A 144,179-nucleotide genomic window follows, 5' to 3' on the forward strand; every position below is an offset into this window, starting at 1 on the left:
GATATTTTTAAATAATAAAAAATTGAATAAATGTGAATATGTTTGCTGTAGACAGTTGTCTTTAAATCACTAAACTGGTGTAATCGTTAAAAATAATTCAAGCAACCATCATTATAATAAATGTTAATAACTTACTTTCCATCATAAATTCACCATAAATCCCTAGAAAAGGGTTTATTTTCTTTTCAATTTACACTTTAAAGTGTGAATTGAATTCACAGTGTGATGTAGTTGTATTAGATTAAAAAAAATCTCAAACCAAGTGGCATCTGCAAACAAATGATGCTATGAGGCTTTCTTCACTTTTTTGCAATGCGTTTTAACTGTTGTCAAGGTGATTTTATAGCGGCTGTATGAAGAACAGTTCACCTAGCAGAGTAACCACAGGTGTAGTTCATCATATTAGCATACAAACACAAGTTTGACAACCATTGTTTCTTCATTTTGAACAATAAATAGATTATTTTATAATTTGGTGCAAATTTATGTATGTAGATGTACAGTATGTAAGTATGTATGTATTTATATAAAATAAATACCACTTGTTTTTTATTTTTAAATAATCCAATGACATAAGGAAAGGGGAAAGGGAAGTGGTGTGTGGCCAAGTATGGTAACCCATACTCAGAATTTGTGTTCTGCATTTAACCCATACAAGTGTACACAAAGTAGTGAACACACACCCGGAGCAGTGGGCAGCCAATGCTGCGACGCCCGGCGGCAGTTGGGGGTTCAATGCCTTGCTCAAGGGTCTCACCTCAGTCGTGGTATTGAGGGTGGAGAGAATGTTGGTTATTCACTCCCCCCACCTACAATCTCTGCCGGACCTGAGACTCGGACCCACGAACTTCAGGTTACAAGTCCAACTCTCTATCCATTAGGCCATGGACATAAGGTGTCCATAAACTTTTGGGGATACTGTATATGACATTTCCAGTTCGTTCCAGTTCTGTCAGAAAGCAGAAATCTTTTTCTCATTTCCCTGTAACAGGTTTTATTTCACATGGTTTGAGTTGTCTTGAGAATCATTCACCAGTAAAGATTTATTTCTCTCTTCTGCTTTTCAAAATAACACCGCAACAGGTTATAGAGAATTGAGAATCCAAAATGCATGAGACCATTTTTAAAACAAAGCGACCATCTGAGTATCTAAGACTTGAATTATCAAACATTTGCTACATTGCAAAGTTATGCGAAACTTATGTGTTGAAGGAATAGTTCACCTAAAATGAAAATTTTCTGAAAATTTAATCACACTCAGGCCATCAGGCCATCAAATGTAGATGAGTTTGTTTCTTCGTTGTAACATATTTGTGGGGAAGTCGTGGCCTAATGGTTAGAGAGTCGGACACGTAATCCAAAGGTTGCGGGTTCGAGTCTCAGGCCGGCAGGGATTGTAGGTGGGGGGAGTGAATGTCTAGCGCTCTCTCCACCCTCGATACCACGACTGAGGTGCCCTAGAGCAAGGCACCGAACCCCCAAGTGCTCCCCAGGCGCCGCAGCATAAATGGCTGCCCACTGCTCCGGGTGTGTGTTCACGGTGTGTGTGTGTTCACTGCTGTGTGTGTGCACTTTGGACGGGATAAATGCAGAGCACGAATTCCGAGTATGGGTCACCATACTTGGCAGTATGTCACGTCACTTAGAGAAATACATCACTGATTTTATGGATCCTCTGCAGCGAATGGATGCTGTCAAAATGAGCCCAAACAGCTGATAAAAACATCCCAATAATCCATAATTAAGACATTTTTAACTTGAAATTATTGTTTCTGGCTAAAATGCATGTCCTCAATCCATAAAAATGCTTTCTCCAGATATTATATGATAATATATGTTGTTTACTTTTAGAAACGTCAATGTTTCAGAAGTGCAATATGCAAACATATTTATGTGTCTTAAGCTGGCTGCACGCAGCAGTGTTATGCTTGAGAATGAGTGTTTCATAACAAAACTTTGAACAATACTGTGAATGAAAACCAAGGAAAATATTAGATCTGTTTAGCTGTTAGTTTCAGAATGCATAAATGCTCTTTCTGGAGATTATCTTCTGAAGTGAAGTAACATACTGCCAAGTATGGTGACCCATTCTCGGAATTCATGCTCTGCATTTAACCCATCCAACGTGCACACACACAGCAGTGAACACACACACACACACCGTGAACACACACCCGGAGCAGTGGGCAGCCATTTATGCTGCGGCGCCCAGGGAGCAGTTGGGGGTTCGGTGCCTTGCTCAAGGGCACCTCAGTCGTGGTATTGAGGGTGGAGAGAGCGCTGGACATTCACTCCCCCCACCTACAATCCCTGCCGGCCCAAGACTCGAACCCGCAACCTTTGGATTATGAGGCCGACTCTCTAACCATTAGGCCACGACTTCCCGACTTCTTCAGTCTTGTAGACAAATGACTCACCATATGATGCCATAAATCACTTGTCACCACCTACTGGCATAATGATATAACCTGAAAGGTCAGTGAATGAATGAATGACCAAATCTTTTTGGTGAATGGATTTAACAAGAATCAAGAATTTTTTTGCTATTTTGATTATGACTCTGCACCTAAGATAAAAACCAATATCCACAAAAAAATGTATCACGACAGTTTGTACATAATTTACGAGGTGGCTAATTCATACAAATTCATATGACCTCACTCATACACATTTGTCTGTTGGTGAAAAATCGTACGTATTTTACAAGGTGGCAAATTTGTAAGAATTAGTAGGACCAGCCCTAAACCTACCCCTCACAGAAATTGTACAAAGAATAAGCCACGTCATACAATACATACTAATTGGTTGTTTTTTTATTTTGTAATTTTTTGCAGATCTAGACAAATGTGGCTCAGCTTCAAGTATGTTAATTGATCTATAATTGTCCTCAACATTGTGCTGGACAGGGATGCATTTCCCCAGAAGCATTTAGCTAACTATGGTTGCAAGTTCCTTTGAACTCTCTTGGTAACAAAGGAACTTGAGACCATTGCTTTTGGGAAACGCCCCAGATTAGCAAATCAATGTGTAAAGATAATAATAATGTCTGCAAATAAAATTCCTTTTGCATAATAAAAAATCCAAAAGGCTTTTATATACAGTACAACCATTTAACATCTTATGAACATCACTGTAGACAAGGTGAAATAACTGTGAAATGTGGTGTGACTTTTTTTAATTTCCTTTATGAGTACGTGGATGAAAATACAGTAGATGCCCCTGACCCAAAATCATCTTGTGCTTCTCTTTCAGAAAACAAAGCAAACTACACACAGTATTGTGTGATTGACAGTATTGCTGTCACGGTGCACACGGCAGGAGAGGAACAAGGAACACGCAGACGAGGATGTAACTCAAAATATAGTCTTTACTCAACACAGGACAAGACATGGCAGGACAAGGCAAGGCTTACGGATAGGAAATACCGGGGGTAGTGAGTAGACCAGACGAAATCCAACAGAACAGACAGGACTAATATACACAGGTAAATCAGACAATTAAACAAACACGGCTAGACAAGAATTAACTAATAATCACATAGGATGAGGACTGGAAACAAACCAAATAAGGACACAAGAGGCAGGAACACATGACACACACGACAGAGGACTGACAATTGCACAGTGTGATTAACAAAGTGCATATTTCCTTTTTTTATTTTAGAGAACGTTTATTTTTTTTTGGAGGCGTGAAAGGGAATAAAAACACTCAAATTACATAAGTGAGTACACTTCCCCCTAGAGGGACAAAAAGACAGTTTAAGTAAAACTTCCCTTTAATGTAAACATCAAGTAAACAATAACTTTGCACCAAGGTGCTCATGTCTAAAAGGGTGTTAAAACATTGTTGTTTTTTACCAAAACATCAGTAAAGCATTTTTTGCTATTGACTTTTGGTTACTGAGAATGTTAGAGACAGACGATCTGCTTATATTTAGAGGCCTTTTAGGTTTATAATCCACTAATAAAAATATTTTACTAAAACATACAGTCTAATAAATAAGACATTTAGTGTTGTGATTAAATGTTTGTATTTACACTTTCACACTTGAAATCTGTCGGTTACATTAAGATGTTGACCCAGATTTATCTGTATTCAGATCATTCAGATAATGGCAAATTTTGTGTGTGTGTGTGCTGTGCTGTATCATGAAGTCACGGCTGAAGAGCGGGTCATGCGGGTACTGTTTGCCTAAAGTTTTTGAATACTGTGAATTCGGACATACTACTCTTTTGACATACTGTTTTTTTTTTTTTGTATATATAGTAGGAAAGTATTCGATTTCGGAAGTGTGGAATGTTAGACACTTCATGCTCTCAACTATTGCAACTTTAATTACATAGCGGAGGGGGGGGGGGGTGCTCTCAGATTTGATTATGAATAACAATAAGCTTATATAATTCATACACTACCTGAATGAATAGATACTGTATAGTGCATCGTTTGGGATGCAGCTTAAGTTCTCTTTTGCATCTTATTGCACTTACATGATTAATACACAAAAAACATACATGTATATTAGATCAGTTTAATAAAGTGATAGCAGCGTAATATAGCTACTGCTGTCTGTCTATGCTGTTAGTATGACGCAAACAACAAAATAAAAACAGAAAAGCAGCTTGAGAAGAATAAATTTGGCAGACTGTAAACCACTCATTCAGGGGAGAAGCTAAGCTATTAGAGTGTTCCAATTTGGCATCACTTTGGAGTACATTCCTCAACAGCTCATTTTCAAATACCTTTTCTGTTTTTCGAGAATTTTTTAAAATATTTTTTTTACAGAATTTTTTCAAGAATTGCATTGAGGGACATTTGAATTTTTTGTCTGTCTGGCCCCAGATTTTTATAGCAAATCAATGGTTGATTCATTTCTCATTAAATGTTAAATTAATTACTGAAGTATAACAATAAATTCTTCCTATCCCTAATAATGGGTAACACTTTAGTATAGGGACCAATTCTCACTATTAACTAGTTGCTTATTAGCATGCCTGTTATTAACATATTGGTTGTTTATTAGTACTTATAAAGCACATATTCTGCATGATATTCTACATCCCTAATCCTACCCAACACCAAATTTTAACAGCTACCTTACGAACTGTTAATAAGTAGCAAATTAGGAGTTTACTGAGGCAAAATTTGTAGTTAATGATGTTAATAGTGAGAATTGGATCTTAGAATAAAGTGTGACCAAAGAATGTTTTAATGCGGTGATTTAGAGGTTAAGTACTTTCTGATTCACTATAGCGCAGTAAATGAAACTTTGAAACTGGAAATTTATGAAGAAATATTCTAGGTTCTTCATATTTTTTTCTTTCTCTAACAGAAACATTTCAAACAAACATGTTTAAATTTTTGTTAATTACTTTCCTTCCTGTTAGTCTTTTCCGTCAACTAACATTAGCCAATTCCTTAATGGAATTGTTCTCCAATGAGCAAGTATTAGCAGTGCACGTTATGAATATTTTAATAATATCAAAACTAAATTTAAGTTGACATGCCCTTGCAAATTAACTATCAATCTGATGGCTGACTTGAAGCTATTTATTTCCTTCCTGTCAGGTTCCATTCCATTCTAAAATATGTAATTGTGTGACAGTAATAAGTGAAAGTGCTTGACAAGAGTATATTTATACATGAATACTCCTACAGGTAGAGCAGTATTTTTGATAGTGCCGCAACATTACAAACACACTTTAGCACTTCAAAATGTATATGCTTTTCCTCTGAAATAACTTTTCGTTTTTTGGCTAATATCACATAGGTCTTGAGTAGTATTGCATAATGTTAGCCAACATACTAAACACCTACTTAGGTATTGTTTTTTAACTTGCATTGGTCTCACTCCATTCTGGTATGTAACTGTTACGGAGTAACTGAAGCGAGAAGCATGCAGATCCATTTGCAAAGCTTTATTATTAAACATGGTCAACACAGGCAAGGGTCGGACAAATGGCAAACAGGTATATAGAGGGCAAGACAGAAGAGTACTCAAGTAAACAGGTGTGGGTCGATCAATGGCGAACGTAATCCAAAGGAAGAGGCAAGCGAATAATCCAGACAGACGATAATCCAGGCACGGTACAAACAGAGTCCAAACGACAAGACAAGAGAGCAATCCAGGACAGGCAGGCAATCAGGAAACAGACAATCAGGCAAAACTAGAAGTAACGTGGGGAAGTCGTGGCCTAATGGTTAGAGAATTGGACTCGTAATCGAAAGGTTGCGGGTTCGAGTCCCCGGCCGGCAGGGATTGTAGGTGGGGGGAGTGAATGTCCAGCGCTCTCTCCACCCTCAATACCACGACTGAGGTGCCCTTGAGCAAGGCACCGAACTCCCAACTGCTCCCCGGGCGCCGCAGCATAAATGGCTGCCCACTGCTCCGGGTGTGTGTTCACGGTGTGTGTGTGTGTGTGTTAGAGGTCTGCACGGGCTTTAAACTGAAGCCCGAACCCGGCCCGTACCCGCAATCATTTAACCCTACCCGACCCGACCCGACAAATACATTTACATGTTAAGCCCGAACCCGAGGTCCACTCTATTTCTCACAGCAAATAGATACCATTTTTGCAATATGTTGTATTTTCTCCCAGCAAATAAATACCATATGCATGCAAAAAACATTTTTGGTGTATAAATGGCACTAGAAATTAATTTGTGGTATATATACGCACTTTCATGAGATCGTGTTTCATAATCTGCTACTGGGCCGGCCCTCTGTCAAATTTTAAAACCCAGTGTGGCCCTTGAGCCAAAAAGTTTGCCCACCCCTGGGCTACACAGACCACAGACACACAGGTAGAGCCTGTGTGTCTGTGGTCTGTGTAGCAGATGCACATTGCACATCTGCGCACGCAACTTTCTCTCTCGCGCGTGCCGGTCACCACAACACAGCAAGCAGGCAAAGCACACGGCACGCAAACTATATATAGCCTATTTAGTTTTTCTTAGTTACAAACCCGAACCCGACCCGAACCCGACGCTGTTCAATAAACATTAACCCGAACCCGACCCGAAACCCGCACATTTTTCGGGACCCGTCGGGCTCGGGTCGGGTAGCAGACTTCTAGTGTGTGTGTGTGTGTGTGTGCATTTGTTCACTACTCACTGCTGTGTGTGTGCACTTGGATGGGTTAAACGCAGAGCACCAATTTCGAGTATGGGTCACCATACTTGACAATACGTCACGACTTTGCTTTACTTTAACTAGACTGGACTAGAGCAAGGAACTAGGAACTAGCCAAAACTCTGACAATAAACTGGCTCCATAAAGTGCTTTCACTAGGAGAGCGATAAACGCAGACAATACTTTGAATTTGTAGAAATACTTTATTTGATTTTAAGCAATTATTTCCTGTTACCAATGGCAACTAAAAAGCCATCAGTCATGGCATAAGGCAGTGGTTCTCAAACCTCTCCATGAAGTACCCCCAGCACTGCACATTTTGTATGTCTCCCTATATCTGACACTCCAACTTCAGGGCTGTATCCGAAATCGCCCCCTATACCCTCAAATAGTGCACTATTTGAGGGGAAGGCCATTTTAAGTGGGGTTCGAAACCATAGTGGATGTTCTCGACTGCACTCATTCAATCCCACAATGCCCCGCAAAAACGAGTGTACAACCGGTGTACACTCAAAGGCTAGATAATCCCCAGAATGCACTGTGAGAGTCGCACGTCGAATTAATTCCTGCGTCTCGCCAGAAGATGGCACCCGCGGCTAAATCATCCATTCATTAATTCTAAAAGCGCTCGTCCACGGCGTAATACAACATAGGTGCAAAATTAATTGTAAATTGACTATTAGGGTTTATACATAATTTCCGTGACAGAGTTCAAGATAAATCCTTCAATCTTACTACTGGAGCTGCCTGTATCAAATGATTATTAAACAGCAAGCAAACTATGCAAAAGCGGCAGTCCTTCCGGTGCACTCAGTGTCTGAATTCACTCACTCGTTTTCATTCACTCCTTCAAGTGAACTGTATTAGTGGACTAATGTAGGGAATAGTGAATGAGGGTCTAGGGGGCGATTTCGGATACAGCCCAGGTCTTGCAGTCTCCACTAATGAGCTGATGAGTTGAATCAGGTGTGATAGATGAGGGAGACATACAAAATGTGCAGGGCTGGGGATACTCCAGGACAGGTTTGAGAACCACTGGTATAAGGTAAGCTTAGGGCTTCTTGCAAGAGACAGGAAGTGGTAACTCCTTAGACTTCCTGTGGTTCTGTACATAAACGAAGCTCTGTAAAAACTACTTTGGTTGCACTAGATAGTTTTCTATAGTTTACTCATACATATTATCATCTCATTCATAGGTTTTCATACTCAATGTTTACCACATTCATTTTTGTATGTTTGCATATAGTAAAATGTACAATACTGATGTAGTGGTAGCATATAAAATGTATTTACATAAACACTAACTATTCTCACAATTTTTTATATTTTTATTATAAAAAACATATGTAGAAAAACAAAATTAGGCTGCAAACCTATGCGTAAAGGCAAGAAAAGTGCTGCTTCTTTGCAAACACCATAACAATGACTTCTCATTGCCCTACTTGTTACACACCCAGATATTATGCAAAACAAAGTTTAAAATTTTATCAATACTTTTCTGTTATAAACTGTAGAATGCGCTACCTGAAAGGAAACCATATCACAAGCATACCAATAATGTGGTTCATTTTTGATTGAGATCATGATAGGAGCACAGAAGAATGCTAAAAAGCACTGAAGAATCTAACATTTCTGTCTAGATTACTGTAGGATTTATTATGCAAAGAATGTAATGTGAATGTACTAACATAAATTTTTTGGAAAGATTTAAAAATATGCACACTGTGTCTTTCTGAAAGCTAATTTAGGCCTTCTTTTATCTCATAATTAATGAGAATTCTGACTGTGCTGCTGTTCAGTCATTATCCACAAGGAGGTGCCACTGAGTTCATTGTCCTACTGTCAGTGTTGCCAACTCATTTTCAGAGGAAGTTGCTAAAGGCAGGTTGATTTGTTGCTAAAAGTTGCTAAATGGCATTGAGATGTCATTACACAATGACGTCATTATGTTACAGCAACATAAAATTGTGTCATTTCTTTTAATACACAATGAGATTACGCAAAGTGACTTGCCATCTCAGTGAAAAATTAGATTTGAAATGTTAATTTAGATTTTGTCGCAAAAGTAATATTAACACTATTTGTAGTAGTATAAACACAATATTGAATTACTGAACAGTTACATGGTCTTAAACAATTTATTTTCATAATAAAAGTATTAGTTAATATATAGCACTCTACTATGATATAGTGAAAGTGAAAAAGTGAAAAGAAAAAGAAGAAAGATTTGTAAAAATAGGGCACATTTACTGTCAGTATGAAAGAATTTTCCATATTGATTTTCACAGTTGTTTTACCAGTACTTTAAATTATGCTTTCCATTTTGTTGTGTTATATAGGGTTACAGGAAATGTTTGTAAACTTAATAAATAATGTCCTGGTGGACAAAATACCGGTTACACTTTATTTTGATAGTCCACTTTAGACATTCTACTAACATTCTACTAACTTTGTAACTACATGTCTACTACATGTCAACTAATTCTCATTAATTTGCAACTACATGTCTACTAACTCTCAGAGTGGACTGTTAGGTTAGGTTTAGGGTTAATAGAATAAGTTGACCTATATTCTAAATGTTCTCGTAGTCAGTATGTTGTATGTTGTGGACCCATCAAAATAAAGTGTTAGAAGATATTAAGCAGACAGTCTACTAATATAATGACTTCTAGCTGACTTGTAGTTGCAAAGTTACTTACTCTTAGTAGAATGCCGAAAGTGGACTATCAAAATAAAGTGTTACCAAATTGCCTGTAACTTTTCCATTTTTCTGCACTTTTTTTTTTCTTACAGTGTACCTAACTGATTGACAATTATAGGCACAACCTAAAAAACAAGGTGTATCATAAATAAACTATTATTACTGAACAATTGCAGCTAGCAGGGTAATTCACATATGCTGTGTGTACTGCTAGGCACATCTCTTCAACTCTCCACTGATGTGCTAAATTAGCTAAATTTGTTGCTGGGTGCTTTTTTGGGGGGGGCTAAGTTGGAAACACTGTCTACAACCTATACTGTTGAAGAAACCTTTTTTCTTCAACATATGAAGAGGTTTAACCAACCTGGACAAGGTTCAGACAACCTTAAACCACAACAAGCACACTAGATGAGGTTCGACACTGTCAATGACGAAAGAAGACAAACTAAGAAGAGCAACCATCAGAAACGGACACAGACACAAAGCCGACTAACAAAAAGAATTGGTGATAAACAACGCAAGTGAAAAGCACTTGTGATTCAAGGATTTGAAGATACAAGTTAAGAAGTACAAGAAAAGAGAAACAGAGATGGTAAGAGAAGTCCTGGAAGAACTTACAGCTTCCATTTCACATGCGTACGACAGTGTTCACAGCTCTCATTTTATATTATTTTTTAAATATGCATTTTCTGATAAAAGACCTTCAATAATAAGCAACTCTGTCTTCCAGATTATCCTGGCCACTATTCTGATATTGATGTGTTTCATTGTCAGCGGCACCACAAATGGTGGGTATTCAAACCTGCCCTATAGACTGACCGATATCAGTCAGAAATATATTCCTAATGTGATGTGTTGGGATGTATTATGGTATTGAAGAGTATGCATTATGGTTTGAAGAGTTTGGTTCCAAAATGCTATAAATTACGGAAGTTCTAAGTGGCCATGCATTGTTATAATTTTTCTGTCTTGTTTTCTTGTGATCACGACATAACGAAAGTTGTTTTGTCGTTATCACGACTTAATTTTCTCTGTGTATTCGGCATGAGAAAATGCTATAGAAGCAGCATCATGGATGATCGTATTCGCTTTTACTTTGATCAGGGACTCACTCAAACTGAAATAGCTCTGTGTCTGTCAGTGATTGACGACTTACACATAAGTGTTCCACACTTGAGAAGGAGGCTATCGGGTCTGCAACTTTATCGTCGAAGACAATATAACGACCCTGATTTTCTCACGATAGCTACAATTACGTCGTGAGAAAACGGTTTTTAGGTTGAGATCAACAACTTTCGTTATGTCGAGATAACGAGAAAATTAAGTCGTGATAACGACAAAACAACTTTCGTTATGTCGAGATCACGAGAAAATTAAGTCGTGATAACGACAAAACAACTTTCGTTAGGTTGAGATCACGAGAAAATTAAGTCGTGATAACGACAAAACAACTTTCGTTAGGTCGAGATCATGAGAAAATTAAGTCGTGATAATGACAAAACAACTTTCGTTAGGTCGAGATCATGAGAAAATTAAGTCGTGATAATGACAAAACAACTTTCGTTAGGTCGAGATCACGAGAAAATTAAGTCGTGATAACGACAAAACAACTTTCGTTAGGTCGAGATCACGAGAAAATTAAGTCGTGATAACGACAAAACAACTTCGTTATGTCGAGATCACGAGAAAACAAGACAGAAAAATTATAATAATGCATGGCCGCTTAGAACTTCCGTAATAAATCCATTTTGATTAATTTGAGTAAAAATGTGCTTTCTTTACCGAGAAAGTGGCAAGATGAAAACCATTCTTTTCTGTTTCAAACTTTCCCATAGCATATTTAGGTTATAATAACATTAAAAATTCTAATCCAGATTTTGATTTTCAAAGATTTATTATAAAAACTCTGACAAGCTACACGATATCGCGTTCATAATCGAATGTGATTCATCTGCGGTTATGAACGTGATATTGCTCCATATTAAATGGTTTTGTGAGTTTTGTTATTTATCTACAAAAGGTTTGCTGTTTGTTGCATCGAAGAAGGGGGAAAAAATCACAGACATATATAATAGTTTTATATATAATTATTATATATTATAAATGTATTTATAATATAGTACAAGCTGGTAAATGTTTGCTTATAAATTTGAATAACAGAATTTTCATGTATATTTTAGATACCTCTGTATATTTGAATAATTATCTAATTCATCTTAAATCTAATCAATTTAGATGAAGATCCTTTTACTTTATGTCCAAAAGCATAGAATAAGCAAAGGTAAAGCCTCATACATCAATGTGCTGCATTACACTAATGTGTGTGATGCACAGTTACTATCAAATGTTAAACCACTTCTATGAAAAAAAGTCTAAACAACTCATCATAGATGTATAGGGTGAGGTGTTTCACCATTTGTACAAACACGCACACTTGAAATTTGTTCTTTATTTGTTCTATAATTTGTCCTATTAACGTTTATACCAGTAAACCTTCTTAATGTATTGTATGAAAATTCTGCTTATGTTTAATTTAGTGGATGATGTCAATGTAGCTATCTAAAGACCTGACATACTAAAAATTTACTCTCGACTTTTTTTCTTGATCTAATTTGTTTTTTTTTCTTCATTCTTTTAGGGTCTGAGCAGAATTGTTATCCAGTGATCAAAGTGCCACGAAACAGAGTGTTTCTAGCTCCTGTTATGAGCGTGTTGAAGATAAACTGTACTATATCTCTACGTGGATGTCACAGGAGCCCAAGAGTCTCATGGTGCAAACTCTATGGAGCTATCTGTAATTCTTTAAATTACTCAGATCACATAAGAACTGAGTGGAAGAACATCACAGAACATGAAGCGATGGCTTTCCTGATTTTCCTGAACACCTCAATGGAGGATACAGGTTTCTACAGATGTAAAGAAGGCGACATGTCTATAAGCCATGCTATTAATGTGACTGTAACAGGTAAGAGACATTATCTTTAGATTCACTGATGGACTGTAAACATTCACATATTTTGTTAATGTAAATAATGACATTACTAGGACATTTTTTTATATTTTTAATAGATAATAAGGAGGATAAGATTTCACACAATCAAAGCAACACAAGTAAGGGCATGACCATTAATGTTTTGCTTGGACAAATGCATCTTAATTTGTTTATAAGAACCATAAGTTGATAATGACAACAACTCTTAAATATCATTTTATTCAATTCAGATATTATCTTTAGATTCACTGATAGAATCTAAACATTCACACATTTCGTTGATTAAATTGTAAACTATTATTTATTGTCTTTACTAAGACATTTTTAATATATTTTCACCTGATAATAAGAAAGAAGAGTTTTCACCCACTCCAAACAACACAAGTCAGGACAATATTACTGTCAACTTTTTATGCAGGATAATTACGACCTCTCTTAAATATTTTCTTCTTGTTCAGTACCTACAACAGTATATGATCTAAATACACCTCCAAATGATTGGCTCTGGTATTTTGTGTACATCTGCAGTGGAATAGTGGTCTTCATATTTATGATTGTATCATTCCTTTATATCATTAGACGCCAAGGTGAGTGATTTGAGTGTTTTAACTAAATATAACAGTCACTTTATAAATGATACTAGTTTTGTGTTTCCTTGCATAATCCTATGAAATGTTTTAGGGAGAAAGTCTACAAGAAAAGATATGGCAAATAAAAATCAGGTATGTTTTGTTTCAAATATGTCTGTGGAACTGTTAATCGTATCTGTTGAAAAATTATTTTTTTAAATGCTGTTTTCACTTCCACAGCACATGGAAACAGAAAACAATGACCTGCTTCTTCCTCCCAATTTCTATCTGAACTCAGACGTGCTGACCTCTGTTGTATACCGTGTTTAAGAAACTATACTCTCACAAAGCTGAGAGTACAAAGCCTAATGTACCTAATGTACAAAAGCTAAAATGCACATCTTTGTACCCTATTTACCCCTAAATGGTATATATACTTTAAAGGTACACATTAGTACTTTAAACACACATATTAGTACCTTTATAAAGGGTACCAGCCCAGTGACCGTTTTGTACCAGTGTGCCTGTGCACTGATGCAGAGCAGCATCAAAAGAACAGAATGATATTTAATATGCTTCTGAATCATCAGCCAATGTGAAGAGGTTTTTTTTTTTTTTGGTCATTCAGTTGTTAATGTTAAGGGTAAAGTAAAAAAAAAATTAAAACACTTTATAATAACATTAATTAATTAATCATTAACAAACATGATATAATGTTTAACTAATCATTACTTAATATATATATATATATTCACATATCTATATATGACATTATGTGCTTGTTAATGTTAACTAATGAACTTATTAAACATTACCAAATGATTAACAGATCATGATTTAATGTAAATTGAAATGCTTACAAATGTCATTAAACTTTTAATTCATATGATCATGCATTTTTTTTTTTTATCTTAAAATGATTTTGACAGATTTTGAAGATGTCATTAATAAATTATTAACAGACATCATATAATGCTTAACGGATCATTAGTTAATGTTTACAAATGTCATAAAACTTTCAATGCGTTTTAAAAATCTACAAATGATTTTGAAAGTTTATTTGTTAATGAACTTTGAATGCTTACAAATGTCATTAAACTTCAGTTCATATTCAGTTCAGTTCAGTTCATGTTAATATACTCATAATCACAGTCTGTAAAGGTCATATATTTGGTCTGTTTTTTGTGTAGACTTCTACTATTTGCACATCTTAAATAATTTATTAATTATTTGTTAATGTTTTTGCAGTACCCAATCTTAAGTGGAAACTATTCATCAATTGTAAATGTTTATAAACATTTACTAATTATTAGTTATAATTATTAGTACCATGAACAGTCATTTTGATGACAAAAAGTGTCCCAAATGACCAGAATTCACCCTATTTTCACATCTTTACAAATCATTTGTTCATGTTTTTGCAGTACCCAATCTAAAGTTGAGACTATTCATCATTTGTAAATGTTTATAAAAATACTGATTTTTTAGTATCTGTATTGGCACTGGACTTTTAACTACTATAACAATGTTTGTGTAAAGGGTGGTAAGTTAAGTTTAGCTAAATGCTTGGTAAAGACAACACACATTGTAATTTGGGTACAAAACAAATTTTATTACCTGAACACTTATATTAGTATACAATTGTGTATCATTAAACAGAATATTCCTTGAATCGTACATCAACAGGAGGGGGAAAAACTCATTTTTAAGAAAATACTTCATTATCAAAACAATGCAATATAAACAGATTGAATCATGTTGTCTTATATTAATCAAATTGACCCCTGTACACTGTTGACCTCTTACCCAACCCTTAAACCAACCCATACACCAAACCTGTCCCTAACCTTCAGTAGCCCCTCACTGCAGAACAAAGATCCAGGGGGCGGGGTTGGATCCACTTCTAGGCTTAGGGTAGGCTTAGGGGTGGAGATGGGTAGGCTTAGGGGTGGAGATGGTAGGTTTAGGGGTGGGGATGGGTAGGCTTAGGGGTGGGGATGGGTAGGCTTAGGGGTGGGGATGGGTAGGTTTAGGGGTGGGGATGGGTAGGTTTAGGGGTGGTGATGGGTAGGTTTAGGGGTGGGGATGGGTAGGTTTAGGGGTGGAGATGGGTGGGTTTAGGGGTGGAGATGGGTAGGTTTAGGGGTGGGGATGGGTAGGTTTAGGGGTGGAGATGGGTAGGCTTAGGGGTGGGGATGGGTGGGTTTAGGGATCAAGGGGTGGAGACGGGTAGGTTCAGGTATATGTAAGGTGGGAGGAGTTGGATCTAAATCCAACCACATCCCCTGGATCTTGTGTTTTGCAGTGAGGACCATCTCCCAACCGTACCCCTATCCCACCTCAATAACAGCAAAAGTGTTGTGCATTAACAAAAGCTTTTAATCATTGTTTAACATCTGTTCAAATCATTTGTAGATTTTCAAGATGCGTATGATCATTTGAATTAAAAGTTTAATGACATTTGTAACCATTTTAATTTAAATTAATTATTATTAGGTTTAATACATTTATTAGTAAACATTAACAAGCACATTATTTCACATTTCTAGATACTGAATATATATGACTCTGAATATATATTAACTAATGATCCATTAAGTATTGCATAATGTTTGTTAATGATTTATTAATGAAAGTTATTATAAAGTATTACAGAGATATGTGTAAAGATATGTAACTGATAAGGAATTATGAGTTATACATTTTCTACTGTTTAACATGTTATGAACTTTGCTGTAGACCTGCTACATTATTATTATTATTATTATTAGAGTGGTGGATGAAAACATATGGTGTACACCTCTGACTCACTCACCTGTTTATCTTTTAACAATGCAAAATTAAATACAATATCTTATGTCTGACAGTGTCACAGAGTTTAAAATTAACAAAGTGCATGTTTACTTTATTATTTGAGAGATTTCAGAGAACTTTATATAAAACACATAAGGTGTGAGAGGTGTGATACATAATTTCAGAATGACGCTGGTGGGCTAAATGTTTTTAGCTATAAGTGCACTTCCGTCTAGTGGGAAAATCACTTTAATCCAAACATCAAGACAATAACTTGGCACCAAAGATCAAAGTGCTCATGTCTACTAGAGTGTTTCCCCTGATAAAACTCTGTTATTTTATTACACACATCAAAACATCAGTAAAGGTAACAAAAATATTTTCTGGTTATTGATTTCTCTATGGTTACAGAATGTCCATTTTCAGATAATATAAGTTTACTATTTAGGTCACTTTAAAGAGTATGATTCAGTATAGATTTGCTAAGAAAAAATGCTTTACTAAAATATACAGTCTATAATAAATAAGGCATTTAGTGTTGAAAGGGTTGTGATTAAATTTTGTTTTTATACTGTTACACTGAATATCAGTTATATTAGAACATGTTGACTCAGATTCGTCTGTGATTCAGACAGAGGGAACTGTTGTTTGGTCCAGGTGAACTTCTGAACATAGCAGCATTTCCTTTCATTTCAGTCAGCCTGAAGAATGAAAAGATAAGGAAAAATAAATGCGTTAATATGCTATAATTGCACTGCAAAAGCCTTTTTTAACAAGTGCTCAATATAATCCTCCAGCTCCTACAGCTAATGTTTTACTTAATGTTCTCCAGCTTGATTTGATACAGGACTGGGTTGAATGAACAATGTTCCTTTAATGTTTCTTTATTATTCCAGTAGAGGCTTTTTTCCTGTCTCTCATGAGATTACATCAATACTGAAATGGAATGAAAAATAAACTACTTTTACAGCTTAAAACTACTGCCGTCTGGGTCATTACTACTATTTGGTACATCTTCATGACTTCATCATACATCTTACAATAATGGGTAACATGAAAGTTAGTTTCCTTTTATCATAATATCACATAATTTTTTTAAATGATGGTGAATTTAAAATAATTTCACTCATTATGTTCAAGCAGATGTGACCATTTCTCCATGTCCTGAGGTGTTTCCAATATACAAATCTGGATTGTTTTTCCCCATCTCTCTATGAAAATATTGTTTAAAGTGAAAAAAATAAACTTTGTATTCAGCAAGTCTTTTGTAATATATATGGCTATGCCTTTAACTGGGAAAACTACAGCATAAACATGGGCAAGTCTATTTATAGAGTATATTTGTGATATATTATACAACTAAAATATTTCTTCAAATGATATTCATTTTTCTTAATGTTCTATAAGTCAAAAGTAAGTATTAGTAAGTATGAGTAAGTTACTACAAATAATCTTACTCAAACTGATTGAGCCAGAGGTTTGCCACTCACACACACAGAGCAGTGTTTTGACAAACACCAACGAACCACAGTGTTTCCACTGTTCAGAGAATTCAATGTATGAACAGCTCTGCAAAATTCACTGGGTTAAAAAATAAAAAAGGTTCTACACCGTTAAAATAGATGCCAATGCTGAAAAAAAAAAGGTTTTGAAGCAGGTGTAGAACCATGTATTGCCTTAATGTCCTTGGTAAGCAAGTCAAAGATGACAGCAGCAAAGAAAAGCTCAGTAAAAATGTGAAGAGCGAGAAAAATCTTGGGAGGAACCAGACTCAAAGGAGCTCATCCTCCTCTGCAAACTTAAGACAAATGTGACACTCAGCATTTAAAGAACAGCAACACAGTTTTGGGTCAAATGGAATAGCATTCAGTTCTAAAGGGTCAAGTTTCTTTCTTCAACACATTACAGGTCTTATTGTGAATGATCCATCACAGCTTGTTATTGAAAATAAAAAAAATACGTTTTTATTTATTATCTTTTTAATCTCAAAATACAATAAATAGACATCACTCTCACTGCATTCTGGTATTTAACACCCACTTGTCATGATTTAATCAAGACCTAATGAATAAAATATTGTTTCATTTATAAATAAATAATAAATAGGGGTGTGATGGCGCAGTGGATAAGACACATGCCTTTGGTGTGAGAGACCCGGGTTCGAATCCACTGTGAGACACCAATGTGTCCCTGAGCAAGACACTTAACCTCTAGTTGCTCCAGAGGCGTGCGACCTCTGACATACATAGCAATTGTAAGTCGCTTTGGATAAAAGCGTCAGCTAAATGAATAAATGTAAATGTATAATTTCCATCATGGAAGTAAAATGAGTTGTAATGGCAATTCACATTGACTTTGAGTTCATCACACTGCATTTTTTCCTTGCCTCTGTAGAAGCATTTTAAATATTAAACGGTAGGGTGGGCTTCTTGCAAGAGACAGGAAGTGGTAACCTTAGACTTCCTGTGGTTCTGTACATAAACGGAGCTCTGTATAAACATACTTCACCCTTGGCTTTGGTTTCACTATAACTTTTGCTACTATACAATTTTTTACATTTTATCTGAAAACAAAACATATTTTAGTGCAACCTTCTGATGCAATAAGATTCAAACAAAAAATCACAACCGAGCAGAAGTTAAGGACCACTTTACTGATTATAAATCATGTGTTTAGTGCAGTAAAGAGCAATAAGAGGATGACTCAATGAACACAACCTCAACAGAATGATTTGACTTCCCGTATGACTGGCCTGAGGCACTTTTTTCACTCCCTGAGGCCTCTTGTGCGGATTTAGCTGCTTTGGTTTAAATTCAAAACTAATATGAAATGCTTTTTTTCCTTTTGACCCTCTCGGGTGACCTGCAGATTCTAGGAGAGGAAAGCTGAAGAGAATGAAGCAGGAAGGAAGACTTGGATAAAGAAAACAGATTGTGAGAGGTTAGTGAGTCATTCTGGCATCTCTCTCTCTCTATTTCCGGCTATAAATTTCTCCAGTAGCTGTTTACAACATCTCCTCTGCAAAAGGTTTCTGGGGTATTTATTGACAATATTCAGTCTTTAAATGAACTTTAACTTAATAGGGTGAAACACAATATATCATATCTAAATCTAAATTACATCTAAAATTGTATAAAGTATTCACATATTATATTAATTATAATATTATATATTATTGGTAACAGTTTAGAATAGGGAACACTTATTCACTTTTAACTACGACTTTCCCTCAATAAATTCTTAATTTGCTGCTTATTAATAGTTAGTAAGGTAGTTGTTAAGTTTAGGCATTGGGTAGGATTAGAGATGTAGAATAAGGTCATATAGAATAAGGCATTAATATGTTTTTAATTAGCACTAATACATGGCTAATATTCTAGTAATATGCATGATAATAAGCAACTAATAGATGTAACTGTAAAATAAAGTGTTACCGAACTAATAAAGTAGTACTAATAAATAGCTAATATTCTAGTAATATGCATGCTAATAAGCACCTAGTTAAGAGACCCTAAAATAAAGCGTTACCATATTTTTTTACTATTTCCATACAGTAATGTAATATGACATACTGGCCTATAACAAGAGTGATATTACCATATATGTAACATATAGGGCAATATATCATTTTCATACATGCTTACACTCACTGGGTAGATATAATTTAGTTTACAACATATATAAAATCCTCATACATTTGTATGTTAATAATATATATATATATGATGATTTTTTTGGTATCATATGTAACAACCACATTTTATTTTATATAACTTCATTAAAACACATAAAAATCTGTATGTTTATATATGTTTTTGTAATATATTTCTTAAATACATGTATATCTTTTATATTGACATGACAGGTTTACACATACATAAACGGTAATACTTCAGTATAGGGACCAATTCTCACTATTAACTAGTTGCTTATTAGCATGCCTATTAATAACATATTGGCTGTTTATTAGTACTTGTAAGGCACATATTCTGCATGACCATATTCTACGTCCTTAATACCTACCCAATACCTAAACTTAACAACCACCTTACTAACTATTAATAAGCAGCAAATTAGGAGTTTATTGAGGCAAAAGTCGTAGTTAATGGTTTGTTAATAGCAAGAATTGGACCTTAAAACAAAGTATGACCACATAAACAGATTTGTAAGGACTAGATATACATGTTAATGTATACAATTGTTCAAATTTCTAATAGACTTCAAATATGTTTTTACTTCATATGACAGCATATTTCATATGTGGATATATAGATATTTTTAACGTGATGGACTGAAATACTGTCACTAAACAATAAATGAAAATCTTGATTTTAATTCCAGCACAGTAATTTGCCTGTGATCATCCAAATTCTGAACTTGTTGCTTAGCCCTGTCAAAAAATCAGTGTCAAAAGCCAAGAGTTTAAAAAACAAATATTTACAGCTTTATCCAAAGTAAACAATTTATTCTTCCTGTGCTTATTCTTACACACAAACTTCTACATTCTTATATGTGTACACCCTTATATTTAAAACATAAAGGCGTGGATCCAACAGCCTTTATTTTAACATTTATATAAGCATTATTTAATAAATACTTTGTAAATTACTATAAAAAATTGTGAAGTGAAGTGACATACTGCCAAGTATGGTGACCCATACTCGGAATTCGTACTCTGCATTTAACCCATCCAACGTGCACACACACAGCAGTGAACACACACACACCGTGAACACACACCCGGAGCAGTGGGCAGCCATTTATGACACACATTTATGAACACACATTTATGAACACACACCCGGGGAGCAGTTGGGGGTTCGGTGCCTTGCTCAAGGGGTATTGAGGGTGGAGAGAGCGCTGGACATTCACTCCCCCCACCTACAATCCCGGCCCGAGACTCGAACCCGCAACCTTTGGATTACGAGTCCGACTCTCTAACCATTAGGCCACGACTTCCCCTTGTGCATTGTGGATTAAGCATTAAATTATTATTAAATTAGACAGACATTTCATAGTGCTACTGACCATATCAGCAGGTGAAGTTAGCACCTTTTCAGGCAAATACACAGACATATGAGCAGCACAAGGGACACACAGCTGGCTGAAATGAGAATGACATGGACGTTCCTGGCTGCAATAAAACACACACACACATATTAACTAAATAAATTAAACTAGAACCAAAACCAGAACATAACAGGACAAAAACATTGAGTTCAGTAAGTTTCACTCACGTTTATTCAAGGATATATAGATGGCAGACCCAAGGCCTTGGTGACGAACTTCACACTTCACAAGTTCATCGTCCAATAGCTCAGTCTGCATTTCAATGGAACTGACCACCATGGTGGTGCCATCCCCTAGCTGATAAAATGATGTGACGGCAGGGCCCAGTGTTTGATTATGACCCTCCACGTTCCAGGAGATCTCTGCTGCAGGACGTGACACGGCTGAGCAGTTCGCCTCAACAATGCCCTGCGATACGGTGACGTAACTGGCCTCAGGTTTGGGTAGGACTAGGAAAAAGACATAAAGTTCATTATGTAATTCTATAAGACATTAACACTGTTCTTTTTTAACAGTGTAAAGATTTTTAAATATGACTGTAAATCAATTAAGCACATAATTTGAATTATTGATCTGACACTTAAATAACATTTATCACATATCAGTGTATTTGCTGGAAATTTGCTCCAAAATAAAAGACACTAAAACATTGGATATACATTATAAAAGGTGGTTTTAATAGTATTGTTTAAAAGTAGTACTTAAAGCTTGAATTAATAATTATGCGAATGTGGGCCAGGGTGAATGATACCCACATATTTTCTGTACTTATGACTAAAAATAATGTTAACTTAAAATAGAATAAAAATATTATTTTAAAAGAAATGGTAACACATTAGTTTAGGGACCAATTCTCACTAAGATTCTTAACTAGGTGCTTATTAGCATGCATATTACCAGCATATTGGCTATTTATTAATATATTATTATAAAGCACATATTAAACACCTTATTCTGCATGACCATATTAGATCCCTCACTCATACCCCATACCTAACCTTAACAAAATGACTAAATATTAATAAGTTACGAATTAGAAGTTTACTGAGGCAAAAGTCTTAGTTAATAGTTAACAGAAAGAACGGGTCCTTAAAATAAAGTGTGACCAAAATTTTTTAAATATGTTATTTCAGCTGGTTACCAAAGCAACATTTCTCACTTTAAATTAATTTAACTTGATGTATTAAAATAACTAAAACTACAAACCAAAATAAAAATGAATAAAAACTATATAGACATGACAAACACACACACACACACACACACAAAATTTGTTTTAGTAAAACGTTAGCTAAAATAAAATAGAAAAATAAGCAGATTCAAAATATTAATAAATGCTATAACATTATCTCAATGATACTAAAATAACACTTATACAACTTCACATTGGCCTACTTACAAGTGAAGCCTATATCTATCTTTTAATTTGTTTTTGTTCCATATCAAAGTACATTTTAATTTGCAGATGCATTCAAACATTTATTATCTGCTAATTCCATCAGCAATTGCAGCAAATGAACACGTTCAATTTACAGTCCTAAATTTAACATTTCAGTTCTCGGTTGCTGAGATAATGTTTAGCTGGGAACCTTCACAACAGTCTAAGTGTGCCAAATATGTGAACTTTGTATAAGTCCATTATAAATACTGTATTGGTCATGTTGAACTTTTCTTTGTTGTATTGTAAGTGGTAGCTTCATTCAGAAGACAAAAGAAGGCACTTGTGTTGTTATGCTGATTACAAGCCGTCAGACGCTGGTCATGTCTGCGGCAGACTCCATCAAAGATGGACACTGTGACATAAGTCAGATAAAAGACAAACCATGACAAGACGAGGGGAGAGTGAGGCTCTGTCCACTTCTGTGGCTGTGTGAACTTTTTGGTGACAAGAGCCAGACTGTTTGGGGAATATCAACAGAGGGAAAGCAAACACAGTGGAGCTCTGTTCTAGAGGAACAGAGATGCAGTAATCGCACTGGCCCTCATCCCAATCTATCCTCTAAACTACAGTCACAGCCAAGCATTATAACCAGTGTCAGCTTTGACTGATTGTGACCTTCCTCCCCAAAAAGAATTTACCTAGCAATGGACGGGATGTTTTCAACTGCAAAACAGTTGCATGAGATAAAGAATGTAGCGCATTTTGTTATCTCTGTGTAATTTATTGCAGTACTGCACTGAAACTTATTTGAAACAGGAAATGCTACTGAGCAATAGTTATCGCTGTAGAAATCTAAGTGTGTTTTCAGAGCGAACAAGGAAGAAATCCATCAAATTAAAGTAACAGTTAACCCCCAAAATTAAATGATGTCACTTACCCAATAGTACTTTAAAAAGCATCATAAATGTGTTCAATCTGACTTCCAGTTTCCAACACTTCTTTTAAGCTAAACAATGTTAATTTTGATTGGTTTGTCACACAAAGCTATAATCTGGTTACTTGCTTTTTGCATGCACTTTTAGACATTTCTGTAATTTCTACAGTTATTTACTGTATATTAGGCATGGGATGATAACCGGTTTCAAGGTATACCACGGTTTCAAAATCACTAAAACTTTCTATTATTCCGTTCCTGCGGTATGCGCAGTGTTTTTACGTGTCGTCAAAGACGGAAAGTCCAGGACTCCCTCAGTTTTGAGCAGCGAAAAGCATAACGAGTCACACCACCCCTCCTCCTCCAGTTGGTGCGAGCAGTCAGTGAGAGTCACCTGTGTGTAGGATGCTACCTCTCATGGCATTTACGTACCTGGGTGCACTTTTTAGCGAGATACGAAATACGTATCAATAACTACATATTACTGCAGTTTCCAAAAGAAACAAACACTATAGAGGCAACTCCAACACCTTTTATTCCTTTTCACACAAATTTACAGAGTTTTGATTAATAAAGCGTCATTTTCGCACAATTACTTGAAGAATATCATGTTACGACTTCAAAACAATATTAATATGCTGGGAGATTTGAAAACTGATGCTTTTGAACGTTAGCATTGCACACATCCAGCCTCGTATCTATGGGTTTTCACAGACGGTAAGTTTGTTCGGTAGATCACGGAGTATGGAGCCGTACTTAGCAGGCGCGGAGCTCCGGTTTGAATCACGTGTAATCACGGTACAACAAAGCAGTTCAAATCTGCATATAAGGAAGTTGAAATGGCACAGTTGCATCAACAAATACGTTTTTATAACAGTTTTGCATTTGTTAACATCTATCGGGTAAACCTATCGGGTAGGTTTAGGGTTGGGTTTGGTGTAGGGCATATTTCCAACACGATAGAGCTTTAACTTTTAGGGACAGACCCCGGATATTTGAATTCTGAACCGCCACAATACATAGCCTACCTGTAGCAACGTAATAAAAACACAGCAATATGTACCTATATCTACGTAATAAAAACGTTCACGTTCACGCCAGGGTTCACGTATTTAACCTGTGTTTTAGCGCCACTCAGTGGACATTTCTCTTTGAAACTGCGGCGAAACGTGCAATAAAGTACGTAAAACGGTGACGCACAGAAAGTGCACAGAGGTACGTATTTTTATGAGACCAGGTTGGTAGGATGATGGCCGAAGGAGCTGAATACCTGGAACTTTTTCCCCTGTTGAAAAAGACGAAGTCTCCCGAATGGGAATTTTTCGGGTAACGTAGACTAATGTTCCATACACAACGATGCTCCTTACAGATGACGTTTTAGCGCCGATCGCTGAATAAATACTTCCAGGTTGTACATAAACTATATATCTGTGTCATCTTCATTTTTCACCCCGATCAAGACAGAGACCCATCCGCCGGTTGTTTCAATGTTTCAATACTATTTGGCTTGCTACCGAGGCATATAACATGGCGTTACTTCACAGAGCGGGGAATAGCAGACTAAAGTACTACGTTTCTGTGATTTAGTAGGCCTATAATAATTAAATTTTGGATCACGTCTATAATTTTAAGCCTCCTGCTATTGTTTGCATCTGTTCAAAATCACGACATTTAAAAAACAAAGAAACTGCTGTCTCTCAGGTGTCTTTGCCACTGTTTGAGTGTTGTACAGAGAGAGTGTGTGTGTGTGTGACACACTCATGCTCTCTCTCTCCTTATGTGTATGTGCACACATCTTTGTACCTCACCGCTCATAACTTGGACTGAAAGATGAATGTGTAGAAAGTGAGCATGTCTCCTAAAACCTTGATGAGCTGCAGGTTTAACGACTGCATTTTTTTTTTTTTTAGCAGTGCGTTTGCAGTGCGTATTTTTTCCGCACCCATTTTAACAGATTAAAGCGTTCACACTGCAAGCAGTGCGTTCCAGGAGCAGTGCGTCTGCAGCAGTGCAGCGATCGTTCCACACAGAGTCTATTTTTGCTGCGCTGCACGCGCTGAATTCAAGTGACAGCGCTTTGTTTGCAGTAAAAATTTACATTGATTGACATGGAAATGTAGTAATTTCACAATAAACAGATATAATTAAAGTCTATTGTGTTTCACAGGCTTTTCGGCTAGGTTTAAAACAAATAAAAGTGCACCTTTAGATAAACAAGGCAGCATATGCACTTGTGTCGGTAAAAAAACAAAGTTCTTTCAGACCCGCGGGAATGGTTGTAATAAAAATTTAAATGTAAAAGGCACGAGAGCCGACTGTTTCTGTCAGTGGTAAGTTTTAATTTAAAATATTTGTGAAAAATAGGCTATATGCTGTGTTTAAATGTGTTTCCACTTGCTTGAGCAACAATATAGCCTACAAATCTAGAAGCCAAATGCATTTAATACATTGTTTGTATTAATTAATTGTTACTGTACTGTAATAAAAGAGGATCACAATGCTGAAAAAGCACTTTCAGTATAAGCTAACAATGTTTGGATTTGAAATCAAAATAATGGATAAATGTTGTGTTTGTGGTAAACAGCCGCGGATCAGGAGCGGACTGCAAACACGTCCTGTGTGAAAGCACAATGAGTCCTTGCTGCTTCTGCACCGCATACGTAACACACACGGACCTCATACGCACTGCAGACGGAGCATGTGTGAAACAGGCGTTAGGCTCATTTAAGTGACTGCACTTAATTTATTTTAAAATAATTCAATTATTTATTTTATTATTTATTCTCAGAACTTTGCATGGCCCCAAAGAGAGGCAAGGGGGCTATTAAATACACAAACAATGCTAATGGAAAAAGCACATTGATTTTCCGTTTGTTAACATATTCTACATACGTGTGAAATGTTCCAAACCCACACGTGTGAGATTTGATGCAAACTTACGTGTGTGAGATTTATGTACTTTTTAGCTGTCACAGCTTAATTCTGTAGTAACATCCATGTGGGTATTATGAAACAAATTTCATTTTAATTCAGGAATTAGAAACATATATTAGAAGGGGTACATTCAAGCTTTTTATGGTTGCATTTTTAATGCACATTTTATTTTAACTAAATCATGACAGAAAATATTTAAAGAGAAAAAAAAAGTGTCAGTCTTCGATGCACTTTCATGAGAACATTTCATTTTTGGGTGAACTATATCTTGAATTTTAAAGCAAATAAACATGCCTATAAGCTCTGTCATTACTACTATTTGCACTTACCATAAACAGACAGACAAGCTGTCGCGCTCTTAATGCCATCCGGATACGTGTGGAACTCGCAGGTGTAACATCCCTCATCCTCTGTCTGAGCCTGGTGTATGGAGAGCTTGGTTTGCCCAAGAGATGGATTTAGAGTGATCCGATCCTTGAAAGGGGTCTCAATGATGGGTCTGTCATTGTTGACATAAGAAGCAACAGTGGCGGTGTCCCCTTGCTCAGCTGTTTTTTTCCATAAAACCTGCCGGACTTGCTTACTGAGAATATACTTGCATGAAAGAGTAACAGGCTTTCCGCTCACAACTGTTTTATTGTCCATCATTTCCACCATTGCTGTTAGAAATAGAAAATGAAAAGTGAAGAGATTTTACATGCTCTTTAACTATTAAGTAGGAATGTTCACCCAAAAATGAAAACCATGTCATTATTTACTCAGAATGTAACTAAGTTTTGGTGACCATTGACTTCTCAAAATATCTTCTTTTATGTTCCACAAGAGTAAGAAAGTCATATAGGTTTGGAAAGACATGAAAGTGAGTAAATGATGACAGAATTTTCATTTTTGGGTGAACTATCACTTTAAGACTACATTCAGGTTAATATTTGGAAAATGCATGACACTAGAAATTAGCATATGTGTATTGCCTTCAGATGTAACCCACACTCACTTAAGCAGATACAAATTTACTTATCACAAACCCAGTGGCAGTTTTATCTGATGTAGAGTCTTGTGGTTTTCGTGATAGCTTGTTGTCAGTTTTTTAAGTAAAAGAGGCCAGGCATGAAAGTGGTTCTCACCACTTCCTGTTGGGGCACTATTTATAACTAATCGGCGATGTTTTGTGAGCGCAATGTGATAACCACCAATAACAGCCATTCATCATGAAACCATCATAGTGCAGGACTAATAAATATCATTACCTATGACACGATTTTACAGTCCCTTTGATGAGTAATATTTCCTTCTAAATTCATATTTTCAAATCATCAGTGGGGAAAAATATCAAGAGCACAGAAACATTTTTAGAAAGTTTGAAAGTGATTGCCAAGCCTCACCCATAAGTGAAAGACACGTCCTTCCTCTCTGCTGCCCGGTTGGGTACACATCAAAAAGACACTGGTAGCAGCCCTCGTTGCCTGGCGTGACTCTTCTGATGGTGATGACGCTGGTGTGAGCTTGCTGACCTGCGGTTTGCTGTGAAAGCTCAACTCCATCCGTTTGGGTGACGTGGTCATTCTTATCAGGCTGATAGTGTAGTATAGTTTTATTTGTCATGTCTAACCACAGCACTTGTTTTAAATCCTCTCCTGTCTCCAAGGTAATATTGCAGGCCAGCATGAAGGGAAGTCCAGTCATAGCCTGCAGATGAGACGGTGCAAGGACCTTACCTAGGACATAGACAAAACAGATATGATTTAAAATTGTATAATTTTGTAAATATTCTAATCATATTTAACAATGTATTTAATATAAATAATAATAATTTTAATAATAAATATATTTCATTTTATTAATTTATTAAAAAAATACATTTAAAATGAAATTAATTCAATTTATGTATTCACCTTTCCTATGATGTGATTTTTATTTTTTACATTTTGAATTAAACTTAATTTTCTTAATTCTATAGGGGCCATAAAATATAAAATGTTAGAGTGATACTTTTATGAAGATAAAAATCTGTTCTTTTATTTATAATTGTGAGATGTAAACTCAGATTTGGAAGGGGGAAAAAATCTAAATCAATTCTCACAAGTAGAAGAATGGGGTATTTTCACATTTTATATCTCACAATTCTAATTTGTTTTTCTTAGAAATATAAGTTATTACATTTAATGGTTACACTATGTCACTCAGTTTAATCTCTTCTTGGAAATGGCATAAAGGTTGATCAAAACCATATAAAACCAACACAAACACAAAGAATACATTTCTAAAAACCATTTGCTACATGTGTTTTAAAGGGATAGTTACTTCCAGAGTATAATTTTTTTCCTACTCAAGAAGTCAATAGTGCCCCAAAACAGCCTGGTTACAAACTTTCTTCAAAATATCTTCCTTTGTGTTCGGCAGGACAAAGAAATTCATTCAGGTTTGAGGTTGAGTAAATGATGACAGAATTTTCATTTTTGGGTGAAGTATCCCTTTAAGATTTGTCCTTTTCTTTTATCATGGTCACTCTTATGTGTCATTGACCTACATTCTGTTCTAGATCTTAGATACTCTAATGCTCAGAAAGGAAACTGAACAGGCACCTTGAAGTTGAGAGAGCAACATCAGTGCCACCCAGACTTGCAGAGATATCGCAGATCCACACATCTTGACCTGAAAGATCATTTTATCAATAAATTTCTCCAAACAAACATTCAAGTTAGACAAATAGTGTTTTACCAAACGGATTTCCAGAATCCTGTCTCTGTATTATACATGTGCATTAAAGCAGACTCTACATAAACAAGTTTCACAACGGCATATAGTTCATTACAATTGGTTACCAAGGCAGTACCGCCCTAATGAGCACAGTTACATTGTGTGAAATGTCAAAAAAAAATATATGGCACTAATAAAGTCAAAGAATTCAAGTTACTTACAGCCACAGATTTGTATAGAGCAGACAGTCCACACAATATCAGTTCAGCTCCTCAACAGCCATTGCTTTATAATAAAAAAAATATATATATTTTAATAAATATATTTATAAAATAACTTCAAATGTCAAACAAAAATGTTTTTGCTCTAGTGTGCTATTTAAAGATACATCTTCTGGTAGCATCCAGATTCATATAAGACTTCAAGGAAAATATTTGTCCTACAAGTCTGGTCTGTGTTGCAATTTGAGGATTCAATGCACTATTTAAGGCATTCTCAGTGGTAGCAATGCAATTCAGCATTTTTGGATTGTTTGGAAATGTGATTGCTATGCCAGGTGTATTTATGGCATGAAAAGCAAAATCTCCAACCATCTGCATCCTGTCAAAGTTTATTACCTTTCTGGCACTTTAATAACAGTTTAGGTACCATAAAACTCCTACTTTATTGTCTAGAACAACATTAACTTGAGGAAACAGCTTCCCTTGCCCTTTACACAAACTATATGATTAAAATCACTTGTGGCTTAACTCTGCCAGTAAATCCAGAAAGAGTGGTTCTAGCAGATGATTTTTGGGCCACATGGCAAATACTTCCAGGCAGCCACACACCCCTGCTGACCACAAAAGAAAGATCATGGCCTCCTTTTTTTTTCATTTTGTTGTCCACAATCCCCCAACCCCATTACATTTCATAATAGCATTCATTAATCATTTTAATGTGCTAAACATATCTGTGGTTTATGTTAATTATAGGCACATTATAAAAAATATATAAATAAACATTTTATATTATGTGTAGTGATTTGAATGACAGTCTATAAGTAATGATCTGTTAAACGATATATTTATTATATTTGTTAATCTTATAATAATCTCTAATAATTTTCTGAAGTATTCGCAAAATATGTGATATAGACAATTTCACTCAAGACTAATGATTTCTAACTCCTCTGCTAGAATAGAAGGAAAAAAACACTCAAAGGTCCATAACTAAAGTAATTTAGAGCAGAATGCATACATAGACATGGAAAAACCTGTGTAATTCATGCATGCAAATTTCAGGTCTACTTTAACTACTAATTTGAAAATTAGTCGACTAAGAATATATTATTTCTGAAACTTAAGAAGAAAATTAAAAACTTCAGCCCCTGTTTTGGTTTTAAATTTATTAACAAACTAGTTTTAATGTAATATTTCGAATCAGCGACTCACCTTGCAATGCATGGCTGCGTTCATCCGTATAGTAAAAACACAAGTGTTGACAAATGCAGTGGCTCAGCGTTATTCTGGCATGTGTGAGATTCGGGATAGGAATGGAAGTGGAAGTGAGGAAGTTGGGCATGCAGTCGTGGGAAGCATAGCAATCAGTGCTTAGAGAGGCCCAGTGATGCTTAGCGCATGGAAGCATGCAATTACTAGACCGAGTAAACAGCGACATCTAGTGGTGTGAGCCTTCTGTGATCTATAGCTACAAAAACATTTCCCTCTTTTTAAATTGCCAGCTTGACACAATAAAAAAATAAATACTTTGTTGAATATACCTTAAAATAAATGTACTTTTGTTATGTCCGGTCACAAAAAAATCTAAATTAGCCATGCTGTATATGAGAGACTGAGAGCTAGTTTATACATTTAGATAATGTCATGTCGAATTTTAAATTGTCTGTAGGCTACTGGGGATTATGTTTAATATGGGAAAGATCAACTAATACGACAAAACGCTGAGCCTTTTTAAATTATAGGCTAAACAATAAACATTAAATAAATAAAATCTGTTTAAGACATATTTTTGCAGGGTTTCTCACGCGTCGTGGAAATGTTGCCACAGTTCTTCTGAATTTAGTCTGTCTCATCATCTTATTCTTCTTTCTTCGCGGATTACAACCATGATTTATCAGGTGCAAAAAAAAAAAAAACTTATTTTAAATAAATAAAACCACATATGCCTGTATATTTAGGTATTCTATAACTTTCTGTGTGTCCTTACTTAACCCCTTCTTCTGTTGTTCCCAGTACCTCAAGTTCGCATGTTCTTATATACATAAGGGGGCAGTCGTGGCCTAATGGATAGAGAGTCGGCCCTGCTGAAAAAAAAAAACAATAGGCTAGAACCCTGCCCAAAACACAATAGAAAATGTAATGGATTGAATGGTTTTAATGGGAATTATAATGGTGTCTACTGGTATGTGATGGATTCTATTGGTGGGATCCTATTGGAAAAATGCCCAAAACACACTATAAAAATTTTATAATGGTTTTACTGGAAAAAGCTAATGGTTTATAATGGTATTTTAATGGAAACCATTGGAATTTCTGTGATGGTTTCTATTGGGATTCTATTGTTTTTTTTAGCAGGGGGACTCAGTTCGAGTCTCAGGTTTGGCAGGAATTGTCAATGGGGGAGTGAATAATCAGCGCTCTCGCCACCTTCAATACCACGACTGAGGTGAGACTTGAGCAAGGCACCGTGACCGAACCCCTAACTGCTGCTCAGGCGCCGCAGCATTGGCTGCCCACTGCTCCAGGCGTGTGTTCACGGTGTGTGTGTTCACTACTGTGTGTGGGTTCAATGAAGAGTACAAATTCTGAGTATGGGTCACTGTCACATCACGTCACTTAACTTCACTTCACTTCATAATATATATACATGTGTGTGTGTTTGTGTGTGTGTGTGTAGTGCTGCTGGAAAATCCTGAAAGTAGACAAAGACAAGAACAAAAATATTTACTTTGTCATTTATTTATTCAGGAAAATGATCCATGGCAAAAGTATATGTGGAACTCTTGGATTATCAGTTAATTTAAAGGTGAAATTAGAGTCCATCTGAGCAGAGGTGTTTTCAGTCAGTGCAATGGCTATCAAATGTCAGTACCTGACCTGTTTTATTCAAAGAACAGGAATCTATCAAAGTCTGATCATGTTTGTGGAAGTGAATCATGTCACGAACAAAGGAGATTACTGAGGACCCGCAATAAAAAAGAGAAAAGGTTACAAAACCATCTCTAAAGTGTTTGGAATCCACAAATCCACAGTCAGACAGATTGAAATAGAGGAAATTCAAGACCACTGTTAACTTCCAGAGAAGTGGTCGACCAACAAAGATCACTCCAAAGCAGAACGTGTAATAATCTGCGAGGTTGCAAAAGTTCCCAGGGTAACTTTTTAGCAACTAAAGGCCTTTCTCACATTGGCTAATGTTAATGTATCATGGTTGGGCCTGTTTTGCTGCATCTTGGCCAGGACAGCCTGCCATCATTGATGGAGCAATGAATTCTGAATTATACCAGCAAATTCTAAAGGAAAACGTCAGGACATCTGTTTAAGAACAGAGTCTCAAGAGAATGTGGGTCATGCAGCAAGACAACAACCCCAAGCACACAAGTCATTCTACCAAAAAATGGTTGAAGAAGAACAAAGTTAATGTCTTGGAATGGCTGAGACCAGACCTTAATCCAATTAAAATGTTGTGGAAGGACCTAAGCAAGCAGTGGTTCTGCACTAAGAAATGGGCTAAAACTCCTACATGTTATTGTGCAGGACTGATCAGCATTTACAAGAAACTTTACCTTCAGTTACTGCAGCAAAAGGGGGTCGCACTGAAAGCAAAGATTCACATACTTTTGCACCTCACAGATATGTAGCACTGGATCATTTTTCTCAATAAATAAATGACAAAGAAAATATTTTTCTCTCACTTGTTTGATTCGGTTTGTCTTTGTCTATACTTTCAGGATTTATATGAAAATCTGATGTTTTGGGTCATATTTATGCAGAAATATAGAAAATTCGAAAGGGTTCACAAACTTTCAAGCAACACAGTATATACAGTGTGTGTGTGTGTGTGTATATATATATATATATATATATATATATATACACTGTTTATACACCCATGCTGGCTTTTTGTGGGCACAATGGGCTAGAGCTAGCCCACACCAAACCTAAAGAGGCCCAGTGCGGGCTTGCCCAGGCGAGGCCCACAGCTTTGAGCTCACCGCGGGCTATATGTGAGCAGACCACATTAGCAGACTACCCATATTAATATTATGATGGCAGTGTGGGCCAGCCCATTTGGGCCCAGAGCAACTTTTGTACCTTTGGGCCCATGCAGGCATTGGTGGGTGTACTGTCCTAGTTGCAACTAGTAGAATACTAACAACATTGATTGGCCATTCTTTAGCCACTCAATTGAACTGGAATAGCTCAAATCAAAAGAGACCTTTTCAGAACCTGAGGCTAAGGAGGGTTGTACCAGGTAAACTAACAAACGCTATTAGAAATAGCATATATAAATTACTTACACTCTTAAAAATAAAGGTGCTTCACGATGGCATAGAATAACCTTTTTTTTTTTTTTAAATGGTTCCATAAAGCAAATGGTTCCATAAAGCAAATGTGCATTCCTAACAGGACTCATCTAATCTACCACAATGACAAACCATGGTTCACTGCAAAACTCAGACAGCTCCTTCAGGCCAAAGAAGATGCTTACAGAAAGGGGGATAAAGTCTTGTATAAACAGGCCAAATACACACTGGAAAAGGAGATCAGAGTAGCAAAGAGGAATTATTCTGACAAGCTCAGGAACAAATTCTCTTCCAGTGATCCTGCTTCAGTGTGGATAGTAATGAAGGATATCACCAGTTACAAGACACCATCCCCCAGCACTCTGGAGAATCAACACCTGGCAGACGACTTGAACGAGTTCTATTGTTGTTTTGAAAGATCACCCCACACCCACCCTGAACACCTCTCCACACAACCATTCACACCTCCAGCAACCCCTCTCTCCCCCACACCTACAATTCAAATCAGCGAAGAAGATGTGTGCCAGCTCTTCAGGAAGAACAAAAGAAGGAAAGCACCAGGCCCAGACGGTGTGTCACCCGTCTGCCTAAAAACCTGTGCTGATCAGCTGGCTCCCATCTTCACACAGATCTTCAATAGATCACTGGAGCTGTGTGAAGTCCCCTCATGCTTCAAACGCTCCACCATCATCCCCGTCCCAAAGAAACCCAAAATTACTGGACTTAATGACTACAGACCTGTGGCCCTAACATCTGTATCCATGAAATCGTTTGATTTGGTTTTGGCTTATCTGAAGGACATCACTGGACCCTTACTGGACCCCCTGCAGTTTGCCTACAGAGCAAACAGGTCTGTGGATGATGTAGTCAACATGGGACTGCACTTCATCCTGCAGCTGTCATGGTGCACACACGAGGGAGGAACAGGAACATGCAGACGAGGGTGTAACTCAAACAATAAACTTTACTAGGACATCAGGACAGGACAGGACATGGCAAGGCAGACACGGACATCACACACCGGGGTTAACGAGTGGACCAGACAACACGAAACTCAACAGGCAGGAACTTAAATACACACACTAATGACACAAACACACCTGAACAGAATGAACTAATAAATCACATGAAACAAGGACAGGAAACAAACCAAATAAGGAAACATGAGGCGGGAACACATGACAGACACGACAGAACCCTGACAGCAGCATCTGGACAGACCAGGGACTTATGTGAGGATCCTGTTTGTGGACTTCAGCTCCGCTTTTAACACCATCATCACAGAAACCCTTCAAAATAAACTAACCCAGCTCTCCGTCCCCACCTCCGTCTGTCGGTGGATCAACAGCTTCCTGACAGACAGACAGCAGTTAGTAAAGCTTGGCGAATTCACATCCAGCACTCGTACCATCAGCACTGGAGCTCCTCAGGGCTGCGGACTCTCCCCACTGCTCTTCTCCCTCTACACCAACGACTGTACCTCTAAAGACCCCTCTGTCAAGCTCCTGAAGTTTGCAGATGACACCACACTGATCGGCCTCATCCAGGACGGTGACGAGTCTGCTTACAGACAGGAGGTTAACCCTTTAAAACCTAAGGGTAAAATAGGTCATTTTTACATATTTTGTTTATTTGACTGTAAAATTCTAACAGAATGTGCTATATTCAAGTGCAAGGTGTCATTTTATTCAGAAAACAGACGGCTTTCAAAAAAGTACAGTTTTTGACCATTAATGTCGTGTGATGAGTTTGTAAACAGAATTTAAATAGACAAAAATAAAAAACAACAGTAAAACATTTTCTGTTTTTTATTTATAAAAAAGAGAAAAATCGTGATCGAAATAATCCAACACTTCTTACTTCAAAATTCAACTATATTACACATATACAAGTAGTTTTGGGACACTGGGTTGCACAGTTTTCATTCAGGAGGCTTTTTTGTTCATACACGCATACATTTATACATGCATGTAAATGCGTGCACATGCATACACCCATACATTTACACGCACGGACTCATTATAGCGATGCACACACTACATGTGAAAAAGTCTCACTCAGACTGCTCCCAAAGTCTCATCAAAAATCATCCCAATCGACTCCTGTGCTGTTTACTCCACCTTCACCATGTTTTTGTTTGTTTCGTTTATTATTTTATGCCATCCAAAACGCCGCGCTCCCTATCTCGCCATTCAAATTCTCCCTCCCCGCTCTCCCGGAAATCAGCCGTCATTTGTCGACGGAGCGCAAGAAATTACCGTAATAAGCAATATATTGCCGAAAAGCGCATTTTGTTTACTGTCAGGAGCAATTTGAATTATTGTGATGGTGCAAACGGTTGAAGAGTTACGGTAACATGAAAACAGCTTGGTTTCGTGTGTCGGCGACGACACAGCCGGTTTTAAAGGGTTAAGGAGCTGGCTGTCTGGTGCAGTCTTAACAACCTGGAGCTTAACACGCTCAAAACTGTGGAGATGATTGTGGACTTCAGGAGAAACCCCCCTGCTCTCCCCCCACTCACCATCATGAACAGCACTGTGACTGCAGTGGAGTCATTCAGATTCCAGGGCACCACCATCTCCCAGGACCTGAAGTGGGATACACACATAGACTCCATTGTCAGAAAGGCCCAGCAGAGGTTGTACTTTCTTCGCCAGCTGAGGAAGTTCAACCTGCCACAGGAGCTACTGAAACAGTTCTACTCTGCCATCATTGAATCCATCCTCTGCACTTCAATAACTGTCTAGTTCAGCTCAGCTACCAAATCTGAACTCAGAAGACTACGGAGGGTAGTCCGGACTGCTGAGCGAATCATTGGTACAACCCTCCCCACTCTCCCAGAACTGTACTTATCCAGAGTGACCAAAAGGGCTGGTGAAATCACTCTGGACCCCTCACACCCACCTTTGAACTGTTACCGTCTGGTCGGCGCTACAGAGCTCTGTGCACCAGAACGACCAGACAGAGGAACAGTTTCTTCCCTCAGGCAATCCATCTCATGAACACTCAACAATAAACGTGGAACACACAACTATAATACACTATCCATTCACCACACTCACTTATTTAATTTTTATTTTCTCATTTCTAATTTGCACATACAGGTCCTTCTCAAAAAATTAGCATATTGTGATAAAGTTCATTATTTTCTGTAATGTACTGATAAACATTAGACTTTCATATATTTTAGATTCATTACAACACAACTGAAGTAGTTCAAGCCTTTTATTGTTTTAATATTGATGATTTTGGCATACAGCTCATGAAAACCCAAAATTCCTATCTCAAAAAATTAGCATATCATGAAAAGGTTCTCTAAACGAGCTATTAACCTAATCATCTGAATCAACTAATTAACTCTAAACACCTGCAAAAGATTCCTGAGGCTTTTAAAAACTCCCAGCCTGGTTCATTACTCAAAACCGCAATCATGGGTAAGACTGCCGACCTGACTGCTGTCCAGAAGGCCATCATTGACACCCTCAAGCAAGAGGGTAAGACACAGAAAGAAATTTCTGAACGAATAGGCTGTTCCCAGAGTGCTGTATCAAGGCACCTCAGTGGGAAGTCTGTGGGAAGGAAAAAGTGTGGCAGAAAACGCAGCACAACGAGAAGAGGTGACCGGACCCTGAGGAAGATTGTGGAGAAGGACCGATTCCAGACCTTGGGGGACCTGTGGAAGCAGTAGACTGAGTCTGGAGTAGAAACATCCAGAGCCACCGTGTACAGGCGTGTGCAGGAAATGGGCTACAGGTGCCGCATTCCCAGGTCAAGTCACTTTTGAACCAGAAACAGCGGCAGAAGCGCCTGACCTGGGCTACAGAGAAGCAGCACTGGACTGTTGCTCAGTGGTCCAAAGTACTTTTTTCGGATGAAAGCAAATTTTGCATGTCATTCGGAAATCAAGGTGCCAGAGTCTGGAGGAAGACTGGGGAGAGGGAAATGCCAAAATGCCTGAAGGCCAATGTAAAGTACCCACAGTCAGTGATGGTTTGTGGCACAACATCATTGTGAAGTTCGCTGACAGCACCACAGTGATAGGACGGATAACTGGTGGGGATGAAGCGGCCTACAGGAGAGAGGTGGCCAGTCTTGTGACATGGTGTGAGGACAACAACCTCACCCTCAACAAGGACAAGAAAAAGGAGATAATAGTAGACATGAGGAAAGAGAGGAGAAATCACCAGTAGTGTTGGGGAAAGTTACTTTTAAAAATAATGCATTACAATATTGCATTACTCCCTAAAAAAGTAACTAATTACATTACTTTTTATGGAAAGGAATACATTACGTTACTTTTGCGTTACTTTCGCATCACTTTTTAAATATGAGCAGGGCTTGATTGTTTGTTTTTAATATAAGAAGTTCTATTTATAGCAAATGTAAAAGCCCTTTCACACCAAAAAGTGTACTGAGCCTCAGGCTGAAGGAAAAGTAAATTCACGTCTGTAGACCACAGGAGAAGAAGGTGCAACACTCTTCAGCAATACAAAAACAATGAAGCACAATTGTTAGTTTATCTAAAGTCATTTTTGCTTATTATTGTTGAACTGGATCATCAAAGGTCAGCAGCAAAGATATTGGTTAATAAAATGGGATTAGATACATTTGTGTTATTTAACATATTTAATTATTGCAGGTTTGCATCATATTCTGAGTTTGCATTTCACTGTTTTTTTTTGCGATTGAGATGCACATTCACATTTAGTCTAGAACCACAGTAACATCATGTTCACACAGCGCACACAATGCCTCAGTACTTCCGATTTCTCTCAACATGGGGACTTGTCAGTCAATAAATGGGAAAATAAAGTAACTGGCATTTTTTTCCCTCAGCCATTAGACTAAACAGGTAGTGATATTTCATAGAACAGTTGGACTGCATTGCTACATCTCTGTTTGCACATTTGTTAATATTACTGCAGCTATTATTATCATGTAGTTGCACTCAATTTGCTACATGTTACTGTACTATTGTTTTATTGCACACTCGCACATACAGATTTATATATTTACATAGTCTTTATTTCTACTTCTGCAACATAGCTTTACTTTATTGTTTGTTTGTATGCATTTTTTTTTTTTTTTTTTTGTGTATGTATGTAGTTTGCACTTGGCATTCACTGTGGACAGCAAATAAAGAATTTGATTGTACAGGGAAACTTGTTTACCTCACTGTGCACATTACAATAAACACTTTAAATCCTTGAATCTAGGCATTTTTGCTTTTCAGAGGCTGTTAGAAAATCCTCCTTTCAGCAAAGTCCTCCTGATTCTGAAGTTGAGAGTGAGATACCAAAAGTATCTAATATGACTAACTTCAATTCTATGAAGTTAAAGTCTTCTGTCCCCAGTCATCCAAAACCAACAAAAAGCACAAAAATGTATGTACTATGACTAATTTCCAGACAGACAGACAGAGAAAATAAAGCCAGAGTTATATTATGCCATATGAATAAAAATATGTATTTAAATGCCATTGGTTTGTTCACTGTTGCACAAAAATGAAGGCCATCACAATAATTCGGTCACATGGAACATCTTAAACATTATCATCAACAATACATTCAACTAATGAACTAACAAAAAAAATAAAATATGCAAAAAGCATAAAGGCTTTGCGGTTTCGTGTTGAACCATCAGAGGGCGCCCGTGTTTTCCAGCGCTTATATAACACGCTCAAATCCGGCGCCGGTCTTTTCAGCGGAGTCCACGATCAGGTCACAGCCAGCGCTGTTCGCCTCCTCGCACCCCAGACACAATCCAACAAAATGATCATCTACAAGGACATCATCACCGGTAACAATAGCGTCTAACACAACGTTGTAGGCTAGATTGTTACCTTTTTACCAATATTTTTGGTGTCAAATGTTGTTAAATTGTTTAAAAGGGCCGCTGGTCTATCTCGATTCTCTGAGGCCTAGTTTTCTTCAATGCAGTTAGCATAGATGCTAACCAAGCCTGATGCTAATATGCGCGCGCGCTTAATTGCTGAGATCTTAAATAACTTATTTTTTGTCAATTTCTGTCGAATTATTGTAGGCCACAACTACTTCAGGATCTGAACGTTTTCGGACATATTCAAGCAAACCTGGCGGTAAATGGGTGTGTTAGCAGCCGAGTTAAAACGCCGGTTTGTTGGTGGTTAGGAGATGTGCCGGTAACGTTAGTCATTTTAAAACCGATACTCTTCCAAATTACGTTACTGTTTGTGTTCAAATAATATATATTTTTTTGTGTGTTTAGCTGTGAACTACTGATTTTAACGACAGAAACGGACGATGTTGTAAATGGAAGTAGTTTTTTTATTTTTTTATTTCACAAGTCGTTGAGAGATGATGAAATAAGGGTTAAACAGGGCGTGTTACTAGTCAGGTCAGTCCGCGTTACTCCTCAACACTTTTCTCCGGACCTTTAAGTATAAAGTTAGGCTATTAAGTATAACATGCATATTGTGAGCTAAAAATTTCCAATCATCATCTGGAACATTGATGGGTATCATTTCGGCTTTTTTTTTTTTTTTTTTAAATCTCATTTATTTAAATTTTCACTTTTTTTGCGTTAAGAACATTTCAGTGGACCCTGCTGACAGAGATTAGAAGCGAAAATGCGAGAAAAAGGGAAAAAACGGTAAAGGGCAAAAGTATTTAGAGAGAAAAAAAGAGATTCTTAGTGCAGTCCAGTTCATTGGATGTTAATTAACCCCAGTGCTTAAAACACGAAGTGCACAAATATATATATGTATATATTTAGGTTAATGTGACAACATGATTCAAAAAAATCCTCTCAGGGCCAACATTACCAGAAAACATGATGGTTAGTCAGATTTATTGGAATTGCTAAATGTTCTCCTGTATATTTCATCTTCTTTTTATTTTTTTTCACAGGGGATGAGATGTTCTCCGACATCTACAAACTCAAAGAGTCTGAGAATGGAATGATGATTGAAGTTGAGGGAAAGGTATGTTGATTATATTTAATCAAATGTCTTAAATTGATTTTACAAGCCCTCTTATGGACATACAATGATGACCAACTTAGGACACCTTTGTAGGCAATGACCAATGAAAACAAACACATTCTGAGTATGTATATGTTTTGATGGGCTACAAAACTGATTGTGAGTTAGTCTGTAAACATTTTTCTAATCAGTTCTGCAGATATTGGCTTTAGTTGTACAATTGCCAATCAATATGTTAGTCTTGAAGTTTTTACCTTGAGTGATGGGTCTGATATCAGCAGCAGTCTTTGCCTCTGATTTGCAGATGATCAGCAGGTCGGAGGGAGACATAGATGATGCACTGATTGGTGGTAATGCGTCAGCAGAAGTTCAGGATGATGGCTGTGATTCTACCACTGTCAGCGGTGTAGATATTGTCCTCAACCACAAACTTCAGGAGACCTCCTATGACAAGAAGTCTTACACTGCTTACATCAAGGACTACATGAAGGCGTAAGTCATGAAATCATCATTGTGCATGTTGTACCTTGCAACAGGCTTGAACTGTAAATATCATAGTGAACGTTCATTTTCCTATTGTGTAACGACTTGAGTTTTTGCATCATTGACAGCTCAGAGTCTTGCATTGTGGCCACCTGGGTTTCAAAATGTTTAGATGCTAAATTAAATGTCCTCGCGCTTTCTTCCTGCCCTATGAGTGGCACGTAAGATTGAATTGGGGACTACAAACATTTGACTTAAAACAGCTGTACTTAGCAGTTTGTAAACTTAATAAAACATATATATTGCTTAATTGCTTTTTTTTTTATGCAGAGTGAAAGCCAAGCTACAGGAATGTGCACCTGACAGGGTAGACCCCTTCATGGCTAACGCACCAGCTGAGGTCAAGAAAATTTTAGGCAACATCAAAAACTATCAGGTGGGCTAGAGTCAATGTTTCATATTTGTATATGCTCAAAAGTTTGGGATTGGTAAGGTTAAGTTTTTGTGTGGTCCCTTCAATCAAAAATACAGTAATACTGAAAAATATTGCAATTTAAAAATATATATATATATTTTTGAATATAGTTTGTTTATTTCTGTGAAGAATAGGAGTTCAAAACAGCAGCATTTAATGCATCCCTTCTGAATGAAAATGTAGATTTTGTAGAAGTCTTACTGACCCCAAACTTTTGAACGGTTGATAAAGTGAAAGCCCTCTAATGGATGTACAATGATGACCACCTTAGGACACCGTTGTAGGTTACGACCGATGAAAACAAACCATTTCTGAGTACGTATCCTTGATGGGCTACAGCAAGCTGATTTTAGACATAAATTTGTGCATTTCAACTGTGTTTTTATGCCACTCAATATGTCAGTGCTTAAGTTTTTACGCTGAGTGATTGCGTACAGTCATTCATAAATTCTTTAAAGTATTAATGCCCCCAAACTTGCACTAAAGTTGACTTTTAAAGAGATTTTTCCTCAGTCTGCAGTGATTAAAACGGTTGGCCGGCTAACTTGTTTCTCTCTGCCTCCTACAGTTTTTCACTGGCGAATCCATGAACCCAGATGGCGTTATTGGTCTCCTCGACTTCCGTGAGGATGGCGTCACACCATACATGCTTTTCTTTAAGGATGGTCTGGAGATTGAGAAATGCGTAAGTTTAAGTTGTGTGTCTCTTTTATAAGTTTTGTACTTGAGGAGAGTTGTGTAATATATCAAAGTATAGAATGCCCTGCACAAATTGTTTACAAATAGTGTTTATGTAAGGGCTGAAACATGCTTGATGTAGCATCCACTGATAGGCCTGTTGCCAAAATTGGTGGCCTCTGGGTTTGCACAAGGATGCAACAGTAATATTCCTCATGATGTCTGGCTGTCTGGAACGTGGCTGGAAAGGACTGAATTGAGGAGAATAGGTCAATTGCATTAGCTTTTGAAAGCATCTAAAAAAAATCTAGAGACATGATAAATGATAGCTTGGTGTACTGAATGAAAATGTTAGCTTGAAGCAAAACTGATTCTTTTGTTTTTATTTCTCACCATAGTAAACTTCCCAAGCATCTACGAGTTATCCCTCCAATTCTGGCCTCTGCTTGGTGGATTGGGCCCGTGGATTAAACCAGACATTCCCCCTCATCCTTTCCATCAGGACCAGAGGCTGTTTTAACGTCACGAGGCCACTGTTTTCATTTCTTGATTGGCTTATGCCTGTCTACAACAAGACGTGAACTGTCCTTTCATGAAATTAAAAACAGGACTTTTAGCAAGCCAAACTGCAATGCGACAAGGTTGTGGAAAAAGAAACAGTATTTTTGAGGTTCTTTTATTTCTTCGTCATTGAGGTGAAGTTGACTGCTGGCTTCTCATTTGCTGTGCATGTCAGCTTCTTGTTTCAGCATATGTACAGTTGTAATTTTCCCCGTTCCATATTGAATCACAGGATTGTATAGGATTTCTTGGCACCATTCTTGAATAAAGTCAAGCTGCTGGCTTATTGAAGTTTTTGCTTGTTAACTGTAACTTCTCTTGTCATTTGTAAGTTGCTCAACTTTCAATTGTTCTGTGATTTGACAAAATGATAAAGGAAACTATTCTAATCAAGGGTGAAGGAGACGAGCCTCTTTTCAATGTAAACTGGGAGCCTTACAACAGAAGTGCCCAAACAATTACCCTATGAATGGTGATGGGCTGAAACAAAGTTTCTTTTAGTCCAACTAATTGTTTTTGATCCAATTCACAGAAATTTCTATATACATTTAATGTAGAAGAAAATAATTTAACAAAAAGCTAAATTAGGATAAAGATGTTAAAACAATGTAAAGCAAAAACCGAAAAAAAGAAACCACATGGTTGATCCTAGGGACCCCAAAGTTGGGCAGGGTTCTGTTGAGAACCACCCCAATAAATATGCCAGTTTTCCTATGTTCCATTCATAGGGCTGCCATACAGGTACATCTCAAATTTGAATATCGTGAAAACCTGCCTTTTTTTTTTTTTTTACTTATAAAAGTGAAACTTTCATATTTTAGATTCATTACATGTGAAAGACATTTCAAAAGTTTTTTTGTTTTAATTTTGATTCGAGCTTACAGCTTATGAAAGTCAAAATCCAGTATCTCAAACTATTAGAATAGTTCCTAAAATCAATCCAAAAACTTGGTCGGGGCTCCTTTAGCACAAAATCCAGCATCAGTGAGGTGTGGTATGGAAGAGATCAGCCTGTGGCACTACTGAGACTTCAGCCCTTCTGTATTGTTGGATCGACTGTTTCTCATCTTTCTCTTGAAAATATTCCATATGGAATCCACTTGGAATCCATTATCCGACCACTTGGAAGTGGTTTTGGCACTGTGGGCAGGTGCTAAACTCTTGCTGGAAAAGCAAATCAGCATCTCCATAAAGCTTGTCAGCAGATGGAAGCATAAAGTGCTCCAAAATCTGGTAGACGGCTGCATTGACTTTGGACTTAATAAAACACAATGGACCAATAACAGAAGATGTCACGGCACCGCAAATCATCACTGACTGGAAACTTCACATCGGACTTCAAGCAGCTTGGGTTCTGTGCCTCTCCACTCTTCCTCCAGACTCCAGCCCTTGATTTCCAAATGAAATGCAAAATCTAAATTTATTTGAAAGGATGACTTTGGAGCACTGAGCAACAGTCCAGTTCTTTTTCTCTTTAGCCCAGGTAAGATGCTTCTGACATTATTTCTGTTTCAGAACTGGCTTGGTAGCCCTTTTACTGAAGATGTCTGAGCGTGGTGACTCTTGAGTGCACTGACTCCAGCTTCAGTTCACTCCTTGTGAAGCTCTTCTGTTTAAATCAGCTTTGCTTGACAGTATTCTCAAGCTTGTTGTCGTCCCTGTTGCTTGTGCACCTTTTCCTACCCAAATTCTTCCTTCCAGTCAACTTTGCATTTAATATGCTTTGATACAGCACTCTGTAAACAACCACACCTTTCAGTAATGACCCCCTGTCACTTACCCTCTTTGTGGAGGGTGTCAATGTTCGTCTTCTGGATCATTGCCAAGTCAGCAGTCTTCCCCATTATTGTGGTTTCAAAGAGCAAGAGATACCCGGAATTTATACTGTAGGGATGGTTATTTAATGAAACTCAAATATAAATATTCTAATATATTGAGATTTTGACTTTCATGAGCTGTAAGCTCGAATCATCAAAATTAAAACAAACAAAAAAACTTTTGAAATGCTTACTTTACGTTATGAATGTAAAATATATGAAAGTTTCACTTTTTGAAAAAAGTTTTTCACAATATTCAATTTTTTTGAGATGTAACTGTAGACTCCTATTTGAGAAAAAAAAAGGATAATAAAGCGCAAACAGGTAACCCTAAGGATACAACATAGTTAATTAGGAAATTAAGATATACAATTTTATTAAATTGAATTCACTTACATTTTCTTCATTTCTCTCTTTTTTTTCCTTTGAAATCAACCCATTTTTTCCACCCTCTTGTTATATGGCATGGTGGGCAAAATCAGCGGTTTGGGTATCTCTTCCCTACACAATGAAAAGCTGCATCTACTATTTTAAATTAGGAACTAGAACAAAACATGATTTTAAAATGACTTGCGCTGTAGTGGTAGATTCTGAGTTATTACCAAAGAGATGTTTATATGTAGACCTTACTGTTTGATAAGGTTTTTCTTAACGGGACGTTTAGGATTTAGGTTGGATATTCATTATATCAGCTGTTTTACTTACCAGGAAGGAAATAATTCCAAACTTTACAACAAAAGCATGTGTTCATATATAAAAATGTCCATAAAACAGAAGCAGATGTTCACATACGTCTACAGGGTTAAGTGAACAGTTAACATCTTTTTAGCCTTCATACACGGTAAGGCCTTTGACGAGTTTTCAAAAGTAAAAAAAAAGTATTCTAATTGTGCTTTAGAATGTTTGGATATCTCTATTGATTGTGTTACAGTTCTTCTCAAAAATATAACCTGCAAAATGAGGCCAAACATGGTACAGTTAAGACAAAAGTTATGCTAAATTACAGATCATGATGAGCAAATGGTTGTGGCTTGCTCAGATGTGTATTGGAAGCACAAAAGCCTCCGTCTTTTTAAGACGGGTGTGTCTGACATCTGCATGTGAAAGCGATGGTGAATATTGTCTTTAAAGTCCTTGATAAGCACATGAAAGTATCTTTAGCATCTGTATAGAGAATGCGAAATGCATCACAATACTGTGTAGTGTTGAGCTTCACCCCTACTTAACCCTGCAATTATTCTGGTTGATCATTTGTGTTCTGCCGACGTCTCACCCATATACACTTTTACTGTTTATCCAGTTTGTTGGTATCATTTGTAACCAAACCAGCTCTCTAGACATTAAGTCATGTGCCCACTTGTGAACCTAAAGAATTTTGTAAGTCAGAGTAGATTTGCTGGTGTGCACAATATCACTGGTTCTGGTAGCTGCAAAGAAAGCCTAAATAATGACCCCATTTTGATAATGAGCTGCTTTGAGTTTCTCAAAGCCATCAAGTTTGCTTTCATATTGGTCACACTCCATGTTTAACATATCAAATATATCTGGTGATAAAGCAGTTTATTTGAACTTAAGTATTTAAACAATTTAAATATTTAACCCCAGTCCTTCTGTGAATTGTAAAAATAAAAAAAAGTTTTTTTGTACAAAAACCTTTATTTCAAGAGCATTGAAGAACATTAAATACCATATAAAATAAGTGTTTCAATCAGAAAACTAAATCCGAATAAACGGTTTACCATTAATCTATCAACGTTTCTTTAAAAAGAATCCAACATCACCCATTTATACACAACATTTAGATTATAAATTCTTTTCATGTCACATCACTGAAGATTTGAACAACTATCACTAGTTTTTTTTTTCATGGGAATCCCTAAATATGCATAATCCAACTGCTCAGCATTGTAAAATGCCACATAGTTTTCTGATACACCTCTAAAAACAACTGAATCATCCTTGAAGAAATGATCCAGAAACAACAATTTGAACTTATTGGGGAAGTTGGCTTTTGGGGTTTTCATAGCCACTCCAATGGTCCAATAGTAGTAGGCTTTGAAAATGATCAGTCGCTCTTCTCTTCGTTCTGGTAGTGTCGGTACTCTGGTTTGAGCTCCCAGGTGTTCTTGTGGGTGCCTTTGACATTGTATATGCCAATGTCTCGAAGAATCTCCTTCAGGTAAATCTAGAAATTAAGAAAGGATGATTTTAGAGGCAGCCTTGTAGCCCAGCGTCGTGGGACTCTCGTGACTGACACCAAAGAGAAGAAATTGTTGAATAAATTAATTAGTTTTCTTTGCACACAAAAAGTATTCTTGTAGCTTCATAAAACTAAGTTTGAACCACTGATTTCACATGGACTATTTTAACAATATCCTTACTACCTTTCTGGGCCTTAAATGTGGTAGTTACATTGCTGTCTATGCATGGTCAGAAAGCTCTTGGATTTCATCAAAAATATCTTAATTTGTGTTCCGAAGATGAACGAAGGTCTTACGGGTTTGGAAAGTCATGAGGGTGAGTAATTAATGACAAAATTATAATTTTGGGGTGAACTATTAACTATAATCCTTAAGCAGCAAATCAAAATTAAAATGATTTCTAAAGAATCATGTGACACTGAAGACTTGGAATAATGGACTTACCAACCCGACACCTCTGAACAGTAGTGTATGTGTGTTATGTAATGTTACTGTAATGTAACTCACCACAGGCTGTTTTGTGATGTCCACTAGATCCTTAATGTTATAAAACTGGTGCTTCTCAAAAGCAGAGAACAGCATGTCCAGCACCTGTTGTTTATCTGCTCGTGCCCTCTTCCCTTCTTCTTTCTTCTTCTTTTCATAGTCCAGCTGAGGGGGGCGGGGAGAACAAAGAGAGTGTTCATCAACAATCAACTGCATATCAGATACTTCAGGCATCTGCTGAAAGATGCAAAAGCTTGACCTACATTATAAGCGTGATTAGCCACAGGTTTGTAGTTGGTGGTCACGGCTTTGTCAAGCTGTTGGGAGAATCTGAGGGGTTTAGATAACTCCTCAATCTGCAGTCTGCAAAAAAAAAAAAAAAAAAAAAAAAACACAAAATACTTTAATATATAGAGTTCTAGATGAGCATATTAAAGTTTATGTACCAGACATCACACACACAAAAAAAGTGAGTGTGGACCTGTACAGACATCATAAAATCCATTTTCCATCTCATTTAAAAGAGTTGCTGCCCATATAGAGTTTTTGGCTCACAAATGAATCACTTATGAGTTTCCATGACAATTATAATGCTGTTTGTGCAGGCAGCTCACTAAATTTTGGAACAGAGCTAGTGTGTGCATGTGTGAGCATACTTCTTCAGCTTCATGTAGTTTTCACTGACGGCCGGTCTGCATTCAGCTCTCTGCACCACCACTCCTTCTAGTGCAATTTTATCTTTATGAAAGAAAAGAGACATTAATACTCAATGACAGTTGTAACTATGCAATTGCTGCTGCAATACACAGCCCATTACTGTTCAGTCATTACATCAGCAGTGAGAGGCGCATTCTGTACATTCGCTGCTCCAGGCTGTGGAATTCTCAATACACCATTTCTTAAAATTAGGCCATAAAAAGCATTTATAATTGCCGTTTTGTTGGCTGAGTGTCAAATCAATGGCCATTAACAGTACAAGGCTTGACGTGGTCCTTCCTGGACCTCCACTCAAGCAGGGAGCGACGGTGAGCACTCACCTGGGCATGTACCTGAGCCGCCGGCCTCGGCATCTGATTGCCCTACGAGAGGGATGGCAACATGAGAACGAGGGGGAGTACATGCCAAAGTAATCACGGCAGGCCAAGCCTTACGGCAGCTTCTTACACAGCAGTCAGCGAAAGCAAATAGAGACAAACCACGCATATACGACCAACAAGCCACACTGTACCTCTGATCAGTCAGTTCACGAGTTAGCTTCATTGAAACCAATGAGGAAATTGATCTAAATGAATCCAAAAACCATCAACCAAAAGTACCCTGTCTTCAAGGATGTGGAGATTGGTGGATTTATCTTTTCTTTTTTTTTTTTAAAGGAAGAAATGTATACTTCTATTCAAGGATGCATTAAATTGAACAAAAGTGACAGTAAGGACTTTTAACATCGTTATATTTAAAAAAAGTTTTTCACTTTTTATTCATTATCCTGAAAAAAAAAAAAAAAAAAACTGTATCAACCAAAAATAGTTTCAAACAAATATATTAAGCAACACAACTGTTTTCAATATTGATAAGAATGATTGCTTGATTCAGCTTTACCATCACATGAAGAAATTACCATTTAAAATGTATTAAAAAATATATTACTTTAATCCAAGAAAATTGTAATAATATTTCACAAAAAAAGTGTATTTTTGATCAAATAGATGCAGCATTAAAAAAAATTATAAAAATCATTCAGCCCCATTTTTGAATAACTGGTCCCAGAAGACTTAACAGAAGAGAAGAGACCAGGCTCTGAAACTCAAGCACATTCACAACAACTAAAGAAATCCTCACTGTCACTACAAAAAAAAAAAAAACGTGAATTAGCATGGCAACTATACAGAGTTGGTCATGCACACACAACACCCAAGCTATACAACACAACTCCATGTTAAATAAGGAATAATTAAGGTAGTGAGCAGATTTGGTTTTCAAAATCAGCGATACTTGAAGGCCCATTCTACTGTCTTCTACCATTAAAACACCACAATCACATACACTGATTGAAAGGCAGAGGTTAGCAACTGCAAAAGCTTAAGAGACCAGATGAAAGCTGTAACAACCTAATATCTGATTCATCTCACACAACAGACAAAGAGCAGAGAGAGAAACTGAATAGAACTGGAGGAAGAGAGTATGAGGCAACTGAAGTATATACAGGTAATCCCAGAGATGGCACGAAATGACTTACCCAATGAGCTGTTTGAAAGCAAAAGTTAAGTTAACAGGAAAAAACTATGATACTTTATAATAACTTCTATTAAAATGTAAATAACTAACATTATATACAAGTCTTAGCATGGCATGGTTTACACATTCAGAAATGATTAACATATTTTCTTGATCACGGACGGCACAAAATCTCATCTCAACACATTTAATGAATGGATATGCTATTTTAAATGTATAACACTTGTCAAATAGTTTTGAGGTTAATTTACCTAATTGTGTCTATTTGTTAATGAAGGATTTGTAGACAATGTTTTTAGGTTTGTGAAGTAAAAATTATAGTTTTATTGTAAACAAAATTGGTACAAAATAGCCAAAGTGGCATGTTGTCACTTTAAAATATAATACATATTGTAATTAATGGGGTTATAATTCAATATTATCATACATTAGATGTACATTTCGGGCATCTCTGCTTTTCATTAAAACCTACAGGTTAACTGAGTGAAATCATTCACATCAAATTTTTGTTGCTATTATGAATATCTTCAATTAAAATATGATCATTTAAATATGTATATATTCATATGACTCTCTGTGTGTGTGTGTGTTCTATAAAACTTTATCCAGAGAGGGAGTCTTAATCTTTTCTGTAAAATTATTTTACATTTTGTGCTAGAACAACTACTAAATTAGCAAATTCTTCAATGTCTTTCCTATTATAACACACTGGCTGATGCATCTTCATCCTGCACATGCAAAACGTGTTACAATTTAAAGTAAATGCAGAAAATAAATGCACACTGTTCTTAAGTGACCATCTTACCCTATTATTTAAAGTATAACAGCATTTTTAGAAATTCTAATACAGTGGTTCTGAAATCGTATTACACTGGAATCAAATTATGCCCCCCAAAAGTACCAAAACTCTCCATCATAAAAAAAGTAAAAAATCTAAATCTAAAGATATTAACATAATAGTAAATAACATTAATGATCAAATAAATAGTCATCAATTTTTTTGGTGAATGACTACACAATGTTACTATGTATTACTATTCATGGGTATCTAATTTAATCAGTTTATATTTATATTTTTGCACTTGTTATAATCCACTTTTTACATTCTCATCAATTGATTAAACATTTTGTACTTTTGTTTTTTCTTCTTGTACATGTTCATCTGAATATTTAAGCCTATTGTATACTTCCCAGATTTTTCTTATCTCTGTTACTATACTATCTCTTTTTTATACTATTAAGTTACATTTCTCGCTCTCTTTTTTTCCCTAATATACTTTATAAACAGTTTCACAATCTATGGAGTGGACCTGATGTACATTTCAGTGCTGGTTATATATTCTCTATATAACTGTAAGTTATATGAATCTACTTTAACTTCACATCATTTCAACGCACAGCACGTAGTGACATCCTTGTTCTCACCTGAAGAGTTTTCAGTAAAAACAGCCAGAGTCTGTCCACCGACCGTCTGCAGAGTGAATGGATGCTCTCTAGGGGCTCGTACCATAGAGGATTTCTCCCCAATGGTGTCTATGGTGGTCAGCTCCTCATTGAGTGTGAAAGACACCTGTCAATCAATCAGAAAAACATCGAGTAAAGACACAAGTCTCATAAAACACTGAATGTTTAAAGACATATTAGTTACCTCTGCTTTGCCTTGATTCCTGCACAAACAACAATAATTGGATAAATATTACTGTTTTAAATGAACGTTGTGCTTGTAGTATTCCATAACATGTAGCTAGATGGTTGTTATTTTTTGCTACGTACTTGCTTATTCGGAGCTTTCCAACTTCTCCTCTCCCTGTTGCTTTGGTCCATTGCTGTGACAAATACTTTGGGACCTTTATGAAGTTTATACAAATATAGCTTTAAAACAATGCCCATATTTAACATATAAACCACACTGCCACGAGAGGTATCTGTAAGCTATATGCTAAAGCAATCATCGAGCTATTTAAAGCACTTACTTTGACCAGCCATACGCCCGTGTTCTGTTTTGCCCCGGTTAAATCCACCTCTCCTTTGTCTGACATGTTTGTTACTAGTTTAAATATTTCTATTCTAGTTATTTCATGTGGATTTAATGCACCGCTTCCACGCTACACACTCGCTAGCTAACACACCACCAACAACCGAGCAGTCTGTATGGTAGCCTGTTAGGACAAAAATGAAAAGCGCGTTGGTTAATACAGATGCTATATAGTGACAAAATCCATGAATTTGGAAACAGTCAACAAAACATAAGTACTTTCTATTTGTTAGCTCAATCATTAATAGTTAAGTTAAAGGAGATATTGTTTTCGTCGCTTTGTCATTTTATTTAGTCAAAAATAAAAAAACACTACTCGATTTGTTTGGAAGTGAACATGTTTTTGAGAATAGAATACCTTACGAAAATTAAACATGGTTTTACTACCAAAAAAAACTAAAACACGGTTATTATAGTTCAACCATGGTAACCACAAATTTACCATGTGTTGGCTACACTAACCATAATTTAACCATGGTATTTATAGTAAAACTGTGGTTATTCAAATTGCAGTCAATACGCCCAAAAAATATGGTTACTACACTTTTACTGTTATAAAACCATGGTTAATTGGCGTAAGGGATTGAATAGAATAGGATAGATTAGAATATAATATAATAGGTATTTATTTACAGAAACGATCACACTTTACATTTATGATAGCATAAAAACCTCCAAGAAACAATTCAGTTGAGCCTTATAGCCTCGAACTTACATGGTTAAAATTATATCGCAAAAAAATAATAAAATATATTTTTACATGGGGCAACAAAAAATAATATTAGGGCCATCATGATGGTTTGCATTGTAACATCACTATGCATGTTGATTCGTATTAATATAGTAATAGTGTACTGTACAGGAAGGATGTAATAGATTTAAATGGTAAATTTGACAACTGCATAAATCAAAGTACAACAAAAAACTAGTGATTATAAATACTTTAGAATTTCAATTGTTAGCATCATAGTGATTAGTTTTCTTCATTAAGGTAATAATAATTTGGGATTAAGTGTTATGACACAAAGTTTTAATGGGTCTTAAATGGTCTTAACTTTCATTGTCATGGTGAAGTACACGTGATCTGAACGTGGAATATTCAATGAGGAATGCACACTCTGGTGAACAATACATGACCCAAAAACATAAAACTGACACAATTCAGGGGAATTCACTGGATATAAACAATAATACTTAAGTATTAATTACCTATTAATACAACGGCAGCCTAAAAACTTGTAGAAGTCACAAAATTACAAAACGTTTAATGCACTCTCTCTTACAATTAGACATTGTAAAAAAAGAAAGGCAAATTCAGGAGGAACAGTCGGCCCTTCTAATTTTACATATAACTGTCAACAAAAGCTCAATGTTTTGATGATGATGATGCTTCGAAGATTCCAATGCAGTACAACATCCTTTAAAAAATAAACCTCGACAACAACAGATAGATTTGTTGAATGTCCCTCATAGGAACATGCGGTCTTTGCTGTGTGAAAAGCGGGTGTTCAGCTCTTCTGACTTCCTGAGCAAAGCTTTTTTCTGAGCCTCATCAAACCGATTGACTTGGAGGTCTGTGTCTCTGTCGAAAGGTCTTCTTTCCACAGGCTTGTTAGCATCCTCCTCAGCTTTTCTTTTCATCTTTTTAGTGTGCATACTGATGAGAGATTCACCACGCTTGGACTCCTAAAAAGAGATGGACATTCTGAGATTGAAATTCATATTTTTATACTTAGGCAGTCGCAGCTCGCAGCTTCATCAAGCACACTAAAGGTGTGGTCCATCAGAGTGAGCTACTCCAAAATAAATCGTTTTACTGTATTTTTGATCAAATAATAATAATAAAAAAACACTAACTTAAAGTATTTCAAACTTTTTACCTGTGATATGCATATTAGTGCAATATTGTAGAATATGTGTAGAAAAACAGCTGGATTTCACTGAACTTACATTATATTTTGAAACTTTTTCAGCCGTCTCAAGCTCTTTCTGAGACAGATGAGGTCCATCATCCTTGGCAGATTCACCTTTTTCCTTAGCCTCTAGTCGTTCCTAGGAAAGACAAACAAGAAGGGAATTTCCAAACAATTCCTGAAATCCCTCTTTTCCAAAACCCAGTGCTTGAATTACCTGCAGAATCACATATGATATCACTGGAAAATCTATGATGACTCTCCACAACAATCCCCACATCTGCACTCAATTACATTTACTGCTAACTCACCCTAGCTTTTCGCTCACGGTCAGCGGGAGTGTCAGTCCAAACTGTGCGGTCTTTGTTCTCAGGGCCTGATCTTTTTTTAAAGGTTCGTGCTTCCAGGCCCACATGCTGCAACTCAGGAGGCAACTCAGTCATCCAGCTCTCTCTGGAGATCACTTTGGGGCCAGTCTAAAAGCAGAAGAAGCCAGGATTGTTTAGTCTACCCACTGACTGGAATAAATCAACATCTATTTTCATGTTCAACAAAACAAAACATGACTCATCCTAGGGTATGAAGTATGTAAACGGAAATAAAAATTGAAAGTATATAAGGCTTAAAATTAGAAGCATATGTGTAAAGATAAGTAAAAACAAGAAAAATACAATATACAAAAAAATTACAATATAATAAATAACAATAATAATTATTAATAATAATATATAAAAAATACTAGCTTAATTAATAGATTATTAAAAAATACATAAAAAGCATTTACATCCACTCCTGTAAGTTTGTCTTTCATTCTTTGAGCCCTTCTTTCAAAGTCCAATGCCACAGAGTCCTGGGACGGCCCTTTTGATGGCATGGGTCCAATGACATAATCATCTTCTTCTTCTTCTTCTTCTTCACCGCTTGACACTGATGGTGTATAACCTGGTGGTAGAGCTGGTCCTAAAAATCCTCTAGTGTCTTCTTTTCCCTCCTCTTCATCTTCATCTGCATTTTGTCTTTTAAAGCGTGGAGGCAGAGCAGGTCCTATTACAGGTGGTCTGCAGGGAGAGAAGAAAAAAAAACTAAATTAACATTTACATTTGCATGTTAAATTAGAATAAATATAGCAGTGTGTGATACTACCAACTCTACAAAACAAAAATGTATAGAGCAGTCATAATGTCAACTGTGTTTGTTTAATTCCAGGACAAATTCCTGTTACCGTTCAGGAGATCTGTCTTGCTTTCGATATCCTGGTGGTAAAGCTGGTCCTAAAAACCCTCCGGTATCATCTTTTGCATCTTCATCATGATCTTTTTTTTTAAATCCTGGAGGGAGTGCAGGTCCTAGTAAAGGTGGCCTGGTGATGCAGAATGTAGTTCATCCAAGACTTAGATTGGGATGCTGAAATTGCTCTCCAAACGACCATGTGGGATACTATTATTAAGTGTTTATTACCCTTCAGGTGATTTGTCTCCCTTTTGATATCCTGGGGGAAGAGTTGGACCAAAGAAACCTTCATCATCACCTTCCTCATTGATTTGCTTTTTATCCATCTCATCTTTTATGTTGCCTCTGCTGCTGTTAAAGAACCACAAACAATTACACATAAATATCAGCTATCCCTCCATATCCATCTTAAGGCTATAAATGCTTGGTTTTATGACCAAAGCTCTTTTATTGTGGAGGCAAAACATACTGTATAATGCAATGCAATACAATGTGGATTGAGAAATGAACAAATAAACGTTCCTGAAAAGCCTGATGGATCATACTTACATTTGAACATGACTTTTCTTAAAAAAAAAAGTTATAAAATATTCTAAAAATTATATACAGATAATTAAGTAAACCTAAATTGCAAGGCCTTTTACTTGCTGAAAAGTATTAAGTATCAATCAGACTACAGAAGGCATCTAATAGATTGTGTACAGCAGGTTTTTCAGCATAATTTAGAGGTCTTAGAAATTTATGTACCAAATATAATGCAGTATGCTTTTTAGGGTTGACTACCTCCCAACAAAACATAAAAACTATTTGGATCAAAAGTGGTCCATTTATGACCAAACACCTCATTAAATATGAATCCCTGAGAAACACATTTATTTGGAAAGGCATCAAGTGTCATACTTTGAAGAAGGCCGGTTCCTAGATGATGATGATGATGATGAGTATTTGGCTCTCTTGAACACGACCTCCTCTTGATCACTGTCTTCACATGAGCTGCTGGAGGACTCTAAAGCTTTATACTTTGGAGGTAAAGCTGGACCTATAACTGGAGACAACATGTATTATTAATTACAATATAAACTAAAAGACTGAATGACTTGGGAAAGGGGGGGGGGGGGGGGGGGGGGTTGGTACCTAAAGGCAATCAGCCTTGTTATGCATTTGCAAATGCAAAATAATATATATATATATATACATTGCAGTTCACTAAGCAGCTAACGTTATTACAATGTGTATGTGTCAACATACTTGAGGCTTCTTCATCTGAATCATCACTTTTGCTTTTTCCCATCGTCGGTCGCAAAGCGGGTCCTATGTTTTGATTAGACATCACAAAAAATTATTGTATCAGAAAAAAATATAATAAAACACACGTATTCGCTCACAAACCCCAAAATATGCTACGATACATAGAACACACTCTCTTATTTCCGGTCTCGAATTTTAGGTAAAGTTCAAAATAAGAGTCCTGTTCCGGCGGAGTCCTATAGGTGGTGCCTTTTATTCGATCAAAAGCGTCTCTGAAGCAGACGCTCTTTAACGCAAACTTCACTGCTCATCTCTGTTGTGTCAGACGTCGTTGTTTCTAAGGAGGCGGGACGCTTAAAAGCAACAGTTGGTGTAATAAATAAGTTCCCGTTTTAATTATAAAACACTTTTTTTCACCAACATAAGATATTTTAAAGTTTGACGTCTCTCTTAAATTATTACTTTGTCGTGTTTTTCTTGTCACAAGGCTGCGAGAGTCAGGTAACCTTAGTTAACCTGAAATAACCGAATTTGTCTTCTTGCTTTGTCCAGATTTCATCGCTTAGCGACTAGCGCCTTATCCGTTAATACTTTCCTTGAGCTTCTGAGCTTCTCTCCTGACGGCTGACTGCTAATAATCCACATTCACCATTTGTAAAACATTGAAAAACAGTCTTATTTCCTTACATGACTAATCGGTAGGACGGTTGGACTGGAGCTGTGTTGAGATGCCTCCTAAGAAATCAAAGGACGCCACGGCAAACATCTCCAGCTCCATCGAGTCTGAGGACATCAGTCTGGAGACAACAGTCCCCACAGAAGACATATCGTCTTCAGATGAGAGAGATGGAGCAGGGAAGGTCACAAAACAGCTCCTGGAAAGAAAAGAGCTGCTTCATAACCTTCAAAAACTGAAGATAGAGCTGTCACAGAAAAATCTGCTCATAGACAACCTCAAAGTGGACCATCTTACCAAGGTAATGGTTGGTGAATGGAAAACTAATGTCTACATTGCATTACATACATAAGTTTGAAAAGTATTTGTTTTTTTTCTCCTATAAGTGTTAAAATGATTGTTTTGCACATTCATTTGTAGATAGAAGAGCTGGAGGAAAGGCTGAACGATGCTCTCCATCAGAAACAGGTGCTCGCTCTGCGTCTGGACAGCCAGCTCAAACTACAGCAGGATGAAAACAGGTTCATTCACATAGTTTTACTGACAAAAAGATCCTTTGGAAGTAGGATTTTACTATATATATATATAACTAATATATATTTATATATATATATATATATATATATATATATATATATATATATATATATATATATATATATTTATTTATTATTATTATTATTATTTTTTTTTTTTTTTTTGAATATATAATATGTTTACATTTGTATAAAGTATGTAAATATAAATATATAAATGTGCCTTTTTTATTTTAGTGGAATTGGTCTGCTAAGTAAAAGAGAATTAAATATTAAGTCAAAAAATGATAGCCATTTCCAGTTATATTTCTAGTTGACCTACCTGTTAATCACAAAAAAAGGGTGACTCTGTTTTTATTCTACTATACATGATGTTCAAACTAATAATGATTGTAGTTAATTACTTAAAAATAATCCCTTGTGATAGGAAACTTGTACAGCAGATGTAGGGTCAGTGCTCACTGTAAAAATGTTCTCTTTAATCCTGTGCAGCTGACATATGAAATAATAGAAACTTAATTTATTTAAAATCTAATTGTTTGAAATGGAACAGTTTATTGAAGCTTTAGACAAAATATAAAATGAAAAGTTTGCACACTTTCCATATGTATTTTATCATATTTGATACATCAGGTTTTTATGGCTCATGTAGAATGATATAGTGAGAATATGGAGCTCATACTCGAGGAGGAAAAAACACCAATGATATCCAATTTGGTGCAAATGTTGTTATTTATATGGCCAAAAAATAAGTTTGATTGCTTGTAGTCTAAGTCAATGAGATCTTCTGCTCATGCAGGAAGCAGCAAGCCTTGAGGAAGCAGGAGATGGACACCATCATGCTCAGACAGAAGCAGCTGGAAGAGACAAACCATCAGCTTTGTGATCGGGCAGGTGATCTCCGCAGGAGCTTGAGGGACCTGGAGCTGTCTGAGGAGAAGTACGCTGAGCTGAAGGAGCTGCCTGAGGACAAACTCACCATCCCTGAATATGTGGCTGTAAGCACTGAATTATCAACTGGAAAGGGAAATGAGGATACGTTTTTAGATACATTTATTGGTGCTATTAGTTCTAACCCAGTTCTTAAAAGCTATAATGTATGTGTGTGCATATGATTTTTTTGTTGTTGTTGTTTTTTTTTCTCTCTACATAGATTCGGTTCTATGAGGTTGTGAACCCTCTGAGGGCTCTTCTGACTGAGCTGCAGGTGAAAAAGTCTAACCTGAATGAGGATCTGGACAGTCATCGTAACCAAATTAGATCACTAATGGAGGTTTGGAAAAAAAAAAAAAAAAACTTACCTTTTTGGATACTAGTTTTGTACAGTCTTTAAAGTCAGCATGGAATATATATATATAATTTAGTCCGCTTTAACAGTGGTATAAATCCAGAATCAAGTATTCCAGACAACTGTGAAATAATCTTTGTTTTTATTGGTAATACTGTTATTTACATTTATTGCCGCTTTCCTATATCCCAATCAGAGCTATGAGGAAGAGAGGAGGGCGCGCTCAGAGCTAGAGATCCGCTGTCAGAGAGTCACGCTGGAACTTGCCAACACCAAGCAGCTTATTCAGGAAGGAGACTACAAACGAGAGAACTATGACAAAATCAAACGGTGAGTGAAATGTCCTACATTTGTCTTTGTCAGTCCACAAGACCACAAGAGCAGCCAACCATGCCATGCACACAGGGCACAGTCTCAAAACTATATGGAGCATAAATCATTTTAATGCATTGTCAGCCCTAATTTTAGTATCCCCTGTCCACATGTACACTCCATTCAAAAGACTTACATTATTGCAAAAAAAAAGAAAAAAAGATCAAATAAATGCAGCTCTGGTGAGCAAAAGAGATTTCTTTCAAAAGCATTACAAATGTTCTAATGCTGAGGTTGTGTGTGCATAATTATGAATATAACCTGTCTTATTGTGTCCACAGAGAGAGAGATGGGTATGAAACAGAGGTTAGAGAGTTGAGGAAGAAGTTGGAAATGCTGGACCTCACACACACTGCCCTGACCAGAGAGAGGAATGACCTAAATAAGGAGGTAAGATGACTGACAGATCAGCATATCCATTAGGCCAATTATTTAGTTAACCGATTGAGCCATGTTTAAATGATCAACATCTGAGATTGACAGTGGATAATATATACTGTTCCTGTATATATTTGGAACAAAAAACAAAGTCCATTATCCATTGAGAAGAATGAGAGCACATGTTATAACTGGTACACTAGCCATAAAGGCAACTGGTAGCCAATGTCAACATAAATCTGTCTGTCACAAATTGTCTCCTGTTACTTAATTTAACTCTTTCTTTCTCACTGTTTTTCTTTTTTCCTCTGCAGGTAGCCACTCTGCAGCAGTCTGTAACATTGATGCAGAAGGACAAAGAATATTTAAATAGGCAGAACATGGAGCTTAATGTGTGCTGTGCTCATCAAGAAGACCGTCTGGACAGACTGCAGACCCAGCTTGAAGACACAAAGAAAGCCAGAGAAGATGCCTATGAGAAATATGTTGCTTCTAGGTATGTGTGATTAATGATAAGGATGGTGCTTTCTTTTTACTTTTTCATGCTATTAAGTTTAATGTTCAGTTTAATGAGCAATACAGCATTGGTCTGTATTAAGAAGTTTGCATGATATAAATAAATGGGCCAAATCTGGTGAGTATTGTGGCAATATACTTGGATTTGGAGCAGAGATCCATTAATACTGTCAAATCTTTTTTGTGAAGTCATTACAGTTTGACAGTTGTGTCGTTTGCATCTCTCCACCAGAGATCACTATAAGACAGAGTATGAAAACAAACTGCATGATGAACTGGAGCGAATTCGAATGAAGACCAGTCATGAAATCGAGAGCCTGCAGAGGGCATCAAAAGAGATGTATGAGAGAGAGAACAGGTGAGAGCATGCCTACATGTCTCTGACTGGACAAGGACAAATCCTTGAAAAAATCTTAGAGCGAAAAAAAAACTGTTTACCATGGAAAAGCTGAGTATGTCAGGAAGTTTTAGAATTATGATTTCCAGTCCTGGAAGTCTTATCTGAAAATCTTAGAACATCATAGAAATTTCAAAAGGAAATATAAATATTTTGAATTATTCTTCTCTAAAATATTTAATTGGCTAGAAATAACTCTATAATGTTTATATAAAGTCATTATATATATTCTTTCTTTTTTAATAATGATCCTGTAATGATAAATGACCAGAAATTGATATATTAATAAATTGGGGAACTCTGTTTCTTATGTTTGTCTTCTAAACATTGTTAGTAAAATTAAGAAAAATGCATCTAGATACTGGATACTTTATAGATTTAGTTTTTACAAAATGTATCATATTTTCTATGATATTTCATAATTTTGAGTCAGCAGAGGGGTCGATCGCTGCACCCCTAGTGACCAAAGACAAAATAGTCTTAGCATTAAAAATGAATGAAAGTATAGTAGTTATAACTAAAGAATATCTGATTAAAATCTAACAACTCTGCATGCTTCCTTTTATAAATACTCTTGCACTACCACAGTGTCATTTTCTGTACACCGTATCAGAGCAACATTATAATTGTAAGTTGTTTTGAAAATTAGCACGTCTCATTTCGTGTTGGTCTCCAAATTTTACACATTGTTTCTCCACTTTTGTGGGACTATAATTACTGTGTAACTGGAATTATGCCATCTCTCTGCATCAAAATTATTTATTTGTAATATATCAGTGGGAGGATGGGGTTTACTTGTTACATGTAATGAATGATCATTCTTCATACTGTGTCAAGGCTTTAAAGCACACTTAACTTAAACCTGTGCTAAATAAAATACAGTATTGTTTCAGGAAATGTGTTCATTACTCTTTCAGAAACCTTCGTGAAACCCGAGATAATGCTGTCATTGAGAAAGACAGAGCACTGAATACAGAAAGAGATGCCCAAGCCAAATATGATCAACTCTTAGACCAGTAAGTTCATACACACCTCTCACATATGCGTGACAATCTCTAGCTGTTTTTATATTCTGATTGACAATTACCCAATAAAAAACATCATTGAGCCAATACATGTGCTGGATTTCTTGCCAACTCCTCATTCAGAGGAAAGAAGCATGACAGCTGAATGTGTGTGAATCATACAATTTTAATATACCAGTGAAATCTGTGAATAATGCAAAGATGCCACACCTTCTTGGCATTTTGAAATCAGGATTGTAACTTTGTAATTGTCTTTCAAAATTAGGACCAGGCATCGACATCTACTTCAACTGTTATGCATTCCAATATGATATCAAAGTATACTACCATATAAAGTTTAAAAGGGTCAGTAAGATTTAAAATTTTTTGAAGAATTTATAAATTTACATTTATTCAGCTAGAATTGATCAGAAGTGACAGTAAAGTAATGTGTAATGTTGCAAAAGATTTATCTTACAAATGCTTTTCTTTTAAAAGTTCAAATTAATGAAGAATCCTAAAATAATTGCCCACTTTCCACAAAAATATGAAGCAGCACAACTGTTTTCAACTTGATAATAATGAATGTTTCTTGAGCAGCATATCAGCATATTAGACTGATTTCTGAAGGATCATGTAACACTGAAGACTGGAGTAATGGCTGCTAAAAAAAATCAGCTTTGCATTACAGGAATAAATGTCATTTTAAATTATATTTAAATAATAATAAAAAAAAAACTTTTTGTAATGAATTGTAATAATATTTCACACTATTTCAGTTTTTACTTTAAATAAATGCAGCCTTGGTGACCAAAAGAGATTCTATCAAAAGCATCCAAAAATCCAACAGACCCCGAACTTTTGAACAGTAGTGTAACTGGATCAATGTTATTTCCACCCTAAGATTTTTTTAAAATTATAATAATATTGGTTAACTGTAATAAAATGACTTAACTTTTGCATTTATAAGCACACAGTAGAGATCAGCTGTGGCGTTAATGTTGTTATTGCCTTTGCGTGCATTTATAAATCTGCAAAAAAAAAAAAATGTTTTTGTTTTTTTTCTTGGAGTCAAACATTTCAGGCTTGACTGGATTCCTCCAAGGCCAAATCAAGTAATCTTTGAGTAATCTGATGATAGACATGTCCATAAATTGTCACTGTAAGTAAAAGTGGGTGTAGTCATGTTTTTAGTGAGATGTCTATGTGCAGTAATCAACAAGTTGCAGTGAGACATATTTTTACCTCTGTTACCGCCTCGAGAAAAATAAAGTGTTCTTGAACATTAGTTCTTGCCTGTCAAGCCAAGATTTTTAAATATGCTGATTGTTGTCCTCCTGGTTATGATAGCTATAATTATATTTGGAGCCTGGGTTCTTAAGGAGGAATTCGCCGTACAGTATATGTTCCCACGGTTTTAAAGCCTGTCTGACAGAGGTGTTGAACATGCCTTTGTTAATCATTCCATTGTGATGAAATGCAGTTGAATCCTTGTGTCTACACTGTCAAGATCAGGACAGTATTGGCTCTGGACACTGGGCTGTGGTAGACGAATGTGAACAAATAAATAAGCTAAAACAAGGACAAGTGGCAAGCTACGACATGACCAGAATTAAAGAAAATAATCAGTGAAGACTCACTGACAGGCTAATTTAGCATTTGAGCTCTGGTTTTAACAGCGTTGGTAAATGTCAAGAGTGAGAAAACATGCTTAACTAGCTAGAAAAGAACGCTCTACTGGTGCATGTCTGCAGCCAAAACAGACAGTTGAAGCACAGGCTTGAAAAATGACATACCTGAAATGTAAACCTAGTGTAGGCATAGCTACACTACCGTCGAAAAGATTGGGCTCTCTAATATATTATAATGTTTTTGAAATAAGTCTGTTATGCTCATCAAGGCTGCATCTTTGATCAAAAATACAGTAATGCAGTGATATTGTGAGATATTGTTTCCGTTTGAACTGTTTGAATTTGAAACTAAGCTAGTGTCCAGAGCCAGACCGCAGTCAGCTATATTTTGAGGAACCCTGTAATATGCTGATTTGCTGCTCAAGAAATATTTCTTATTATTATCAGTTGAAAACAGTTACGATGCTTAATATTGTGGATTCTTTAAATATAAAGTTAAAAAGAACAGCATTTATTTGAAATATAATGTTTTTGTAACCTTGTGCAATCTTTGTCACTTTCTTTTTTTCTTTCAAATAAACAAAAATCTTACTGACCCCAAACATTTGAACAGTAGTGTAAATCTAAGCTGAACTAAATTAGAATAGTAATTTTAAAAAGAGTAAATCATTTGTAAAAACAAGCATAGAGGAAAGACATCCTCATATTCTGTCGTGTAGAATTTAATATTTATTTCTCAAAGCTGGTTATGATAAGTGGTTAACTTTTTCGGTAAGTAGTTCAATATCATTTATTATATTATAGATTTTGCCAAGAAAATAGTTAGAAAGATGGCGTAGCCTTAAATCACATGAACAAATAACATTTCTGTTGCAAATTAATGATAGAAAATCTGCAAATAAAATAGCTTGTTTCAATTAAACTTGCATTATTCAAATGAAAATATTTGAAAATGGGCTAAGGGGGCACAGTTCTTATGGTTAATTAAATTATATTTGTATTACTTTACTACCACTTTTTCTTTCTTTTTTGCTGCTACCTCTTGTTTCCTCTTTGGCTGTTATCTGAATTTTCTGTTTTATTATTTCTAAACTTTTAAGATGTGTCTTTTTTATGTGGTAGCTGATAGGGGTGTCTAGCAGTGCAGGTTGTTGCCCCTCCTCTTTCTCCTGAGTGGTCAGCCCTTATTTGCCCATGTGAGAGGCTTACGGTGTCACTGAGCTCCATCCACATGCCTAGCATAGCAGCAGATACTCTACACACAGTTGTTGGGCATACCCCACGTTTTTCAGCCCCGGGGAACGGATTGCTCACATTCGCAGAGAAGCTCGATCGAGGGCAAAAATGACAGATGCTCCTTTACCCGGCTCTTGAGAGGTCGAGTCTATGGTCTGTGAACATCTTGTCCAGCGACTCTATTTTGGGCTTACAAATTTAAGTGAGGGAAGGGAGAATAGAAATTAATGTTGCATTGCATTGCGTCATGCCGAGAAACAGAATGAAGCAGAATAAAATGTTTGCAGTTGTGTCAAATGTACTTGCAGGCGTGACTCCAAGAAGACATGCAAAGTAAATGACACACACATAAATCCAGTGGTGCTTGAAAGTTTGTGAACCCTTTAAAAAATTTTGTATTTCTGCATAAATGTGACACAAACGATTATCAGATTTTTACGCAAATCCTGAAAGCTGACAAAGAAAATCCAGTCAAACAACTGAGACAAAAATATGTAATTTATCATTACATTTTTTCTGGAAAATGATCCAATATTACATATCTGTGAGTGACAATATTATGTTAATCTCTAGGAATAGCAGTTCATTTGAAGGTAACATTAGAGTCTATCAGAGAATATCAGGTGTCAGTGTGTGTCCTGCTTTTTATTTTTTATTTTTTTTAAGAATAGCAGAGTTGCAAGGAGAAAACCATAGCTCTCCAAAAAGAGCATCGCTGTCCGTCTGCAGTTTGCTAAAGTTCATGCTGACAAGGCTATTGTAGAAAGTTTTAAGGGATGGATGAGACCAAAAACAAAATTGTAGGTTTAAATGAGAAGTGTTATGTTCAGAAAAAAACCCCCACTGCATTCTAGCATAAAAACCTTATCCTATCTGTGAAACATGGTGCTGGTGGTGTCATTGTTTTGGGCCTGTTTTGCGGCATCTGGGCCCGGATTACTTGGCATCATTGATGGAACAATGAATTCTGAATTATACCAGCAAATTCTAAAGGAAAATATCAGGACATGTGTCTAATAACTGAATCTCGAGAGAAAGTAGGTCATGCAGCAATACAATGACCCCAAGCACACAAGTCGTCTACCAATGAATAGTTGAAGAAGAACAAATGTAATGTTTTGGAATGGCCAAGTCAAAGTTTGAAAAAGTTTGGCCAATTGAAATTTTGTGGAAGCACTTGTAGCAAGCAGTTCATAGGAGAAAACCCACCTACATCAGAGTTGAAGCGGTTATGTACTGAGGAATATACTAAAATTCCTACAAGCTGTTGTGCAGGACTGATCAGCAGTGACAAGAAACGATTAGCTGCAGTTATTGCTGCAAAAAATAACAGACCATAAATTGAAAGCAAAGATTCACATACTTTTGCCGCTCAGAGATGTGTAACACTTGACCATTTTTCTCAGTAAATAAATTACAATTTTTGGCTCATTTGTTTGATCGGATTCTCTTTGTATACTTTCAGGACTTCTGATTATCTTTCGTGCCCTATTTATAGAAATATATAAAATTCTAAAGAGTTCGCAAACTTTAAAGCACCACTGTATATGTATATCAGACAACCACTCCCTATAACATACTGTTCCAACAGCTTCCTCACCCTCCCTTTTTCCTTGAATTTATGTAAATAACAAAAGTCTAATATACTTTAAGCCAATAAATAGCTTAACAATATCCAGTCTTACTCCATAATGTATGATGGGAGTTGTCCAATTACGTACAATTTGTCACAATTATTACTTTAGGTGTTGGTCACCACTATGATGACATCCTTTGAATTCTTCACAAAACTGCCTACATTTGGCTCGATGTTAGTGACAATGCTCAAACAAAAGAAAAATCTTGACCTGCCAGTTTGGCCCCTCTGTAGGTGTGGTTACGGTTTCAATCAAAACCCCTGGAGCTCTCCGAAATGTTGTAATCCTTCAGAGACCTGGCTATAAGTGTAGGAGGACACGAACAGATACTCAATATGTTTGGGCATGTTGAGATTTGGGGTTTCAAGACAAAGTGGTTCACTTGTCACTTGACACGCAGCTGCCTCTGAGCTTGGCATCACCCTAATTTAGCAATCGCTTAGCTTAGCCTAAGGTGAGCCACAGCGGATATTATACATATTTCATTCTTTTTTTTTTTTTTTTTAGAAATATCACGATTCACGATTTTATCATGATTCTTTGTCATGTTGGTTTTACTATTTTGGTTTTAAGTTGTCTGAGCATTACAGCCAAACTAGAAAGACAAAGCCTTTCAAGGTAACAAAAAACAACAGCAAAAAAAAGACATGGCCGATATTTAGACCAAAGTGGGCGAAGATAAAAAAGTCTTTGTCATTATTTTATCTTTCTTATTAAAAAATAAGAACAAAGATACAGATTACAAATACACATAATATACAAATAAAACAAACAGTGCTTTATTTTCAGGTACAATAGGTGTATTTAGCAGGAGCATTCAATGAAATTGAATGAACAAATATAAAAATAAAACACTATATAGACTGATTCCTAAAGCAACTGTATTAAAGTTTTTCAGTCAAGAAAAGTGAGTGATTTTTCTCTTTGCGTTTTGTTAACGTTAAAGGAATAGTTCCCTCAAAAATAAATATTCTGTCATCTGTCAATTCTGTCATAATGTTTTATTTTTATACCATCCTTTACTCAAAAGTTGTTTTAAACCTGAATGAGTTTCTTTCTTCTGCTGAACATAAATGCTATTTTGAAGAAGGTGGAAAACCAAACAGTTGCTGATCCACAGTGACTTCCATAGGATTTTTATTTCCTACTATCTAAGTCAATGTGGACCAGCAACTGTTTGGTTACCCTCATTCTTCAAAATATCTTATTTTGGGTTCAGCACAATAAATTAATAGAAGTTTGGGACAACATGTGAGTAAGTAATGACAGAAATTAAATTTTAGGGTGAACTATTCCTTTAATGACAGTCGACAGCATGTTTAGTGTCCTGTCCCTTTAAGACCTGCACACATCTAATATACAGGCACGCATCCGTTTCTTTCTTAACTATTTACTTTCATTTTACAGATAACCAACTGAGTCTGTATGTAAACCTTGTGTGTTTTGACAGTATTAGCGCAAAAGATAACTTAGTTGAGTAATCAGGCGCTGTTAGACAGGCTTTTTAGTGTCCGTGCTTCAGGTGTATGCGCTCAGAAAAAGCGCACGTCAGACCAGCGCACGAATTAAACATTTAACCAGCAAGGCTTGTGTGCAAATAATGTACTTTTGCGATCGCGAATAAGTGCAGTGTCCTGTCAGAGTAACTCTACTGCTGTATGTCGTGTTGTACAGTATATAGAGAGACGGAGGAGCCAGAACTGTATTTGACATAATGTGTGCTGTAGCACGATACTACGATATTTCTTCAAAAGTAGATCGTGGAGACATTTTTATCGTCCACGATCAAAAATCGTCATATCGCACACATCTAATGGAGAGTATGCAGAATGAGTGAATGCAGATGCACTTGTATTTGTGTTTTTGTCCAGGTTCAGGCAGTTGCAGCTGAGTTTAGACAGCAGGGTGGCAGAACTGCTTAACCAGGTGAAGCTGAAAAAGTTTGAGTTGGAGCGTTCCCAGATGGTCCAGGAGGAGACGGCCAGGAACCTCAGCCTTTGTCAAATTGAGTGTGAGAAACATCAGAAAAAACTGGAGGCAAGGCACTATAAAATAGAATCCGTATGGCAAAGATGCACATGAACATGTAAAACCTGAATTCCGGAAATGTTGGGACGTTTTTTAAATTTGAATAAAATGAAAACTAAAAGACTTTCAAATCACATGAGCCAATTATTTATAATTTTTTTTCACAATAGAACATAGATAATATAACAAATGTTTAAAGAGAAATTTTACACTTTTATCCACTAAATGAGCTCATTTCAAATTTGATGCCTGCTACAGGTCTCAAAAAAGGTAGGCACGGGGGCAACAAAGGGCTGAAAAAGCAAGAAATTTTGGAAAGATTCAGCTGGGAGAACATTTAGCAACTAATTAAGTTAATTGGCATCAGGTCTGTAACATAAAATGGATGTCTTAGAGAGGCAGAGTCTCTCAGAAGTAAAGATGGGCAGAGGCTCTCCAATCTGTGAAAGAGTGCGTAAAAAGATTGTGGAATACTTTAAAAACAACATTTCTCAATGTCAGATTGCAAAGGCTTTGCAAATCTCATCATCTACAGTGCATAACATCATCAAAAGTTTCAGAGAAACTGGAGAAATCTCTGCATAAGGGACAAGGCCGAAGACCTATGTTGGATGCCCATGGTTCGGGCCCTCAGAGCATCACTCATCGGCATGATTCTGTCAATTACTAAATGGGCCCAGGAATACTTCCAGAAACCACTGTCGGTAAACACAATCCGCCATGCCATCTGCAGATGCCAACTAAAGCTCTATCATGCAAAAAGGAAACCATATGTGAACATGGTCCAGAAGTGCCGTCGTGTCCTGTGGGCCAAGGCTCATTTAAAATGGACTGTTTCAAAGTGGAAAAGAGTTTTATGGTCAGACGAGTCCAAATTCTTGTTGGAAATCATGGATGCCATGTCCTCCGGGCTAAAGAGGAGTGAGACTTTCCAGTGTGTCATCAGCGTTCAGTTCAAAAGACAGCATCTCTGATGGTGTGGGGGTGCATAAGTGCATACAGTATGGGCAGCTTGCATGTTTTGGAAGGCACTATGAATGCTGAAAGGTATATAAAGGTTTTAGAGCAACATATGCTCCCCTCCAGACGATGTGTATTTCAGCAGGACAATGCAAAACCACATAATGTAGCTGTTACAACAGCATGGCTTCGTAGTAGAAGAGTCCAGGTGCTGAATTGGCCTGCCTGCTGTCCAGATCTTTCACCTATAGAGAACATTTGGTGCATCATTAAAACGAAAAATACGTCGAAGACGACCACAAACTCTTCAGCAGCTGGAAACCTATATCAGGTAAGAATGGGACCAAATTCCAACACCAAAACTCCAGAAACTCATAACCTCGATGCCCAGACTTCTTCAAACTGTTTTGAAAAGAAGAGGAGATGCTACACCATGGTAAACATGCCCCCGTCCCAACTATTTTGAGACCTGTAGCAGGCATCAAATTTGAAAACACGTCCCAACATTTCTGGAATTCGGGTTGTACATTAAACTGAACAAAGTGATTTCCTTTTGCCTCATTGCAAGTTGAAACCTGTTAATTGCTTAGTAGTTCAAGCTTTTAATTCCCAAAAATGATTACTTCACCATTCTGTTGTCATTTACAACAACCATTTTCAACCAGAACGACTTGGATTTTTTCCAAGGAACACAAAAACAGAAATATGGAATTTACTGGCAGCTCTTTACCATATAATGTAGTAAAAGGGACAAGCTCTAAAATGATAGAAAACAACATGAAAGTCCTTTGTCATGTCAGATTTTTCCAAGTCTTCTGAAGCTGTGCAATTAGGGATGCAAATATTGGTCACTGCATTAAAAAAGTATCAGTATCAGTGGATATTAGACATTTATTTTTCAAAATATTTTTTTAACATTAACAATTTGTCAATTTTATGTTAAAATAAATCACATAAAGATGATCTTGTCATCTATAGTTATTCTATAAAAATGTTATTATTTCCTAATCCAGTTTTAGTCCAGGTGATATGTTCACTTTTTCATAAAAGCATGAAACTTGGTACACTTGTATAGTTTGCGGCCCTAAACATTTTCAGAAATGGAGCCATTGCAAAAACACCTTGTGGTTGCCATGGCGATCATTTTACTTTCCGCCATAACCAAATGATGTATTTTGTGTCATATCTCCTGAACCAAACATGATAACACAGAAAAGGTGACCCCTATGTTTTGATGGTCAAGGATTACAATGATACCATATATATATATATACCAACATAAACTGTTCAGGTGAAGAGTTAATGGTGAAATCAGCAATGTAAGAAGGAAATAACAGAATCTGAACATCACATCATTTACAAAAGTCCATATTATGGCTATACATTTTTTTCTTTCTTTGATAATTAACTAATATTTTATTCAATAGTACAATAAAATGTTGTTTTAATTAATTAACTATTAATTTGTTACGTTTATATATCGCTTTTCTGAGTACTCAAAGCGCTTTATATGGAAGGGGGAATCTCAATTTCAACTACCACCAATGTGCAGCATCCACCTGGATGTTGCGACAGCAGCCATATTGCGCCAGAACCCCCACCACACACCAGCTAAATAATATTTTATTCAATAGTACAATAAAAGATTGTTTTCAAGAATACGATAATTTATTTCAGAGATATAAAAACATACCATCTCAAGTAAGTGTATTTTTCCTTACCTCTCAGGTAGAGTAAAGTAGGCGGTAGTATGTTTCCAATACATTCTTGTTCTCTCTCAACAACGCTCTAACATCACACGCAGATGGCAACGCAATCTTGCTAAACTGTGTCCTATCTGCACCTCTTCTGCTGCACCTCTGTCATTTTCTCTGGGTCTCTGGAATTGTCAGTCAGCTGTCAACAAACTTCATTCTGGCCAATGCTTCTAAGTCTACTCTTAGTATCTTGGGCTTGACTGAGACCTGGATTCGTCCAGAAGACTCCGCAACCCCTGCTGTTCTCTCTAACAACTTCCCTTTCTCTCACACCCCCCATCAGGTTGGAAGGGTACTGGTCTTCTCATTTCTAATAATTGGAAATACTCAACCCACTCCTCCCTATGCATTACAAAAATCTTTTGAGTTTCATGCTATTATGGTAACAGCTCCTGTTAAACTCCATATTGTAATGATTTATCACCTTCTTGGTCATAAATAGTCCTTTATAGAGGAGCTGGATGGGGCTGCTGTCCTCATTCTCTGTGGCTGGCAGTCCACTTGTAGTCTTTGTTGACTTTGAAATCCATCTTGAAGCCTTACACTGCAGACTTCCACTTCCACTCCTAGCTTCATTCGATCTCACTAACAAATCAGACAACCAGCTTGACTTAATTTACACATGCAGTTGTATCACAGACGACATTTAGTAAAACCTCTAGACATCTCTGCTCATTTCTTTATTACATTTAACCTACATATTACTACCTGTCTGCCACCAATTCCTCTACCAGTTACTTTTTAGGCAAAACCTATGCTCCCTTTTACCCTTCCATCTTTCCTCTGTAGTGTCATCCTCTCTTCCCCCACCCACCCATTTCTCATCTCTGGATGTAAATACAGCATGTGACACTTTATGATCCACTTTAACTTCATTGAGCAAGTGAGGCAAAGCAAACGCACACCTATAGAGGTGCAAGTTGAAGAAAGAAATATGATCTAATTGAAAGAGAACAACTGCACACTCACTTAAGCATAGGCTATTTATTATGCTTAAGTGAGTGTGAAGTTGTTCTCTTTCAATTACTCCACTTTAACTTAATGTCAAGACTATATCTGTCTAGACAGGCCAGTGCATACTACCCCTTCTAACATAAAAAGTTGCCCCATGTATCATCATCTTTACTGTATTTTTGCTGAGCAGTCTTTTGGGTGGCTCACCAATGTAATAGATTTTTCAAATATAAAAAATTAAGTAGGCTTGACCAACATTTTTTGGGGGAGAAGAATATATTGAAGATGGTAGTGTAGCAGTTCTCCGATAGCGATGTTAGCATGTCTTCCTTCAAACAATCTTAACCCTTGTATGAATCCTAGCTTCTCCCAAAGTTCTGTCTGTGGGATATAATTGTATTCCTGAAGACAAAAGGGCTAGAAACAATACTGTTAGGACCTTCCCGCTGTAGATCCTGCAATCTACAAGACGTTCCTGAGGAATACTGTTACTTTGTTATTCTAATGGAGTGGACCATTTGGTTCACACCTTTATAGACAGTTACATAATTTCTTTCACAGAATGACCAACTGAACGTTAACCAATCAGGTTTCAGCAGCGGCCATTCAACTGAGACTGCTTTGCTGTCGGTCACTGTAGCCTTTTAGATAGAGAAAGCTGATTCCAAATCATCAGTTCTTATTCTGCTGGATCTATCTGCCTTCTATTACTTTTGATACTGCGAATCGTCAGATTATCCTGTCTAACATCACTGGATCTGCACTCCACTGGTTTGAATCCTATCTCACAGGTAGGTCTTTCAGGGTCTCCTGGCGAGGAGAGGTATCCAAAGAACATCAACTGGCCACAAGGTTTCCTCGGGGACCAGTTCTTCACCATATGCACTACATCACTGGGACCCATTATACAAGCACATGGTTTCTCCTACCAAATTCTACCATTGATGACACACAGCTCTATCATTCATTTCAACCAGACAACCCAATAGCTGCATGGATCTCAGGCTGCCTGACAAACATCTCAGCATGGATGAAGGAACATCACCTGCAGCTCAACCTGGCAAAGACTGAGCTTCTTGTTTTCCCCACTCCGATTCTGCAGCATGATTTCATCATCCTGCTACGTTCATCAAAAATTATTCTTTGGTGAACAGCTGACCTTCAAGGACCATATTGTAAAGGCAGCTCGATCATGCATGTTTGGATTACACAACATCAGGAGGATCAGGCCCTTCCAAACAGAGCATGCTGAACAACTTCTTGCCCAGACCCTTGTCATTTCTAGGTTGGACTATTGCAGTGCTCTTCTAGCTGGACTTCCATCATGTGCAATCAAACCTCGACAAATGTTTCAGAATGCAGTGATCTTCCATGAGCCCAAAAGGGCCCACATCACACCTCTCTTTATCTCCCCGCACTGGCTACCGGTTGCGGATCGCATCATGTTCAAGACATTGATGTTTGCGTACAGAACAGCCACAGGCTCAGCACCCTCATACTTCCTCCTCACTCTTACGAATCTACATCCCCTCCAGAAGCCTGAGATCTGTAAGTAAGTGATGCCTTGTAGTAATATCACAGAGAGGCATTTTCGTTCTCCTTTCCTGGCTGGTGAAATGATCATCCAACACTTGCAGTAACGGAAAACCCGACACGTTATCTGACAGCAACACTAATTTAATCCTATACCTGACCCATTTGACATAAAAACTGGGACCCGAACCACACCTTCATTAAATCTCCTACATGAGGTAGATAAAACGCACTTATTAAAACTTTTATTCAAATTGTGAATAGATTAAATACAGAACGCAAGCAAAGAGCGCTCCCTTTAATATCACTACAGCTGTCAATCAGTGGCAGCGCGATTGGCTTCATTGCTCAGCGTGTACTGGACCAAGTCAAAATAGTCTTGGTTATTGGACCCGGAACCCGACCGTGCTTGTCACCATCCAGCCTGCACCTGCACCACACCCTACACATAAATATTATTCCACCCATTACATCAAATATTAGCTATTTACCTGCATGTACCCGCCCGCATGCAGGACTCTGGCTTCCCCCTTGTGGACAACATAATAGACAACTCTGGCCCAGAGAGTGATTGTAAATTAAGTTTACATGAAATACAGTGCCCTCCAAAAGTATTGGAACAGTAAGGCTAATTCCTTTATTTTTGCTGTAGACTGAAAACATTTGGGTTTGACATCAAAAGATGAATATGAGATGAGAGATTAACATTTCAGCTTTTATTTACAAGTATTTTCATCTGGATCTGATACACAACTTAGAAGATAACACCTTTTGTTTGAACCCACCCATTTTTCATGTTACCAAATGTTTTGGAACAGATAGAATTAACATAGATTAAAGTGAAAAAGACTTAATATTTAGTTGCAAATCCTTTTTGCTTTCAATAACTGCATCAAGCCTGTGACCCATTGACATCACCAAACTTTTGCATTCTTCTTTTGTGATGCTTTTCCAGGCTTTCACCGCAGCCTCTTTCAGTTTTGGGGGGGTTACTCCCTTCAGTCTCTTCTTTAGCAGGTAAAATGCATACTCTACAGGGTTTAAGTGTGGAGATTGACTTGGCCAGTCTAAAACTTCCACTTCTTGCCCCTGATGAACTCCTTTGTTGTTTTGGCACTATGTTTTGGGTCATTATCTTGCTGCATGATGAAGGATCTCCCAATCAGTTTGGTTGCATCTTTCTGTAAATTGTCAGACAAAATATTTCTGTAGACTTCTGAGATAATTTTGCTGATGCCATCATGTGTTACATCATTAATGAAGATTAATGAGCCTGTGCCAGAAGAAGCGATGAAAGCCCAAGCCATTACATTACTTGTGTAATGTGTACTATAATGTACACCTGTGTACACTGTGTTTCAGCTATTTTTGGGATCATGAGCAGATCCTTTCTTTCTCCAAACTTTAGCCTTTCCATCACTTTGGTCCATAAAATCAGTCCATAAAACCTTGTCCCAGAATTTTTGAGGCTCGTCTCCTATTCTTCTTGCTAATTAGTGGTTTGCATCTTCTGGTGTAGCCACTTTTGTTCATGAAGTCTTCTGTGAACAGTAGATTGTGATACCTTCACTCCTGCCCTCTGCAGGTTGTTGCTGATGTCACTAACAGTTGTTTTAGGGTCTTTCTTTACAGCTGTCATTCTTGTTTCTGTCATCAACTGCAGATGTTTTCCTTGATCTACCCGTTTGAGGTGTGTTACTTGGTACACCAGTGGTTTCTTTCTTCCTCAGGAGATTCCAAATGGTTGTACTTGCTATTGCCAGTGTTTGTGCAATGGTTTGATTGATTTTTCATCTTCTCTCAGCTTCACAATTGCTCGTTTTTCACCCATAGACACCTCTCTGGTTTTCATGTTGGTTACACGTCTAACTAACTATAAATGCAGTCTGCATGGATCTGAAACTGAGCGCAGACATTGTGCTATTTATTGTTTGAATAATCAATTAATAGGACACACCAGGGCAACAAAACACACCTGTCACTCACATGTTCCCATACTTTTGGTAACATGAAAAATGGGTGGGATCAAACAAAAGGTGCTAAAGTTGTGCATCAGATCCAGATGAAAATACCTGTAAATAAAAGCTGAAATGTTAATCTCTCATCTCATATTCATCTTTTGATGTCAAACCCTAATGTTTACAGTCTACACCAAAAATAAAGGATTTGGCCTTACTGTTCCAATACTTTTGGAGGGCACTGTATTTCTGAAATTTCATTCTGCATCTTCTGAGATTTCGTTGTAATCCTTCTCATAACGTCACTAAATTAACCATTACTGTTCACCTGATTGCTTTGCCGTTTGCGTGTGATGAGCATTGTTGAGAGAGAACAAGAATGTATTGGAAACATACTACCGCCTACCTGACTCTGCCTGAGAGGTAAGGAAAAATACCGGAAATAATTTTTTTTATAGGGCTATCTCTGAAATATATGATAGTATTCTTGAAAATAATCTTTTAATGTATTATTGAATAAAATATTAGTTAATTATCAAAGAAAGAAAAAAATTATAGCCATAATATGCACTTTTGTAAATGCTGTAATACTGTGATGCTCAGATACTGTTATTTCCTTCTTACATTGCTGATTTCACCATTAACTCTTCACCTGAACATGTTGCTGTATATGGTATCATTATAATCTTTGGCCATCAAAACATAGGGGTAGACATCACCTTTTCTGTGTTATCATGTTTGGTTCAGGAGATATGACACAAAATGCGTCATTTGGTTATGGCGGAAAGTAAAATGGTCGCCATGCCAACCACAAGGTGTTTTTGCGATGGCTCCATTTCTGAAAATGTAAACTATACAAGTGAACCAAGTTTCATGCTTTTATGAAAAAGTGAACATTATTTTCACATATCACCTGGACTATTTGATGTTTAGCAATTAAATCTCACCATGAATATACATTTTTCGCAACTGTACATTTATAATGGATACAACAGATATTTGTTTTTAAATACCTAAATTCACTTTCTGGTGTTTCATTTTAACTTTTTAGTGTTTTTTATTTTTATTTTACTTTTTAGTGTTATAGACAAAATAGTGTACAACTTTAATATTATGAAATATATAAATCTATGAAAATCTTACATGACATTTTTGATACATTTTATTTTTATTAACAACATTTCATGTTGTACAAAATTTTAAAGGCATAGTTCACCCAAAAATGAAAATTGTCATCATTTACTCACCCTCACTTCATTTCAAACCTGTATGAATTTCTTTTATGTTGAACATAAAAATAGATTTTGAAGAATGCTGGTAATAAAATAGTAATGTCCCCATTGACTTCCCTTCTATGGAAGTCATTGTGGACCAACAAATGTTAGATTTTTCAAAATATCTTCTTTTTTGTTCAACATAAGACAAAAACTTATAGAGGTTTGGAACAATGACATAATTTTATTTTTGGGAGAGCTATTCCTTTAATACTGGTTCATGCATTCATATTATTTGCATGAGGACCAAAACTAAATTTAAGGTAAGCCATTTTTGTGCCATTTGACAGGTCAGTACATTCTTCTAAATTTCTCCTCCTGTGCTCCACTGAGAAAAGAAAGTCTTAGGAATGGCATGAGGATAGGTGATGATAGAATTGCTATTTTTTGGGGTGATCACTTCATCAATCGTTACCTTATGATTTAATTCTTCCAATGTTAGGTTTAAATTTGAATATATATAATTCTTGTAATGAGCATCACACTGAATCTCAAATCATTTAGACACCAGACAAGGGTTGAGCCCTATGCCAGCCTCACAAAATAAGGATTGTACATATTTGTCATCATCATAAAACTTATGTGAACACAATGTTATGCCACCACCCATGTTACTCAATTTCTGTTGTTATCTTTGTCCCTCTCTTGATCTGCTTATGCAGGTTCTAACAAAAGAGTTTTATGGGCTACAGACATCATCAGAGAGACGCATCACTGAATTGCAAGCCCAGAATTCTGAACAGCAAGCGCGACTGGAGACATACGAGCGATTAGAAAAGGAGCTGGATGATGTTGCCATGCAGGCTGCAGAGAGTAAGACCAGAGAACGATTCAGTCATTGCAATTGAAGACCAAAGATGAGATAAGACCAGCACATCAGCGAGGTTGCACACTGCAATTTAGGTGTCTGTTAGGCCCAGTTTTCCTGAACTTCTTACCCGGGGGTCTTATTTCTGCATATATGATTCTGTAGATTTAAGGATGTCAAAGCTATGGTAAAAGTTGTGATTAGGAGTCTGTTTTATGACTACTAAAGCACATGTGAGCAATGCAAAAATTGTTTACTAATATAATCAGTCCCATTATCGGGTCAAAATGTAAAGCATGCTAAATACACCACATGTATGTTCTTCCACAGTTTTGCATGTTCAGAATGCCATACTCAATCAAACCTGAAGACTGTTTAACAAAATGGCCCCTGGGCTTGTCCTTAAACAACCTTCTTCTAAATGTCAGTGAATATGCTGACACTGAGCTGAGGTGATGCAAAAGGCTGACCTAGCCAGTTTTTAAAATCCCTCAGGTTAACAACAAGTTTTTAACCTCATCAAGTTAATAACAGGGTTTTAACGTCATCAAATCTGCATAGATCAAACATAAAAAAGAATGCCTAGTGCAAGAAATGCAGATTGATACTGGATGCAATCCTTTGAAAAGTACATTAAAATGCAGTCTTGTACAGTGAATTGAATAAACATCATGAACCTGTTTTTAATTTTGGAATTAAGTTTAATTTAATTAAAGTAAAAAGTATATTAGGTTCCAAAAATCATTCATTAATTATTATTATTATTATTGTTCTTGAATGATTTGTTAATGAACATGACTAATCTGTTTACTCGATGCATTTATGACAGTTAATAGCTCACAGGAGGGGAAGATTATCAGTGAATGACATGATCTTGAATTCTCATACAAAAAATCTGATAAAAATATCGCTGCTTTTTATATATTTCATATAATATTTGATTATATATGAATTATATTATATTATTTTTATAATAAGAATAATAATTCATTACATTTATATAGTGCTTTTCTAGGTACTCAATGCGCTTTACATTGTGAGGGGGTATCTCCTCATCCACCACCAGTGTGCAGCATCCACCTGGATGATGCGACGGCAGCCATATTGCGCCAGAACACACCAGCTTATTGGTGGAGAGGAGACAGAGTGATGAAGCCAATCAGTAGATATGGGGATGATTAGGAGGCCATGATAGTCAGAGACCAAAGGGCAAATTTGGCCTGGATGCCGAGGTCACACCTCTACTATTTTCGAAAGGCATGCTGGGATGTTATGACCACAGAGAGTCAGGACCTCGGTTTAACGTCTCATCCGAAAGACGGTGCTTTTTGACAGGATAGTGTCCCCGTCACTATACCAGGGCGTTAGGACCCACACAGACCACAGGGTGAGCACCCCTGCTGGCCTCACTAACACCTCTTCCAGCAGCAACCTAGTTTTCCCAGGAGGTCTCCCATCCAGGTACTGACCAGGCTCAACCCTGCTTAGCTTCAGTGGGCGACCGGTCTTGGGCTGCAGGGTGATTATGGCTGCTGGCTAAATAATTATTAACTTATTAATAATAATATTTACATGAATATTTATTATTATTATATTATGTATATATTTTGTAAGTAGTGAAGTTTGTTAATATTTTCATGATATCAAATATCAGACAATTTGACCGTTTTTAATTTTGTATTTGCTAGCTGCATGACATTTGTAAATAATATATATTTTTAAAAAGTATGTTATTTTTAGCTATTATATAAAAGCTTTTTATCTTGAGAAATTATATATATATATAATTATATTGTAATATATATATAAATAAAATGCACACCTTTTTTTTTTATTAATGCTTATGTATTTATTTGGAAACTACAGATTAAAATGTGTACACAATTAAATGTACAATTTTTAAAAAATGATATGAAATTTGGACATTCTCATTTGTTATTGACCCTTATGTTCTTGTCCAGTTGGTTGTAAAAACTTGCTCCTGAGTCTCTAGGCCTCATTCTCTTTTTAATCTGTTTAAACACTACTTCAGCATTTTTCACTTATACGTAAACTTTCCTACACAGTATGTATTGTAAGAAGATAGAAAACTGTTTATAGTCCTACTACTGCTCTCCCTTCTGGCCATGATACTAGCTGGGTGGTCTAGACATGCTTGCTCTTAAACATACTTTTTCTCCTTATTTTTGTAGTGGAAAATGAAGATGAGGCAGAGAGGGTGCTGTTTTCATATGGTTATGGTGCAAACATTCCAACAACTGCCAAGAGAAGACTGAAGCAAAGGTGAAGTCTGAGGAGGTCACTCGTCTTTGAAAACCAGAAGCTCATCTTTGTGTTTAGTGACTGATTTCATGTCTGCGTGACTCTAATCATAGGTTTCTGAATGTGTGTGTGTAGTGTTCACTTGGCACGCAGGGTTCTGCAGCTGGAGAAACAGAACACACTGCTTAGGAGAGACCTGGAAAGACAGACGGCGCACAGCAGTCAGATCTCTGAAGAGGTGCTGCATTTCACTTTTGTGTTGGTCCTTTTTTACGCAAGACTGAATGGGAACTAAAGCTTTCTAGCTTAAAAAAACGGCAAAAACAAAAAAAATATATATTTTTAATAATAATTTTAACAGTTTTATTTGGTGTGTTCATGAGCAAAGCAGTCTTTAGAATAGTGAGAAGTAGTGAGAGAATATTTGGTGATTTGTGAATGAATCTGGATTTTTTTTAGTCATTACATTCATTTAGTTCACAAAACGTATTTGTTCTTGAATGATTTGTCCATGAAAATGATTAATCTGGTTACTCAGTGATGCATTCATGACAGTTAACAGCTCACTGGAGGGGAAGACTGAATGGAAAATTTCTCCTTTTGCATTCCATGGAAGAAAAAAAAAGTATGCATTTGGAACACAATGAGAGTAAATGATAACAAAATTCTGAGGCTAGAAATTCCCACTGATAAGGTATCTATGTATATACAATGAATAAGTTGTATGAAATTAGTTCCAATGTTGGAAAAACATTTTTCTAACTGGTGGGACCAGATTGTTTATACCTGCTGTAGAAGTGGTCATTCCAGGATGACACAAGTTGTTAATACTAGGGGAAGATCCTCCAACATGTTCTCTCTGCTGAAACCCTTTATCCATTAAGCATGTTTTATTAGATTGTGCAGGTTTGAACTCGTCTAGATTTTTTTTATTCAGTTAATTCTCTTGAAGAGATTTTTAACAGAGTTAAGCCAAGGACAGTTTTGTAGTTTTTAGCAAAAATAAATTATAAAAACATGATAGAAGCTGGAATGGTGTTAAACACAAACAAACCCACTGAAAAGGTTACATTTTTAAACTTCCTATAGCATTGTAAAGTGTGGCAAGTCCTAACTGCCTTTCAGTTTTCTATTTCATTCAAAATCCGTTCTATTTGCATATGTCTTTATGGTGAGCTCAGGGTCAGAGCTCAAACAAAACCACAATCAACCATCTTAAAATGGCGAGAGAAAATTCTCCCTAGAGTTTGGAAAGCATTTTGAAATATTAAAACGGATATAAGACAGAGAATCACATTTACATTTAACTTGGCACAATATCTGTTTTCTGTTTTTGAGTCCCCTCTTTAAATCATCATTGTGTTATGTTTGCTTTTACAGATATTCAGTAACTTCAGCAGCATTTTTGTTAGTTCAGAAGGTCAGTTTCAAAAACAGCAGAAAGTACTACAGACTGTAACAGAAACATTCAAGGATCAGCTTTCGTCTAAAATAGTGTTGTGAAAAGTCCAACTTCAAGCTTCACATGCATTTATTCTCTATTCAACTGCGATAAAGATTAGAGCTGTAGCAGTCTGTAAGACAAACAAAAGACTGTCAAATGCTTTTGTTGACAAATTAATTGGTTTCAGTAGGTGATTTAAAGCACATCAGCTGCTTATTACTCAGAATATAGCCTGTGATAAAGGAAGTGCTTAGTGAGTAGTCATTAATGCGTATTACTTGTGATAACATGCATAGTATTCACTGGAACATAAGTTAACAACAGGCTCTGTGATAGCAGAATCATTTGTCTTGTCTTGGTTTCAGACTAACCCAAACCCAGATTAGACTGCTTTGTCAACAATGATTCTCTTTCTTAAGTGTTGTTCAGTCCAAGTCTGCAATCAAAACATAACAGCATGCTTCAAAAAAAAATGCAACCAAGATGTCCCATATGCTTAAAACTGCACTATTTATAATGGAAAACTCTATCGGAAGAGCCTTCAGTAGACCTTCATCTTCACCGATTATTAGATGCAGTGATCCAGAAGGATTTCTTTATTTTTATTTGTTTATTTGCATCTTTACATTTAACACTTTGCCCCGTTAACATTTATAAAACTACAACATAACAGAAATTAAATCACAAGAACTGAAAATACACAACAAAAAGGGGGCAATAGAGAATGATATAGTTTAGCAAAGCTGCTATATGGCATTATACCATAAAGTGAATAAGATATTTATTTAGAGGGACAATTTATCTTGTCTGGTGGCATGTTCTTGATATGCATAAAAAAACCCACTTTTTAGCAAGTTCAGCTATTAAATTATGAAATTCACATTCTTAATAGTATGTCAGTGTCGTCTTGTCATTATATTGCAATGCATATTTTTTGGCAGTTAGTAATAAAAATACTGTAAGTTTTATAATGTGACCTTGCCTTTGGTTAAAGTAACCCAGAAGACAGCTCTCTGGCTCTTGGAAAGAGATCTCTTGCTCTTTGGATGTTGCATATCTCTTGCCAAAATCAATGTACTTGAAAGGGGTCATCGGATGCAAAATTCACTTTACAAGTGTGTGTACACATCCGTCCTATAACGATAAAAATCCACCCAGTATATATATATATATATATATATATATATATATATATATATATATATATATATATATATATATATATATATATATATATATATATATTTATTTATTTATTTATTTATTTATTTTATTTTTTTTAAATCCATATTTTAAAATCCCCTTTCTCAAATCAGGCTGTGCTGAGATTCCTGTCAGAATGACGTAGTTCTGCACAGACCCTCTCCCACGATAGTTGATTGACAAGGCCGTCTTACCTTAGACCCGCCCTGAGTGAGCTGAAAGAGCTGTCCGCCATTGTGTCGACTCCGGTGCAGGGAAAGACAAGAATGCCTCCGATTAAGCAATTGAGGTGTTTTGTTGTTTGGTAATAATGAATATAGCAGTCGTCAGTTACTCCTGACATCTGAGCCGCTGAAGACGCAGAAAATTAATGTTACTTTCGTTTTTAAAGGGAATGTGCTGATCCCGATCTGCCTAAATGCGTCCAATTTCACGCAAATCATTCGTGATACAGCCTCACCTACAGAAGAAGTGAGTATAAGGGTTTTTATGAATCTTTGCAAATCGCCTTTCCTAATAATGATTCAAGATTCAAGAGTTTTATTTGTCACATACACAATTATACAGAGTATAACCAGCAGTGAGGTCCTGTAGGTCAGGTCCGCTCCAAGGACAGTGCAATTATAAAGAATACAAATATTAAGAAGAAGTACAAACATAAAATAAAATAAAAGATAAGATAAAATAAGATAAAAAAAATAAATATAAATGTGCAGGTCAGTATGTTGTTGACAAATAGTAATGAGAGGAATGTGCAAAAAATAATGTGCAAAAGGTTGTACAGGGTATTTGAATAGCAGCAATATGAGGTAGAGAAAAATTATGAATAGCTTATTGATATATGATATTTACATGGAGAAAAATTATGAATAACTTATTGATATGGTGATATTACATGGAGTCAAGTGATATTATGACACAGAGTTAGAGTTTAGGAGCCTGATTGCCTGGGGGAAGAAGCTCCTCCTAAGTCTCTCAGTTTTTGCCATCAGGCTACGGAAGCGCTTACCAGATGGAAGCAAAGTGAATAGCCGGTTACCAGGGTGATTAGAGTCCTTGAAGATTTTAACAGCTCTATTTTTGCAGCGTTTGAGGTAGATGTCCTGCAGAGAGGGGAGAGCAGACCCTGAGATGCGCTCAGCTAAGCGCACAACTCTCTGTAGAGCTTTGCAGTCCTGATTGGAGCTGTTTCCATACCACACTGAGATGCACTGAGTCAATACACTTTCTATGGTCCCTGAATAGAAAGTTTTCAGGATTGCTGGTGAGACCCTGAATTTCCTCAGCTGTCGCAGATGGTACAGTCTTTGCCTGGCTTTCTTAACCTGTGTTTGGATGTGTGTAGTCCAAGTCAGGTTCTCGGAGATGTTTACGCCGAGGTACTTGAAGCTACTCACCCTCTCCACAGGGGTCCCACTGATCCTGAGAGGAGAGTAGGGCTGCTGCTGTCTCTTCCTAAAGTCCATGATCAGCTCTTTAGTTTTCCCCACATTCAGAGAGAGACAGTTGTCCTGGCACCATGATGTGAGTCTCTCTACCTCATCCAAGTATGCGGTCTCATCGTTGTTGGAGATGAGGCCCAGAACCACAGTGTCATCAGCGAATTTGACAATGGATGTGGAGCTGTGAGAGGACACGCAGTCATGCGTGTAGAGAGAGTAGAGCAGGGGACTCAGGACACAGCCCTGTGGGGCTCCTATGTTCAGAGTGATGGAGTTTGAGGTGAACTGGCCAACTTTCACCACTTGAGGTCTGCCGGTGAGGAAGTCTTGAATCCAGTCACAGAGTGAGGAGTTTAGGCTGAGGTCTGTGAGTTTAGATGCCAGCTTGATGGGGACTATAGTGTTGAAAGCTGAGCTATAGTCAATGAAGAGCAGCCTTACATAATTCCCATTGTTGCTGTCCAAGTGTGTGAGGGAAGAGTGGAGAACGTGAGAAATGGCATCGTCCGTGGATCTATTTGGGCGATAGGCAAACTGAAGAGGGTCCAAAGTATCAGGGATGGAGGAGCAGATGTGGCTCTTTACAAGTCTCTCAAAAACCTTCATGACTATAGATGTGAGGGCAACTGGGCGATAGTCATTCAGGCAAGAGGGTTTATTGTTCTTTGGCACAGGGATAATAATGGATTTTTTTAATGGAGTGGGAACCACGGAGGTAGCAAGGGACTCATTAAAAATGGAAGTGAACAAACCAGCGAGCTGATCGGCGCAGGACCTCAGAACACGGCCGGTTATCCCATCAGGACCGGCTGCTTTCCTGACGTTCACTCTCTTTAACGCCCTCCGAACCTCATCCTCCGATACGGTGATTACAGGATCATCGCTGCTCTGCCTGCTGCTTCCTGACGCGCCGCCGCCGTTGCCATCGAAGCGGCTGTAGAAGATGTTTAACTCATCGGCCAGCAACGGATCTGCTCTCACCTCCGCGGAGGATTTGTTTCCGAAGTCACAGATGGTCCTCAGTCCCTGCCACATCCGTCGAGAGTCGTTGAGCTGGAAATGAGACTCAATTCTCTCTCTGTATCTGTGTTTAGCGGCTCTTACTGTGCGTCGGAGAGCATAGCACGATGCTTTGTACTCGCTCGTATTCCCAGACAGAAGAGCCTCATTGTAAGCGGCAGTGCGTGTGTTAACCGCGGCACGGATTGTTCTGTCCACCCACGGTTTCTGATTGGAGAATGTCCTTATCGTTATTGTTTCTGTAGCTTGCTCGGTTAGCGTGTTTACAAAACTTAATGCTACATCCGTGAACTCGCTGACGTCAGAAGAACTCACCCGGAACATGTCCCAGTCGACGTCATCAAGCGCCGCCTGCAGCATAGTCTCTGAGTGGGAGGACCAGCGCGTCACTACTCTCTGCACCGGAGGTTCCTGAACGAGCCTTTGTTTGTATCCCGGTGTTAGAAAAATTGTGGCATGGTCCGATTTGCCAAAAGCCGGTAGTGAGCGGGCTTTGTAGGCATCCTTGAACTGAGTGTAGCAATGATCCAGTGTGTTTGGTCCTCTAGTTGGACAGGATACATGTTGATAAAAGTTCGGCATGACCTGCTTGAGGTTGGCTTTGTTAAAGTCCCCGCGATGATAAAGGCAGCGTCAGGATGTTTGTTAATGTAGCCGCTGAGCACATCGTGAAGCTTAGACAAAGCCAAGCCGGTGTCCGCCTGTGGTGGAATGTACACAGCAGTAACAATGATCGATGAAAACTCCCGGGGCAGATAAAATGGGCGGCAAATAATGGAAAGATGTTCCAGATGAGGCGAGCAGGAACGCGACAGAATGGAGATATTCCTGGGATCACACCATTTCTTGTTGATCATGAAACATACTCCTCCACCCCTGGATTTACCGGCCTCTGCTGTTCTGTCCGTCCGAAAGACAGAGAAGTTATCACTCGGCATTATAGCAGTGTCCGGGACCGAGGACGAAAGCCACGTTTCTGACAAACAAAGGATGTTGCAGTCCCTTATGTCCCGTTGGAAACTAATCCTGGCTCTAAGATCGTCCATCTTATTCTCCAAGGATTGGACATTAGCAAGGAGAATGCTTGGAAGAGGAGGACTGTGAGCCCTTTTCCTGAGTCTGACTCGAATTCCAGCACGCTTCCCGCGGTGTTTCTTGATCCGTCGCCTCGGGGGGTTATTGGTCGTCTCCGCGTTCCGAAGAATCTCCAGAGGCCACGCAGGATTCGTGGATAAAGTGTCCTGAAGCAGGTTGGTGTAGCGGTTTCCAATGTCCAAATGTGTTTCTATGTTGTAGGTGATCAGTGCCGACGTGAAATGTGTAAAAAGAGAAAGTAAAAGTAGGTAAAAAAGTAAGTTTAAGCAAAATCTCAGTGGAGCGACCCGAACGGCGTCCGAACACAGCGGCGCCATCTTGGTTCTTGGTTCTAATGTGGTAGTTAGCAAGTTTTGCGACTTAAGTTTACAGTCTGTTCGTCACTGCATGGAAGAGAGGGGCGGGGTCAGCAGAGCTCATTAGCATTTAAAGCGACATGAACTAAAAAACAGCTTGCTGAAAACAGAGCTGTATTTGACAGGGTAAAAAGGGTGTTTTTTTACACTACCATTGAGAAATTTTAACCAAAGTATGTTATAGACTTTTCATTAAGACCCTAAAGAATCATATCAACTTGTGGAAAATGGGCATCCGATGACCCCTTTGAAGGCAGAGCCAAGTAAAATGTAAAGGTTTCCCCAGCTTGCCATTTTTAAAGCAGAGGGATGAAATGCTGTGGTAAATTTGTGCAGTCTGAACGGTGTGAAATTAGGGTGGTACAGGATTAATTAATTTAATTAATCTACATTGTCTCATTAATCTGACACATCCTTACTTCACAGAGCACTTCAGTGTTTCTTGCTCTGTTTACACTGCTGCCGCAGACTCTATAGAGCAGGGGTGGGCAAACTTTTTGACTCGAGGGCCACATCAAGTTTTCCACTTTAAGTAAGGCGCCGCATAATATGTTTGACACATTAAGCTTTGATTTTTTTTTTCTTTTTTTTTTATTCTAAATTGACGCTCACTACTATACTGTGTGTATACTTGTACATACGTGGCAGTTCTTTTTTTTGTACCATCTCTACCTATTTTTATGAGCACTTTGACACAGATAAGTTGAATTGGTGTACAAGTCGATGTATAAGACCCATTTTATAAATTCATTCAGAAATAATGTAAAATAAATGAAACGTTTACAAACATTAGAAACATGGTTTTTATTTTCCCCACCCTCCACAAAAAATCCTGTAAATTTAGCAGTGTTCAGAATAGAAAAAAGAACAAAAATATAAGTAAAAAAACCAACACAAATTATAGTGGCATTCACTATAAAAATATTATAAACGCCCAGCCTTAAATATTTATTGCGAAACTGAAACTAGCGGCGTGGTTGCTGGAAAATGCACAAAACAAACTCACTTGCCTGTTCTCATTCCTTACCAATCCTAATGTGCGCGCTTTGCACTTGACCTTGATTGCTTTATATAAATCGCCTTGGAAATTGCAGCACGTTTCAGATTAAAAAAATGCAATTTATAATCCAGAAAACAGTACTATATGCAGACAGGAAGTTGAGCAGCTGGCTGTCTGGTGCAGTCTTAACAACCTGGAGCTGAACACGCTCAAAACTGTGGAGATGATAGTGGACTTCAGGAGAAACCCCCCTGCTCTCCCCCCACTCACCATCATGAACAGCACTGTGACTTCAGTGGAGTCATTCAGATTCCTGGGCACCACCATCTCTCAGGACCTGAAGTGGGACAATCACATTGACTCTATTGCGAAAAAGGCCCAGCAGAGGCTGTATTTCCTCCACCAGCTAAGGAAGTTCAACCTGCCTCAGGAGCTGCTGAAACAGTTCTACTCTGCAATCATCGAGTCTGTCCTATGTTCTTCTATAACTGTTTGGTTTGGTTCAGCTACCAAAACAGACATCAGAAGACTACAACGGACAGTTAGGACTGCTGAGAGAATTATCGGTGCCCCTCTGCCCAGCCTCCAAGAACTTTACACCTCCAGAGTGAGGAAAAGGGCTAAGAAAGTCACTCTGGACCCCTCACACCCAGCTCACTCTCTCTTTGTACTGTTGCCCTCTGGCCGGCGCTACAGATCACTGAGCACCAGAACAGCCAGACACAAGAACAGTTTTTTCCCCCAGGCCGTATCCCACCTGAACAACACATAACACACCCCGGTACTGTACATCTGTAAATAACTCATCAAACCTTCATCTGTACATAGGACACATGCACATTCACAGTTCTGTCTATGGCCAAGTCTCTTTTCTGTATATTTTTATTTTTATTACTATTGTTATTCTTAATTATTGTATATTCTCTTCATTAGTGTTCTTTATCACCTTAATTATATGTTGTCTGCACTATGTTTGTACTTTCTGTACTGGTAGCTCATAACACCAAGACAAATTCCTTGTGTGTGCAAACACACTTGGCAATAAAGCTCTTTCTGATTCTGATTCTATATCCATTTTCATAAAAATGTGTGTGGAAAACAGAAGAAAGCCTATCTTTGCAAGATAAAATGACAAATTATTTCCATGTTTTCCCCACAAAATTACAGCACCCATGAGCAGGAGGATAACGGGATAATGCTGGCATTTGTTCTGATACTGGAAAGTCTACAGAGCATTTTAAGCATTTTTAAAACAGTTCCAATACAAGGCAGTTTTCAAAACAAATGAACACTTTCACATTTTTAAAACAAGTAACTTATTTACAATTGTGCAAGTTTTGTAGCGTATATTTTGACTTTTTATTTTGTATTTGCTGTGCGGCTTGAAGACGGTGTCTAGACTAGGTTCCTATCTTTGGTGAAGCCGCGTGGAGAGCCGCTTCTGAAACGTGCAGCGGATTGACTGGAGTGGACGCGATCCGCTCCGGTGGCCGCGTCGGAGCAGTGGGACAGTGTAAATCAGGGGTTATATACTGCACTACAGGCTACATATCAGTAATATCTATTGTATATTACTGATATTGCATCAAATTACCTATTTGGGAACAACTGCCTCACGCGCTAGATGAAAACGCCCGTAGTTTGCCCACCTTCTGCAGATTCTTATCATTTTTAAAAATCCCTTGCGGGCCGCCACAGGTGTGATAGCGGGCCGTAGTTTGGACACCCCTGCTATAGAGCCATGTCAGAAGCAGCCATGTGAAAGCTGTGTTTGCATTCTGAATTGAATGTGGTGTGATTTAAAAAAGAAGTCTATGTACCACAAAATAATGGAAAGAAAATATGCCTTTTGAGTTTTTTTTTAGTAGTAGTATAGTGTAGTCTGACACATGATCAAATGACTTTCGATTAATCATTCAAAAAAAAAAAAAAAAAAAGTTACTGGTTTGAATTGGTCTCGGGACCAAATCAACTGAATCATTTAGAGCAGTTACTGAATCCACATCTGACTCACTTACTGATCTGTGAGTCATTACTTTCAGGTAAATGTTTCAAAATTAAAGTATGTAGAGTTTGTGATCAATCAGTTGACAGTGGGTAGAGTAGTTAACAATACACACACGCATAGCTTGTGCTTGAGAAATGTGAAATGCTTTGGGAGGGGCTCAAGGGGGGTGGGGGGCTTCATGTAGGAATAAATTGAGAGCCATTGAATGGCATAAAGGGTAATATAAACTAGTTGTTTTGGTTTTGACCTTCATATGGTCTTGTTAGATGCATTTGAAAAACAAATGCATTCATTTCGCTTTCTGCATTCATTATAAATCTGTTTACTAAACCCCAATGACATCAAACCCGCATCCTTATTGCAATGTTCAAAACAACTAATTCTTTGATCAACCCATATTTTGAAATTCCTATTCTAAAAAGATAAAAAAGCACCAGTGTTGTGGATGAAAGAAACTCCTGAACAAACATCAGCTGTATGAATCTGTAATCTGAATAATCAAGGGGTTGTTAGTTGTCATTCATTTTCACCCTTTTTACAAATTGCTTAGTACACTTCTTTTTATTTATTTTTTTTTATTTTTTTTAGAAATTAATACTTTTAATAAGCAAGGATGCATAAAATGTATCAGAAGTGACAGTAAAAACATTTATAAGGCTTCACAAGATTTCTATTTCTATTTCTTGCTCTGTTTACACTGCTGCCGCAGACTCTATAGAGCAGGGGTGGGCAAACTTTTTGACTCGAGGGCCACATCAAGTTTTCTATTTCAAATAATAATTGCTGAACTTTCAATTCATAAAAGAATTCTAAAAACATTTAGCAGTTTCACAAATATTAAGCAGCAATATTTTCAACATTGATGTGACACTGGATGTAGACATGTATACTGGAGTAATGGCTACAGAAAATGAAAGTTTGCATCAAAGGAATAAATAACATTTTAAAACGTATAAAAAAAGTGATTTAAAGTTGTAATAATGTTTCACAATATTACTGTTTTTGCTGTGTTATAGATCAAAGAAAAGCAGCTTTGGTGAACATAAAAAAAGTTATTTCAAAAACATTACCAACCATTGAACAGTGGTGTACATCTGGGCCATATGTCTAGATTAGGCTGTTCAGTTATGCATATTTAAATTGGGAAGTCTTAGTCCTTTTGATCAGTCCAAAGCACAATTGTCAAGGCTTGTTGTAGGGATTTTACAATGCTAAAAACATCGATGCTTTGGTTGAAACTGAACACATAGGAATGTATTCTGATTGCATTTAATTATACTCTAGCAAGAGAAAGTGCTATATAAATACATATGAAAATCATAATATATACAGTAAATCCTGTAAATGAGAAAGACAGTTGCTCTAAATAATTTGGATCAGCTTTTAATAAAGAGACATCACAAGTCTATGCTTGTTCCTCTCTGCCCTCCTACACCACCGTTTAACCCTGGTACACTCAGTTCTCGACCTAAAGTACTATGATTCATGAATAAATGAACAGGGGAAGTCGTGGCCTAATGGTTAGAGAGTCGGACACATAATCCAAAGGTTGCGGGTTCGAGTCTCAGGCCTGCAGGGATTGTAGGTGGGGGGAGTGAATGTCCAGCGCTCTCTCCACCCTCAATACCACAACTGAGGTGCCCTTGAGCAAGGCACCGAACCCCCAACTGCTCCCCGGGCACCGCAGCATAAATGGCTGCCCACTGCTACGGGTGTGTGTTCACGGTGTGTGTGTGTTCACTGCTGTGTGTGTGCAGTATGTCACTTCACTTCACTTCAGATCCAATCTTTTAAAAAAGGGTAATAATACATTGATCGATTGCTTCTGTCTGTCGTGCTGCTGAGAGGTTTGCGATTGTAGCTCCGTACAGCTTCGCTTTTCTGTTGAATCTCTCTTACTTTCACTCGCTGTTGTTTAAAGTGGTAATATATAACTTAATTTCCACCATATTTCTGGTATTATCTATAGAACTAATCTAACTAATTTGATCGTTTGCTTTTTAAAAACACGCGTGCAGCGCATTAGTCGGGGAAGTCGTGGCCTAATGGTTAAAGAGTCGGACTCGTAATCCGAAGGTTGCGGGTTCGAGTCTCCGGCCGGCAGGAATTGTAGGTGGGGGGAGTGAATGTCCAGCGCTCTCTCCACCCTCAATACCACGACTGAGGTGCCCTTGAGCAAGGCACCGAACCCCCAACTGCTCCCCGGGCGCTGCAGCATAAAATGGCTGCCCACTGCTCCGGGTGTGTGTTCACAGTGTGTGTGTGTGTGTGTGTTCACTGCTGTGGGTATGTGCACGTTGGATGGGTTAAATGCAGAGCACGAATTCCGAGTATGGATCACCATACTTGGCTGAATGTCACTTCACTTCACTTATTAGCATTCGTTAGCTTGTCACTCGCTGTTCCATTCGCATTTCTATTCATGCCTATTATTGTTTTCTTTTTTCTCGCTCCGTTTTGCACAAGTTCATCAAACAACAGTGGTAAGCGAATCATTCTATCACGGTGAGTAATGACTTCTTCTCCTGCTATTGTTGTTTGCACTGTTTGCCACATGTACAGTTTATCTCTCTCTATTGGCAAAGAGGGATTCACGTGATAAATGCAGGGAAATACTTAGGCTGACAGAGAAGATTTCAGAATTCAGATCCAAACTTTAGTTAAGGACAGTAAGAATGTGAGGGCTGTAGATACTGCTTTGGATGCGAAATAGCTCAGGGAGTCCTGTACATTGTTCGGTTCCGGTAGAGCCCGTGCAGCAGGGCAACTGGGTGACTGTGAGGCGGCCTAGTCGCGGGTCAAAACGCCACTCTTCCGTTCTGATCAAAACATCAAACAGGTTCTCCCCACTCAGTGATGCACCCACTGAGAAACCTGATGAAAGTGCTCTATTTTTTGGCGATTCTATTGTACGGAACGTGAAAATAGAGACACCAGCCCCCATAGTCCAATGTTTACTGGGAGCCAGAGCACCTGACATCTTGGCAAATATAAAAGTGCTGGCTAATGCTAAACGTAAATTCAGTAAGATTATTCACGTCGGCACTAATGATGTTCGACTTCCCCAGTCGGAGATCACTAAAAAATAATGTTAAAGAGGTGTGTGAACTTGCAAGTACGATGTCAGACACTGTAATATTCTCTGGTCCCCTCCCTGTTTACTGGGGTGATGAGATACATAGACTGTCGTCACTCAATGGCTGGATGTCTAAGTGGTGCCCGCAGAATAACATAGGCTTCATAGACAATTGGAAGAATTTTTTGGGCAGACCTGACCTGTTGAAAAGAGATGGTGTTCATCTCTCCTGGGGTGGTACCGCTCTTCTCTCTAGAAATATGGCACATGGTCTTAGAGTTCGTACTTGACTAACTGGGGCCCAGGTCAGGAAGCTGACAGACTGGCTAAACCAATCGTCTGCTAGCCGCTTCACGTCACAGAAGTCAGTTAATTCTCAGCACATAGAGACTCTTTCACCTAGATATCACACTATAGAGACTGTGTCTGTTCCCCGAACTAGAAAATACAGAAAACATCCAAACCAAAGTAAGAGTAACAATTTAATTGATGTTCAACAAATAAAAAACAGATAAACAAATGATAAAGCTTGGCTTATTGAATATTAGATCCCTTTCTACAAAAGCACTTTTTGTAAATGATATGATCACTGACCATAAACTAGATGTGCTCTGTTTGACAGAAACCTGGCTAAAACCAGATGACTACATTACTTTAAACGAGTCTACCCCCCACGATTACTGTTTATTGTTTACTGTTTACTATTTATAGCAATTTTTTCAGTATTTCTCAGAGGTCGGGTTTCGGGATAATTTGTTCGAAGTAATGGTGCTTCATATAACGTTATCCAAAGAAACAAGTGTTAATGATAAATCCCCTGCGATGTTTGTACTGGCTACTGTATACAAGCCACCAGGGCACCATACAGACTTTATTAAAGAAATTGCTGATCTTCTATCAGAGGTAGTGCTGGCTGCAGATAAAGTCCTAATTGCTGGTGATTTTAATATCCATGTTGATAATGAAAGAGATTCGTTGGGATCAGCATTTATAGACATTCTAAACTCCAATGGTGTTAAAGAACATGTTTCAGGACCTACTCATTGTTGGAATCATACTCTAGATTTAATACCGTCATACGGAATTGATGTCAGTGGCGTTGAAATATTGCAGCAGAGCGATGATATCTCAGATCATTATCTAGTTCCATATAGCTAAAGCTGTAAAGCCAACTCCTTGTTACAAATATGGTAGAACCATCACTTCTACCACAAAAGACTACTTTATAAATAATTTTCCTAACTTATCTCAATTCCTCAGCACATCCAATAGCTCAGAACAACTTGATGATGTAACAGAAACTATTGACTCTCACTTTTCTAGCACTTTAGATACGGTTGCTCCTTTACGCTTAAGGAAGATTAAGGAAAAGAGTTCAACACCGTGGTATAATGAGCACACTTGACCTTCGGGTTACAAGTCCAGCTCTCTATCCATTAGGCCACGACTGCCCCTTCCTACAGAAAAGCATTAAAAACTGCTAGATCTGCTTACTTTACGTCTCTTTTAGAAGAAAACAAACACAACCCCAAGTATTTATTTAATACAGTGGCTAAATTAACAAAAAATATAACATCAGCAGGTGCCGACATTACCCAGCAGCACATTAGTAATGACTTTATGAACTATTTTACTTCCAAGATAGAAACTATTAGAGATAAAATTGTAACCATGCAGCTGTCAGCCACAGTATCGCATCAGAACAATTCCACTCATTTTCTTCTATTGGATTGTATAAACTTGTTAAATAATCAACCTGTATTTTAGACCCTGTTCCATCTAAGCTCCTAAAAGAGGTGCTTCCAGAAGTAATAGATCCTCTTCTGAATACTATTAACTCATCATAGTCATTAAGATATGTCCCAAAAACCTTTAAACTGGCTGTTATTAAGCCTCTCATTAAAAAAACACAACTTGACCCCAAAGAATTAATTAATTACAGACCGATCTCGAATCTCCCTTTTCTGTCAAAGATATTAGAAAAGGTAGTATTATCACAACTATGTTCCTTCTTAGAGAAAAATTATATATGTGAGGATTTCCAGTCAGGTTTTAGACCATATCATAGTACTGAGACTGCTTTCATTAGAGTTACAAACGACCTGCTTTTATCATCTGATCGTGGTTGTATCTCTCTATAAGTGCTACTGGATCTTAGCGCCACATTTGACACAACATTTCGACCACCAGATTCTTTTAAATAGACTAGAAAATTATGTTGGCATTAGAGGAAGTGCACTGGCATGGTTCAAATCATACTTATCTGACCGCCATCAATTTGTGGCAGTAAATTAAGAGGTATCATACCAGTCACAAGTGCAGTATGGAGTACCTCAAGGCTTAGTACTTGGCCCCTTACTTTTCATGCTTTACATGTTACCCTTGGGAGATATCATTAGGAAACATGGTGTTAGCTATCACTGTTATGCTGATGATACTCAGCTCTATATTTCTTCTAGGGCCGGGACTTTAACGCGTTAATTTAGATTAATTAATTACACAAAAATAACGCGTTAAATTTTTTTAACGCATTTTAATCACACTTATTTTTGCACCGCGGAACGTTTCTCACTGGATGAGTTTCGGCGGACCGATTATACTGGAGCACCAACTAGCGTTCAGACTAAAGGCTGTAGGCGTTTCTCAATGGCTGTGTCCAAATTCAGGGTCTGCATCCTCCTTAGGATCCTTCCTACCCGGTTGAAGGAGGAGGGATCCTCCGACGTCCGCAAAACCCGGAAGTCGGTGTTTGTGAATTTGGACAGCCTACCCTTCTTTCAGTTCCCTCCCTTACCCGTTGCTCATATCCTGTCGCCTAGCAACCGTGACAGCGCCAAGCAAGAAGCGGGAAAATGGACAAACAAAGAGTTATTCTCCTCATTTTAATTCTTTTGGAAGAAATAAAGCAATTAAATAAATACTTTCTTTGCTCGTTGTCGGAGAGTTTTTTATATCAGACTACAAGACAGTCACATCCAGGTAAGCCATTATAGCCTATTTTTTATTTGTTTTTAAGTATTCTACTAATTTCTCCTACAAATTCATTGAGCCGAAGCATAAACTTTAGCTTGTTTTGTCAGAGAAACTCCTCTCCCACTCTACTACCGCTCGCTTCATCCGCCATTACGCTCTGCCGAAAAGAATTATGGGATAGGTAGGACGGGAAAGGATCCACCCATCCTTCCAATTCGGGGAAAATGAGGACGTATTTGTGGGCCGCATTTGAAGGATCCTACGAATGTGGACAGCCTTCGTCGTGGCGCTGTGACGTAACATCCTTCAAATGAGTACTCCGAAGGATGCAGACCCTGAATTTGGACACAGCCGTTGTCAAGGAAGGATCCTCGGAAGCCAGAATTTCGAGGATGCTACGTCATCGACATCCGTCGAAGGACTGTTCCAATGTCGAGGATCCTCGGAATTTCAACCAAGGACTGAGTCCTTCGTTCGAAAAATATCCCATACACAGGAAAGGATGCATAAGTGTAGCCTTCGCGCTCTTCGCGCGCTAAAATCACCCACAATCCTATGCGCGCAGCTTTGCTATCTTGCTCAAAAATTCAAAATGTCGGACGTTAGCGGAGTCGGAGCGCCAACGGGGCAATATGCGTTCAAATGTAAGTATATTTACAAATTACAAATTACTTAAAAAACATTTTTGTATTAAAGTATTACTACCGTATTGATATTATAAATTCTAGAAATTACGTTATTGATTGCTGTACAGCAACCAAACCAGTAATGTTTGCACTTCCATTTTTCAGCGCCAAAAGCGGACCGTTTCACTGACGTAATGACGCAATAACGTGCACTTGCTAGCCTGTTCCATTTACGTGTTCTCCGAATGCTTAAGAGGAGCCTCGCCTAGCCTCTGAAGGAAGTGACTTGGAAGGACCAGTCCTGCCAAGGACGTATCCTTGACATTGAGAAACACCTCCTTTCTCAATTCCAAGAACGCAAAGAACGGACTTGCGTTCTCGTGGAGACCGGTCTTGCCAAGCTTCCTTGGAAGAACGAACTCGGAAGGACGCGAGAACACAGAACGCACACTTATGAGAACTGAGATGTACTGCGTTCTTGCTTAACTGACCGCATAGTCTCAGCATAAGCAGCGGCCAATGAACAATAAATATTACAAAATGTCATAACTTATTAAAACATTTCATACTATTATATATATTACTTTCATATAATTGTATTGTTTTATGCATCCTCAGTTTCAAGAACATATCCGGGCACTTTCATGCATCCTCTATACTTGCGTTCTTGAGAATTGGAACTGAACTTCGACGGTTAATGATGACGTAGAACGAGAACACAAGGACGCAAGATCGCTGAAGAACGCATATTGAGAAACAGCCAAAAACAAACCACAGTGAACATGGACAAAGAAGCTGATGAGACCGCTTTGGTTGGCCCTGTGGATGGGAAATTTAAAAATCCATATAAAAAAACTTACTTCTCACTGTTCTCAGGTCAAATATTTATATGTGATTAAAATGCGATTAATTTCGATTAATTAATTACAAAGCCTCTAATTAATTAGATAAATTTTTTTAATCAAGTCCCGGCCCTAATTTCTTCGTGACCTGATGAAACTTGCCAATTTGCAACCTAGGCAAACTTTTTGATAGCAATATTTCCTTCGAAAAAACATGTTTCTAGCATTTGTAAAACTGCATTTTTCCATCTTAAAAATATATCTAAATTACTACCTATGCTCTCAATGTCAAATGCAGAAACATTAATTCATGCATTCATGACCTCGAGGCTAGATTATTGTAATGATTATTGTAATGCTCGCAAATGTCCAATCCTTGGAGAATAAGATGGACGATCTTAGAGCCAGGATTAGTTTCCAACTTTGTTTGTCCGAAACGTGGCTTTCGTCCTCGGTCCCGGACACTGCTGTTATGCCAAGTGATAACTTCTCTGTTTTTCGGATGGACAGAACAGCAGTGGCTGGTAAATCCAGGGGTGGCGGAGTGTGTTTCATGATTAACAAGAAATGGTGTGATCCCAGGAATATCTCCATTCTGTCGCATTCCTGCTCGCCTCATCTGGAACATCTTTCCATTATTTGCCGCCCATTTTATCTGCCCCGGGAGTTTTCATCGATCATTGTTACTGCTGTGTACATTCCACCACAGGCAGACACCGGCTTGGCTTTGTCTAAGCTTCACGATGTGCTCAGTGGCTACATTAACAAACATCCTGACGCTGCCTTTATCATCGCGGGAGACTTTAACAAAGCCAACCTCAGGCAGGTCATGCCAAACTTTCATCAACATGTATCCTGTCCAACTAGAGGACCAAACACACTGGATCATTGTTACACTCAGTTCAAGAATGCCTACAAAGCCCGCTCACTACCGGCTTTTGGCAAATTGGACCATGCCGCCATTTTCCTCACACCGGAATATAAACAAAGGCTCGTTTGAGAGACTTGTAAAGAGCCACATTTGCTCCTCCATACCTGATACTTTGGACCCTCTTCAGTTTGCCTATCGCCCAAACAGATCTACTGACGATGCCATCTCTCACGTCCTCCACTCTTCCCTCACACACATGGACAGCAACAATGGGAATTATGTAAGGCTGCTATTCATTGACTATAGCTCAGCTTTCAACACTATAGTCCCCATCAAGCTGGCATCTAAACTCACAGACCTCGGCCTAAACTCCTCACTCTGTGACTGGATTCAAGACTTCCTCACCGGCAGACCTCAAGTGGTGAAAGTTGGCCAGTTCACCTCAAACTCCATCACTCTGAACATAGGAGCCCCACAGGGCTGTGTCCTGAGTCCCCTGCTCTACTCTCTCTACATGCATGACTGCGTGTCCTCTCACAGCTCCACATCTATTATCAAATTCGCTGATTATACTGTGGTTCTGGGCCTCATCTCCAACAATGATGAGACCGCATACTTGGATGAGGTAGAGAGACTCACAACATGGTGCCAGGACAACTGTCTCTCTCTGAATGTGAACAAAACTAAAGAGCTGATCATGGACTTTAGGAAGAGACAGCAGCGGCCCTACACTCCTCTTATGATCAGTTGGGACCCCTGTGGAGAGGGTGAGTAGCTTCAAGTACCTCGGTGTAAACATCTCCGAGAACCTGACTTGGACTACACACATCCAAACACAGGTTAAGAAAGCCAGGCAAAGACTGTACCATCTGCGACAGCTGAGGAAATTCAGGGTCTCACCAGCAATCCTGAAAACTTTCTATTCAGGGACCATAGAAAGTGTATTGACTCAGTGCATCTCAGTGTGGTATGGAAACAGCTCAAATCAGGACTGCAAAGCTCTACAGAGAGTTGTGCGCTTAGCTGAGCGCATCTCAGGGTCTGCTCTCCCCTCTCTGCAGGACATCTACCTCAAACGCTGCAAAAATAGAGCTGTCAAAATCATTAAAGACTCAAATCACCCTGGTAACCGACTATTCACTTTGCTTCCATCTGGTAAGCACTTCCGTAGCCTGATGGCAAAAACTGAGAGACTTAGGTGGAGCTTCTTCCCCCAGGCCATCAGGCTCCTAAACTCTAACTCCGTGTCATAACATCACTTGACTCCATGTAAATATCAATATATCTATAAGCTATTCATAATTTTTTCTACCTCATATTGCTGCTATTTAAATACCCTGTACAACTTTTTTGCACATTCCTGTTATATTACTATTTATGTCAACAACATACTGACCTGCACATTTATATTTATATTTTTTATCTTATCTTTTATTTTATTTTATTCTTTTCTTTTTCTTAATATTTGTATTCTATACAATTGCACTGTCCTTGGAGCGGACCTGACTTACATTTCACTGCTGGTTATACTCTGTATAATTGTATATGTGATGAATAAAAAATCTTGAATCTTGAATGCTTTATTGGGTGGTTGCTCTGCACGTTTAATAAACAAACTCTAGGTGGTTCAAAATGCAGCAGCTAGAGTTCTTACTAGAACTAGGAAGTATGACCATATTAGCCCGGTTCTGTCAACACTGCACTGGCTCCCTATTAAACATCGTATACATTTTAAGATTTTGCTAATTACCTGTAAGGCCCTGAATGGTTTGGCACCTCAGTATTTCAGTGAGCTCTTATCGCATTATAGTCCTTCACATCCGCTGCGATCTCAAAACTCTGGCCATTTGATAATACCTAGAATATCAAAATCAACTGTGGGCGGGAGATCGTTTTCCTATTTAGCGCCCAAACTCTGGAACAATCTACCTAACACTGTTCAGGAAGCAGACACACTCTGTCAGTTTAAATCTAGATTAAATACCCATCTCTTGAACCTGGTTTACACATAATACACTTATCGCATTTCTATCATTCAGATCTGTTAAAGGATTGTTAGGCTGCATTAATTAGGTCAACCGGAACCGGGATCACTTCCCAAAACACCTGATGTACTTGTTACATTGTTAGAAGAATGGCATCTACGCTAATATTAGTCTGTTTCTTTCTTATTCCGAGGTCACCGTAGCCACCCAGATCCAGACTGTATCCAGATCAGATGGTCACTGCAGCCACCCGGATCCAATCTGTATCCAGATCAGATGGTGGATCAGCACCTAGAGATGACCTCTACAGCCAGGACACCTAGATGAGCCCCAGAGACTGATCCCCAGTGAAGACCCTGTCTCCAAGACGGCCATCGGGACAAGACCACAGGAACCAGATTAGTCCATTGCACAATCTGATTCTGTTTTAGCCTAGGTTTAAACTGCTGATTTTGTCTGGCCAGAGGAGAATGACACTATTTTGACAAACTATTTCCCAGTCTAAACTGTACTGTAAAGCTGATATAAAGCCACCCAGCTTTATATCAAGCCGATGTAAAGCTGCTTTGACACAATTTGCATTGTTAAAAGCGCTATACAAATAAAATGGACTTGACTTGACATTGTCCCCAAGGCAATTATCATTGTCGTATTAGGAGGGTGCTGAGACAAAAAGTGCTGAACGGTTTTGTTGTATGATCATATATTCTAAAAAAAACTGGCTATTAGAAAATGGCCAGAGGGAGGAAAACATAATTGCATTGTTTAAAAAAAATAATAAGAAAAATCACTTGATATACATGACTTGCTTCACAGACATAGCATTGGAGCTTTTCCTTTCATTTACGTTTAAAGCTGTCATAACAAGATCATAGCAGACCGTAACTGTCGTGCTTGATGTTCTCACAAAGCACCTGAAACATTGATGTGTTGATGTACAGTATTTGGCCCGTGCGCTTGTGCTGTTTACATGCATAACGTTTCCCAGTCGCGTGTTTTAGCCCTTATAGGAATGAAGCGATTGTCCTTTTCCTTTGCCCTATCAGATGCACACTCCTCAGCCAAGTGGAAGAGCCGTTGAGCAGTGTTAATGAGGTTACCGTGAACCTGGCCTCCGCTGTTAGCAAACAGACTTTTACTATGTCAGACATGACTGATTGGCACTTTGTATGTCTTTTGTAATTCACTGAGGATGAAAACCAAATTTTCTTTACAAAATTCCTTTAGATTGCTCAATTAGCCACCCACACAGTGGAAGCCTCTCGTTGCATGCAGACTTTCAGAGTCCGCCACACCCTGCCACAGCAGCCCAAAGATAGCAAGATCTTACCTGTGAACTGGTCCACAACTCATCTTCTGTGTCATGCTCTATATCTTATCAACCTTGACTGTCGCTGACTGATGGCTTGACATAATAACAATGGCAGAGGGGATTATAATTGATCAGTTAAAGGACTGTGCTTTAGATGTGTACTTTTGATGATCAGTTCATGTATGTCTGAAACAAAAGCAAAGACAATATTGTGCAATATCCTGCTTGCAAAATTGTTTACTACAAAGAAATAAACCCCCTATAAAAGTCTGGCATCAGTAAAAAAAAAATCATGTTTTTGAAAAATTATCTTATCAGAATCAGAATCAGAATGAGCTTTATTGGCCAAGTATGTTTACACATACAAGGAATTTGTTGTAGTGACAGAAGCTCCACAGTGCAACAGAAAGACAGTAACAGGACAGGACACAGGTAATGAAACAAAATAACAGGAAATAGCCAATAACCAATGTACAAAGCAGCAAAAAAAATAAAAAATACACAATATATAATATATAATATAGGCGACTATGTATGTACAGGTGAAGTATGTGCAAATTAGAAATGAGAAAATAAAATAAGTGAGTGTGGTGAATGGATAATGTATTAGTTGTGTGTTCTACGTTTATTTATTGAGTGTTCATGAGATGTATTGACTGAGGGAAGAAACTGTTCCTGTGTCTGGTCGTTCTGGTGCTCAGAGCTCTGTAGCGTCGACCAGATGGTAACAGTTCAAAGAGGTTGTGTGCTGGATGTGAGGGGTCCAGAGTGATTTTACCAGCCCTTTTGCTCACTCTGGATAAGTACAGTTCTTGGAGAGTGGGGAGGGTTGTACCAATGATTCGCTCAGCAGTCCGGACTACCCTCCGTAGTCTTCTGAGGTCAGATTTGGTAGCTGAGCTGAACCAGACAGTTATTGAGGTGCAGAGGATGGATTCAATGATGGCAGAGTAGAACTGTTTCAGTAAGTCCTGTGGCAGGTTGAACTTCCTCAGCTGGCGAAGAAAGTACAGCCTCTGCTGGGCCTTCCTGACAATGGAGTCAATGTGAATATCCCACTTTAGGTCCTGAGAGATGGTGGTGCCCAAGAATCTGAATGACTCCACTGCAGTCACGGTGCTGTTCATGATGGTAAGTGGGGGGAGAGCAGGGGGGTTTCTCCTGAAGTCCACGATCATCTCCACAGTTTTGAGCGTGTTAAGCTCCAGGTTGTTGAGACTGCACCAGACAGCCAGCTCCTTAACCTCCTGTCTGTAAGCAGACTCGTCACCGTCCTGGATGAGGCCGATCAGTGTGGTGTCGTCTGCAAACTTCAGGAGCTTGACAGAGGGGTCTTTAGATGTGCAGTCGTTGGTGTAGAGGGAGAAGAGCAGTGGGGAGAGTACGCAGCCCTGAGGAGCTCCAGTGCTGATGGTTCGAGTGCTGGATGAGAATTTGCCAAGCTTTACTAACTGCTGTCTGTCTGTCAGGAAGCTGTTGATCCACTGGCAGACGGAGGTGGGGACGGAGAGCTGAGTTAGTTTATTTTGAAGGGTTTCCGGGATAATGGTGTTAAAAGCAGAGCTGAAGTCCACAAACAGCTTACCAAAGCTGCATTAAAATATTATATAAATAAATATTATATAAAAATAATATTACAATAATTTAAATGTCCTTCATAAATCATTCTAATATGCTGATTTGCTTCTCAAGTAACATTTCTGTTGAAAAAAAAAGTTGTGCTGCTTATTATTTTTTGATTATTTATTAATTTATTTTTAAAGAATAGAAAGTTCAAAAGAACATTTATTTGAAATAGACATTTCAATATTTATTTTTTTATAAGAACGTAAGTCTTTACTGTTATGTTTGAGCAGTTTAGTGCATCCTTTCTGAATAAAAGTATTTTTTAAAAAGTATGTTTTCTTACTGACATTTAAACGATGTTTGTGTGTGTGTGTATACATATTATATATTAAAAGTAAATACAAACACTTAACAATTGAACTATATATTACTAAAAATGAAGTTTTTGGTAAATGTAAGCTTGAAATAAATATATATATATATATATATATATATATATATATATACACACACACTCACTGGCCACTTTATTTGGTACACCTTGCTAGTATCGGGTTGGACCCCCTTTTGCCTTCAGAACTGCCTTAATTCTTTGTGGCATAGATTCAACAAGGTGTTGGAAACATTCCTTAGAGATTTTGGCATGATAAGGTTTGAAGTGTTGTGCGTTCAGAGATGGTATTCTGCATACCTTGGTTGCAACGAGTGGTTATTTGAGTTACTGTTGCCTTTCTATCATCTCTAACCAGTCTGCCCATTCTCCTCTGACATCAACAAGGCATTTTTGTCCACACAACTGCCGCTCACTGGATATTTTCTCTTATTCGGACCATACTCTGTAAACCCTAGAGATGGTTGTGCGTGAAAATCCCAGTAGATCAGCAGTTTTTGAAATATTCAGACCAGCCCGTCTGGCACCAACAAACATTCCACGTTCAAAGTCACTAAAATCCCCTTTCTTTCCCATTCTGATGCTCGGTTTGAACTTCAGCAAGTCGTCTTCACATCTAGATGCCTAAATGCATTGAGTTGCTGCCATGTGATTGGCTGATTAGCAATTTATGTTAGCAAGCAATTGAACAGGTGTACCTAATAAAGTGGCCAGCGAGTGTGTGTGTGTGTGTGTGTGTATGTATGTATGTATGTATGTATGTATGTATATTTATATATATATATTTATTTATTTATTTTAGATTGGTTAAATATTGCATTAAACGTAAAAATATGGAAAATGAACATTTTACAATTAAATAAAAAATGTAGTATTGGTCCGTCCAAACATGAAGTGAATCTTTTCAAATTTTGCAAAAAAAGAAAAAACGAAACCAATTTGAATTAGGTGCGTTTCCATCTAGAAACCAACAGTAAATAAAACACCATCAGTGGAAACAGCCGAATAGTTAGGTGGGTTTAATGTTCGTAGTCAGAATTTATTCAGCAAATGCATTTCCATCTCTCATTATTCGCATTAACTCTTTTCTGCACAAGTTACAAACCACCTCAAGTAAGCGTAAAAATGTATTTATTTATTTTAATTAAGGGATTTTTTTCCCCCGAAATTTGCCATCTCCATCACCCGTTTCTGATGTGATGCTTCAAAATGCTCATAAAAACAGCGTGATGGAAACATAGCAGCTGTTCTATCCCTTTAAAAAATACTGTAATTGTGGTCAGACTTTACGACTTTTGCTTCAAACTCCTAATTTGCTTCTTTTTAATGGTAACCAAAGTGTCATTATTATTATTATTATTTTACTTTCTTTCAGTTGGAGGCGGCAAACCAGCTGCTTCAGCAGGCACAGCAGCCACACAGCTACCTGATTGAGGCCGTGCGACAGAGAGACACTCAGATCCAAACGCTGAAAGAACGTCTCACGCGATTAGAAGAGGAAGTAAGGTAAAAGGGAAGTAAATGATTATCACAGATTTAAGGATACATCCTGTTTTTAAAACAACAGCACCATTTAAAATCTTTACAAAGCTTTTATTTTGAATGGATATAGGTGGAGTCTTCATAGAATCATTGCCATTGTTTTGTAACAATAGTCACAACAGTTTCTGACTAATAATATGCATTGCATTTGTATTGGCCTAGGAAAGGTAGTAGGCAATATCTGAAATAACTTGAATACATTCCAGCTCATTGAGGAGCAAAGGTAATGCACCTGTCAATAAAGGTCAGGCTCCATCTGATAGCTTCTCCGTAGGAGTGCATGTGCGTGCATGTATGGCTAGATGTTTTTTTTTTTCTTGGCTCTGTCACGTGTCAATGACTGCTGTAATCCCATACCTGTATGTAAACTGTACATGCAGGTTTTCTCCTGTATGTGTCTTTAGGGATCCACCTGGGGCTAATGTGAAAAATATGCAAAGGAATCTCCTAAATATCAGTTACAAGGCTACTTGTGACTGGGGAGGATTGTTCTTGAATAAGGATCATTTCAAAACTTTTGACCTTTAAATTGAAGTGATGGAGAGGTTAGTCTCAGTGAACGTTACCTGTTCATTGCAAACAGGTGCTGTGCAGTCAGTGAGGTGCATGCAATTAATTTATCGTTCTTTGATTTCACATTAGTTTTATTTTTTCTTAACTAGTTCTGTCAAGCCCTCCAGGTTGTGAATTCTGTAGAAAGGGTAGTGCACTAAGAGATAAATACCTGGCTGCTCACTATGTTTGTCACCACTCATTACTCATGCCATATGTTTGACAAAGACTTGCTCTGTTGAAATGCAGTTTTTGTCATGTATGACCATCAGTGCTCTATTTCACATGAGAAGCAGGTAACTTTTATATACCCTGAAGAAAATTTGATGTACAAATAATTCTCACTCAGAAATCGCTGGTAAATTTAACAAATGATTACAAAGAAACGGCAAGTAACACATGAAATTTTGCAGTGTAAAGACTGAAATAGTATTTTGTAATACATACTCCAGTTATTCTAAATAATTTTTGCAATGTAGACACATTATCCTAAATGTATGCCACTGTTTTTAACACACATGTAAAGTCACAAATAATTACTTGGTTGGTACTTACATGGGTTAAGTTGTAAAAATTAAATGAATTTTGTGAATGTGTGTTACAAATTACTACACAGACTTGTCAAAGTTCAAGACATCTTCTCAGACACTTTTGTATGAATTTTTTACAGTGCTCTACGGAAAGAGAAGATTACTCTACTGCAGGTGAAAAACAACATGGCAGCAGATTTGGAGAGACTCCTGAACCACAGAGAGGTAACTGTTGTGTCAGCTGATTAAAAGGAGTAGCACAATTATTCAGTTCTCTATTTTTTTTCCTCTCTCTCTGTTTTCGGTCCCTTTGTTTCAAAATACAATTTGGTTTTCTTTCATACTTTCATATATACTTTGAACTTTAATATTGTGTCCTTGTTTATTTTACTATTCCTTTGCTAATTGTTGTAAATCATACTGAACACAAAATTTAGGTTTGGATGTGTGTTGTGTATAGTTTGGCAAGATCAGTATCCCACAAAGATCTGCCCAAAAAAACACAATGGTCCTGGGTGGACAGAGTCATACACATGATTAAGCTGCAAATTGTGATTCATACATGAAGCACTGTACATTAATCTGTCATTTTACAATTCTAGTGGCATTTCCATTAAAAAAAAAAAATCCTAAATTAAATCTGTAATTGATCAATAATATGTTAAGCCTATCTTGCTATACTATATTACACAATGTGTAAATAACAGGAGGAAGTTTTATTTTATTTGACTGACTGGCTCTTATGTAAGTGTTGTTACAACAAACTAAAGATCATAGAAACCACTAACCACTGACTTCACAATAAAATAATATATATATATATTGTTTTTAACTGTTATTCATTTCCATATCAGATACTAGGACTGTTTTTGATGTACAACCTATTAGAACTGGCATAATGAGGGTGACACATAATTAGTATTCAAAAACCCTGATACTGTAACATGTTGCAAACACAGTATAACATGTTACTGATTGTTCAGTCAGTCAATCCCCCACATCACCTTTAGTCTGAGGAATGTTTTCCGTAGATTTATTTTTTATTTAATTCTACATTTTATTATTTTAGTTTGTCTAATTTACTGTATTTTACAGCTAGCTTTTTGCTCACTTTAATATTTATTAAAGTGTTAGTGGGTCCACTTGGTTGCATTTTAAAGCAATTTCATGCATATTTCAAGCAAATTCAAAATGAGTAATTATTAAAATAATACTACTCCAAATGTCTCACTTAAAAACTACTTTTTTGAGGAATGTTACCATACATTGTCCATTAAAGGTGTCCTCACATGGCTACAAGAGAGTAGTTCTCACTTACACACACACAGAGTCTAGTTTAGGTGTGTCCTCTATCATTATTACTCAGTCACCCAGCCTGCTTCTCAAATTAGTAAGTTATACTGCGTACCTGCAGTTTACTCACTAAACAAGTCATACCTTCATTGTAAAACCTATCATGCAAATTAGGAATGTGCTGCTCTAGTAACTGATGGATGCCTCAGCTTTGTATATTTAGCTCTCAGTACAGCTCAGTTGCAACAACAGCTTTCCTAGAAGTTTTTGAAATGCAGTGAATAACTAGAAAATCCAGTCTCTCAGGTCAACTGTTTCCCATGCTCAAGTCATCAGATTAGTAATAACCTTGCTGCTTGTGGTTGCTTTTGCTTACACACAGCTAATACATTGCCTCATTGAGGGGGAACCCGTGTGTAAGGCCAAAATCCACTTGACCGATAGATTCAGAATTTAATGTTTTGAATGTCAAGGTATGAAACAAAGAACAAGTCAGTACACAGTTTTGATTGTTGAATTGTTTCTATTAAATTAATGGAGTTGTCCTGTCTCTTAATGGCACATGAAGTACACTACACCACCTCTGACATTCTGAACTCTTGGGATATTAAGGGCAGGGCATAACTTATTAAGCGTCGGTGCAATCTGGAGCTATTTTCAACCAAATACTGCTGGCACACACTGTGTCGACTTCACAACTTCCTGTGGCATGTTGGCAGAAAGCATGCAATCCTGACAGACAGCTGCTCCTCACTGGCGCTTTTTGGCATGCCAGCGCATACGGTCGCACAATGATAAATAGAAATATTGAATGACTTGCGCATCAGGCTACATTCTACATCTACATTCGCATGAACCGGGCGGTCATGTGCTAGCAGGGGATATTTTACATTGCCGTTGCACGTGTGAATAGGGACACATGGGATCTGCGAACATGTTTGTGTTTGCAGTTTCAGTCTTAATTGCCCTACATAAGGGTATAGCACTGCTGGCCAAACAAGACTGCAATCAAAGCACCACAGAAGCTGCAGGCTCTTTTTCACCTGTTGTGAAGGGGAAGCAAACGAATAATAGGATCTAACCTTCAGGCTACCACTGATTTGTTCTTACTCTGTTGCAGGAACTTTCTGTGATGAAGCAAGTCCTGATTAGCATGCGCTCACAGCAGCACGGTGGGCCTCTGTCTGTGTCCCAATCTGGGCTTGAGACTGATGGCGTCGGTACAGCAGTTCACAGACCCAAAGCTTTAAAAAGCACAGATGAGGAGCAATACAACTATGGTCCCAAACCCACAGTGTTTGTAAGGTTTACTTGACTACCCATGTACAGAGCCTTTAGCTTTCTATTCGTGCTGATATCTACTTGCAGCTAGACTCACATTAACATTTACAGAATGTTTTACTCCAAAGAAATCGTCAAAGATATTTAACAATGATGTTTTTTTGTTTTGTTTTTCTTTCAACAGACCAATAAAGAAGTTCCAGAATGGTACAGAAAAGTCAAACGGAAAACTAAATAGAGACCTGTTCAACTTGTTTAAGACTTATAGGATGTTCCATGAAAGGCAATAACGGATGAAAGACCTATTACATAACTAGTTACACGTGTTTGATGTGTACCCATGAAGAATGTGAACCTCAAACTACGAATTGTCCTTTTACTGGTAATAAATCATTCAAACAGGCGTGTGGAATTGTTTGTAGGTCTGTTTCAAATTGTATAAGCAACACGTAGCTTTACAGTAACGGAATATAAGCATTTTTATCTTCACCCTGTAGAGATATCTCAATATCTGAATGTATCATTTGATGGAAATAAGATCTGGATCCTTCCGTTTTGATTCATAAGACGCGAGACACGCTGTTGATAAAAATAGAGGAGCGCGCGCATACCTTAATCGCAGCCGCATCGCGCGCTGTTTTGTGTCATCTTCATGTTACGCGCCACAGGCTCGAATGTCCAACAAGAACAGCGGTAGCAGTGCGCTGCGTTTTATTGATTCATTTCTGTCTGCGTGGGATGGATATTTTTATTTGCCGTGTTGTGTTACTTTAAAATGTCAAACATTTGTTTTCCATTGGGATCATTTACCGTTTGTAAATAAGCCTTATTCATTATATTTATCTCAGATAAGATTTCAGATTAACAAAACGGATCACAAGTCAGATATGATGATGATGATGATAACAATAATAGTCAATAGTAAGTAAAATTAATAGTTTACTGCAAAACGTGTAGCCTATAACATTTTTAGAGGCGACAAAAATACGATAGAATATGGTCCTATGTAGGCCTATTCATAAAAACAAGTAGCCCTAAATGTGAAACGTGCATTAATTAAAAATGCCACTGATTACATCATTCTCATAATGTGTAGCCTATCACGTTATCAACATAGCATAATATTTGCGTTCTGTAAGTGACTAACAGATACAACCCAGTAAGAAATTCAAGTGTTATTGGTTCATGTCGCGAATCGGACAAGCCTTGCCACGCTGGAAGTTGATTTATTTAAAAGCACCGACTCATAGGAGTCATTCGGTCCTGTATCCGACCGACTTCCCTGAAAAATATCTATGTTTGTGATTTGGCTATTTACTTCTCTGCTGTATAGCTAGTTATTTTGTCTGTATTGTATATAGAATGTTTTATCATAAAAATGCACTTGGAGTTAACCTATAAAAATAATGAATATAATTCGTGGCTATTTCTGTTTAGAGTCAGTTGTGATTTTATTAAGTGGCCTATGTTGCACTGCTGTCATTATTTAAATGGTAAAGTGGTGGACAGATTTAGCTCAGTGTTTGACGGGTTTTTGCGCTGTTACAGTAACAGCAGTAGTATAGGTGTAGCCGTCTCACTTTCTCAGTGCCTGTCAGAGTGAGGCCCCGCCCTTCAGCGATTATACACATAATATGACGGAGCGAAGCGAAACGGGACATTACTACCGAAAGCGCGCGCACATACAGGCACGAGGGTCATTCCATGCACCAAACACTCACCTCCCCTTCCTCGACGTTTATCAAAACACATCTTGCGGACCCTCTCTCCGTCACATCCACGGCTTTATGGCCGCTACGCTTCTTACGATGAGCGCTGCGGGACAAGATGACTTTCTCTCGCTTCTCAAACCCTCACTATCCGACGGCTTTCAGGAGGACTCCTCTCTGTTTTCATTTGAAACCAAGAATCCCGACACGGAAAGGATCTTATCAAATGACTATTCTCAGGTAATTGTTTTTATCAGTTCTTTGCTTCGCTTTTTCGTTTTGCTTGAGATGTGACTATCACTGGATGAATTAAAGATCAAATGCATACATGCAGTCGTGTGAAAGGTGGGCCCGTTGTAGATGATGTGGCAGGCTGCACGCCTGCAGTCCCATCAGCATCATGCCTCATCAAATGCATGTGCGATTCTTTAATTTGAGGCATTTTTCGATTCCATACGATAATTCTAGGGGGGATTAATCTAGTTTAAACTAAATGTAACTTTTATAGTTTCCTTTAGCCTAATTATTGCTAAAATGTTACATTATCAGATTAATGGAAATTTAGAATTTTGCCCCCCTTCCAGAATTTTACTTTCCTATTTTCAATAAACGTAAAAAAATGTAATTGAGTTCAGGGCAACTCTACACTTTGTCATATAAGAACGTATTTCAGTGTATTAGTATATAGGGCAATTTTAACAAATAATCTGCTTGTATTTTTATAACTTAATTGCTAATTTCCATCATAACGTAATTTTTATTTATTTATTTATCTAGGCTTTCAATCATTTACACCAGGTCAGTTTAAAAATGAAAGAAATTAAAGATGATACATTAATTTTACATCATGAACTGCATTGAGTTTTTCTAGGTGTTATTGCCAAAGAAGGTTATTTGTGAATTTAAATTTAGGTTTATTATTTTTTTTTATAAATTCAAAGTTAATCTTCTACGCAACTTGTGTTCGCTACTTCAGTGTTTATCCAGTGTTCTCCAAATGCAAACAAACAATAGCCTAAGTAAATAAATACATAAATGTCATTACCATAATTAACGCCACACATAGACATAGCATAATACGAAGAATCGCCACTGCTCAAAATCTGAAGTAGTCCAAAGCGTCCTCCAGTGAAGAATCACACGTGTAGACCTATTTCAGAAAAATTTGGTGATGTTTTGGGGATTTCCCCGAGGCTGTAACGCAGGAGAGAGTCTGGGCTGGGTCGGGGAGCGCACAGAATCCTGTCAGTTGCTTGCAGTTGGTTTCTTGGCTACAGAACCATTAACAACTGACTCCCTCTCCTCACCCACTCGCGCCGCTCTCGCGCTTCTGAAACTTCCCAGCAACGCCGAGCCTCAATCTGAAAACTTGTGAAAGAGATACATGTCCGGCGAACAGCTGGAAGATCTAAATCCAGAAATAGCTACGTGTAGCAGCTGCGTAAAGAGCTCTGGCATTCCGAGTGTCTGTATGCATGTATGTGTTTTTATTTTCCCTCATGTTTATTCCTCCAGTGACTCCATAGATGTTACACTCAGGAAGAAAAGAATGAGTCTTGATCTACTATTTTCTACTGATTACAGTTTTATGATAATTGGGAGGCATTTATTTGGAAAGGCTGAGCAATCTCTCCAGCATGCTTTCCACCTGTCAGCAAGTCTGTTTTGAGCTTGTGGTATGAGTGCTGTTTTACAGTCTAAGGCGGAATGTAGCAGAGACATATCGAAGACGACTTGATAAATGCTTTACCTCTGACTGTTCCATACAGCAACACAACCGATTCATGCTCTTGTGTATACACATCGCAGATCAGCTGTTAAAACCTTGGTAGTGCAGATATATGCTACTGTAAACATAAAACATGCAGTGACCGCAACATGAGATCAATTTGACAAAAAATTTACAGGAATAAAAATATATAAATGATTCATTATTAGTTAATAAGATTTAAAGACCTATCTGTTAATTGTTCAGCAGAAATTATTATCGGTATAATATCAGTCATTTACAAAGCCTGGCTGATCAATCGGTTTATCACTAGATGTATATATTTAGTTTTACCTGTTCTAATATACTTGCCTGTCAATTTTACAAAAAAAAATAGTTTCTTGCCTTTTTACTATTTTTTTATTTTTGTTATTTATATTTACTTTTTTGTATTTACTATACATTCAAGGTTAATTGACTTCTATTACCATTATTATTAATATTACCATTGATTTACCATCACCCATAATATAGTTTGAAAAGTCGCCAGTGTTCAAGATCGCAAGTTGTCCAAAGCGTCCTCAATTTAAGAGGAAACAAAGGAAAAATCTCCTAATTACTCAGCCTGGCCCGATAAATCGGCTTATCGTGTATACGATATATTTAGTTTTACCTGCTCCAACACGCTTGTTCTTATGAGGAATAATTCTGTTTGTTTGTTTTTTATTCCTTATATATTTGATAACACAGATTAGCAAATAATCACATAGCACAGTGTACTGGGGAATAAAATGTATGTTTTTTTTAAATGCAAAATATACTTCTATTGTAAGCTGAATTAAGTGTTTGCTGTGTTCAGTAGTCCATATATTATTTTAGCTGAGTAAGCAGGCATGTTGGCTATTGTTGTAACTGTAAGTGAATATTTGCATTCTTGCAAGCTTTTCTCAAATTTTATTTATACCGTGTTTGTGCTCGGCCAACACAAGCAGTCCCAGGAGATCCTGCCAGCTTTGCTGACAGAAGCAGTGTGTGCAATATTCCAGCTCTTATTATTCTGAAATCTGTTTATCTTGTTTGTCTTTAATGGCCTTTACAACTGCATTTACAATTTTATGCTTCTCTCTTCTGCTCTCTAGGCTAAATTAGAGATGGATAAATATCTGTCTCCACAACCTGTGGCTCTCCCCGACCCAAAGAAGTCAAGACGAGAGAACATCTCTGCAATGGACCAGTTTTTCGGGGACGACCACGGTTCCCCCTACAGCATCAATATGAATGTCTTCCTCCCCGACATCGCTTATTTAAGAACGGGGATGTGCAGGCCGGCGCGGTCTTCGGTCCCCAACCAGATCAAAACTGAACCTGTAGCGGCGCCTTTCTCTCATCCCGAATGTCGGGTGAGCTCCACCGGCCCCGTCTCATCCGCGCTGCCTGATTTCACCAGCATCTTTAACTCGAATTCCACTTCGGGTTCTGAAATCAATGCCATGGACGATAACTCCGGGGTCTTTGTCAAGCAGGAGATGCAAGGCTTTAACATCCCGCAGGATGGGCCGCTATTCCAGCTCCTCAGCTCAGAGCTGGACGTCCCGCATCAAGGCAATTCGCACTCCCACCCTCACGCTCACTCTGTGCCCTCACAGATGCCTACTTTCCACGACCTGCACTTGGCAGCGACCCAACAGACTGCTGCCAAGACATACTGTGCCATGTCCGGCTACCCTCTCGGCCCGGGCCACTTTGTGCATCCTCAGGGTCAGGCCCACTCGCAGCTCAAAATGCCCTATCTTCCCCCCTCGCCTCCCACTTCAGAACCTGGCAGTCCTGACAGACAGAAGGAAATGCTTCACAATCTGACACCGCCACCATCTTACGCCGCCACTATCGCCTCCAAAATGGCTGTCCATGCGCCCAGTCACCCAACACCCACCTCGACACGAGCTCCGGCCACCACTGGGTCCATGCCTGTCCGTTACAACCGAAGAACAAACCCAGACCTCGAGAAAAGACGGATACACCACTGTGATTTTCCAGGTACAAACTGATACGTTTAATTGAACTGGAGCCATATATGAAAATCGTGATGTAGCCTAATTGACAAGATGCTGTTGTGTTTTCTGAAGCACTGTGTTGCTTTCTACTGCACTTTCTTACTCACACACTTCAATCCACTGTTAAATAATTCAGAGATGGCCAAAGCCTTTTAACCAGCGCTCAACATGAATGCCAAAGAGTTGACGTCAGGCTGATTGTTATTGAATCCTGTTGCATCAAATTGACTGGGCAAATTGTAAAACAGACAAGCCTCACAGTGCCATTAATAGTGCATTTACGCTAAGAAGCTGCATGTCTGAAGCGACGAGCTTCGCAATTAAGAACCCATCACTGCTTTACTTCACTGAGTGGGGTTTTACAGCTAACGACATGAGATGGGCTTTGGATTCCTAATTGGAAAAGAAAGCACACTGAAACCAAATAACAGGATGCTCTTATATGTGATTGTGGCAATGAGTGAACCAGCTGATTTTGTGTTGGTGACCAAAAAAAAATAAATCACTGTTAAAGCATCAGACATTAAAATGGCATTGTTTTGTTTTATAATTTATAATTAAAATGTGTAATAATTTTTTAATTCTTTTCTTTTTTTCTATCAGAAACCTTGCAGCTTTTTTTAAATCTGTCAGATTTAAAAAATCTCATACTGTTTATGCATCAAGCATATCATTTGCATTCTATTAATATGAAATATTGTTTATATTGTTTAATAATTTATGATTATTTTAATCTTTTTTATCAGAAGCCTTCCAGCATCTTATATCTCTCTGCATAAACATTATGCATCAAACATAATAATTGCATTGTTTTTAATATTTATACTTTATCATTTAAATATTTAATCATTTATAATTGTTTTTACAGTTTATATATATATATTTTTGTTTTCAGCAGCCTCACAACATTTTTTTATCTTCTAAAAATGAAAACACAGTTGTCATACTGTTTATGCATCAAGAATAATTGAATTTCTTATATGTAAAATTATTTATAATTATTTCAATAATAATTGTTTTATCAGTAGCCTACCAAGATTTTTATTTCTCTCAGAAGATTAAGCACTCTTGTCATAGTGTTTGTGTCAAGCATAATAATTGCATTGTTTCTTTAATACCTACAATTTGCGATTTAAATATTTAATAATTTATACTTGTTTTTATACTTTATGTGAGTAACAAAAGCTGTTCTCTTTTTTTAGGTTGTAAGAAAGTTTACACCAAGTCCTCCCACCTGAAAGCTCACTTGAGGACACACACTGGTAAGAGTTCCCCAATTAAAAATGGTTTTATTTATGCTGGATAAAGCTGGCCTCCTATTTTGGCACTTTACTGTCATGTTGCTGGGCAGAAGTGCGTTGTTGGCATGCACATGCGTTCATTCTTAAACGCTGCCTGAAAGCTATCCTGCGTCGCTCCTAATATGAGATTGCACCAAAACCAGGCCCAAATACATCAGCAGGAACAGCCTATTCTACTTCCTTTTTCCATATCAATTTATAACGTCCAATTTTTGAATGACCTCTACGCAGCATTTGAAATTATCAGTAGAAAAACATTTTCGGTGTTGAACTCTCTCTCTATAAAAATATATTTGAAGATATAGATTTATCTGAATGGAAGTAAACAGAAGAGCAGACCTCATTTGACCCAGAAGAGTGAATATTAATACATTCCGGAATGTGGCCTTTAGTATGTGAACTTAATCAACTGATAAACTACTGTACTTATCAGGCCATTTCCATTTTCAAGGTACTGATTTATGTTACCAATTCCTGAGTCTAATTGCAGGCTCAAACTGGTTGTAAAGCACTATTACGATAAGATAACAACACCCACTCTTTTCTAGAAGACTTGGCATGGCATGATTTAGACTTTTGACAGTGTTGCGCTTTTTTGCATAAACAGCTTGTCAAGGTGAAATTCATAATGAAATTTAGTTTGCAATATATTTGTAATAAGTCATATATTTTTTTTCTCCTAGAAAACTGGTAGGGTCAATTTAATGATGCTAACATATTTGGTCCCAAAATTTTGGTAACAGAATTGCTTAAAATAAATACACAAAAATCTTAAAATATTTATACAAAGCTCACTAAATAATTTGCACTAAAATATTTTAAGATTAATATTTCAACAACTGTTCCAGTTTTTTAGCACAGACCTTAAACTGTTGATGTTATGGACCACAAACGTCAGCTTGGTCTCTCAATTGAAAAAAAAAAAAAACAATCCTTGCAGAATAAAAGTTTTAATTTCCTTAAAAAAAAAACAACAACAACTTTTGAATAATAGTGTAGATGTAACACTCATCGCTCATTTAGCAATATTAAGTACTATTACTTCATTAATAATATTAAGTAGTATTATAAAACCATCATCAACCGCTATCCTGTTATCTTGAACAGGTATGATTAATAAACAGATTAATAAACATCACCACTATTTTATTGGACTAAGAAAAACCACGCCATGTCCATATAACCAATGAAGATAAAACCCAATCCAGCCAGTCCTTGGCGAGAAGAGAGGGGCCTCAGGCAGACAACGCACGAAATGAGATATCCCAACAAGTAATTACAGGATTCCTGTTCAGGGCTCTCCTCACAAACGTTAAAGCTCAAGACAGGCACATGTTCTGACGTTTAGCTGCTTAATTGTTTTTGAGCGCCACACCTACTGCAACAGCTTAACTTACAGTATCACTCTTTATAGTCCATTTTCTATTACTTATAAGCCAATAGCCAAGATAAATGATAACATTGGGATAATGTTTTCAGGTTGTGGTAATTTGTACTGATATTTCAAATAAATGAATAAAAATGTAATTACTCAAAGCACTCAATGTTTACAATGCAAAAAAAAACAAAAAACGTATGCATTAAATGAACATTCTGTCATCATCCCAAACCTGAGTTTCTTCCTTCTGTGTAACACAAATACGTTTTTGTTTGTTTTTGTCCATACAATTAATGTCAAATGTTGTTTTGGGCCCTATTGACTTTCATTGTATTGACAAAAATAGTTAAAGATTCTTCAAAATATTTTCTTTTGTGTTCAACAGGAGAAAGAAACTCATACAGGTTGAGAATAATTTGAGATTGAGTAAATAATGGTACAAATACAAAATAAAGTCACTAATCATAATCATTCGAGAGTAGACTGAATGTACTGTAAGATTTGCATTTTTTATTATCAGCCATCGACTATCTGAATAACTATGTATGTGTTTAGCTAGCAGGATTTTCTAAAAGCATTATCAAACCGACTTCAAAAAGAAAAATAACCTTTTCATCTTTTAAAAAAACACATTCTTAACCCAAGTTCTAGAAAGGTTGTGCTGCTATTTATGGCCGACTATGAGTTTAGTCTTGTCAGCTTCCACAAACATACCAAAATACTGAAATACTTTAATCTTAGAGATTGAGTTAAGTGAAGTTTATGTGCTCCACACCTCTCAGTATATGTTTGTTATGGTTACTATAGTGATGACAGAGAAACCCTACCCACACAGATTACTCATTTAGTATTACTAATGTATTAGTGAACAGAAACCGCGAATGATAGTTTCTTCCGTGTTGTGTTCGTGACTCCATGTACCTAACCAAACGTGGTGTCCATTGTGTTCAGGTGAGAAGCCGTATAGGTGCACGTGGGAGGGCTGCGATTGGCGGTTTGCTCGTTCCGATGAGCTGACGCGTCACTTCAGGAAACACACAGGAGCCAAACCCTTCCAGTGCGCCGTGTGCAGCCGCAGCTTCTCTCGCTCCGATCATCTCGCCCTGCATATGAAGAGGCACCAGAATTAGACACCAAAACACACTAACTGAAAAATCCACAGATACTACTTCTTCTTCTTATTATTATTATTATTATTATTATTATTATGCACTTGAAGTGATAACAAGTCGACTTATTTCTTCCTCTAGACCGCGACGAACCTTATAATGTTTAGGGTAATCTTCTCTCTCTGACCTGTCGAGATCTGTCGACTGTAAGCTGAAAAACTTTTGATATTACCACGAAATCCAGTTTCATTTTTCCTCTCTCTTTAGGATGTATAGATTACCTTTCCGTTAAGACTCTCGTCTCATTTTGACCTTCTCTTTAATACAAATAAGCTGTGTTGTACATGAGACTCGGCTCTCTAATTGGAAGATGAAATGCTTTTAAACATATTGAAATGAACTTTAGGATTCGTTCTTGTACATCTGCTAAGCACTAAGACACATCTCCCATTTTACTTTGCACTTGAATTAGACTGGAAAAGATTAATATCTATGTATGAAAAATGCTTTTAATATATATCACTGGAATAGTTACTACTCATACTGGGGTTTCAGGTACACAAGCGATTCCCGCTTTTTAGTTGCTGAAGTATTTATAGCTTTGGATGATAATGTGCTGCTACTGAACAGCAATTATTTCATGAATTATTAAACAATGGTATAGAAAAGCAATGAGAAGTGGAAAAGGGCTTTAGACAGCTGTGTGATTTGTACAGTCTCCTTTTATACACACAGAAGCATGCAGACCATTTGTTTTCCTACTGTCATTGATGCATAAGCTCATATGAATGTACGAGACCACAGTGACTGTTCTTTTGAACATATTTCATCTTAAAGTGCCTTTTCATGTTTGTTTTTATCAGCAGCACATGTTTAAAATTCTTGTTTAGACAATAAAAATTCAATCGGTTACAATTATTTCACTATTTCTGCAATTTGGCTGCCTTTCATACGTTTAAGAGAGGGTTAAAGCATCAACTGGTTCATTCTTGTAAAATCGATGTATATATTGCATTGGCTTTGTGAAGTGGAAATTGACAAGTTGTGTGTAATTGAAATGCCTTAATGTAAATACTATGACATTTTATTGTACTGTAAATATTATTTTTATTATTTTTATTGCTCTGTTCTATTTTTTTTTTTTCCTTTTCTCGGAAAAGGATCATATTGGTCTGGATTTTGTCTGTGTGACTATTTTTGTTGTTTTTGGATTTTTTTTTATATTTCACTTATTTTGTAGATTCTCAGATTATATTTCTAAATTGGTTGTCCTCTTGACAAAATGTTTTTGCCTACTGATTGAAATGAAACCTAATAAAATCAACTTTATCATTTTTAATGCTTTTTACAAACTTCTCTCACACATATCTGTCTTTGTTCAGTTTCTACAGAATTAATGACAAAACTATAATAATGTGTGTTTAGAATAAAATACATAGAACGATCATTAATCATCCTCCCTCAAAGCAGACACTACATTTCTAAAGTTTACATTGGTGTTTTCCAAGGGGTTCCTGTTGACTCACTATACCAATTTCTATTTGTTGATGTTTCTAAGGTCCAAGAAAAGAAATACTACAAAGGAGTAAAGATAAAACTATCATCAAAGCAGAAAGTTAAGTTTCAAAGATCACTTGGAAATATGCCACAAAGTTTGAATGTCTCTTATCTGATGGTTGACATCGTAAAGAAACAATTTCCACAACTCAAACAGACCCTAAAGCTCTGAAAAAGAAAATTAATGGGAATTCCTTTTTATGTCAACATACGTCAAGAATGAGAGCGAGGTTAACACAATGCCTCAATGTTATTTTTTACTGCCCAGTGCAACCCATTTAAAATTTTACATCTTGCCCAACAAAAACATTAAGCAATTAATTGATAGTTCACCCCAAAAATGACAAATTTATAATCATTTATTCACCTTCATGTCGTTTCAAACCTGTATGACCTTAAACGATATTTTGTTAATTGTCTGTTTTGAGAATAAGTGGAAAGCAAAATGGTTTGGTTACCAACATTCTTAAAATAAAAACATATTTTAGAATTGGTGATATTCAAAGAGTACAAATGATATAAAATATAACTGTTAATTTAGCACCTTAAATGTAATTTGATAGTAGAATTTGGTCTTGTAATTCAAGAAGATTTCTATTTTTAATATGGACATTTTAAAAGCTGCTGTGCAGCTCATGTACGAGACAGATCCCACAAACATCACAAACTCCAGTTTATAGCCTTTAAAAATCAATCTTATCACTGGAATCTTAATGGTATCACTTTTGGAAGGGATGATTTCTCTGCTCACAGGCTCAGCACGGTTCGATCAGCACGGATGGACACTTGGTAAACGCGTTTGTTTTAAGAGGCATCACTGGTTTCTCGGGGTGCAACCGAATTACAAGCTGCCAAAACGTTGGGGACCCCTGTGAGCAAAGAAACAATACAGCTTTTGATATGAGATCAGGAAACACCACAAAGGAAAATAAATGCTTTCATTGCTTTTAAAGAGAAGGGGAATTTCTCCCTCTCTTCTACATATGTTCTTAGTTTGATTCCTCGGACAAACCTCAGCCCCTGGACATAATGAACTTCAGATGTCAAAGACAGGCAAACAATGGAAGCTCCATGGACCCAATCAGGAGGTTCTTCAAGGTTCCTCCTGAGAATTGTTACTCCTACAAGTCCCCTTCTCTCCTCCACTCTTTCTTCCTCTCCAACCTCCCCCTTTCCGTAACCTACATGGTGGTTTTAAACCCCCAGGGTGAACATTATTTCTCTAATGCATAAGGCCCCTAGTTTTTTTCTTCACTTTCAGCCCTCAAAACATAATAAGCTGCACTTTCTCATAACCTGTCCCAGCCAGATCAATACAAACGACTCTCCCGTTGCTGTAAACAAACAAAAGTGCCAAAGACAAAGGAAACGGCTTTATTTCTCACAGATTTGTACATGTCATAATATGGATAATGTCAGAAAGGGGGGCCGGTTATAATCAGTTTAGCATAATCAATTCCAACTCTAAGACTGATTTACAGCACTCCACATATCACCCAATTTTTACTGCTTCCCTCGAGCACTGATCATGCAGTTGGATGGTCGGGTTAAATGTTCAAATGCAAGGCTACAGCCCCTTGAATTTTCAGAGGGAGTTTCCTAGACACACAGTCCTGGGTTAAATTAAAGGTTAATTAAAGGTGATTCTTCCTTTCAATACACCTGCAATAGCATGAAAATCAGTGATGATATATTTTTGTAGGGCAACCCGTAAGTTACCATCTTCCTGGTTTCTTCGACAGAAGATGATAGCTACTTTTGGGTTGCAGAAAATAACCTCTGAGACCAACAAAAGTTTTTGCATGTTTTAGTAATCATGATAATCTTCACAAATCAACACACATTTTATGATATTTAAAGCCTAAATACAATAGCATGAAGTAAAAGCTAACCAAAAACGAACTACAGCATGGCTACATGACTTCAATATCACCACCATTAAGCTTCCAACAACTCTTTTTTTATTTTTGAATATTTGCCCTGAAAATCTGAGTTTTTAAGAGCTCAGTTAAAGCTTTAAAAAAATCACATGGAATTGGTACTGATGTATTTTATGTCATAGAATAAAACATGAAAATATGTTGAACTTGTGTTAACCACAGGCATTTACAGACTTATTTAATGCATTTATTTAGGCACTAAGCCCTTTCAAAACACCCACTGACTTCAGGACATTGAGAACCGGAAATGCAAACTCGTTTCAGTGTTTTGACCTATGCAAAATTTGTAATCTCTGCAGCACACTGTAATAAAAGAAGTAGGCATATAGTCAGGGTTCAGATTGAACACTTGTCAAAGCACAATGTGTGAGTAAAAACTGGCTAAACCTCATAAACGGAGTCCTGCGTATCTTGCATATCTTCTCTCACTACAACAAATTCCTTGTATGTGTAAACATACTTGGCCAATAAAGCTCATTCTGATTCTGACTGATTCACATTTCACACTGCTCAGAATTTGCCTGGGGTTAATTTTGAATCCTAGGTAGGCTATTCATAATTCCTAAACGCTGGGTTAACGTTCCCATATTTGCATATTAAAAGTGTCAGTGTCATTGACTGGATGAACGGAGCACTTGATCTGTTTACATACCAGCTTTAGCATCATACATTGCAGAAGATATAAGCCCATTGCAATCAAGTTTTTCCTGAATTAATATTTCGGTGAAATATAATGGAATATGAGGCAGGCAACTGGGTGTCAGTTGCTAAGCATCTAGTAGTAACATTTTAACACTGTATATGTTCACGTTGTACAAGTTGAAAGCGGCTAACCCCACTTTTAATTTACAAATTTGAAACATATCTAGTATGTTGAAACGCGGGGTTTATAACCTGGGTTAAGCGCAGTGTGAAAAGCCCTCATGTGGTAGAATGGGGAATATTCATTTAAGCTACTAAAATTGTTGGCGTTTTTTGACAAATGCAGTTTCACCGAAGACTAGCTTGTCTCTTCAAAAGACTATTAAAAATCGCACAGTGTGAGCCCGGCTTTAAGTGATTTTTTTTTTTTTTTTAATTAATTAATTTATTTATTTATTTATTTTCCTTTCTGGCTCTTACGACAAATTGCTTGAGATATTCCTCATTTGTAAGTAGTGTAAATTAATAAATGAATAGATCAATCAGCCAAATTATATTTGAAACAATATATTTCTGTTTAATTTTTCTCAGTTCACTCGCCCTTGACGGGTGCAGAAAAAAGGTGAATATCGGATCTGTCTTTTCACAAAACCAGTAGAGGTCATGTAACTGTCTGGTTGAATTACTTTAAAAACATTACATTTCCCTTTCCTCTTTATTGAACTTAAATATGAAGTTTTATTGTTTAACTTACAAAGTCTACCCTATATTTACTGAGTGTGAAAAGGGACTACTGGCTCATTGAGCAGATTACAAACAATTAATGTCACATCTGGGCTTCTGGCCACCGGCCAATACAACATGATTCTTTTGCTGCAATTTTTCCAGTGTAGCTTTACAGACCACCCACACAGACAGGAGGACCTGTTCCCAACACACTGTGGAAACATAATAAACATTGAATGAACACATGGGAGCTTGAGCTTATGGTTCTAATCATGTTCTTAATACCTTAATGGACAGTGGTTTCAAATGGGTACTTTCCCCTCTTAAACATCAACAGTGCTGCTCCTGAGGGGGTGTGTGTTGTTCATGGCTGCTCTTGACATTTGTTTGCCATAGCCGAAGACAAACTTAAGCTTCCAGAAGACAGCTTGGACGCTGATATGCATGTGTTAAAAAGAGGGTGATTCAGTGGCCTACAGGATCTGTGTCCGTGATTCAGTCTCTCTGTACTCTCACACCTCAGCGTGAGGAAAACAAAATGGCAGACAGTGAACCATGAAGTAGCCTTCTGCGAGTTTCTCCATAACACTGAGAGGCAATCTCATGAGCTTATGTACTAAAACAGCTGTGGCTAAAGCAGTTAGCATGGGAACGCTTCAGCGCCTCAGTTGTTTGATCACATGTAGTGACCGCTTTGTTGTTTCTGACCCTTTGTTTATTAAGTACACTTAAATTAGTGGTCTGTGACTGGGCAGGATCGTATTCAAGAACCATCAAAGTCATAGGAACAGAATATTTATAGATGATTTGATTGACAAATGATGTGAAATGAGACTCAAAATGAACATCCAGAACCACTAATGACAGGGAATCATTCACATTAAATGTAATTCACCCATAAAGCAACGCATACAATAAAGAAACCTGGGGCTAGTGCTCATAAAGCAACAAAGGGTTTGGAGGCACATGACTCATAAGAGCAGTTTCATAAGGGAGATAAGGTAAAAGGTAGCTACTTTGTGGACTACTAAAATGTCAAAGAAAATTATATCACATATTATCACATTTAAATTAGGCAAAACAGACATACATACATACATACATTTAAGAAGCTCTCCTATCCTCCACTCATTACCTGTATTAATTGCACCTGTTTGAACTCGTTATCTGTATAAAAGACACCTGTTCACACACTCAATCAATCAGACTCCAACCTCTCCACTATGGGTAAGACCAAAGAGCTGTCTAAGGACACTAGGGACAAAATTGTAGACCTGCACAAGGCTGGGATGGGCTACAGGACAATAGGCAAACAGCTTGGTGAGAAGGCAACAACTGTTGGCGCAATTATTAGAAAATGGAAGAAATTCAAGATGACTGTCAGTCTCCCTCGGACTGGGGCTCCATGCAAGATCTCGCCTCGTGGAGTATCATTGATCCTGAGAAAGGTGAGGAATCAGCCTAGAACTACACAGGAAGACCTGGTCAATGACCTGAAGATAGCTGGGACCACAGTCTCAACGGTTACCATTAGTAACACACTACACCGTCATGGATTAAAATCCTGCAGTGCGTGCAAGATCCCCCTGCTCAAGCCAGCACATGTCCAGGCCCGTCTGAAGTTTGCCAAAGACCATCTAGATGATCCAGAGGAGGCATGGGAGAAGGTCATGTGGTCAGATGAGACCAAAATAGAACTTTTTGGTATAAACTCCTCTCGCCGTGTTTGGAGGAGGAAGAATGAGTACAATCCCAAGAACACCATCCCAACCGTGAAGCATGGGGGTGGAAACATCATGCTTTGGGGGTGCTTTTCTGCAAAGGGGACAGGACGACTGCACCGTATTGAGGGGAGGATTGATGGGGACATGTATCACGAGATTTTGGGCAACAACCTCCTTCCCTCAGTAAGGGCATTGAAGATGGGTTGTGGCTGGGTCTTCCAGCATGACAATGACCCCAAACACACAGCAAGGGCAACTAAGGAGTGGCTCCGTAAGAAGCATTTCAAGGTCCTGGAGTGGCCTAGCCCGTCTCCAGACCTGAACCCAATAGAAAATCTATGGAAGGAGCTGAAACTCCGTGTTGCCCAGCGACAGCCCCAAAACCTGAAAGATCTGGAGAAGACCTGTATGGAAGAGTGGGCCAAAATCCCTGCTGCAGTGTGTGTAAACCGGGTCAAGAACTACAGGAAACGTCTGACCTCAGTAATTGTAAACAAAGGTTTCTGTACCAAATATTAAGTTCTATTTTTCTATTATATCAAATACTTATTTCATGCAATAAAATGGAAATTTTATCATACAATGTGATTTTCTGGATTTTTTTTTTTTTATATTCTGTCTCTCACAGTTGAGGTGTAGCTGCGATGACAATTACAGATCTCTCCATTCTTTGTAAGTGGGAAAACTTGAAAAATCGGCAGTGTATCAAATACTTGTTTGCCCCACTGTAGATAGATAGGTAGATAAAATCCAGGAGAATTGGTTCAAGAGAGACTATTCTTGAGACAGTGTTGCACAGATTGGTTTAACAAAAAAAATCAGAATACTGTATGTTTATAAAAGTAACTAAAAGTCTCTATGCTGTTTGACAGGTTCACACTGTGACAACTTACCCCATATAGTGACTGCTCACCAAAAGCTATGATGTCAGTACCATCGGTTTGTGGGTGACATCATTTTTCATACAGATCTCCATTAATAATTATTCAACCATATCTCTTCATCGATTTCTCTAGATTTTTGCTCAAAGTACACTTTAAGTTACCATTTTATCTGTTAATGTTTATGCAAATATAAAACTAAGGCTAAGACCCTCTTTAGTGTTCTTAAGAAAAAAAACATTGCCTACACACTCTGCACAGCTTCATAAAATCATGAATAAAAGCATTTATTGATTTACTATCCAGTGTTTCAAAAACATGCACACGCACATGCCATAAACCTGACAGATTTTCTCAATGACAACTTATCAAATGTAGAACAGGGAGAACGGGAGACCTCCTCCTTCTGTAAACAGCCCACTCATTATCCAGTTCTTACCTGCAGCACACATAAATTATTAATGCTAGTGATTCAGATATTAGATTAGTTTGAGGTGAAAGGCAAGTTTATGCCAAATCCCCATTATATTTCATAACTAAGTGCTTTCAGTAACTCTTTGCTGGATAAAGCACCCACCTTCCTGTCAGAAGAAACTTTCTGGTTTACATGCAGTTGCCTGTATTGCCTATACGATGGCCAGGCCGGTATGTTTTGAATGTTTTGCAGATCTCATTTGTTATAAAGCATTTAATCATCAATTATATAGGACTATTTTGGGTATAGTCATTGTAGAGGGCAATCTGTAAGCGCATAGGTATTAAGTAATAAGGTGTTTCTGACAAAAGAGCAGCAAGCAAATGGCAGTTTAAAGTGCACAATCATGCACAATAGACAAGCAAATGGCAAGCAAATGTCACACAAATAGGAGTAACTTCTCAAGATGTGTCATGCTTGACCAGAATCATAAAAGTTTTGAAGCACAAGTTCATCCAGTCCGTGATTCTAGTTAAAAAAACAAAATGTTTATTGTGTCAAATGTCTGAGTTCTATTAATGGGTAATCCTTATGATGATTGGCAACAGCCCAAGCTTCCATGACAACAGATAATTGAAGCTAATGGGTTCTCATAATGTTTTCATTCACTCTGAGTGTAAGCTCTATGTAAGGTGATCACCACCACTGTCGGCTAGTGACAACACACCTGTCATAAAAGTTACACACACACACACACACACACACACACACACACACACACGCACACACGTACACAGCAAAGGTGAAAGTTTTAAAGATTTAAATATTTGTGTAATGCCACAAACAAGTTCTGTTTCCCCTCTCTTTTTGTTGATAGAAAACAGATGTGGCAGGTGTCTCTGCCAAAAACAGGTTAGTGAGATGTACACATATTTAAAAGAAATGGATGATACTGGTCAGTGACCCTGCCACAGGGCAGCAGAGAAGCTCCCTCACATTCTTCCCTGCAGCCACACAGACCAGATGTAGCTTGTATTTTAAAAAATCTGTTTTTTTTTCCAGTGTGGGTGCATGTGCAGTATAATATAACTTAAAGTAAAATGTTGTTGAGTAAAGCAATTGTGAGCCATTAGTTTCTGTATAATTCAATACTATATCATGAGATATTGAATATTATTAAATACTTTCATAATTCATTTTGAGCCAGTAATAATAGTTTTATAATTTAGATTTAATGTAATAATTTATTTGTATATATATATATATATATATATATAAAATTCACTTTCGAGATTTGCAATCGCACATACTCTGTTTATACTATGGAGCAGCAGTATTCAGCCAGTACTATGAGGCAAGATTCACGCTTCGGGCACACCCTCTCACTCTTATATCTCACTCTCACTTCATTTTATAAATTAATAAATGTTTACAATATGTATGTATAAAGGAAAATAATATTTGATATTAGGAGAATATAGTTGATTAGTTAGAATAAAATTGATGTTATTTATTTATTATGTAGTATTATTTATTTAAAAAAGGTCACAATTCTGCTTCACTGAAAAAAAATGATTCATTGAATTTATTAAATGTTTTAAGGTGGTTAAGGTGGTTGCAATCAATTTATTTTAGCTATATTTAAATAAACAAATTTAGTTGACTAACTTTCAAAAAATCTTCTTTTTAAATGTAGCTAAAATAAATAGTTTGCAACCACTTATCTTAAAATAATTTGTATCGTTTTTTTCAGTGAAGTAACAAACTACGACGTTTGCTTCAATAAACTACTAATTTGCTGCTTATTAATAGTTAGTAAGGTAGTTGTTAAGTTTATATGAATAGGGATGTAGAATATGCAGAATATGCGCTTTACAAGTGTTACCAAATAATAGTATTTATATCTATTGATATTATATATTATATTTAATTATTGTTGGTACTCTTAAAATCACAAAATTAACATTAAATACTGACTGCATCAGCACAAAACTTATACTAAATCAATAGATAACATGGCAAAGGATCAAATATTATGAAATATATCAAATGCTATATAAATGCTATATATCCATTTTATATTTCTGGGGCATTTTTATATGTATAGGCTACATGATAGGAAAGGTTGAACATTGTAACACTAAACCTGTCAAGTTGACAGGAATCAATTGACAGGAATCACTGTCCATAAACGAAAAAAAATAAAAAAATCACTTAACCCAAGTTAGAAGTTCACGTTACCCAACCGGAACTCCTGCAATCTGCGGAGCTGCACTTGTGTGGGTGGAAGGGATGTAAGAAGGTTCTGTTTGATTATGAAAGTCTCAAGACATTTCTTTTCTGTTAGTTTATGGTATGCATATATGTCTCAAAGGTGGCAAGGCAATTTGTGCGCGGACGGACAGCCATTCCAAAACTTTCAGAGCGACTTGCTCTTCCCCCTCACTCTTTTCCTGGGGACTCACTAATATGAACTGGCAGCTCTCATTTTCCCATGCTCTTGGAAGCTCTCGTTTTTAATGCACACGCACACACACGATACACACGTGGACGCGCGCTCTCTCTCTCACACACACAAACGTAGTCTGCTTGTCTACTTGACAGATCAGACGCCTGCAAATTTCTCCAAATCTCTTTCGCTCCACTTTGCGCACAGCTGTCGCATTTTCACTCTTCACATTCTCTCCATTGTTGATGGAAAACAGCATTCCGAACTCCCTTTTTCAATGGTACATTAGAGACCTTGGACACAATAGCATAAAAAACACCAAACAGAATTGTGCTAGCGACCCTTGAACCCTTGCCTCCAGCCCTCGCACACGCACACACACATGCACTGACTTACTGACATGAGTGGGATGAAGCTCCTTAGCTCATTCCACAGAAGAAAGACTGCAGATGTTCCTCAATCACTTCCATCGGGATCGCCGGCCAGATCAGGCTTAACGTCACTATTCCCAGACATTCTAGAATGGCATTATGGTCCGTCACAGCTGAACAGGCATATCTGACATATCCAAATCCATATCTGTCCTCTTGAATGGGCATTATGCCTCATGGAAAATGATAGCTACATGTTGTTCAGCATGTACTGTATTTTGAGATTGACTGGATGGTGATAAGCGGGGTTCAAAATGAACACTCGACTATGTGGCAAATGTGAGATGAATGTGTTTTTTTTTTGTTTTTTGTGGCAAGTTGTGGCAAGGGTTGGTAAGAATTTTTAAATGTTTTTTAAAGAAGTCACTGTCACTTCTTTCAAGGCGGCATTTATTTGAACAGAAATACAATAAAACTGTAATATTGTAAAATATTATTACAATTTTAAAGAACTGTTTTCTATGTAAATATTTATGATCAAATGAAACGCTTTGGATAAAAGCGTCTGCCAAATCAATAAATGTAAATGTAAATGTTCAGTTTGGGTTAGTAAATGTAAATGTAAATCTTTTGTAACATTATCTGCATTCATGTGTTTACTGTCACTTTTCATCAATTAAATTAATTTTTAAATCAAACATTTTGATGGTATATGTTTGGAATATTTATGCAGAATACCCCCCTTCTTGTTGTAACACATATGTGGAATATTCATAACCTTAAGCCACCAAAAAAAAAAGTAAATAAATAATAATAATAATATAAGCATATTTTTGTGTATACGAGGCATAATATAAGAGGTGAAATATATATATATATATATATCAAAAGAAAAAAACATGAAAACAATATTTCAAAATATAAATATACAAATAAAATTATTTGATATTATTTAAAAATAATAATTAAAAATATTAAAAATATTTATTATTAACTTATGGATAATTTCATAATATATAAAATAAAAAAATAAATAAAAAAATCTTAATGAATGAATGGATTAACTGTTTCATGGCCAGTATGAAACATTCTTTGAGGCACCATGCAAACATTTACTCTCTCTCGATAAAACCTTCAAGTTTGTTCATGCACAAGCATTGTGCATAACAAAGAATGACTCATAGGGTGGTTATAAAAAGCACACCTTTACAATTATCAGTTTAGCCTTTGAACCTCTGGGTGTAATTTTGCTGCAATTGCACCAGTATAATTGTGACTAAAACATGACAGAGACTTTGTGGAGTCTGGCAGCCTGTAGTGCAAGTTCTGCAATCACGTTTTCTTCGCTTGGCACTCTTCTAATGCCCTGGGGTCTGTTGTGAAACCTGTGGCGCTGCACCACAGATTTGCACGGACACCTCATTCTTGCTCAAACCTGCAAATGCTTCGCTGAACCTCGTGCATTTGCGTCTGCGAGTCATATGGCGTTGGCATCGGTTGTTTTTTGTAATGTGATTTACGTAAGAGCACCTTTTGATCACTGGTGCATAATTTTTGGGAGGCATAGACAAAGTCAAGATTTATTAAGAGCCAAAAGTTATATTGAAAAAAATTTCCTAAAGCGACAAAGCAGAAAAAAGAAAGAGCTAAAGTAAGACAAGTGAGCAAAGCATGTGCCAACTAAAATACGAACATCCTGCCTATGTCTTTTTCCCCGTACACATACACGCTCAATCTCTCTCTCTCTCTCTCTGTTTTGAAGAGTGCTCAGCGGTTGATTTATGACAGAGATTCTTTTGTTTGGATTATGAGGCAGAGGAAAGGGGAACAACAAGCCTTACTGCTGTTTTTACTGTCAGATAAACAATATTTTCATAAGGTGTTTCTCATCTTCTCAGATCAGAGGGAGACGACTGAGTGAGACATGCAGGATCTATTTCCAACCAACACAAACACACTCAGTGTGTCCGCCTGTCCTACTGACGGCTGTGGAAGTGTGACAATGGCCTTATAGCTTGATGCAAAACAGGTTTAAGAAGCTGGAGTCATGAACTAGGCTTTGCATTTATTAGGTGTTGTTACGCATTAATATGTCTCAATTTTCTTTTCAAAAAGAGCTAAAATAATAACTAAACATTTCCAACATACAGTAAAATCAATGCTGTATATCAGGAAAGTCATCGGTAGCTGGAATTCCATTCAAATCATGGGGAAAAAATCTGTGAAACCGGTCTTTAATTGACATTTAAAGGTCATCTCTAACATACCACAGAAAAAAAACACAAAAGCAGCTTTCTAAATAAAGATTACCACATGTTTATGATATATTACAACAGTATTACTACAGAAACAGACTTCCATTTTGTATTTTTTTTGTAAAGTAAATTAGATTTTAAGCATTCTTTTAGATAAATGCCATGCATGTTCTTATGTTAATAAAGTTCACTGTGCCATTAAGCAAAACTGAACATTTTTATTATATTTTGTGATATAGCTAACCCAAACAGAAAGATTAAAGATTTCTTCTTTTTTTTTTTAAATAAGTGGTAATAGTTATCACAGTCATTGTCCACTAAGATCTAGCCAAATATAGACTATATTTCTTATGTAACTCATTTTTGACACATTTAATATTTAATTAATAAAAAATAAACAAACCTTAAACTATTAGTTTATGAATAACCTTTATCGCAAAAGGAGGTTTACTAAGATATTTATAATACTTACTCTAAATTTTAGGTTTAATGGTAGGTTTATTTGAACAGTGAGAGACAGAACAACAACAAAAAATCCAGAAAAATGCATTTTAAAAAAGTTATAAATTGATTTGCATTTTAATGAGTCAAATAAGTGTTTGATCCCCTATCAATCAGCAAGATTTCTGGCTGCCAGGTGTCTTTTATACAGGTAAGGAGCTGAGATTAGGAGCACTCTCTTAAAGGGATTGTTCCTAATCTTAGTTTGTTACCTGTATAAAAGACACCTGTCCACAGAAGCAATCAATCAATCAGATTCCAAACTCTCCACCATGGCCAAGACCAAAGAGCTGTCCAAGGATGTCAGGGACAAGACCTACACAAGGCTGGAATGGGCTACAAGACCATCGCCCAAGCAGCTCGGTGAGAAGGTGACAACAGTTGGTGCGATTATTCGCAAATGGAAGAAACACAAAATAGCTGTCAATCTCCCTCGGACTGGGGCTCCATACAAGATCTTACCTCGTGGAGTTTCAATGAGCATGAGAACGGTGAGGAATCAGCCCAAAACTACACAGGAGGATCTTGTCAATGATTGCAAGGCAGGTGGGACCATAGTCACCAAGAAAACAATTGGTAACACACTACACCATGAAAGGCTGAAATCCTGCAGCAAGGTCCCCCTACTCAAGAAAGCACATGTACAGGCCCGTCTGAAGTTTGCCAATGATTCAGAGGAGAACTGGGTGAAAGTGTTGTGGTCAGATGAGACCAAAATCCAGCACTTTGGCATCAACTCATCTCGCCGTGTTTGGAGGAGGAGGAATGCTGCCTATGACCCCAAGAACACCATCCCCACTGTCAAACAAGAGGTGGAAACATTATGCTTTGGGGGTGTTTTTCTGCTAAGAGGACAGGACAACTGCATCGTACAAAAGCGATGATGGATGGGGCCATGTACCGTCAGGGCCAGGGCATTGAAAATGGGTCGTGGTTGGGTACTCCAGCATGACAATGACCCAAAACACATAACCAAGGCAACAAAGGAGTGGCTCAAGAAGAAGCACATTAAGGTCCTGGAGTGGCTAGATCTCTTGCCACCAAGTACTAAGTCATGTTTTGCGAAGGGGTTAAATACTTATTTGATTCATTAAAATGCAAATTAATTTATAACTTTTTTTAAATGTGTTTTTCTGTCTCTCACTGTTCAAATAATCCTACCATTAAAATTATAGACGGATAATTTATTTGTCAGTGGGCAAACGTACACAATTAGCAGGGGATCAAATATTTTTTTCTCCCACTGTATTTCATGATCACTTAATGTAGGCCCATACTGACAACACTCAAGGAAAACTGATGACATTTCGTTCAAATATTGACATCATGCAGGTGTCATGAACTAACCTGTATGATTAAGTCCAGTTTAGGAAAGCTGTCTGAACTGATGACAAGGAGTCTGTGAACAGTGGCTTACTACTGCAACCTTGTGGTGAATTGAAGAAGTACATTAAATATGTACCGAAACGTGCTTGGCCGAATGCAAGAAAAAACTCCAAGTAGAAATGTAGGCCTATCTATGTTATAATAAAATAAATAATACTTTTATATTATTGTAAAATATTAAAGTGTAAATTATTACACATATTGTGGCTCCAGTGTTGTCTAATTAAGTCCTAAGGTTCTGAGGCCTAAGGAAACCATCCTGCTCAGCTGGCAGGTGTAAACTATGCGAAAGGTGCTCATAGACACTCCAAAACTTAAAAAATGCTGTCTCAGCAGGAAGTATACAGAGGTATGGCAAAAAACTATCAAAGACATATAAAATACATATTTACAAACATCTAATATATAATGAAATGTTTGCAATTTACAGTGGGTACGGAAAGTATTCAGACCCCCTTAAATTTTTCACTCTTTGTTATATTGCAGCCATTTGCTAAAATCATTTAAGTTCATTTTTTTTCCTCATTAATGTACACACAGCACCCCATATTGACAGAAAAACACAGAATTGTTGACATTTTTGCAGATTTATTAAAAAAGAAAAACTGAAATATCACATGGTCCTAAGTATTCAGACCCTTTGCTCAGTATTTAGTAGAAGCACCCTTTTGATCTAATACAGCCATGAGTCTTTTTGGGAAAGTTGCAACAAGTTTTTCACACCTGGATTTGGGGATCCTCTACCATTCCTCCTTGCAGATCCTCTCCAGTTCTGTCAGGTAGGATGGTAAACGTTGGTGGACAGCCATTTTTAGGTCTCCCTGGAGATGCTCAATTGGGTTTAAGTCAGGGCTCTGGCTGGGCCATTCAAGAACAGTCACGGAGTTGTTGTGAAGCCACTCCTTCGTTATTTTAGCTGTGTGCTTGGGGTCATTGTCTTGCTGGAAGATAAACCTTCGGCCCAGTCTGAGGTCCTGAGCACTCTGGAGAAGGTTTTCGTCCAGGATATCCCTGTACTTGGCCGCATTCATCTTTCCCTCGATTGCAACCAGTCGTCCTGTCCCTGCAGCTGAAAAACACCCCCACAGCATGATGCTCCCACCACCATGCGTCACTGTTGGGACTATATTGGACAGGTGATGAGCAGTGCCTGGTTTTCTCCACACATACCGCTTAGAATTAAGGCCAAAAAGTTCTATCTTGGTCTCATCAGACCAGAGAATCTTATTTCTGTTTTTTTGTGTCTTGCACTGAGGAGAGGCTTCCGTAGGCCACTCTGCCATAAAGCCCCGACTGGTGGAGGGCTGCAGTGATGGTTGACTTTCTACAACTTTCTCCCATCTCCCGACTGCATCGCTGGAGGTCAGCCACAGTGATCTTTGGGTTCTTCTTTACCGCTCTCACCAAGGATCTTCTCCCCCAATAGCTCAGTTTGGCCGGACGGCCAGCTCTAAGAAGGGTTCTGGTCGTCCCAAACGTCATCCATTTAAGGATTATGGAAACCACTGTGCTCTTAGGAACCTTAAGTACAGCAGAATTTTTTTTGTAACCTTGGCCAGATCTGTGCCTTGCCACAATTCTGTCTCTGAGCTCTCAAGGCAGTTCCTTTGACCTCATGATTCTCATTTGCTCTGACATGCACTGTGAGCTGTAAGGTCTTATATGGACAGGTGTGTGGCTTTCCTAATCAAGTCCAGTCAGTATAATCAAACACAGCTGGACTCAAATGAAGGTGTAGAACCATCTCAAGGATGATCAGAAGAAATGGACAGCACCTGAGTTAAATATGAGTGTCACAGCAAAGGGTCTGAATACTTAGGACCATGTGATATTTCAGTTTTTCTTTTTTAATAAATCTGCAAAAATGTCAACAATTCTGTGTTTTTCTGTCAATATGGGGTGCTGTGTGTACATTAATGAGGAAAAAAAATTAACTTAAATGATTTTAACAAATGGCTGCAATATAGCAAAGAGTGAAAAATTTAAGGGGGTCTGAATACTTTCCGTACCCACTGTATATACACTGTAAAAAAAAAACGTTGAGCCAACTTAAAATTAAGGCAACCAGCTTCAGCAGATTTTTGAGTTCTCTCAACTTATTTTTATAGGAGATTCTCAACTTTTTGTTGTATAAACTTAAAACAACAAGTTGAGAAAACTAATAAATCTGCTTAAGCTGGTTGCCTTAAAATTTTTAATTGGCTCAACTTTTTTTTTTTACAGTGTAGGCCTATTACTCTTCTAAATGTCTGTCAGTTAAGATATGTGTTCTGCCGTAGAATAGTGTAGTTTCAGTTCCAGTATCTTCAGTTCCAGTATCCAGAATTATAAAACTATGCATATCGAGGGGTGAGAACCAGAAGGGTGTAAGTGACATTTCACCAACTTTACAGGAGAGCCAAAACTAAAATTTTACCATAGTTTGATTGGACTTTGTGTAATGATTTCAATTGTTTATAATACAAATTTGTACACCCATGGATGATAGTACTTTTGCCAGTAGAAAGAGCTCATTAAGAGCTTTCATTTGATGTATATATATCCATTTCACCAAAAATATCACTTACACCCTTCTGGTTCTCACCCCTCGATATGCATTTGGGCCTTTATATGGTCTTTAAAGTCACACAAGTCTTTTATGTACATACAAATCTGTGCTTTTATTCATGCCTTTTTTTCTAACATATACTGTATTTATGTATAAATTCACAGTTAAATCCATATAAAACTGAAATGTTTACCATAACATCATTTACAGATACATCATTGTAGAAGAGAAAAAAATAATAAAAAGGAATGCCCATTTGACGATCATTTACACTCATGATTTTTAGTCACTGGGTTCCCTGTAAAATACTATAAATTTTGGCATCACATATTTATGGACAGAAGGGTGCAAATCTCGGAATACAGAACAAATATATGACATATAATACAAACAAACAAAAATTATATACCACATGGTAAAGACTATAAAATATACAGACATCAGCTACACTAGTTTTGTGCACAAATGATGCAAGGGAAATTTTAAACGGTGTGAGAGAATGTATCTCTCATATAACGGAGTCCTGAGAGGACAGAACACTACATCAATGGTACGGTTGTCTCCTCACATTCAGTTATATATACAAAAAAACAGATTCCATAATAAAGTCATAACTGGAGCCCATGCAGAATTTGAAGCTAGAATGTGAACTTTCAGTAAATTCATAGTGGTAAGGTCATGCTTTATGTTCGTTTGTCTTATATTTTAGTTGTGTGTGTGTGTCTTTTTAACTGAAACAAGTTTGTACTTAGTTCTACACAATGGCAGCCATACCATTATTGCACTGCAAATTGTAAATTACGTTTATTTTTCCAAACTGACTTTTTTTTTTTTTTTTTTGCTAAATGCATAACCAAAGCTTGCACTGAACAGATTTGGGCTCCTCTGCAATGCTTTTTAGACAAAAATAAGCAGCCTATTGCAAAATCTATTTTAAATATTGTGAAATGCAATTCCATAAGGCTTCCATGAGTAAACCTGAAGGTTCGGAGAATCAAATACATTTAAAGGTGCTATATACGATTTTGAACCGCAAGAACAATCACATATCAGAACAAAACAAACGTACGCTTTGGCCACACACCCTCCATTCGGCCATGCCCCCCACAGGCAACACATCAAGAAAACAGGAGTTCAAAAGCCTGTAAGTGCCATCTGACATTTTCTTCTAAAATGAGAATTTGTCTCAGGCTCTCATGTGTAGTTTAGTAATTTCACTTTAATGGCAATGAATAGGTTGTTGCCATTAAAGTGAAATAACTGAACATAAATATAGCAGCCTGAGAAAAATGCTCATGGTTTTTGCACCTGAACTCTTCATATATAATGAGAGATACCTTTGGTTTTTGTAAACTAAAAATGTCAAGTGAAGAGGTAAGTATTATGCTAATATACAAAACATGGCATGTGGGAAAGCTCTACTATGTCATTATAAATGCAATGAGGGCCAACAGTTTCAAAGGGAGGGCTCAATAAAAATCACACCCCCAAAAAACGAACAGAAAAGCTCGAATTACACAAACAGAGGGGTTCTGACTTAACTCTCTGCTAAGGATGTAGCTACTACACTGTATCTTTACATAGCAAATATTTTCTTGCTGATTCCATAGTATTTATGTGTAAAAATCGTATCCAGCACCTTTAACTGCACATGGCTTTTAATAGCTAGTACAAGACTCTGTGGCTCCCACCTTTATGAATAAACCTCACATAAAAGTGCAGAAGATAAACCATATGAAGGAAATGTAGATGAATCTCATAATACATGGACCTCATCTTCAACATGGTCTCTCATTCCTCAAATTCCCATGTCTTTCACCTCTTTGTTGTGCGAGGAGTAATTCCAGACCTTCTGCATGCGACACTGGCAGATAGAGACCTGCTCTGTCTGCTTATATTGTCCATCAAACGTCTTTTTCACACTATGCATGTTTGTGGGGCATGTCTGCGACGGTGGAGGGCGAGGTGGTCCGAGCGGGAGAAGCTGCGGTCACAGTCGCTGCATTTGAATGGTTTGACGCCAGTGTGTTTGCGGTAATGTCGTGTCAGCTCGTCAGAGCGAGCGAACTTCCATGTGCAGTTATCCCACGTACACTTGTATGGCTTCTCACCTGAGAGAGAGAGAGAAAAATACATATAGAATAAATAAATAAGTAAATAAAGTAATTGATAGAAACAAAATGTTTTTCAAAACTTGATCTTATGTAAATGTAGGCTGACTCACCTGTGTGTGTGCGTCTGTGGGCTTTAAGATGAGAGCTCTTGGTGTAAACCTTATTGCAGCCCTCAAACTCACACCTGTGAATGCGTCTCCTCTTTGAGTCAGATGACTCTGAAGGCCTGGGTCTCCGCAGGCTCTCGATGCTGAACGGCAACAGGGAACTGCAATGACAGCATATGATTTCTAATGTTATTGGAAGCAATTAAGGATATCATTTGAAGACAGTTTTGTTAAGTATGAGAGTGTTAGTCACACACACACACACACACACACACACACACACACACACACACACACACACACACATACACACACACACACACACACACACACACACACACACACACACACACACACACTGAATATAAACTGTTAGGTCTAATGTAGTTTTTAATTCAGAATGGCAGTTATAATTAACAAAAAGATTTTATCATATAATCTTTTTTATCATATTATCAATAATATTTAAATATTATATTGTTATAGATTAATCTTTACACACACACACACACACACACACACACACACACACGAACTGGAAATGTGTGGGAATAAATTCACATGTAAAACAAATCAGAAAAAAATAAATGTTTCTTCTTTACTTTAAATAGCCACTTGAGGGAGCTACGCTAATAGAATAATCTATGGACGCCATCAGACTGTATTCTACAGGTGAAGTGATGTTAAATTATTTCTCCTTTTCCACCCTATTCTGCTGTCATATATTAATATGAAAGTAGTAGTTTGATTCCCTTAAATTCTCCCATAACCAGAGTGCCAATATTTCCACAGACGGAGAAGCATTAAATGAGGTTGCCTGCTCCTTGCGTGCAGTAGATCTGAAGATAGTTTTAGGCCTAGTTGGTATTTACTAATAGAGTTTAAAAATATATATTCATGGTTAAAAATAAGTTTGAATATGCTAACCGGCCCGACATAGTAATATTTGCAAACAGGGCGGTGGCGTGTTTAGAAAACTGTACAAAAAGCTATTATTTTTTGCACTTCCGTTTGGTGGCGCTAATGGTTCAGAAATATTATTATACTATTTTACATTATTAATTACATTATTTGTCATTTAAAGATAAAAAGAGAGTATCAAATATTTATTTAGGGAAATAAATTTAATTGCCTACATTTACTGTGCATATGTTTGGTATCAGGGAAATCTGCCTTTTCTTGAATTCGCTTTTATTTTCTTGTCAGGATAAATTAGATGGTGTGCCTACTTTTCACTGGAAATGTTTTCTGAGTGGCAGAAGAGGCCTTTTCACCCCCCACAGAGCCACTTCCTGTTTCTTTTGGTGTGAGTGTATGTGTGTGTGTGTGTGGAGGGGGGTCAACAACGGGCACCTGTAGCTTTTGGCACACTCCATCACTTTTGGGGCCCAAAGAGGAAAAGAAAGAAAGAAAACATCATAGATCTTTTCTCCTCCTTTAAACAATATCTACATTCTTTAAAATGTTGTCACTATTTTCCACATTTCATTAGGACCGTGTGTGTGCTCATATGCAGTTTGGAATTTTTAGTCCGAGGTCAGAGGAACTCCATCTAAGTTTTACAGTAAGAATCAACGTTAGACTGTTGTCAACAAGAGAGAACCAGGGAGGGAAACAGCAGCTGCCGTCAGACTAAACTCAGCACAGTCATTTATGTTCCGTCTTTTGTTTGTATGTTTCCCACTGGAGAACACCAGAGGGGCTTTCAAATGGTGGTGACGTGCAGGGCAGCATCACTGTCTGGAGACCAGTTTATCAGCTTAATATAATAATAATAAAGGTAAGAATGACGTCCATTCATTATTCAGCTGGTCACGGGTCAGGGGATACATAAACCTGCATCGACTCCTGCACCTGTGTCCACAACAGATTCAACCTGAAGCACACACTCCCTCTGAGACTGAAATCAGTTCCTGAGGCTCAACTGGCTAAACAAGGCCATACTGGCAAAATGTTTACCCTGCATATGCTTTAAATCAGATAGGCATCTGCCAAACACGTAAAAATATAAACATGCTCAGAAAAAAAGGTACAAAAGCTGTCACTGGGACAGTACCTTTTCGAAAAGTACTATTGTGTACCATCTAGCTACTAATATGTACATTTGAAGTAATGTTATGTAACTTCACAGTATTAATATGCATGCTTTAAGAGTACCACTCCAGTGAAAGCTTTTCTACCTTTATTTCTGAGAATATATAAAGCTAATTATAAAAATAAAAATATAACTGGAATTACTTATGAATACTTTTTCCAGTCAAAATTTCTTAAAATGTCCCCAGGGTGGTTTTGTCAGATTTAAAAATGTTGTCCCTAAACTATAACTGCATAGAAACAGTATACTGTATATACAAACGTGACTCACTGGATCAAATCATTATTGATTTAAGAACCAACAGGTCAAATAAGCAATAAGACACTTATTCACTTTCACAATAATATTCACTCCTGCAGCTTTCTATGAATCATACTGGCACCTTTGTCCTTTCCACACACATTTAGGCAGCACTGCCAGCCAATAGCCTTTGACCCTACTTGCTTTCTTATAAGTTCGCAAACACTTCAGGTATATGTGCCATATCTAATTCTTTATTTAATACACTTTAAAAATATATATATATATTTATATTTTAAAATGTCTAAAATATCTGTTTACTTTTAAATATCTATGTGATGGAGACTTCTTGAAGTTGTCTTCCGTCACTGTTTTTATTGTGTTCTTTACTGTTTAGTGCATTTTTTAATATTTACATTTCCTGTTTAAGTACACATGGCCTTAAAGGAAGCACAAACTTGTGGAAAGCTCTCATTTTAGCTCATTTATGGAAATGCTTGTGCAAATGTATTGTGTGTACCTATGCTGGATTCAACTCTTATCTTATTTATATCTTAAATATATTATCTTATACTTATTTATTAATCATATGGTGAGGCAAGAGTATATTTTTAAAAATGTTATGTTCCAATTAGTATGAGCGGAAAAGGGTAACACTTTATTTTAAGGTGTCCTTGGTAAACATCTTACATGTACTTACTATTATAAAAAAAATTATTATGCATAATTACATAGAAGTAACCAAACCCTCACCATAACCCTGACCATATAGTAAGTACATTTAGTTAATTAATATTACTCAGTCCCTAAATGTGTAATTAAAATAAAGTGTAACCCAGAAAAGCTGTGTATGTAAAATGACTGTCACTAGTAGAAACGGGAAGTGGTTTTTAATACCTGACCATTTTAGTTTTTAGACTGTTTTTATTAATGAACTTAGTTTTTATGCTCTTAAACATATTTATTTGCACATCTGCTTTAAAAAGCATCTTTTTGGATGCTAACACCCCCCCCCCCCCCCCCCATGTTTACATCTTTATGTGATTCTCCTTGTAATAACTTAAGTCTCTATCACAATCTAAAAACTGTATTTCTAAATTCTTTGTTATCCTAGATATCATATCACTGGGCACACAGTGAGCTCTGAGAATTACCATCATATATCATACTCATAGATAGGATTGGATTATAAATATTGCAGATTAATGATGAAGGTGTCTTTACTCTTGTACGGCGCGGGCGATAGTCAGGGCAGTGGATCCCGTTTCATTCACACTCTCCAAGGTCACGTTGGGCAGGTCATCATCCTCGCTGTCACTCAAAGATCGCCGAGGCGACAGTCCATCTGCGATTCGGTGTGTGACTGGATAAAAACAGAAGGTTGGTGCAGTTGAATTTACAATACGTACAAAAACCAAAATAATAATCTATAATCTGCAAAATAAATAAATAAACAGTGTTAATTTGAAACAATGTTTTAAAAGTATCTTCACAAAGACTTTCTTTTCTATACAACAATTCATAAAGACCATTGAAAGCACCACTAAAGCATATGAAGTTGTCTGTAGTCATGTGTGATAAACAGATAAAAAAATAAGCCTAATTTTAATTGAATCAGTGTTGTTACAATTCTGACTTTATTTCTCAAATTTGCGAGTTTATATCATGCAATACTGACTTTATAATCCTCAACTGCAAGTTTATATCACAATTTGGAGGAAAAAAGTTATTTTTTTTTATTATTACTTAGTAATTACCTTTTCCTTGTTTTTTACTCAGGAAGAAACTGGTTTCCATACTAGAGATAAATTACTTAAACTAAAATTAAAACAAAAAACTAATAAATACTATAATAGTATATAATAATACTAAAACAACACTGATTTACAGTTGATTAAACACTGATAATCTAAACCTCCCCTATCTAACCTTTGCAACTTTGACGTTTTGATGTTTTGTTGTTAGAATCTCGAGAACTGATGGCATTTTATGATCTTGACATCCACACTGAAAATTTCCAATGAACTCATCTATTCCTAGCTCAAATGAATAACAGAATATAGTTCACTCTATTCTTGCAATAAGCAAGCAGGGCATGTTTGTATTGGTTTGTTTTATTTTGTTTGGTTGTAACAGCAATTTCAAAGGTCTCCGTTGTATTCGTGTCATTCCATGTCCTGTCTTGTTGCCATGGATACTTCAAGAGAGAGTGCAGAGCATACGGGCACGGCCCCTCAAGATAGGGGGCTGGTCTCTGTGTGTGAATCTTGAATGTTTTTTAATTAACTAAAATTGGATCATCAAAGTGTGAACTGCACAGGCCTAATTATGTGTCAACCTGCTTGTTTGCACACACTGTGTGCTTCTGATATAGATAAATGCCCTTCTCTGATTGGTCAGTCTATAGCAGAAAGAGCTCTGAGACACAGCACACACACTAATACAGGACATAAGAGAGAGTTATATGACATTGGACATCTCCAGCCTCTATCTACACCTCCCCCCAGAGGAAAAAAAGGATGAAAAAAAAGAGTAAAAGAATAAATGGAAAGCCTTCCTAGCCATAGAACCCATTAAAACAGCCCTGTTGCCCAAAGGCAAGCTTTCCTAGATAGAAAAAAAGGGTTTGAGTGTCTTTAAACATGCTTCTTATCAAAGTTGCTATTGTGTTTCCGCCATACGCTTGGTCACTAATAAACCCAGGTGCCCTCGTTTATCTTAGTGGAGTTTTTGCCATAGCATCTACTTCTTGCACTGATGTAGCAGCAGGAATATAAAGAGACGAGCACAATGGAGCTGCACTCATAAGAGCTGAGCCTGTCTAATACACAGCCAGGCTCTGGGTTCTGTCACTGACCCTGCCAAGAACACGGAAACTCCAAGAGAGGCTTTGGAACTCAGTGCTTTGCACCTACAGACAAAGAGGGAGGAAAGTGGAGAGAGGAAGAGTGTGAAAGACTTTGCAGGAAGATGTTTTTTTCCACAATAGTGGCCAGGATCTTGGCAATTGACTTCACAATAGTGATTATTTAACTAAGCAAAGTGCCTTTTTAAGACAGATGAAGTCACAAGTCAGCTTGTTTGCCGATGAACCTGATGATTTTGGAATCAATTACTTCAAATGCAATGCAAAACACAGAAAGCACAAGCTTTTCTATCAAGTCATGTTGAAACACTAAAAATATCAGCAGACTATATTGAAATTACAAGGGGAGATCAAAGAAGTCAGACAGTCAACATTATTGACATAAAAACAAAGGAAAACCATGTAATGGACCCTTTCTGCAGATAAAAAAAAAAAAAAAAACTTTGGCTCTATGTATTTAGTTGTATTTAAGAAAAAATAAAAAAATATAAAAAAAAAACTTTGGCTCTGTGTATTTAGTTGTATTTAAGAAAAAAATAAAATAAAAATAAAATAAAATATATATATATATCACGGGACAATTACATTGAACGTAGGTGTCTTGAGATACTATTGAAGTTTTTATTAATTATTTTATTAATTGCTTTTATTTTTATATTTTCCATTTTTATTGGAATTTTTTAGTTTTAGTCATTTTTAGTAAATAGAGTTGTTTTGATTTATTTTTACTTCAGTTTTAGTTATTTTACTGCATCTTTTTTTTTTGTAACACCAATTCTCACTATTAAATAGTTGCTCATTAGCATGCCTAGTATTATTAACATATTGGCTGTTTATTAATACTTATAAAGCACATATTCTGCATGACTATATTCTACATCCCTTATCCTACCCAATACCTAAACTTAACTATTAATAAGCAGCAAATTAGGAGTTTATTGAGGCAAAAGTCGTAGTAAATAGTTTGTTAATAGCAAGAATTGGACCTTAAAATAAAGTGTTAAAATAAGTCTTTCAATTAACATTTATTTTATTTAAAATAACAAATTATTTTATTTTTTTTTATTTTATTTTATTATTAGTTTTATTTTTCAATTTTTAAAAAAAATCTCAAATTTGCAAGCATAGGATCTGAATTATTCCCTGATCCAATAACGTGTATCGAATTACATGTACCATAACAACACCCTTTTACCATAATGTTGGGAATTTGAAAAAAGGAGGTTTGTATGTTACAGCCAGTTCAGTAAGTTTGTTGGACAAAATGGCAGACAACAACAAAGCTTATCAGCGCCACAATTTCATTGGCTGTTTGGACTGTCAGTCATTTTTCTGTCATAAGGTCACTAAGACAACCAAGCTTCTGTCTCACCTTTCCTGTGCATCCTTTTTTCCTCCAGCAGCGGCATCATGAGCCTGCTGTTCCCCAGCGATCCCAGTCCAGGGTAGACCAGCGGCATGGGCTGTACCACCACCGGCACCCGGCGTGGGTGGAGGTGGACCGGGCTGGAGCAAGGAGGCATCAGCTGGGGTATGTGCAAATACGACTGCCCCCTGAGACTCCTGGACGGGGGAGAGGCCACCACTGGAGACATCTTCAAACGAGGAACGGGGGTTATGACTGAAGTGGAGGAGGACGAAGGCATAGATAATGATGACGGTGATGAAGATGACACAGACTTGCTGGAAGGAGGGGAGCGTGGACAAAATCGTATTGATGATGAGGATGACGAGGGAGACGAGGATAAAGATGAGGATGCTGAAAGTGATGGGGAGGTTCTGGCTCTGTTGGTGGACAGGTCCACGGGCTCAGTTTGTGTCTGGAAGGGGTCGGACAGGAATCGTCGATCATCCGATGGTGTCCGAAATCTGCGGTTCAACACCAGCACACCCATCGCTGTGTAGTCATGGATCACAGGAGACTGAGAGGAAAAAGACTAAATTAAATCAGTTAACTATTAATTACTATTACACTGAAACAGGAACATTCTAGGATTTCCTAGGATTTCAGTCTTAAGAGTCCTTACCTGAAAAGCAGATTGTATTGAATATTAATGGCCTTAATAGTAAAGTTCACCCAAAAAATGAACCATTCTGTCATCATTTACTCACCCCCATGTTGTTAAAACCTGTATGAATTTCTTTCTCCTGTTGAACACAAAATAAGATATTTTTAAGTTGCTGGTAGCCATTGATTTCCATAGTATTTATTTTCCATACTATGGAAGTTGATGGCTACCAGCAACTGCCGACATTCTTTCAAATATCTTCTTTTGTGTTCAACAGAAGAAAGAAACTCATACAGGTTTAGAACACAACTTTCAGTTTTAGGTGTTTTGTTCTATCTAGTAAAGTTATATTTTAGATATTTTATCCACCTTATTTTGAAACGGTGAAGTGTGCTACTTTCTGTGAGTGTGTGAGACTTCAGATTCATTAGCT

At 37.4% G+C, this 144,179-nt stretch overlaps 8 protein-coding genes across 17 annotated transcripts in view; 4 read left to right on the forward strand and 4 right to left on the reverse strand.

Moving 5' to 3' along the window:
• The first annotated feature begins 12,589 nt into the window (after positions 1-12,589).
• LOC306873553 (uncharacterized protein) lies at positions 12,590-14,279 on the forward strand. The gene is made up of 5 exons (XM_079422938.1): positions 12,590-12,795; positions 12,900-12,941; positions 13,281-13,409; positions 13,504-13,544; positions 13,632-14,279. The coding sequence occupies exons 1-5, from the start codon at positions 12,690-12,692 to the stop codon at positions 13,719-13,721; spliced, it is 408 nt and encodes a 135-aa protein (XP_079279064.1). The 5' UTR covers positions 12,590-12,689; the 3' UTR covers positions 13,722-14,279.
• A 1,472-nt stretch (positions 14,280-15,751) lies between these two features.
• LOC306873450 (OX-2 membrane glycoprotein-like) lies at positions 15,752-30,748 on the reverse strand. Of its 2 annotated transcripts, XM_079422756.1 has the most exons (8): positions 30,634-30,748; positions 29,422-29,485; positions 29,086-29,155; positions 27,886-28,218; positions 26,833-27,162; positions 21,422-21,703; positions 21,213-21,318; positions 15,752-16,885 (listed from the first exon to the last, which is right to left on the reverse strand). In XM_079422756.1, exons 3-7 carry the CDS (start codon positions 29,147-29,149, stop codon positions 21,230-21,232), a joined length of 1,098 nt encoding a protein of 365 aa, XP_079278882.1. In that variant the 5' UTR covers positions 29,150-29,155; positions 29,422-29,485; positions 30,634-30,748; the 3' UTR covers positions 15,752-16,885; positions 21,213-21,229. The 2 variants fall into 2 exon arrangements, with proteins under 2 accessions (XP_079278882.1, XP_079278881.1); XM_079422755.1 differs by lacking the exon at positions 29,422-29,485 and having other exon boundaries at positions 30,634-30,742.
• An 8,650-nt stretch (positions 30,749-39,398) lies between these two features.
• LOC306873452 (translationally-controlled tumor protein homolog) lies at positions 39,399-43,279 on the forward strand. Its single transcript, XM_079422759.1, has 6 exons — positions 39,399-39,527; positions 40,616-40,689; positions 40,994-41,181; positions 41,503-41,608; positions 42,216-42,332; positions 42,724-43,279. The coding sequence occupies exons 1-6, from the start codon at positions 39,500-39,502 to the stop codon at positions 42,724-42,726; spliced, it is 516 nt and encodes a 171-aa protein (XP_079278885.1). The 5' UTR covers positions 39,399-39,499; the 3' UTR covers positions 42,727-43,279.
• A 2,968-nt stretch (positions 43,280-46,247) lies between these two features.
• Positions 46,248-51,802, reverse strand: LOC306873905 (general transcription factor IIF subunit 2-like). Of its 3 annotated transcripts, none has more exons than XM_079423446.1 (9): positions 51,596-51,801; positions 51,396-51,469; positions 51,271-51,289; positions 51,048-51,192; positions 48,428-48,469; positions 48,047-48,128; positions 47,654-47,753; positions 47,412-47,555; positions 46,248-46,888 (listed from the first exon to the last, which is right to left on the reverse strand). In XM_079423446.1, the coding sequence occupies exons 1-9, from the start codon at positions 51,659-51,661 to the stop codon at positions 46,769-46,771; spliced, it is 792 nt and encodes a 263-aa protein (XP_079279572.1). In that variant the 5' UTR covers positions 51,662-51,801; the 3' UTR covers positions 46,248-46,768. The 3 variants fall into 3 exon arrangements, with proteins under 3 accessions (XP_079279572.1, XP_079279574.1, XP_079279573.1); XM_079423447.1 differs by having other exon boundaries at positions 46,347-46,888; positions 48,428-48,460; positions 51,596-51,800; XM_079423448.1 differs by lacking the exon at positions 48,428-48,469 and having other exon boundaries at positions 51,596-51,802.
• Positions 51,803-52,261: 459 nt separating this feature from the next.
• LOC306873901 (GPALPP motifs-containing protein 1-like) lies at positions 52,262-56,249 on the reverse strand. 2 transcript variants are annotated; one of them, XM_079423438.1, is made up of 8 exons: positions 56,049-56,242; positions 55,701-55,845; positions 55,029-55,151; positions 54,793-54,930; positions 54,355-54,628; positions 53,882-54,046; positions 53,608-53,709; positions 52,262-53,343 (listed from the first exon to the last, which is right to left on the reverse strand). In XM_079423438.1, exons 1-8 carry the CDS (start codon positions 56,128-56,130, stop codon positions 53,125-53,127), a joined length of 1,248 nt encoding a protein of 415 aa, XP_079279564.1. In that variant the 5' UTR covers positions 56,131-56,242; the 3' UTR covers positions 52,262-53,124. The 2 variants fall into 2 exon arrangements, with proteins under 2 accessions (XP_079279564.1, XP_079279565.1); XM_079423439.1 differs by having other exon boundaries at positions 52,263-53,343; positions 55,029-55,148; positions 56,049-56,249.
• Positions 56,250-56,278: 29 nt separating this feature from the next.
• LOC306873898 (progesterone-induced-blocking factor 1-like) lies at positions 56,279-108,065 on the forward strand. Of its 6 annotated transcripts, none has more exons than XM_079423431.1 (18): positions 56,307-56,549; positions 56,751-57,025; positions 57,145-57,245; positions 58,060-58,258; positions 58,414-58,533; positions 58,745-58,878; positions 59,202-59,310; positions 59,613-59,794; positions 60,047-60,172; positions 61,129-61,227; positions 67,591-67,756; positions 76,846-76,996; positions 79,184-79,274; positions 79,389-79,491; positions 103,839-103,969; positions 105,228-105,312; positions 107,501-107,680; positions 107,846-108,064. In XM_079423431.1, the coding sequence occupies exons 2-18, from the start codon at positions 56,777-56,779 to the stop codon at positions 107,897-107,899; spliced, it is 2,280 nt and encodes a 759-aa protein (XP_079279557.1). In that variant the 5' UTR covers positions 56,307-56,549; positions 56,751-56,776; the 3' UTR covers positions 107,900-108,064. The 6 variants fall into 6 exon arrangements, with proteins under 6 accessions (XP_079279556.1, XP_079279557.1, XP_079279560.1 ...); XM_079423434.1 differs by having other exon boundaries at positions 56,364-56,549; positions 57,145-57,192; XM_079423432.1 differs by having other exon boundaries at positions 56,372-56,431.
• Positions 108,066-109,294: 1,229 nt separating this feature from the next.
• Positions 109,295-118,269, forward strand: LOC306873899 (Krueppel-like factor 5). Its single transcript, XM_079423436.1, has 4 exons — positions 109,295-109,610; positions 112,218-113,115; positions 114,335-114,394; positions 116,763-118,269. Exons 1-4 carry the CDS (start codon positions 109,296-109,298, stop codon positions 116,939-116,941), a joined length of 1,452 nt encoding a protein of 483 aa, XP_079279562.1. The 5' UTR covers position 109,295; the 3' UTR covers positions 116,942-118,269.
• A 16,138-nt stretch (positions 118,270-134,407) lies between these two features.
• LOC306873902 (Krueppel-like factor 12) overlaps positions 134,408-144,179 on the reverse strand; it is a 24,814-nt gene continuing 15,042 nt past the window's right edge. Inside the window, exons 3-6 of the mRNA XM_079423440.1 lie at positions 143,110-143,659; positions 140,096-140,234; positions 136,540-136,697; positions 134,408-136,426 (exon numbers count right to left, since the gene is read on the reverse strand). Coding sequence (XP_079279566.1) covers positions 136,233-136,426; positions 136,540-136,697; positions 140,096-140,234; positions 143,110-143,659 — 1,041 coding nt within the window. The 3' untranslated portion in view covers positions 134,408-136,232. The remainder of the gene's footprint in view (positions 136,427-136,539; positions 136,698-140,095; positions 140,235-143,109; positions 143,660-144,179) is intronic.

Source organism: Barbus barbus (genome assembly GCF_936440315.1).
Source record: "Barbus barbus genome assembly, chromosome: 8".
In the NCBI taxonomy this organism is placed as follows: domain Eukaryota; kingdom Metazoa; phylum Chordata; class Actinopteri; order Cypriniformes; family Cyprinidae; genus Barbus; species Barbus barbus.

Coding starts and splice junctions, on each gene's coding strand:
- LOC306873553 (XM_079422938.1), top strand. CDS start 12,690: ATGGCTTTCCTGATTTTCCTGAACACCTCAATGGAGGATACAGGTTTC. Junction 12,942..13,280: donor ACACAATCAAAGCAACACAA/GTAAGGGCATGA, acceptor CTTCTTGTTCAG/TACCTACAACAGTATATGAT. Junction 13,545..13,631: donor ATATGGCAAATAAAAATCAG/GTATGTTTTGTT, acceptor TCACTTCCACAG/CACATGGAAACAGAAAACAA.
- LOC306873450 (XM_079422755.1), bottom strand. CDS start 30,657: ATGAACGCAGCCATGCATTGCAAG. Junction 21,704..26,832: donor AGCTTGTCTGTCTGTTTATG/GTAAGTGCAAAT, acceptor TCTTTTTCCTAG/TCCTACCCAAACCTGAGGCC. Junction 21,319..21,421: donor CTATATATCCTTGAATAAAC/GTGAGTGAAACT, acceptor GTTTTATTGCAG/CCAGGAACGTCCATGTCATT.
- LOC306873452 (XM_079422759.1), top strand. CDS start 39,500: ATGATCATCTACAAGGACATCATCACCG. Junction 39,528..40,615: donor CTACAAGGACATCATCACCG/GTAACAATAGCG, acceptor TTTTTTTCACAG/GGGATGAGATGTTCTCCGAC. Junction 40,690..40,993: donor TGATTGAAGTTGAGGGAAAG/GTATGTTGATTA, acceptor TCTGATTTGCAG/ATGATCAGCAGGTCGGAGGG.
- LOC306873905 (XM_079423446.1), bottom strand. CDS start 51,661: ATGTCAGACAAAGGAGAGGTGGATTTAACCGGGGCAAAACAGAACACG. Junction 48,470..51,047: donor TTTTACTGAAAACTCTTCAG/GTGAGAACAAGG, acceptor TCCCTCTCGTAG/GGCAATCAGATGCCGAGGCC. Junction 46,889..47,411: donor ACATCACAAAACAGCCTGTG/GTGAGTTACATT, acceptor CTTAATTTCTAG/ATTTACCTGAAGGAGATTCT.
- LOC306873901 (XM_079423438.1), bottom strand. CDS start 56,130: ATGTCTAATCAAAACATAGGACCCGCTTTGCGACCGACGATGGGAAAA. Junction 55,846..56,048: donor TTCAGATGAAGAAGCCTCAA/GTATGTTGACAC, acceptor TGTTGTCTCCAG/TTATAGGTCCAGCTTTACCT. Junction 54,931..55,028: donor GGAGACAAATCACCTGAAGG/GTAATAAACACT, acceptor CTGCATCACCAG/GCCACCTTTACTAGGACCTG.
- LOC306873898 (XM_079423430.1), top strand. CDS start 56,777: ATGCCTCCTAAGAAATCAAAGGACGCCACGGCAAACATCTCCAGCTCC. Junction 58,879..59,201: donor AACTATGACAAAATCAAACG/GTGAGTGAAATG, acceptor TTGTGTCCACAG/AGAGAGAGATGGGTATGAAA. Junction 59,311..59,612: donor GGAATGACCTAAATAAGGAG/GTAAGATGACTG, acceptor TTTCCTCTGCAG/GTAGCCACTCTGCAGCAGTC.
- LOC306873899 (XM_079423436.1), top strand. CDS start 109,296: ATGACGGAGCGAAGCGAAACGGGACATTACTACCGAAAGCGCGCGCAC. Junction 113,116..114,334: donor ACACCACTGTGATTTTCCAG/GTACAAACTGAT, acceptor CTCTTTTTTTAG/GTTGTAAGAAAGTTTACACC. Junction 114,395..116,762: donor TCACTTGAGGACACACACTG/GTAAGAGTTCCC, acceptor CATTGTGTTCAG/GTGAGAAGCCGTATAGGTGC.